Below are 121896 nucleotides of genomic sequence, written 5' to 3'. Positions count from 1 at the left end.
GTGTGTGTGTGTGTGTGTGTGTGTGTGTGTGTGTGTGTGTGTGAGAGAGTGTGTGAAGGTGTCTGTGTGTGTACTTGTATTTTCTCCCATCCCCTTTCCCAGGAGTTTGTCTATAGGGCTAAACACCCATCATGTAAATCAGTGAGCTATTAGGAGCTGGCTCCTCTTCCTCTGCTTTCTTATGAAGATTAATAAAAACCAAGCCAATGATAAAGGAGAGTGGAGAGGAAATAAGATGAACTCTGTGAATAAAAAAGCACGGCTGTATAGAGCCTCTGCAGTTATCGTGTGTGTGTGTGTGTGTGTTTTTTTCACATAATTTGCATGCCTTTCAGCTTGAGTTTATTTTAATTTAGTACAGTAGTCTCATTCATTTTGCTCAGTTTTTAAGGTGACATTCAAGTTGTGTAAATCACATCACACGTGCACTCTGCACACATTCCTATAGTACATGCATAAATCTTCATGATTATTTGGGTGTTTCTTTATATCAAACGTAATTTGTGAAACCATTAAATTGCAATTCCACGTTACGGGTTCCTGCACATATTGCCTCCAGAGAATGAGGTTCACTTATTGGTGATTTTAACTCATAATTGAGGTTATGTTTATTGCAAATATACAGTATCTTGTACGTAGCTATATACTGTATGCTCATTCATGTTCCACACATTAATTGGCCTGAAGCGCCTGGCCTGGTAATGTTGCCTTATCTGTTTGAATGGTGCATAAATCTCTGTTCATATACTCTATTTTGAAGATAGCTTCATTTGTATGTATGAGTTTGGTGGCAGGTGAATGAATGCACATTGCAGCTCAGGCTGCCTTATTGCCGCAATTATCATAAATCAAATTTACATTTGTCATGTAATTTAATACTCATTTTGGAATTGCCTGGTTAATTTCAGCATCCACCGCAAATAAGATTTATTGTCATACAGATTAATAACTGGAACATACACACACACACACACACACACACACACACACACACACACACACACACACACACACATGTACCTCCTACACATGTCTCAAGGGAACTATCATACTACCACGACATTGTGTGAAAATCTGACACTTCAGATAGTGTATTTCACCCCTCAGCGTTCGCAACCCCACACTCTTTTCCTTGTTGTCTCTGTTGTGTGATTACCAGCCAATTAACTGAGAGCTGGTGTTATGACTCAGATATAGATGGTTGGGATGCACTGCAAGAAATCCACCAGACAGATGACACAACAACACATCCAAGCTGGAAATGTTCCCATTTGGTTGTGAAATGTTTCAGACATGTAGAATTATAAAACTCACATTATGTACTGTATGTTCAGCATGGACTTCTTAGTATCTAAATCCTCCTGTGCTTTCACTGATCACCTGAAGTCCAGAATCTTTGAGTTTAACCTACACCTTGAGACAGGATAAAGACAACTCTGTCATAGTAAGACATGAAGCCAAACTCACACCAGAACTGGAGCCAAAAATAAATCTAGTGAGAGCCTGGTGGACAAATCCATGAATAAACGTCATCTTTAAATAACTGCAGCCTTTGTCAAATAAATAAGACAACAAGTTAAAGGAAGACTTTCTTTTCCAGTGTTCACTTTGTTTGACTTATTCTAGGTCTCTAAAGAGCACAGATTGTTTTTTAGGCAGTGTGGCCTGTCAGTGATAGAAAACAAACACTTCTTGTTTGTTTTTGTACAGCAGAGACCGGGGAGAAGAACTTATCGATCACACTGTTATAGCTAAAGTTATTTCTTTAACCAGAACATATATTAATAAAACAATAGCACATGTTACAGCGCATATTTGGATTCTGTCCATAAAAGCGACTGATTTAGAAATGTTTTCCCTCAAACAAATGCAAAAAGTGACAGCAGACAAGCCTCTATTCTTCTTTAATGGTGCTTTTGAGCTTCAGTGTTACTTCATCATCTGTCTTCAATATATTTTTATACAAAAAGTTAAACACACTCATTGGTCTTATGTCAGATGTGATGATTTTGTTTTTAATTGGGTCTAGAATTTAAAGTGCTCATATTATGCTCATTTTCAGGTTCATAAATGTATTTAGAGGTTGTACCAGAATAGGTTTATGTGGTTTAAGTTTCAGAAAACACCATATATTTGTTGTACTGCACATTGCTGCAGCTCCTCGTTTCACCCTGTGTGTTCAGCTCTCTGTTTTAGCTACAAAGTGAGACATCTCACTTCTGTACCATCTTTTTTGGGAGTCGCACATGTGCAGTAAGTACTGCTAGCTTGTCAGTTGCAGAGTAGGGAGTGGGAGGGAGTGCCCATGGATGTATTAAGAGAACGGGAGGGCCATGCTAGCAGCTAGGCGAGCATTATAACCTGTGTTACAAAGTGACGCACGTACGTCATGCACGTTCGTCACGGAAGTAAAGGCTGGACCCTATAGAGCTGTTTGGAGCAGTTTGTGAACAGTATTTTCTCTGGAAGATAGTAAGTCCCTTTGGGGTGGACTTTGGGCTTTTCCACTCCAATAAAGGAAAGGAGACAAGCCAAAAAGCACAATATGAGCACATTAAGGAAACAATTCACTTAATTACTAATGTACGCAAAAAGAGGATTAAATCAGAGGTATGGATAAGAAAGAAATTGTAAAATTATACAGTAAGACAGAGCTAATTTGATTACACACAAAGATATTTAACACAGAAGAGCTGAATCTTAATCCTTAATCTGCCAATGTAAATGTTGACTGTAATGTAGTAGTGGCAGCTGACCATGTGGTCACTTTTTAAACACTTCATAACTCCAAATATTACATATTATTTCCATATGCAGAAGGATTTTAGTATTGGGCTTGGTCAAAAATATGTTTAGAAATAGTTATAGTTATAGGTATTAGTCCAGCAGCCTTGTACTTTAATGAACTCTTTTTTTTTTCAATTATTAAAGCTACATTGTGTAAGAATTTCTCCCATCTAGCAAGGAAATTGTATATGACACCCAACTGTTATATGTTAATATTACTTTCTAGCCCCTCCCATTCTGAGCGCATTTTAACCCCTACGGTGGCCATATTATTCCAAGAAGTACGACTTCATCCATGAGTGTTCCTTCCAGTGTAATAATTAGTTTTATGATATTTTGGTACCATTACATTGCTAACATCAGCTATCAGGTTCCTAAACATATGCAAGCTAATGTTAGTAAAGTATTAGTGCTATCGTTATTCTGTATATTGTACAAGATTAATAGTGTAAGGCAATGTTTCCAGCGTAGGAGAGAAGAAACAGAGGTTTGTGTTTTTAATATATTTTTCTGAGCAGTAATGAAACCAAAATTAGCTCTTAGTATCTCCATCATTTACATGCAGCTGTTCTAGCTGTAGCTAGTCTGTGTTACAACTCCATTACATGAGTTGTCTGCCAGGGAAATGACGACACATATGATTACATTTATGTTACAAGGTAGACAATTCTTTTTCATCACTGACGCAAGGAAAAGTATCCTAGACTTCGTTCTAGCGTTATGGACAACCATGCTATAGTTAGCCAAGCAACTATAAAACTTTGAATTTACACAAATAGGCAGAATTACCTGTCGAGAAGAAAGCAGGAAACTTCGGTGTCCCTTTTTAAAATCCTTGCTCCTTATGTGCTCTTTCCCTCCTGGAAAAGCCACTCCAATATTAACTTTGGTCTTGTTGCTTTGCCTGTCGCATTGTCGTTTTAATTCTCTTTTTAACTTCTTTGGCGACTTTGTTATTTTCTCCCCCTCCCTTGCATTCGTCACGGTGGCACTGAGTTTAAAAGCGCGAAAGGCGGAGGTATGTCCCTCTTTGGCTAATGTATTTCAAAGATGGAGGCACAACATGGCTGCCGTCACTCGAGCGAGTCGCTCCTATGTATTCTGAATGATTCTGAAAGGCAGATTCTACGTGTACGAGAATACTTTGATTAGTTGGTGGAAGTAATTACACATGAATGAGCACATATTTGTTACAGAACAAAGGGTTTTTGCTAAGAATCAACTCAAAAAATGACACAATGGAGCTTTAATCAATTATAGTTTTTTACTTGAAAACACATTTGCAGAATAGAAAACTGACTGATAAAATAGCTGACACCATGAGACTTTAGTAGCAATAACCCAGGGCGTGTTGAGATGGTAGTATCTGTAATTGATTGAAAACAACTGTATTGTTTTCTTCATTTGTGGATTTGTTTTAACTTTTGGTTTGCTTGTACATCCATCAGTAAACTTGGGTATCTGCTTGCTACCTGTCTCTCTATCTACTCTATTTTTGTGTTTCTCAGAACAATGGATTCAACACAGATGTTGTCTGAATGAGTTAATTGCATTATGATGCAGCTGCACTTGTAAAGACAGAAATGACCGGATATAATATTTTTATGAGAGGGAGGGGAATGGTGAGAGAAGCTATTCAACCCATTCTAGCATGTTATGTACAGGAATTACAGCATAATAAACACAGATCACTCAAATCAGGCTTATGTGCCATGTTATTGTCCCTTTGAGAGGAAGCAATGTGTGGGAGTGTGTCCATTAATGCACCATGTCAAGGACAGTTAATTAAAGCAGGACATCTTCTAAAAGACAGGAACCCAATGGATGTCCTATCCAGTGTGTGTGTGTGTGTGTGTGTGTGTGTGTGTGTGTGTGTGTGTGTGTGCATGCATGCGTGCGTGCATGCGTGTGCGTGCATGTGTTTGCACACAAGAGAGCATGTCTACATTTATATATCCACTTGAGTGTTTTCTGTGTGTGTGTGTGTGTGTGTGTGTGTGTGTGTGTGTATCTGGATTGAATCAGTGCAGGAGGGGCGTTTGACTTAGAGCAGGAAGATGCATGCTATCAGAATGCTAAGCAGCAGTTAAACACTCTTAATACTGAGAAGGGTGTAGGGCAATACATTAACTTTGACACTGTGTGCTGCTTCCCTGGGGTAAAGCTGCTACTGATCAGCAGGTGCACACACACTTTGGTTGTAAATACTGATGCCCTCACTAGTCGAAAAACAGTTTTTTTTTTCTCCACTTTATCTACCCTAGTCTGCCCAACTGTGGAGGAGGGAGGGGAGAGGGCAGAGGGAAGGGATGTATGTATGAGGGCAAGTGTGGAGAGGTTGGGTATGGTGAACAAAAAGGGCGGGGGGGAGGGTAACAAACAAGTAAAGAAATAGCTGATGCGAGAGGAAACAAGAGGGCAAAGCTAAGAGGAGAGAAGATGAAAAGAAGGGAGTACAGAATCAGTAGATGGAGAGAGGAGGAGGATGAGAGGTTGACTGGTGGATATAAATTAAAAGGTAAAGGAGATGTGAGAGTGTGGGTCAGACAGAAAGGGGAAAAATAATATGTAGATAAACTGCAAGAAAGATAAAGGGAGAGGGGAATAGATGGTAAGAGAGGCAGTGGGATGAATAGACAACAGAGTATATGAATAGAAGAGTTAAGATGATGAAGAGAGATGTTTCATGTCCACCCGAAGTTCATTAGCAAGCAGCCTGACACACACTCAGGCCTAATATTATCTACATAAGCTAATGACTTCCACACCCATCTGCACATCTGCACACTTTTGTGGTATTTTTTCCTGATTTTTATTTTTATTTCGGTCTCCACTCGCCAGGAGACAGTGTTGACCTTCTCATCTAATTTGCAGAAACATTTTCAAACATTGTTACACAGCCAAATTAACCTCAATAGTTGTAGAATATTGAAAATATAAAAGATTCAAAGTTAGAAAAACTCAGCAGTTAGATAGCCTGGAAGCTAGGGTTTGATGTTGATGGTTATCCTTAGATTAGCGAAACATCTAATGTATCTAATGAAACATGAATTCTGTCAACTCTCCGAATGTAAGGGTAAGGTGTAGCGTGCAAGTACAGAAACTCAAGTATCCATATTCTTTGCACAATCTCGCCCCACACACATAAGTAGCCGGCACTCAAACTTCCAGCAGTAAAGGTCCCGTGCCATCTATAGGTAGTTCAGAATAGAGAATGTGGCATAAATATTCATATATTATTACTATTCTGGTACCATAGCTAGCTACTGCACAGTTCTCCTTAAGGCCACAGTGAGCTCTTCAAAGCAAATGGATTTCTGAGTACTTTAACATATATTATAAAGCCCTGCATTTTAAAAAGCCTGTTATGTGTGTGTGTGTGTGTGTGTGTGCGTGCACGCGTGTGCGTGCGCATGCATCCTCTGCGTAGTCCACATTGTCTTTTCTGAATGCTAAAACCCCTTTGACTAAACCACTTCAGTGTGGAAATCTATAGAATAGCGCATTTGAAATTGGAGAAATGCTCCACCAAATACACACACACACACACACACACACACACACACACACACACACACACACACACACACACACACTTAAACAGCTCCAGGCTGGTGGCTTACCGCCTTTCATTTGCTATAGGCTCTCCCTGCACACCTGCTCACTCGTGTGTTGGCTCAGAACATGGTGTGACAGTTTGGCCCTGTGGTCACATCCCCATAGCTGATATCCCCTAATAATCTCCCTCCTCTTTCCATTCACCCGTTAACTGGAAGCAAGTGTGTGTCATCAAAGTATTATAGGGTGCGTGCATGTGTAGAGAGAGAGATAAGAAGAGAAAGCATGTTGTGTGACGGAACATAAAACAAATCACAAATACGCAGTATTCACAGATTTTAGCCGGGATTAAAATTTTTGATGTGAATAAATATTGAAGCCCTCCATTTGCCTGCAGCGAATATCTATTCCAACCTCTCCTCACCTCCTGTTCAAGGTTTTTTAAATTCTGGACAAGCTCTCAGATATCTCTTTAAATATATCTCTCTCACTTTCTTTCTTATCTCCTTCCTTCTGTGGCCTTGTGCCCTTACACCCCTCTGTGTCCTCTTTCTTTCCCCCATATCCTGTCTATCATTGCTGCCTTTCTCTGCCTAAGTAATCTACCTCTTATACTGTCTCTCACTTTTTCTTTCTCATCTTCCTACCATCATTCCTTTCAATCTACTCTCTGGCTGCTGCTTGTTTCATTCCCTCTGTTCCTATCAGTCCGCAACCCCCCCCCCCTCCTCTTCTTCTTTCCCCCTGTCCATGTATCTGTAGCTCCCCCCCCCCTTTCTCTCCATCACTCCCTCTCTCGCTGTCTGTTCTTCCATGAAATTAAAGCGCTCTAAGCTGCTGTTTAATCACAGCCTGTTTGGGAAAGTGCTGCGATGACAGAAACTGTCCATCCCAAGTGCTGTGTCTCTGTGTGCATGTATGTACTGTGTGTGTGTGTGTGTGTGTGTGTGTGTGTGTGTGTGTGTGTGTGTGTGTGTGTGTGTGTGTGTGTGTGTGTGTGCGTGTGTTTTGCACACGTGGTGAAAGATGTGTTTAGATGGCCAGTAATCCATAGATAATCAGTATCAGCAGGTGGTGTGGCCTGATACAGTGATGATTAACTAAAAATCTGGATTGTTTAATGTTGGGGGCTGGATAAATGAACACAGATCAACACAGCTAATTAAATACCATTTGCCACCACAAAACAGTAGTTAATGCCTCAGTGTTTGACGTGGCAGAGGTAGGAAAGGGAAGGCTTGATTATGGCCTGTGAGCTGGTGAAAGAGATGACTTTACTGGCTGTTATGGATTATTTATCTACATGTTTCACTAATGAAACTGATTTTGTTGGTCCTTAAAGAAATAGTTAAGAATAGACATTTTGAGAAATACATCACACTTTCTTGCAGAAAGTTAGATGATACCACTCTCATGTTTGTGTGTTTAGTATGGAGCCGGAGCCAGGAGGTGATTAGCTTAGCATAAAACGAGTTTGCAGTTTTACCGGAAGTTACGTGCTGCAAGTATTTCTTGGCAAATGACAGATAAACTACGGTTTGTCAATAATTATTTACACCATGTATCTCCTCTTTACACCACAAATTGATGTTTTCATAATTATGTTTGTATTCGAATTAAACAAATAAGATACAAAGTGGTAGTGAACTTTAGAGGCACTGGTAGGTGGACTTTTGAACTTTGGACATAACCAGGTTAGCTAATTTCCACCTGCTTCCATTATTGTATGCTAAGCTAAACTAAGATAAGCTAGGCTATTTAATCGCCATGATAGTGGTCTGCTCCTCTAACTCTTGGTAAGCGAGCAAGTACAGTAAGTGTTGCCTTTTCTAAAATGTTGAACTGTTTCTTCAACATAGTTCAGACAAATTTGACTGAGGTAAAAGTCTAAATTTATGCTAATGCTAACCTAGTGCTCTTTTAAAATGGATGGCGTTGTGGTTAGTTATGGTGCTTGGAACAGGTTTGAGTTGTAAGCTATGTGCTTGGTACAGGTGAGGGTAATGCTATTGTTTTTTGTGCGTATACACAATCTGAATATTTCTCTGTCTATAGTAGCCTACTGTAGTATATTTACAAGATCCCCTATTTAAAAAACCCTCACAAATTCCAGCTCTTATCAGAGTTACAAAACAAAACACAGGAGTGAACAGTGCAAACTGCTTTATCCACACAAAACACAAACTGACAGGTACAAACAGTCACATCAGATACAATTAAACAAACACAGGTGTTTGTACAAAGCGCTCATAGTCTCACACAGAAGTTGCACACCAGTGTGTACACACACACACACACACACACACACACACACACACACACACACACACACACACACACACACACACACACACACACACACACACACAGTCATTGAGGCATAGACCTAGACACCAAAGAAGAAACAAACATGATTGATTTTAACACGTTTTCTTTAATGCTCACCACACTGCTGCACTTCAGGTTTGTAAGTTATGAATGTGTTTGTGACAAACAAGTGGGAAACAAATGACATGTCATTTGTGATATATTGTGCAGATCACATCCTCAGAAGTATATGAGCACTTCTTCAGCACGGTGACCACCCGACTACAGCGCTCATCACTGTAGTGCAATCAATCCAGGACATGTTCCACATATAAGCTCTAGATGGCAGTAGAGGTGCAGCTCACTGACAGACTACTGTGACTGTGTGTGCGTGCGCTTATGTGCAGGTGTGTGCGTGTACCTGCAAAAAAAATCTGTTTGTGTTTGTGTGAGCGAGAAAAAGAGAGGGTGGGCAAGAGAGATCAAGCAGAAGAAAAAATTCCAGCAGTGAAAGGTATTGGAGTTTTATTTTACCTGTGCTCCCACACACATTGTTTTACAGACATTGGAGGGAAAATTGTCTATTCTAAATCTTGTTTGTGTCACCATTTGTCTTTATAATCCATGGCAGAATAGGCTGATGTGATCAAACAGTATCAGCTTGTTCCCTGGTTATTAAACGTCATGTCTGACCCAGATTCCTACGCAGCAGTTACTGTCACACTCAATACCTTTCCTAGAGTTGGATGTAATAGAATGTGGTTAAAAAAAAAAAAAATGACATAATTTTATTTGGACCTTTAACGAGACAAGTCAGTGCTCCTGTGGAACCTTCCACCCAAGCCAAAATTAGCAATTCATTATCGTCCAATGGAGGATTGTGATTTACTGTAACCTCCAAAACTCTACATTCATTTTCTACACACCTTCCTTGCCTGTTTTCCAGTCATTACCTGTCTTTCTTTCTTTCTCCCTTTAATTTCACCATCTTCCGGTCCGTCTGTCTTTTATTTAGTAGCTGATCAACAGGGTTTGCCTTCAACCAGTCTTAAGCCCCACTAACTGTCAGATGCTCATCTGAGCTTTGACTGATTTGCGTGATCTCAATGTATGTAGTTTGTCTGTGTGCAGTTATGTGTGTGAGTATCTGAGGCTGTGCCACCAAGCCATCAGCCACATGATGAAGAGCCACTCACGCGCGTTCCCTGGTGCCCCCCCCCCCCCCACCCTCTTCCTCCCTCCCTTCTTCCCTCCCATACTCAACCTCTCAATTTCTCACTTGGCCTTTTTTCGCCAGCCCTCTGGCCTCTCTCCCCTCCACCAGAGCTCTCATTATCTCTCTTTTTCAGTGACATCCAGTGACTGGCTGGCCATCAGTTCCTGACACCTCGATGTTCTCATCTCTCCGTCGCTCTTTTTATTTTCTTTCACTCATACTGCAACTGTCTTTATCGCTTACTCCCTCTCACTCCACTTTTGTTCTTCCTCTCTAATTTCCTATCTACCTCTCAATCCATACAGTCACCTCCTAACTGTGTGTTGGTCAGGCTCTCTGTCAAATACTTTTTTTCTCTGCTGCTGTCTTCATAGACAGTGGATTGTCTTGTGTTTTATTCCTTTCTCTGTCACTCATATATCCAGTGATAGCACTGAAACTCATTCTCTGCTCTCGCCTCTCTACCCTCTCTCATCATATAGCTCACATCTTTTTAGACTGGTATGTCCACTGAGTACCTCTTTTCACAGTCTTGGCCTGATAGAGATTTTTCACTGAGAAGAACCTCAGCAGTAATTCTTCAATGCTGTGAGCACCACAAATAAAATGCTAGGTACCTCCATAGGCCACTTTTACAGCAGACATTTTTACTTGTCATAGCAGAAAAAGCACCGGTGGAAGTTACTGTTAATTATGGCTCTGTACCATTTAAATATCGCAGTAAGCAAGCAAGTAAATGGAATTCAGCCATAATTAATGTAATTAATTATACCTGTTCTTTTCCTACTGTGACATGTCCAAATGTCTGCTGTGAAAAATATCCAATTGTACTGGGGTGGAGGCAGAAATCTCGACGGATTATTTTTCTTACATTTGAATACAATTGCTTTATTAGGAATGTATTATGGCTTAAAGAGATGTTTGTTGAGATGTGTGTTACTGTTGTTTGCTATAGTCTTGTAGGACATTACTTTAAGCCATTCGGGTTATCACTTTCTCACCCCTGCTCAGCTTCATCAGGTAGGTATCACATTGAAACATGTACAGTATCCACTTTTTTTAAATTCTTTACATTACACATTCAAATACACAACTTCTCTCTTTTTCAGATATCACAGATTTCTAAAGGCTGTGCTGCATGGCGCTATGGCTGTTCTGAGATTTCTTAGTCTTGGCGGCTTATGAAGTAGCTGGCCATTTAGTTGCCAGATTGTTACTATTATTTGTTTTTCAGCTTACTGCATCAAATTCTGCAAGTCTTTCTTCCTCGTATACATTTTCTTCTCGTTGTTTTGGTTGGTGTAATTATTTGACTTGCTAGCATCACTGATTCCTCACGCTGCCTCACTTCACTTAGTTGAGTTGACTTCAAGTACAGTACTACATCACACATTCCTTTTGATTCAGAGCACTTCAGTTTGATTTTGTACGATAAATTCAGGTCAGGATCCAATTAGTATTAGGCTAAATTATTTCCCTACCGTTAATTTTCAATAAGTGGCAGCACATGGTTACACACTGGTAAATGTTGTTACCTGACAGTCAAAGCAAGAAGCTCCTGGATCATGGGCCAGCTGTTTATCTTTGAATGTTTTCCCTGTATTTCTGTTGCTTGCTCTTGTTTCCCCCCAAAGACATGCAGGTCAGGTGAACTAGAAGATTGAAATTGTAGCGTAAATGTGTTTGCCTAGTCTTAAGGCTTTCCTGCCATTTGTCCGTGCAGGGATAGTCTCCATCCCCCTGTGACTCTGAGTAAGAACAAGTAGGTGGATGAATGTGTTAAATCTCCCAACCACCTTTTTCAAGGTTATTTAACAATTTCTCTATTATTTCGTCAATATACTCCCAGGATTATCTACAACCCCCCTGTGCAGGAGTCACAAAAATGCTGTTGATTCTGGCTGGCTGACGACTTTCTCTCTCCTTCCTTTCTCTCTGTTCTTGTTGCTGGCACTCTGTCATTGTTAAAATGTTTCCAACCACTGCCAAACAGTCAATATATATCCAGCATGAGGCCGCAGAGGAAGGTTTAACCCAGCAGATGACATTCAGTACAGCATCATAATGATTGCCTCCTAATGAATTAAATAGCCCTGACATTTCACAGCACACCGCTTGTCCTTTTTCTGTAACTGCTCTGCTGTTGTACTCCTCTTTTAATGCCTTCTGTTACTCTCTTGTTCTTGATCTTTCACTTGCATTGCTTTTCCATGTGCCTTCTGGCCTCTTGCTATATGCCCCCTTCCCAACCTCTCCCCCCCACCCCCTCATTTCTATATCCCCCGCTCCCTCACTCCTTCTCTCTCTGCTCATCGGTATTCTACTGCAGGCCCAGCTGTCTATGCGGGCAGAGCTAAGAGAGAGAGAGAGAGGGAGCGAGAGTCACTGTTTAGCAGCAGAGACAGAATCCAGCTGGAGGGTCAGGACCCTAAATGACCATCCACACTCACACACACACAGGCACGCTCACTAAGTCATACACTCACACTTCCCTGATGGCAGGGGCAATAGGTCATACACCAACAATGTAGGAAGAGAGAGAGCAAGAGACAGACAAAAGGAGAGGAAGAGAGAGAGAGAGAAAGCAGGATTTAGGAATGAGGTGGAGGTTTGTTCTTGCTTGTTTAGTCATAATTGTCCTGTGGTTTGGTAGGGAGGCATTGAAAGACATTGAAAAAAGTAAGGGCCATTGTCTGCTGTAGAGGACTGCTTTTGCATATACCGTCAGGAAGTTTCTTTTGTCCTAGAATACAGATGAGGGCTGGATGGATGACTGACTGGCTGCACTGTTATGGGAAAGAGAGATAGACTCATGCATGCACAAACAGAGCCTCTGGGTCTGTTTGAGTTTTCGCTGTAGGCACATCGGCGTGTATGCAAGAACATCACACAAATATAATAGCCTAATAAATAATTGGAATTATTAGAGAAGAATAATTTTCCACTATAAAAAATATAAATTATAAATTATTTCCAAAAGATAATGCTACTTCGCTAGATGCGGTTTGCAAAGGTGTCTAGGTGAAATTATGTTGTTGGTATAGGCCTTTCTATTGATTTAAACGAGTTCCCCTATATGTATGGCATTTTGACTGTTGAAGAATCGAGATTCCTCTGCATTTGTGTATTTGACAGTTTACGTTTATATAATAAACTGATACATGGTGGCCCAGCTTTATTCCTGTAGAAAAACAAACATAGCGGCAAGCACTCTTGTGGCACACAGCCTACACATTGTATCCTTCACTCTTATTCTAACACGTCGACTATGGGGCAAATGGGGATTTATTTTGCTTCTGATCTCTAATGCTTGTCATCATGAAAGTCTGTTGGAAAAACCAGGGTTCAAAGCTCTAATCAGAGCTATAATATTTATCTTGATGCTGTCAGGATTTTAATTAGAAGGAATTCCCGCTGCCCATGATTACTGAGGCAATAGGGGTATTGATGTCTTTGAATCCGAGGTTTATTCCCATAACAAACAAAGGCATACTAAACTGATTATTTAAAAAGTTGAAGATGCATCAACAAATTCAGGCAGAGAAAAGTTCACAACATCTAACAAAAAGTAAACCCATACAAACCCAACCAGCTGCTGGGCTATCGCGAGAAAGGCGTTGGTTGCCATAGTAACGATAGCCCAACACAAACACACTGTGATCACAGAGACTGGAACATGCATGGCATACAATCGTGAATTGTTGTTTTGTTAGTTGTTGTAGTTTTAATTCCATGACTATAAAGTGAATAGAAAAGTGAAAAGATTGTGCTATCATACGCTGGTAAACCAAGAAGAGTCACGGAAAGCGTAAGGTAAGTTTAGCTATAGCTAGTATTCTCAGCAGTGTGTCAAGTTAACGTCCTTACCGACACAATCCCCAGTTAGCTTCACGTGTAACGTTAACGTTACGCTAGCTACTTGCTTTCAATTAAATTCTTGTGACCTTTCTAACGTTATATCGTTGCTTAAACATTTGAGGTGAGTCACCACCATTAACTAGCTTCAGTCAAGTGCATATTTACACTGACTCCTCCCTGTTAATAAAACGTCGTTTGCATCGTTAGTTTTGGCTAACGTTAAGCTAGCTCTAACTTTATACCGTATACCGTAAAAACACCCTTTCTAAAAAAGGTCTTTAGCTGTCATGCGAGCTGCGTTCATTAAGGTTATGATTTCAGCTCTATAGCAACAGTCTGGTGGGCAAAGGTTTCATATAGGGTACTAGCAGGTGAAATGTCAAATGTCTTTGTTAAGAGGTAAACCAACTTGAGCAAAACTTACAGTAGCTATTCACCTCCACCTAATTTCACTTTGCAATCAGCTCAGTTGCTTGCAGGTGTGGCTGCCTTTCTATTACTGTATAGCTAACAATATATTATCTGCCTTACTGGCTAATTTCCTTAATTGGCTTTTACTGCCTAACAGAGTTGCCAACCATTTGTCAAGCATATAAGTCTGCCAGATACAATTTTAAACACACAAGATTGCTTGTTTTAACTGCCTCTTATACATTTGAGCAAATCTGTGCCTGCTATTTTGTTCATTTCATTGCAGCAGTATTCATTTATGGCAGTGTGTGATTTAGCCTGGGCCCAGCGTGATAGCCAGTTTTATGCCATTACTGTTGGTTTTTATTGCAGAAGAGACTCTTTGTAAAAAGCACAGTGGAAGACGCACGAGGAATACCTGAGATCTCAGAAAGAAGAGACATGAATTTAAATGACTTTGTGGTGCTTCCTAACAACAAGGCCAAATCCGTCAAGCTCAATGCCAGGTAAGATGAGATAAGATCAATGATATGCATTTGGTAGAAGCCCATTAGGGTTACATGGCTGCTATACTATTTCCATCTTTTTCCATTAAAATTCTGCCCACAGAATTGCTATTTCACAAAATGCCGTTTCAGGCAAGATAAACCTTGTGACCTGGATTCTGATAGTTTTCAGTGCAGTGTATTTGTTTTCTTCATAATGCCCAATGCAAAATGAGTCCAATCTCCTACAGAGTTTCTCATTTGCCAACAAGTAATTGCCTGAATTGATGTCTGGCTTGGTGGTACCCTGATCCAGTGACTAATTGATTAAAGTGTTGATCAGTCATGGCAACAGGGATCTGCTAGTGCAGTAGATAAATTCAACATATTGATGAAAGTCCAATCTGACGGAGTAGGTCATTTGTATGATTCATTGTTGATTGCACATATGTGAGTGTGTGTGTGTGTGTGTGTGTGTGTGTGTGTGTGTGTGTGTGTGTGTGTGTGTGTGTCGCCATAGGAACCTGCAAGAACTGCACATGGAGACGGTGACTCTGGCCCAGGAGAGCAAAGAGATGGAGGACAAACTGCAAGAGCTGAAAGAGAGCATGAGTAAAGAGAAGGAGGAAAGAGGGTGAGTATCAGTGTTATAGTTAGTGCACTAGAAAAATGGGGAGAAAGAGGAGGTCGAGGTGACGAGGAGGAGAGATGGGCAGACTGAAGTGGTAACGTGAGAATTGAAGTAAAACAGTAGAACACAGAAGAAGGAGATAATGTGTCCGTGAGAGAGGAAGAGAGGATAGTGAATAAGTATGTGCAAGATGGGCTGCAGCAGCGGTTACAGAAAACACAAAAGGGAGGGATTCATATTCCTGAATCAAGTTTCAACTTACTGCACAGATCATTTTACTGCCAATGTTGTCTGCGCTCCATTCCGTGAAAGTTATTAGTTTGTTACTGTTCCACACGTGTGGGATTTGATGTTGTAAACCCCTACAGCAACAGGGTAACACGTCTGTCTGACTTTCCAACACTTTAACCCAGAGCAAGATATCTCAACAACTACATGCCTGATTCCCATCAAATTGAGTACTGGAATATATACAATATTTCATTTGGCATGTGCTGATACTAGAATTGGACAATTATCTTGGTCACAGTGGGATCTAACTAAAATTCCTCACATAGCATTGACACATTTGTTTCACTTAAAGTAGCTATTTGTAACTTTCAGTTTGTGTTACTTCTAGCTGCCGCTTTGGACAAAAGTGCTACTGCTTTTACCACACCTGCTGTCATAAAGATCTTTACGGTGCTGTATTGCCCACTGTATTACTGAGTTAGCGTTACCGGGAGGTCATATAGTTGCGATGAATGTTTTGCTCAGACAGAAAATCATTAATTTACAATAAGAGAATACGTTACAGATGCATCGTTGCATTTCAGGTGTTGCATACGGTAACTTAGCCTGCTTTGGATGTATCGTGAGCTAAACCGGTTATCCCTGTCACTGTGTCATGAGCCAAAACATTAAGAGATTGTTGTAGCAACCAACGTAATAATAACTTTGATTTATATAGAGCATTTCATGAAACCCAAGGACGCTTCACACATGTACAGGGGGACAAAAGAAAAGAAAATAGTAGGACAACACAAACACGGACTAAAAGGAATAAAACGTCCGTGCTAAATGGAAGGGGGCCGTAATTTAATGTCGGCTGCTGAAGTACAACCACATCGCGCAATCTAGTTATTTTATGAATGAAATAGACATATTAAATACCTGAGGGAAAAATTATTTACAATCCCGTTATTGTCTATTGTGTTGAAAGCCCGACCGAGTGTGACTCAGATTTTGCCCGTCATCTGTCACTTTCCCCTTTTAGCTTTTAGTTGTTCTTTGTTTAATTTCCTTCTTTTTTCCTGTGATGGTGCCGCCCCAGTATCAGCCATAACTACAACAGATAACTTCTAAGATAAAATTAAAATACAATTAGGCCTATATAAAGACATCTCCTCCATCTTTTACCTGCATACTCACTAACACAGACTTTTCCTTTGTTACGCCGAAATCTGCGACCTGTCCGAATGTGTTAGTGTAGCGCCGTCTACCTGCCGTAAATCATTTTGTGACTTTGTGGTAAATATTGGACCCGGACAGAGGCATTAATTAAAACAATATAAAAGAAGCGTTCTTTATACTGTTAGTCTCATTTGCTGTAACAGGTCATTTATGAACATCAGATGAAAAGTTACACAGTTTCAGAAACATAAAAAAGTTACATTTGGTCACTTTAAATTCTGTTTAAAAAAGATGTATTTAAAACAGCCAATGGTGGTTATGACAGAGATGTGTAACTATGTGAAATATGTTCAATTGATTCTAATGCTTTTCTGTTAACAGTTTCTTTTTTCAAAACTAAAAGATTTATTGTTTTATTTCTTTCTTTGCCATCACAATACTGATTTCTCCATTGTTAGCCAAGACAAAATAAGGAAGAAAATGGCAGGCCTAACCACGTGAACCTGACTGAAGTTGAGTTGTAACCACATGTAACAGCCACACACAAAAGCAAAAAAATAGCTATTTAATTTTGGCTGTACTAATAGTCGATACAAGCAAGAGGGGCTGAAGGGTGAACAGAGCGATTTGGGAGATAAGAGGCTTAACGTATAAATGCTGAAAAACATCAAGTCTAGACTGTCAAACACAGGGAACAGAGCAGGTGACTAATGGAGAGACAGGAGTCAGTGAGGGAGGTAGAAGGTGGGAAGAAGACTGCAACAGCTGTTTAAGCTCAAGCAACAAACAAAGTATAGAGAGACACTGAGCAATAGAGATAGATGGAGGAGGGGACTAAATGAGTGAGAGAGGGAGGTCAATGACTTCTCTACCTATAAAGGTCAAGAGAAGGTTGCCATGGAATGAAAAAAGGAGCAGTCAGAGAATTGAAAAAGCCACTAATAAGAAGTAGGCTCACATAGTGGACTATTCTAAAGGTCAGTGCTGAAACTTGGTCACCTTGTATGCAACTTCACTCATATTCTGCCTTCACTGGAACAGTGAAATGATGCAGTAAAATACGTAGGGGAGCTAAGCTTTGAATTAAAGCTAATAAAGTATTGCCCCAAATATCCATTTTTGTTGTTGTTTCTCTTTCCTTATTTTCCCCAAATTATCAAAACAGATTTTACTTGTCTGCTTGACATGTTTTTGTTTGGCCCCTGTAATTGCCACTGTATTTTAAATAAGGCTTTAATTTGTTTAATTAACTGTTGCAACTCTTTATGATAATTGCAGGGAATTTACAGGCTCATAGGCGCAGTGTTGCCCAGCAAATGCTTTTTTTTCTTTAAATATATAAGATAATTTAATTTTGAGTGGCTAAGGCAATGAAAAAGGTGAGAATTACAGTGATCACATTAAGTGACAAAGGTGAGAAGTCATTTTCAGTGTCTTTGAAAGTTCTAGTTCAGCAGAGTGTGCTGTTCCAGAGGCTTTTAAAAATCACACTTTATCAAAACAGATTACAACAGCTTTGAGCCTGGCTCAAAATACAAAAAGATACTTGGATAATCCTAAATCTCCACAAGTCAGCTCTGGTCATTTGGACTGTGTTAGACTAGATGTGGACTTTGAATTGGAACAGTATGCATAAAAGTGGCCTTTTGTATTGTTTTTCTCCCAAATCAATCCATCCATTCATCTCTCATATGATAATGTATGACTTTTGTGTTCCATAGATAACAGAGACCTTGTCCATATTCACACGTCAAGGCTATACAGTGTGATCGTGTTTTCTTTGAGGTAGTTGTATTTTCCTCATGCAAAGGCCAGGCCTGCATGTAATGAAATTGAGTCACTATGCAAACTGATCATAAGCAATCGAAACAGACTTTTCTACAGTCTCAACTATTTCTGAGTTATTGTCAAATGACAAATCATAGGTGTCATCATGACAAAAGAAATTATGATTTGTCTGTTTTTTTGTCGTGATGATTAACAGTGGGCAGAATACAACAGTGGGCATGTTTTTACTTATACACACTGTCTATAAAGTGGTTGTATCTATATCTCAGTCAGTATATTAGCTGTCATAGGGCTATATCTACTGTAACTGATTCATACGCATCAATTGTGAATGAATTATATAGGAAGGCTGTCACACTGAGAGATGGCATCATCAGATTTTGGTTAGGATTGGATATAAGGGTTTATGGCATGCTTACATTTAATGGGACAGCATACACACAGTGAACAGGCACATGCGCACAGTGACACACATACATACATGTGTGTGTCTGTGTATAAGGCTATTAAAATGCATCCACATCTTCAAATTACTTTTAAATGGATTGGAGAGCTCCCTCACACAAAATAGTTTTTTTTTCTCTCTCCACATTACATTACAGACTATGTACCTGGCCTATTACTATGACTATTATCTAACAAATTCAGATTGAGGGGCATCCCAGCCTGTGTGAGCAAGAAATTAATTTGCTGAATGCAAACAAACACTGGTTATTAATGGTGATTGTTTTATTCTCCATTCCCAGTTGACCTCATTTCATCTCATTTCATTAATAACTCATAGATGTGTTATCCAATGTGAAGATATGGAGAACAGCGTAATAGGGGTGTATAACACAATATATGAGCACATAACTCAGGGACAGCTTTAAGGAGAAGCAGAATATGTATATTACACACAGACTCTTTTAAACAGTAAAGAGAAGAGGGTGAGTATAACAGAAAAAGGTTACACACACACATACACATACACACACACACACACACACATACACACACACACACACATGCTTGCACACAAAGACATTTACAGGCAGCACTGCTAATTACAATATCAGTGATTTAGAGCTGAGGAATGATGAGTTTCCACATGATCTATTTCTATTGGTTTAAATTCATACATCATCACAAACAAGGAAATTAATATTGTGGATTATAATTGTAGGTTCATGTTTATTGTTTTAAGGAGATGAGTTGTGTGTGTGTGTGTGTGTGTGTGTGTGTGTGTGTGTGTGTGTGTGTGTGTGTGTGTGTGTGTGTGTGTGTGTGTGTCCTGGTCTCCTTGTATATGAGTACTGCTCTGTTTCTTAGTGGTGCCTTGCTCTAATTAAGAAGCCATATATCAGTATGGGGAGAGGGCCGTCTTGTCCAGGCTGCACAAACGATAAGCACATAAACACAGTGTTTCCTGTCCCACTGAAGTACTGCAACATTTAACGCTCCACCAGCCCCAAGATACGACAAGGTTTGTGCGTGGCTGCCGGTGTGTATTTTTGATACCAGTCCTCCGTAAATACTGGCACTTGCTTTTGTGTGTGTTTGTGTGTTTGAACACTTTGCATGTTAAAGAGAGTACTACATTTTTTTTTTGTGTTCCTTAATCAGTAAAGACACATTCAACTCCGGCACTCTGCAGGAATCCTGCTTAAGCTTTAGGTCTTTGAAATATTACTAGCTTGGGAAATATTTTACATTTGTGTGTGAGCCAGCTTGAGGTAGAAAGATATAGCAAGAGGTTGTGTATGTGTATAGGAGAAAGACTCAGCTGGCTTAACTACAATGTGTCAATAGATGAAATAGTGTACTCAGGATATGATGCGGCTGAGAGGTAACTGGTGACTGACAAAAGTAAAAACATCATATTCATAATAATAATGTTTTTCAAATTTTTACTTTCCTGTTGATAATAGAAAATTATTTAACCATTGTTGATTAATAATGATTTGCTGATGTGCAATGGTGTCTCTAATCAGTCTTGACTGTGCAGAGCTGTTGTCAAGGCGAGCATTTCTAGCGCTACTGCTGGGAGCAGATGAAAAGAGGAAGCAGAGACTAAAGTTCTGTCCCATTTCTCCCCCCTTAAAACTTCACTTCCACAAGTCCTTTGTGTCAGTTGAGATGGGTCAGAAGATCAGTTGTGCTACCTTTTATATTTAACTATACTGCCTTTTAAGTTTAACATACGGCCATGGTTTTGTCACGTTTTCCTAACCCAGTTTGTGTTATATATTTGCTGTCTGTTGGTCGACATGATAATACAGTCCGCACAGTGCGCAGAACAGGATGGACGGTAGACGAAAAGTTTGTAGTAGATGTGATGAAGCTGAAAACACATCAACTGGGATTGAAGAGGAGCAGTCATGGAGTTAATTACATTATCAGGTACTAAAATAAAACAGATACACACGTTCCGTCAGGCTTTCACAATTGAACTTCACATTAATGCAGCTGCAATTCCCTCCTCCCTTTTATCTGAAGGCTGTGTGTAGTGATGTAACAGTCTCACAGAAGTAAAAGCCAGCTGAACAGTTTGAATCAATTAATCTGTACACCTCTAATGAAGAAGTTGAAACAGTTTCTCATCAGTACTTCTCTGATTGACATGGGAGAAAGCCGGTAAGGTGGAGGTGTTCGGCAGTTAATCATGTGTTTTGATGTATGATGTGAAGCTTACCTGAATTTTCTCTAAGCTTCCTCATTTCCTTGTCTTTTCCTCTCAGAACATGCGAGTGTATCTTTGACAAGCCTTTACTGTAGTTCTTCAAGCTGGGATTTATGCTCCGGCTGTTCAGTGTGTCGTGTGTCTGTGTTACGCACTCAGTTTTTATTTCTCTGCTTGTTTCTTAGATCGCAGAGCTGCCGGACCAGATGAATTGTTCGTCTTTGTTTTAGAGTCGGCTACACGCACGCACGCACGCACGCACGCACACATACAGAGGTTTGTGGCACTATCTTTGTGGGGACCCGTCATTTGCCATAATGCATTCCCTTACCCTAACCTTAACCATCACAACTAAATGCCTAACCTTAACCCTTACCCTCACCCTAACCATAACCTAATCATATCCTTAATCCTACAACCAAGTCTTAACCCTCAAACAACCCTTTTAACTTGTGGGGTCCAGCATTTTGGCCCCACAAAGCTGTCGGGACCCCACAAGTATACTGGACTCCTGGTTTTTGGATCCCACGAATATAGTTAAACAAGCCCACACACGCGCACACACACACACACACACACACACACACACACACACACACACACACACACACACACACACACACACCCAAAGAATTGGCGAACAAATTCAGTTTGCTGAGAGGAGGTGCGGTATAATCAGTTTGTGAAGAGTACACAGGCGATAATAAAGCCCGACCGGCGGCTTGGGGCAAACGCAGTAGATCATTCACTGTTTTGGCCTACCCGAATCACAGATTTAATAAAGCTTTGTCTTTAGGCCAACAAGCTTACAGACACTTGCTCTTTCCCTATCATTAAGTGATGAGATTCCCTTTTTTACTGCCTGACCCGCTGTCTCTTTGCAGTGCTTTTCTTTCTATTTGCTCTTTTGTGAGCCTTGTTTTTTCCATTTCTTTTTTTGGTCCGTATGTGTAGTCGTCTAATTGGTTTCGTTTGGCTCGTCCTAGCACCTGTTTTCGTCTGTATGTGTGCGTACATACATGTGTGTCGACCCTGGGACCATGCTGTACTAAATTGTGTTAAGATAAGATTAGTGTGATTCTACGTGTGAATCTTTCTTGTCTTTGGCAAGTTTCTCTCCTGTTTTGACCCTCTCTGTTTTTGCCCTGTCCTCTGGTCTAACACTGGGAGGGGGGGAATTGAGAGAAAACTTGATTACTTTGGCTAATTACACTTCATAGTGTGTGCGCTTTTTGTGTGCGTGTACACGCACACACGCACACACGCACACACGCTGATGTTGTCTGTTCTCTCTTTGGGTGGGATGCATCAGTTAAAGGCAATAGTCGTGTGTTAGACATGAGTGTGTCAAGGTACGACAGGTGGTGTTTGCCTTGGGTTAACATTGAATTGGTGGCCGTTTCTTCTCCTGTCATTGCAATATAATTGTTTATCATTTAGAAATATGAGTTTGCTCTAAGCTAATGTGAAACTGTGGCATTTGGTGTCGCGTTTGATGTTTGTTCCCGTTATGCAAGTTGTGACTCAGAGGTTGTCGTCTGCTATCCATCTACTATACAGTGGAAGGTGCACAGCAATGGAAGTGTGTGCGTGTGTATATTTATGTGTTTGTAAGACAGAGAATAATTTACTGTGTGAATGTGTCAGTATCTGTATGTTTCTAAAAACAACTTTAAGCCATTAGTATGGGTGTTTACTCGTATTTGTGTGGGTGTAATTGAGTGTGTGTCTGTGTGGATTAGATAATGAGATCTTTGCTAATGCAAAATCCACAGAGATACACAAACAGACACACACTTATATCTCTAGGTTGCCTGTCCTGAGGGAACACCCTGTCATTCTGCACCAACAGGGGTGTGCCTCAACTGTCTCCCCTAGCGACAGTCCAGTTGCCAAGGTGATGTCGCTAGGGTGATTACCTGACGCCCACCCTCAGTGTCATCACAGCGACGGCATCAGGGGTGTTGGCAACTCTTGCCAACACACACACACACACACACACACACACACACACACACACACACACAGAGTCTGACTTCCTGTGCCTTGACAGGCTGCCAACTCAATCCAAAATAAACTTCTTTCAAAGACAGCCAGACATCACAATAGCATAAATAGCATAAATAATTCAACAACATGAGCATGAATAACTCATGTCTAAATGAGGATCCCTCTCCATTTCTTCACTTTCTGCAACTGACAGGGGCGTCCTGCTTGAGTATGTGTGTGTATGTGCATGCATGCATGTGCACATTTGCATTCATGTTCCTGTATTTGCATTTGCATCTATGCCTGTGTGTGTTCATGTTTGAGTAATTTCTGTAACCTTTTCTGTTTTTATGTGTGAGGTTCAATCTACCTCTATTGTCTGCAACAAGATGGAAAACATCCTTTTAGTCTTAGACTTAATCACGCAATGTGAACATGTAGGCCCATATGACATTGTATACTGTATGTGCATAATTTATATTGGCAAAGCCAAATTCTTAGGTGTATATAAAGGTGTGTGGCAAAGTGTTTATCCTTGCTGTTCTAATTCCTCTTAACAACAGGACAATGTTGTGATCAATTATACACTCTTTTCTGTTTAATAGAACAAAGTGATTTTCTAAATTTATTTATTTTTCACATATTTTAGTCTGAGGGATTTAGGATTTAGTTACATTATACTGTTACACCTTTTTCATGCTGATATTATATTCTTTTTCTTGACATTAGTGCCTTCTCCTCCACTTAAAGTCTGACACTCTTAATAAAATACTTCAGTCTGCTTGGGTACTTCAATGGATTAAAATGCATTAATCCTGAGTTTTGCTACATCTATCCTGCTTTACTTTCACCCTATTGAAATACAGGAATGGCAAGGTGTTTGCATTCCAGTTTTATTCTAAAATCTTACAAGTCTAATACAGGCTTAGAATGATTTTTCTCTGTACAGTTAGAGTGGTAAAGAATCAATCTCCATTCACTAAGCTTTATTCAAATACTGTATGGTACATGAGCAGTTATACCAAAGCCCTCAAATATAATGAGAATTTGTCAGACAAAAATGATGTGTGTTTTAATGTGTGTGTCTGTGCCTGTGTTGCATTTTGTTGTTAATGAAGGATCGTTATGTTTTCAGCTCCCATACCCAGATCTTGTAATGTAGAATCAATATCAGAGTGACTGTTACATTTTATGGATATGGAATGTATGTCTTCATGACAAAAGAGGCATAAACAAATGAAATCAAGGACAGAAACAGGTGTTATCTCTGTTTCTGAAATGTGAAAGCTATTGATACTGGTAGAAATTGGTAGATATGTGTGTCAAAGGGATTGAGGGGATTCTTGTTGGTTTTCAATTGCCAAAGAAAAAACTTTCTCTTTCCCTTTGTCCTTCTGTCTGTTTAGGCATTCTGGAGGGTTTAGATGGAAGTCTGGACAATGTGGTTCTTTAAACAGCAATGCTCTCACAAACGGCACCAAGAACAACAAGGAGAACTTACTCCAAAAGGTACAAGGGAAATCTAGCTAGACATCTGGGGATGTGTGTATGATGTGGTAATTTGGTTGAAACCGGTGCATTCATGTAAGATGATTATAATATTTAGTAAGTTCACTGACATTTGTTCACATGCTAATTACTACTGAAAAAATAACATGCATCACTTGTTCTCAAGCCTGATTCCTTAAACTTTGAGATGCTTTTTCTTGTTGGTTATGACCTTGAGGGTTACCTGTCATAGATGTCTCCTAATTCGTTCATTCATTCCTTTGGATGATCCATGTGCCTGCATCCATTTAAAAATACCAAAAGTGTATGACCACTCCTTTAGTACACTGTGCATAGCAGACTTGGGATTGCACTTTGCACCTTGGTTTGAGAAGGGTGTGTCCTACTGTATATCTCAGAGGAGAAAGCATGTTGCCTTGGGGTTAACACTAGAAAGTAACTCATGTTCTAAAGTTTACACTGCATGAGACTAAAAAAGAACAAGCATGATTGAATTGAAGAATGGATTAACTTGTTTTATATTCAAAAACTATTATTTATTTGTTGCAAATGCAATGATACAAAAGTACAAATGGTATAGGATGGCCACAGAGTAGTTCACATACATACATACAAACATACTTACACCTATATAAACAGAGAGCTCACACAAACTGTTACCCCTGATGTGATACTCCCTGTCTCCTCAACAGCTGTCAGCAGGCAAGGTTAAAATCCGAGTGCTGAAGGATGAACCACTGACAGGTGAGTAGTCAACAGCCACAACCTTGGCTTCAGCTGTGGGTTACCCAGGTAGACTATACACGGTTGTGTTCTCAAAAAACGTGGGTCCTTTGATACACTACACTGTACTGAAATTCTTTCTACTTTTCACATGGATGTTAGCATTCAAGAGCAGCTACAGAGCAGCACCCTGGGAACTGGTAGAGGTTCAGTGTCTTGCTCACAGTTACTTCAGTAAGGTGGATACTTGGCATTACAGGGGCCGGACTGTGGAGTTCTCTTGTTAAAGATTGATCTCTGTAACCAGTAGCCTACCTTGGCAGAATTATTAATGTGTGAGACATGCCTGAGGCACAAAATTGCTCCTTGAATCAGAATGTTGAAAAATTTGCTGATACGTGTTAAATGTATACAGCAACAGTAAATGCAACTTTATAAGGAACAGTTTTGGAGTATACAGTCAGTTGTAATTGTAATGCTGTGGGTGATATCCTTTGCATTTTGTTGTTATTTACTATATGCTGCATTTCACAGCAGTGGCTGAAGATAAGCATGTTGATTTCTAATGTTTTTTGTACCAAAACTACAAGCACTTCTAATTCTTGTGGTATTTTGCTGTATGTACTGTACTGTATTTTTGACACACACACTTTATTGTTGGACTAGGCAGAAATTAATTTACATAGATATCATTTAAACAGATATTTTTGGTGATTTTAAACGAGCTCTGTGTCATGGCAGTGTGAGTAGTGTGTTTAGATGAACGGTGTTTGTCTTCCCTCCGTGGCACCAGTATCCTAGCATAGCGGAAGTCTGCCGAAATCCGCTGGATGATGCCATCTCTGCAGACCGTCTGCTGCTCCGCTCTGCGGGGAGCTCCGTCTAAACACACTGCCCACACTGCCTTGACACAGAGCTGGTTTAAAATCGGCAAAATATCACTTTAAATTTCAATAATATTAAATGATATCCCCTTTCCAAGTGTTAACAACAGTATACTTACTGCTCTGTTTAGCCCCACCTCAGCCACCGCCTCCATCTCCACTCGATACCATCAGTCTCAGCACCACAAGAAAAAACAGGCTGAGGGGAACATACTGTGGACAATGTGAAGTCAAGACTGCAGGACTAGTAAGCACACAAATGAACAGCCATAGACTTACACAGAAGACACTATATGGCTGAAATGTTTGTAACTCCTGTGTTTGGCATTTAAAGAATTTTCTCTCTGGATATAAAGCTCAATAACACTCATCAAACATTAACCTGGCAAGCTTTTTAACTGACAAAAAAGACAAACACCACTTCTCTGGAGGCATGCTTTTTTAGGTTAATTTGTAAATTGATATCTTACACTGATTGATACACACACACGTTTACACATGCATAAAAATACCAGGGGCCAGATGTATAAATGATACGTATGCACAAAGAAAATTCATATGCCATTTCGCACACATAAAGTGGTATTTATAAAAGAAGAATGTGTGGTGGGAATGTTGTGTAACCTTATAGGAAAACATAGTTTGTGTAGCTTGTTTGCCAATTTCACTGGTGGAGCAGGCACAACTATCGATATGCAAATGGTGTTTAAGAGCGTTTCTACATCCATTTTGGATAACTGTGTGTGTGGAAATAAGGCTTGTGCACATGTGCCAAGTTCCACAATGTTTGAGATTTATAAAACAGCTTCACAAGGCTTTATACATCTGATGAGAAGAATGAGTGAATCTACACAGTTTTATGCATCCACCCCAAGGAGTCAAATACCTTGACCTTCACTCAGCTAAAACTTTCTCCCTCTCTCTTTTTCTCACTCTCTCACTCTCTTTCTCCTGCATCAGCTCTTATCTACCTCTGTTATCCAGATTCCTGCTATCTCCCATCCTGCTTCCCTCTTTCTCTTTGCATCACATGTTTACCCTTTCTTTCTCACACTTTAACACATTTTCTCCTCTCTCCTCCTACCTTTTCCCTCTGCCATATCCCTGCCTGTTTCTTTCTTGCTCTATCAACTCCCTCCATCATGTTTTTCTGTCTTTTTCTGTTCTCCATTTCTCTTTCTTTCTCGCTGTGCCCCTGCTGTCCTATCTGTTGGTCTTTCTGTGTGTTTGTGTTTGCACTAATAACAGTTTAGCTGGATCCATTCATCGATACTCTAGACTTCTGAGGGCACTGTTGTTTATTCTTTCTCGCTACTCTTCTCCACTCTTGCTCAGGAGGAGGGACTGTGGCCTGCAACTGTATGTGTGAACAAGAGGGAGAGAGGGAGAAATGAAAAGCCACACTGTATGTGTGTTGGTGTATGCATGTGTATGTATAATGGACTGTGGCAAACTGAGCTGAATAATACATGCTTGATGACCAGTCACTCCCACATCTCCGCCTTCTAGATCTTCTGCGGCTTGTGTAATTCGGCTCCTATGTCTGACCGCGAAGCCAGCAAAGTTTAGTATTGAACAACTGATGCTTCTGAGAGACAGTGAGAGAGAGAACAAGAGCGATGAGGGAGGGACAGAGATTGATAGAGGGAATAAAAGAGAGGGAGGAGTTGAACTGATTGAACTGACAGCCACCATTTTTCTGCCATTTTTGTTGTGGAATAAGTTATTTTAAGGGCACCAAACACATTGCGTTAAAATGTAATGCGGTAATTTGCCTGATAGTGCATTTGATGATGATGGCGCTGAATTGTCCTATGAAGGGTCCAATGCCCTCAATGCCCCATAGTGATGGGCTTAATGGCAATACTTATGGTAGTCTGGGCAAGCACATAGGCTAAACACACACAATTCACACACACACACACACACACACACACACACACACACACACACACACACACACACACACACACACACACACACACACACACACACACACACACACACACACACACACACACACACACATTTTGGATAGCCCTTGGGCCCTATAATGATGGCAATAATGGAAAGCGTTATGACTCTGTCCCTGCCATTTTGTCTGGAATTGCACTTAAGCACACAAATGCGCACACACACACACCCAGAAACACACAAGCATATACACGTCTGGGCTTATTTTAAACTACAGTATGACTCACATATACTGGCACTTTACCAAAATCGCACATGCACACACAAACACACTGCATGCCTAGCCTTGTGCTGTATTCCAGAGTCACCCAGGCAAAAAAGGACCTCATTTCCTTCTGTGTAGCACAGGAGAGCGCAGTGATATGCCGCTTGCAGCCTGATAGGGATGCCTAGTCCCTGGGGAGTGGCTGTAATTTATCCTCAGGCCTGAGAGGGAAAATGAGGCCCGGTTTTATGGGGCCATTAAAGGGCAATGTCGCAGCTGTAGGCTTGCATGTGAACGCACACTCACACAGACTCACACACATGTGCACGCGTGCGCACACACGCACGCACGCACGCAAACACGATTTGTGTGAGAAAAAAGTAAAGGGTGAAAAAGCATAAACACAATGCATGAATGCATAATTAATACATAATAAAGAACTAAAAGGGGGAGAAGATGAGATAAAAGAGTTGAAAAAGAAAGAAGCACGATTAATTGGTGAATCTGCTATTAGAAATTTGCACTGTAAGACCTCACAATTCACAATGAATTTGCATGGTGAATTGTTTTGTTTATTGTATTGCCTTGTTTCGCTCAATTATCTATTACAATAAGCATTGATTAAACAGGTGAAGAAGTACCAAGAAAGGGACTAAGAAGGAAGGTTCTAAGGCATAAGATCCAAAAAGAAATCACACTGTAGAATTTTGTAATTTTGTTCCTTTAGAGAGCGTACTATACTTTCTGAATTTGACATGGTATTGATGCTGAAACTGTGGGCCATAACGAAGATAAACCTGCACGTTAAATGAAGGGAACCAAACAAATGATGGCTGTTTCTTTACTGTTTGTTGTTTATGAATTTTAAGAAGCCTTGGTCTTTTTCTTCCTCTCACTCCCCCCTCATTCACTGTCTCCTCCTGGCCTCGCCTGTGTGCTCCGTCCACCCGGTCTATGCCTATCTACCCAACCTGCTGATGCAAGGACTTTTCCCCACTAATAAGACCGGATTCTCACAGATAGAAATGATAATGACCTCCCTTAAGATGCATTCACTCACACACACGCACGCACGCAGACACTCACTGCACACACACACACACACACACACACACACACACACACACACCTTGCAGCATCCTGCCAGAGAATCCATTTCAATATTCATCCCTCCTGTCAAAGTTTGGCAAGGTTGAGGTTAGAGGAAAGGGAAAGATATCTAACTGTAGGTTTAAATCTTTAAAATCTCTAAAGTATTACTGAATCTTCTGCTTGTCGATGCGGGTTGTTACACAAATGTGCACATACTGTCCATGCACTTACCTGATCGTTCGTTTTTAATATTCTGCTTGTCTAAGACACACAAACATACAAACACACAACTCTTCACATCCGTCTCTCTCACATGTTTCCGCATGCATGCACGCACGCACGCACGCACAAACACACATACACACACACACACACACACAGACACACTTTCACACACGCTGACATTACTGTGTTTCTCTGTATTGTAGATGTGTGCTGAATGCACGGAGGACTACTGCATTGGCTGCTTTACCAAATTCCACCAGAAGGGAGCACTGAAGCTCCATAGAATGATCCCCATTCAGGTGAGCATGGTCCCACACGCATCAAGTCTATCTGCCTCGTCATTCAATACCCAATTTCAATATCTAAGGAGTAATTCTCATTCAGTGAGACAATTAGCATGCAGAATATTTCTACCTAGATATAATAATGTTGGTGATTGGCTGTTCAGACGTTTACACGTTGTAAAGACACACAGGAAACATCTATGTTACGCGCACGTAGTAGAAGCTAAAAAATAAAATAAAAGGATTTGTGTTGTAACGTGTAATGTTGTAATTTCTTTTTGTTTTGTAAAATTGGTATCGAAGTCACGGTAATATTGGTATTGAAAAATGTTGAACAATACCCAGCCCTATGTCCAAGCTTTTAGTCACTCAGTGATTGGTGGTAGCTTACTCAGTTTCAAACACATACACATGCATACTCTTATTCAATCACACATGTCACATGCATGTGTGTATTTTGGCAGGACATAAAGACTGAGAATTATACTCATGCAGCTGACGCAGGCATCTCTCTCTCTGCTAATCCTGTTTCATTTGCCTTGGAAAGAATGAGGGAGGAAGAAACACCGAATGAGAGTCAGAAAGAAAGAAAATAATATTCATTTCAGCAGTACGCTGTCTTGGGGTTTCACACACACACACACACACACACATGCACGCATGCACGCATGCACACACACACACACACACACACACACACACACACACACACACACACACACACATAAACCTGCTTCAATTAATGTTTGTAAAGCATTCTTGGTATTTGATTTATCTCAACCGGTGTAGCAGAGTACCAGATGGTTGTGTTGTGTTGCATCAAAATTCGGATGTCAGATGATTTTTAGTCATACAATAATTTAATCTCCCTGATCACATGGAAAGCACAAAGCCTGCCCCGAATCACTTGCATGCTATCCCCTTGCCTCCCTTTAAAAGGCAAGTTAAAGGTGCTCGTTCAACTGCTGAACAGCATTCTGGAGCTGGTACAGTATACATATACAGTATAGTAGGGGTTGCCCAATTTAGATGGGGTTGATGCTAACATGTGTCAATCTGGTGAATTGAAACCTAAATTATCTGACGAAGAGACAATCTTTTTGTGCACAATTGAGAGTTGATATGATGAATGTGTGATGTTGCACTATATATCCAGTCTGAGGTCTGTAATAAATAATTCAAATTAAATTATTCCAAACACTCAGATGGGTTTGTATCCACAACATCAGATAACATAATGTTGGCCCACTTTATCTAGCAGTTGTGGAAGAAGTATTCAGATACTTTAATTAAAAATACTGCACTGAAAAAATATTAAAAGTATTTAAGAATCATCAGGAAAATGTACTTAAAATTAAAAGTACTCAGTGCAGAAAAATCCTCCATCCCATTTTAGAAACTGGAAACGATCAAAATAGTTCTGTCAACTAAGTGTTAAATTGTCTAATAATTTCAGCTGGACTTGTTTATACTGTTGGGTAGTTTAATTTATAATGAAACATTGTATTTTATAAACTACATGTGTTTTGTGTGCAAAAATCTTAAGTAAGTATTAACTAAAGCTGTCAGATTAATGTAGTGGAGTAAAAAGTAGAAGATTTCTCTCTGAAATGTAGCAGAGTTGAAGTAGAAAGTGGCATGAAAAGAAAAGACTCAAGTAAAGTACAAGTAGCTCAAATTTGTACTAAAGTACAGTACTTGAGTAAATAGTACTTAGTTACATTCCACCACTGGTATCTAGGAACTGTAGGCCGACCAAATAATGCTTCTTACAATAAATGTGTGCTGCTGCTACCTACTGTATGGACCTCAGCTAGTGGTCAAATGTGTGGGTATGATTGTTGGATTGCATGTTTTGGAAAGGTACAAATAATTGTCGGATTTTAGCCCCTTCCAATTATGCCACCAGGAAAGCGGTTTTAGATGTGTTAGATGATCTGACAAGCTCTTAGTTTGAAGCATACCCAGGCCTTAAGTTTTCATCAATGTGCACCTATAAGCACAGTTGGCTGGTGACCAAAAAGACAGAGAGAAACAGGGCAAGACAGATAGCTTTAGCAGTTGCACTGTTTGAAACCTCTTGCAATGCAAAGATTTGCCATCAGAGTGTCTTAAGATGAGGAAAGAAATGTACCCAGGCTTTAGGGATTGTTTGCAGATTTGATTCTTAAAGATTTCATGGCCATGGGCAAGTTCCCTCCCACAAGATACTGAATTAGCTAATTCAACACATGGATAGAGTGTCACCGAATGAACTATACTTTGCTTTTATCACTGATGAGATCAGATATATTTTAGACCAAGAACAAGTCTCTTTATTTGCCAGATTGGCCGTGTACAGATTAATCTATCCATAATGGCATTATTAATGTGTGCAACTGTTTTAGAACAGATGCAGAATCCCTCATAGGCGTAAACAAAGAGCTCCCGACCAGAAGACGACAAACATTTGATTGTGCTTCTGTCCTGCAGGGGAAAATGTCTGGTGTAAATTGATCTTATGCTGCAAGAGGCCTCCTTTAAATGTGGCATATTTAGTGCATATTTGTTAGACATGTATCATACCCACATGGGTAAAACTACCAAGATAACCACAAAGGTCCCTGGGCCGAGGGGGCTCATAAGACTCATTTTCATTTTCTAGGATTAAAGTGATTCTAAAACTCCACTGCTCAATAGGTTGCTTGTGTCCTGCAGAACTGGGCTAGATCTAGGCATAAAACGTAATCTCCATGAAGGTGCTACAGGGCCAGCAATAACATACCGTATATCATATAATGAGAAAAAGGATACTGTAGCTTCCTAGCCTAGCCTGAATTTTGTCTTTCTCAAGCCCTTGGTGTCTCAGTTCCTCCCCATCTCCAAGACCTGTTTGTTTGTGTGTTTTTGTTGGACATAATCAAGGACAGGATAACAGTCTGCAGACAGGTTAACCTCAGCCGCCCTACTGGCCCGTGGTGATTAATGGAACAGAATAATGAATTCAGCCTGTGGAATAGAGAAAATCAATTAGCACTCATGAAGTGTGCTTCCCATTTTCTCTTGTCCATAAGTACAGTATGGAGATATCTGATCACATTCTGTGTGAATGAATGTTTTAAAAAAAAAAATAGTAAAGGAGGCTTGGTGTAGGTGTGATGCATTATTGGATAGAGTTCTCAATAGATCCATATTACTTTGTGGTTAAAATTGGATGTAGTGTAAAGGCAATATACATATAAAGTGTGGTACCAGCTTGGTTATGTGCCATTCATTACCAGTGTATTTCTGCACAGGCTCTTTGTGGTGCCATTTACATAAAATAAAGGTGCATACATTAACTCTATAAAATTGAGTTCATCATTGTGACTTTCAAGGTTATGCTAGTGATGTAGGTATTAGCATTTAAAATGATTAGGTTGTACCCACTAAATGGGGTTCATGGCAGCTATCTATAGTGGCCTTATCTCATTGCCTTTATGTCGTTACTGTAAATGAAGTAGAACTTGCTTGGTAATATACTTAATTTTATGAACATTTGTGGTAAAGTTGTGACTGAGTCATCTCTTTTGTCTACTGTTTGACAATTCTGACACTTTGTTGTTGTTGTTGTTGTTGTTGTTGTTGATCACAGTTTTAGGCAGTGGGGACAATAGCAACCGTGCTGATGAAGAGGCTACCGCCTCATTCCTGTTGCTTTATTCTTCTCACACAAAATGCACAGCTTTGATTAATAACTGACTAATTTCATTTCTATGCAGTATTATCTATTGCTTTTATGCAATGTATGCAAATTATTGTTTTTTTTCTCCTGCTATTTTATTTTGTGTATTTTAATTTTAAAAAATATATGTAAGTATGGGTCAGTTGCTTCCATTTTTCTCAGTAACAACAATGTTGATCTAATCTCATATACTATGGCCTTCTTTTACAGAAAGACTTACAGACCCATGTGAGCACTCAAGATGTGGTCAGCTGCTTCCAGAAACAGATTAACCCTAGCTCCTATCTCAGTACCTTTATTAATCCTAATCCTAATCCCAGTCCCAATTCTAATGCAATTACCGGTACTAGAAGAGGAGATCAGAGCCCAGAAAAAGGAACAGAGGCTGTGGCAAAACCTATGCAATTGCACCCTTATTCCAGCCAGGTAGGTGGTAATCTATACTGTTACATATGTAGTCATATACACCACTACATATGCTGTACATATATGTGATCAAGGGCTGAGTGTAGGATACAAAATACAGTTGTTTAGAAATACATTGACTCACTTAGGCATACAGTACTAACAGAACATACATACACAATATACAAGCACAACCACATCCAAATACTCCTCCTAACACCACATTACACAACACTGTAGGGACCACTATGTCAACCCATTCACTGATTTTGCTCCCCTGCAACTGAACATGAAAAGGTGCATTGTGTTCAGTTTTTGGTGACAAAGGATGAAAGAGAAAGAAAATGTTGAAATAACATGTTAATAATGATGAGTCATTACTGTTACTAAAAGATGTGGCAGTGGGAGTTGCATTAACACTGCTATCTGGGTGTGTGGCCTTTCTTGTGCTTCTTACTGTTGTTAGCATATGACAACACAAGAAAGGTACACACAAGTCAAGAATATGGATATGCAATTATTTTTTTTTATTTTTTTACAACAAACAAGAACTTTATTTTAGGGAACAGTGCAGAATCTTTAATTACAAATGTTACTGTTTAGCCGTATCTTGCCATTACAAGTTTCAACTTTGTCCACACTTCTTTAAAAACATAAAAAAAAAGACATTCCATAAAAAATTTGCTTTTACCAACAGTTGGTTTGATTTTTTTTTTCAAATGGTTATTGACTCGTGAATAAAACTTCTTTCTATTTAGAGTTTACTTGCTGTGACAAATCAGCAGAAACATGTCAAACAAGCCTTTGCACCGTGTGAGTTTTACCTCTGCACCCTGTGTGTCAATTGAAAAGCCTTCAAACAGACCCTAATTGACACTGTATCCACAGGCTTTATCTACAGGCAGGCTTCTGAACTGCATGTACCTTTGGACTAAAACATGCTCCCCAACAGTCTAGGTCTTGCAAAAACAGTTAGATTGACATTTCAGACTCTTTACACCACAGAGCTTATTTGACCTTATTCACACAGCAGTCATTTCAAACAGTTGGGATCAGAAGTTACTTTGAAGATCAGTATACTACAGTATATATATCAAACTGGTGTTCAATTGATACAGTATATTCAGACTTTAGATCAAGGGGGTAAGCCAGCCTCCGCAAAACGTACCTACTATGGAGCCGTTTTGATGCTAATAAGCCATCACCCGCCGTTAGCATTCCATTGACTGCCATTCATTTTGGCGTCACTTTGACAGCGAATAACTTTACATCTGAAGCGTTTAAAGACTTTATTTGTCCATTATTTATTTCTAAAGAAATATGACAATGTATAAAATGCTCCATTACCTTGTATCTCACGTTATGGCCCCGTAGCAGACGTTTTTATAAAAATAGGCTAACGATTGTGTCATAACCACGCAACTTTCTGTTGCACTGTAGATAAATTACCGTATTGTCAGGAGAAGCAATAATTAGCCTGTGCCCATGTTATCTCCTTACATATACCTACGCTCTCCCTCTCTGCAAGATTGGGAACGATTGAGATTTCTCTTGGCACAGCTACCAGAAGACTTACAACTTTCAGACAGGTTGCTCACGTCACATCTACGTCGTCAAGCTCAGTTGGAAGCTGCGCAGTAACACTCAGCGCTCACCGGAAAAGTGCTTCTAATAGACTTCACTGCTCTCCGTTGCAAGTCTACGGAGACGCTTTGTTCATTTATTTTACTGTCTATGCTTTAGATAGAGCCAAGACCTAAAACGTCACCAACATCAGAAGAAACTACAACAACTGTGGAAGTTAATATGTTTAAATACTGTCAATTATCTTAAACGGGCTGTATATGTAAAAATATGAACCCACTGCACAGTATACCGCTCAAGATTCTTGAGATCTTTATATACAGTATATATATATATACAAAGGGGTGTACATTGCACCCAATTTTCCTATGACCTATCTCCTATTTGAAAATTCTAAGACTACTTCTAATCTTTTATATAGAGGAGTCTAACTTAATTTTGATTTTCATGAGCTTGAGATGAGAACATGCTAACTACTGCCGAGTGCTAACTGATTATATACTTGTTCTGTGTGACACTTGTTACACGTATGTAATGTGCTAAATGTTTCAAAAATGTTTTACTACTAATATTACTCTGAAAATGAATATACATCATTAGGAACCACAAGGCTTTGAGCTCAGTCACCATTTGACATGTTTTCTGGAGTATGTGAGTAGAAACTGCGTTGAGAATATTTCAATTTTTGTTTAGTCCAAGCAAGCTACTTTTTAAAAGGTCTAATATGAAGATAGATATGTAAAGAGATACAATTTCCCCATCACTTTTTAACAGTGTTTCAACAAAGGTGTAGCCAAGGTCACAGCCAAGCTTGCTTGTGTGCAAAATGTAAAGGCATGTTTTTCCTTGCCCTTCCCTGGAGAGTCAGCAGACAATAGTGTGCCTGCAGCATTCAAAATCTCATTTACTGTCCCTTCTGTCATGTTGCACTTATCAACAAATTAATATTAACATTCCAAAGGGAAAGTACAGTACAAATAAGTAGTTTTTCTGTTAGTATATCAGAAAACAAGATGTGTGTGATTTATGGTAGCACTAACCTTTAGTAATGATATACATATACATTAGGGAAGCTAACCATATTTTGGCCATCCATTACTAACTAAAACCAAGAGATATTCTTTTTGTTGCAGGTGTTGGCTGTAGACCACAGAGACGAGGAAAAGGTGGAAATGATTGAAGAGGGTCAGGATGAGAGGCGATTTCCCACCTCTCTTCTTAGAGGAGAGTACAATGAGGAGGAGTCTGCGAGATCTTTCCAGGAAGCTCTGAAACAGTGGAGAGGAAAGAAGAGAGATGAAGCAGGAGAACCCAGGAGTGAGGATGCAATGTGGACACCCATCCGACCAGGTGATTCATACACAAGGTTGCAGGCTAACAGACATACACATACACACAGGATAAGGTTGGGTGTGGGATCGGGCTTATGGTGCAACCAGGTAACAAATAACAGGATGACCTGTTGGTTAGAAAGAATATCATGAACCTGTGCAATTTAGTGTAATGCATTACAAGTAAGAACAAATCATTTGCATGTTAACTGTATAATGTTGAATTGGAGTATCCTATCCTTTTCTCCCCTCTTGTCAGTCTCTCACCAGGGGGTTGGGTGATAACTCTGTGTTGTGTTGTCACTGTGAATGAACACTTTCACATTACCCATTGTCATTTGATTAATTATGTAGTAGCATACAAATATTGATTAGTGGAACTTTAAGTAAAAGTAGCAAAACTTTCCTTGATTAAAGCCAAAGCTCTGCTTTCCATTTTTTTTTGTAAGTAGTGGAGTATATATAATATATAATAGTATCCTATTTAATTTGTTTTCCTCTGTTTTACATGTAAAAGCTAATTCTACAAAGCACCTATAACTATCAGATGAATATATGAGTAAGAATTAAACTACAGTGTCTCCCTTACAAATTGCAACAGTTAAAGGAATGTTGGTATTTTTTAACCTGGACACTTGCATTTTTACTGGGTGTCCATTGACGGATTGCTAATGCCCCAAAGGGTTGCATCACAGCCCGGTTCACAGCTGCTGGTTACAGCATTCTCGCTTAATACTGGACCAAAAAGATTTTTCTTCACATTAGTCACCTACACACAAATGGATGGGAATATTGTGTCCAGGTTGCAAAATACTGGAAAGGTGGAGTCTGCAATTTTGTCAAATGCAGCAAATATTTACTCACAATCCGCTAGGGGCCCGTTATTTGTGTGCATATGTGTGTAATCTAGTGTTCATGCACAGCCCTGGCTCTTTAAATGAGAAACCAACTAAGTGGCTCAGACCGAACCACACAACACTATTCCGTTCGTGGTCTTACGTTCAAATATCAAAATCTTTCTCCAGAATCACAGACTTCACCTTTAAGTGCAGGTACGTCAAAATTGTATGTATATATACAGTAATACTTGAGGAAATGTTTTTTAATATATTCTTTCTACTTTTGCTCGCTAAATGCTTCTCTTCTTAGCTCTTCCTCTCTCCCGCTCTCCTCCTTCCATTCCATTTTCACCTACTCCTCAGCTTTCCTGCTCCCCCTCTCCCTGTTTGTGCTCTGATCTGTTAAGGCCTTATAGAAAGTGCTTACTACTGCAGTAGGAGGGTAATCCATGGCTGTAGCATATTGAGATAATTTGAGGAGTGTTCAGGGTGGCCCTACTCCACACCACAGCACTAATCGCCTCAGTTGTGTGTATGCGTATATGTGTACAAGCTCCACTGCGTCAGGCAATTTTCATGCCTTTTCACATATACTGGGTTTCTAAATGTGCGCATGTGCTACAGTGTTTCTGTGTCTAGGTTTATGTGGGTGTGTATTAAAAGTGCTATTATTCCAGGTTCTGTGTGTATGTGTCTAGGTGTTTGTGTGTTTTAGTGTTTTATTAGGCCTCCTATTTTCTTTGCTTTACTGCTTGGACAGACTCTGCTCCTCTCTGCTTTCACTCTGCTCTGCAAATTGCTACTAGCCCCTCCAGCCCTAATTATTTCTGTCAGGCCAATGGCACCCAGGCCCAATTTAAAGCCGCCACTGTGGACTGCCAGAGTGTCTGGAGTACAATCATAACATTTCTCTTTCTTACCTCTATCTTCCCTTTCTCTCATGCGCTTACTATGTTTCTTTTGTATTGTGTACATCTTTTTCTTATTCCCAGGGGGCTCTCTCCTGTCTGTTTGTGTTTTGACACTCTTGGCACAGTGACAAGGTGTTTTCTCACTTCATGAAGGGAGTGTTTTGAGAAAGGTGTTGAGAAGCTGGCGTATGATGTTTTTCTGTTCTCTTTTCTACCTTTGTCTGACTCCCTGTTTCCTTTTGGCTGTGTTTTCCTCCTCCTCTCTCTCTTACCTTAACTTTATTTTTGTGTGATCACCCCTTACCCCACTTTTCTCCAGTATCAGTGTCAGCTATGGCGACCCAGGCTGACCTCACTCCAGACAGAGGAGATGAAGGACGAGGAAGAGAAGGGGGAGAAGGGAGGGTACCTGTCAGGGTGGAGTTCACAGAAAACAGCCTTACCTACATGGATAGATTGCTTCTCAAGAAGCACCGCAGGTACACAGAAAGACAGACAACAATTTGAATGCACTACATATTCTAAAGCAGAGGCTTCTGTCATGGGGTTTAGGCAATGTGCTCCATGCGAAGCTGTGCTCTACATACTTTACGCATGTACTTAATACTACATACCATTATTACTTAGTATGCAGAATACTCAGTATGCACTGACAGCTTGTCTAAAAGTGTCTAAATTGGATCCATTCAGGCAGTGTCTACTGATGAATAAATAACAAAATAAATAGATATTTTTAGGAAAACTCAAAACTCGAAAGTTAGTTGTGCTAGTGGGCTTTCTTTCAACTTCAAGCAATATAATAAACAACTCCTCAGTGCCTCTCTGCTGTTCCATTACCTTGATTTCTTCATGTTCCCTTCCTAGTGCCAACTGATGTTTCTAAGCCCTTGCAATTGCTTCTTCAAAAAATTGGATGATTTCCAAGTATTCTAGTATGGACTACTTTTTCTTAGAGGGCTTATATGTTATAAACTTACTGTATCTATGATTAGTCAGGTTAAAGTTCATTGAGTACTATAGAGAATGGCTGAGTGATGTGTATATAATGCAGGATTTTACTAAAAACAATGTATAGACTAATACAAAAGTTATTCCTCTCAATCATCACTTATGACCTGCTAGAAGTGTGTGGTCTCTGTATCTGCGGAGACCCTGCTTATATTTTATCTTTTCTTTTTCTTTTGCAGCGTGCAGGTGTCACGCCCTTCTAGCTCGCTCGACCAACGCTGCACGCTCTCTCTCTCCCCCTCTCTCTTTCTCTCTCTCCCCCTCTCTCTTTCTCTCTCTCTCTCTCTCACCATCATGTCTACATGTGCCCATGAACATTAGACCATTGCAGTACACATGCACACACACAGTTTACACAACAAGCTCTACTTCTCACATCACGCACACCTTCTTTTTGTTGCCATTTCCATTACTGAGGACACAAATACATCCACATGTGCCCACACAGTTTTCACATCACACACACCTCTCTTGCCACCACACATGCCTCTCCTGCATCTCCTGCCTCTCTGTAATCAGCCTACATAAGCCACCAGTGTAATAGGAGTTTCTCAGCACTTATTGTGCAGTAGACTGCCTGAGGGCCTGGCTTCAGCAGGTCCCATCATTACAGCCCTTTATTTAAGCGGCTCCTTTTGGGCTGAGTAGCCCACTGGAGAGCAGGCCAGAGGAGAGGAGAGCAGACTGTAGTTTTAGGCCTGCTGACTGCTTGAGCTGGAATGTTTTAAGTCCCCAGCTTTAGCAGCCTTTAACTCTGGAATAAACTAGAGAGACAATCTAGAGTGCAATAAGCCTGCAGTGGTGATGGTGGCAGAGCTTAATGGAGAGACAGAAAGACTAGCTGGCTGGCAGAAAGAAAGAGTGGGAGGATGAATTTTAACAAGTCTCTAAAATAATGGGAAAGAGAGTGAAAGGAGGAGGGAGCGTGGGGGAGGAAGGAGTTTAAAAGAATTTGCTAAAAGTGCTCAGCTATATTAGAGGCATAAATTCTATCACCTTGTTAGATTTGTGGGTGGCGTGCAAGTTACAGAAAGCAAGCTTGTAACCAGGGGGGCATCAATCTGATTTCCTGAGCTGGCTGGGCAGTGTTGGTGGGCTAAGTGAATGCTAGCCCTTCCATCAACTGTCAGCAACAAAGTATCTGTGATCAAGGCACTGAACCCTGGAATAAAAGTCTGAACAGGCATATAACTGAGATCTGAACTGGCCTAGAGCTACGTCTGTAAGACCTTACCTGACTGCATCCTACGTGTAATACCAAATTTGCAACTTAAATCTGGTCCAATGTGATTTTTGTTATTTTTTTATCCAAGGAAAAAGACATGTGGTTACTTGTGATTGCTTTAAAGTAAAGGTCATCTACAAGGCTTTCTCAAAGTAAAAAATAACTTACATGGGAGTCACACTGTTACACAACAAGACATAGTAACCTGCCTGCCCATAACACAAGCCATAGAGCCATTATTGGCTTATTCACACAACTCCAGTGGGCTGATGATATTGTTCCAAGTCTGTGTATGAAAGGAATAAGGGCAGAGCCATTAGGTTATTAGCTTGAAAAGAACTCTCGTTGTTATGCTTGAGCATACACAGTAGATTTCAGAATGTCACGATACAACTCTATCAACAAAAATGTCAAAACGTCTATTGTTTTCTTTACATTGTTTCTCCACCGAGATCTTTTATTTTTATTTATATTTGACTATAAACTGTTAATTGTGTTTTATAGTAAAAGACTGGTCTGAAGCACCTAATTTGACCTGTGCCATACAGTTACTTTACTTAGAGCTAAAGTTTTACCTTCAAGTACAGAAATGGAAGCTTAGCTAGTTAGAGTAATGGATGAAATATCACCAAAGATGTTGAGGCTTCCATAAAGCACTTTTGGTACAAATGTCAAATTTGATTGAGCTAAGCCACTGTCCACAAAGTAAATATAGCACTAATAATGGTCCTATTGAAGGGCTCATTGCTGTCAAAATCCCTCTTGCTTTAACTTTGCTTTATTGTGGAGAAGAGATCTTTAAAAAATGCTTAAACCAAAATGAAGTATTGTTTCTGATGAAGTATCATAAATATAATTGACAAGCTGAGAGAGCAGGTCTTATACATCACTCAGCGTTGCCTCCCATTCACTCAGTTGCATGCAAATTGCATTCAATTGCATTGCAGTTATACTGTATCTCATTTGCTCATTTTTTAGAGAGACTTATTAATAATTTGCCGCTGTATTAATTACTGTAGGGAAGCACTTCTCTTACAGGGTGCAGGCTAATTTGGTAGGGATTCAAAATACTTCTCAAGAACACTTCACCAGTGTTGTTTTTTTGCCTTTGTGGATTTGTAAACCAGGTTCAATTGGTTGAAGATCTCTTTATCAAACATGTATCTCCAAAGGGAGGTAAAAAATGCAAGACCCCAAAAAAGCAATATGCTTCTTTTTCCTGGGCTCTGGCAAAAGCCTAAGGGCCCTATCTTGCACTCTCAGCCTTTGTACACCGATGCATGTATGATTCCTATTTTGCACCCGACGCACAACGGACTTTTCCCTCCACAGACGTACGTCGGTAAATTAGGGATTGTATTTGCGCTCCCGGGGGCGGTTCAGCGAAATTAGGAGGTGTGTTCAGGCGCAAACGTTCCCTGGTGCTATTTTGCAGTTTCAGAAAACAATTCCACCACTGACCAGGAAAAACCTGGTCTAAAGTCAGTAGCGCGTTATTCAGATGCTATTTTAGGGCCGCATGCTTGGCCATAATGTAGCGTGCGCACAACGCGCATACGCTTTGCTTCTCTCATCTACATGGACGTTGCAATTCCCATTTTTGCAAACCATACATAATTACAAAAAAAAATATGACTGAAAATGCGCTTCAGGTGTTTGGATAGGTCAGGAGGCACTTTACAGTACAGTCCTCAAAAAGTCTCAGCATTCTTAGTGGCTTGTTGTGTTTTACACAACATTTCCATAAATCATGGATGTGTTGATGACATAAATGAGGAAATATTAGAGGACTTAAGGAGACGTGATGTTGAACTATGGCGGGATTGGACACTTGAGGGTCCGGGAGTGGCAATGCGCGATGTGCTCCTGGTGGAGCGGGTGGACGGAGATGGAGTGGGGGGAGGAGGAAGGGGCACAACAGGAGCAGGTGGTGCGTTTGGAGGCCCAAGCTCCATGGATGCAGCAATCCTCTCCAGACTTGAGGAGATGCGCCCGAGAGGCCGCAGCAACATCGCCACCCGGTCAAGACGGGCATTTATTACTTTACTGCATCCCGGACAACTCCCGCTGGCGTGCGCCAGGCAAATCCACTGTCATAATAGCAATCCGCCATGGAACAAGCGCGCCTGCTCTTAAAGGGAATGTGAGATGATGCTCTGATTGGTTATTTTCACGTTACGCCCAAACCACACCTAGCTACTTCATACCAACCCATTTTAGATTTGCATTGGAGCGCAAGAGTCATTTATGACATATAAACATCTTTTTGTATTCTATTTTACCTGGAAACGCTTCCAACACGCTTGCGTGTTGCGTGAAAAATAGGCGTTGGTCCTATTTCTAGCATGCACGCGTTTTCGTGCGTGTTATGCAGGCAGTGTGCAAGCTCTAACCTGTTAACATGGGAGCCGAAATAAAAAAAAGGACACGCCACGCAGCTGACATGCTCACGCCACACAGCCAGTGTGTGGCCGGCCTAAGGCTAGTGAGGCTACTGCATGTAGCAAGTACTGTAAGTAAAACAAATAGTGATAGTCAGAAAAAGGGATGTGAGGTACAGGATTAAACAAGAGCCTCTGAATACATTAAAAAGACAGAGAAAAACATAAAGGGAGCCAACGTGAAGGACTGTTTGGGTGGGGCTACAGCTGAATGATTTGACAAGAGAACAAAACTAAAAAGCATCCATGCAAACATCAATACATCCACCTATCCATTCAGCCATCCAGGTTTCAGGATAAGAGAGTTAAAGAAAGAGAGCATGGGACTGAAAAGAGGAAAATAAGACAATTGTTACTCAATCAATATTATTGTTTTGTTTGGGGTCAGGCCTAGAGTGTATGGTTTATGTTTTATTCCATATTCATGTATATTTATCATTTTATGTTTCCAGAACACCAATCGAAACCTATCGTCCATCGTTGGCCTTCGGTACGGATTTAAAATCACTACCTAACACAAACACTGGGGAGAAGACTGCAAGCAGCCTAACAGGTAAAACATGTGTGAGACATACACACACACACACACACACACACACACACACACACACACACACACACACACACACACACACACACACACTGTTAGCCATTCGCACCTTTTGACGTGTTGTGTGCTCTTGCTGTACATGCCTCCTTTCTGATATACATACCGGAACAGGCTCTTAGTCCAAAGAAGCCGCTACGGACAAAGTAGTTTGACAGATGACTTGCACACACACACACACACACACACACACACACACACACACACACACATCAGACACACATATACAAACACACAATAGCAAAAGTAAAAAATCTCTCCTTCTCAGCGGGTCAGACGTATCAGTGCCTGCCCATCCATCCGAGGCGGTCTGACGGGTAATCACTGGCTGTGATTGTGTGGGCAGAGGGCCGATAGAGGTGGCTCATGCCTGACAGGTTGCACTCTGCCTGGGTAAGGAATGGGGCATGGAGAGGGGTTGGGGGTTGGCCTGTAGTCTGAAGCTCAGGGCCTGGAGCTCATCAGTCAGGGGAGTGTCCTGGCTGTCTGGCCCCCAGCCGAGGCTGTCAGGAGACGGGTAGACCACGGTTATCTCTCCCCTTCCAAACCTCTGGACCCTGGGGCTGTCAACTGCCTCTCATCACATCAATCAACATTCACTCCAATCCCGACCTTGTCAGGATCTGCAAGTCCTTGCTTGCCCCTTTTCTCATAGCTGTCTATCTCAAATAGTTGTTTTTTTTCAAAGTCTTTGAGGTCAAAATGGTTCCCTGTGCTCCCCATAGAAATGTTTAATATTTGACAAGGAAACCACCCAAATTTGACACAGTAAGGTGCATAGTTTTGACTAATATTATTTAGTAACTGGAGTGTTCTTAAAGGACTAGGGTACATATTATGAGTTAACTATATCTCTTGCAGCTCTAAACTGTGTCTGGTCTAATGAATCAGTGATGCCTTAACAACAGTCTAAAAAGTAACTATACAGTTTGAAACTGCTCCTGTCTCCTAACTATTACAACTTTTACAGATAGACAGCTTTGTACTTTTCTCACTTCTTTCTCTCACTTTCCCAGCATATTTAATAATGCCTGCCATTCAACCATGGGTTGCACTTTTATAAATCCCATTCAAAACATACTAATCACTCTCTTGCTTCCTGAATTCTGGTTGATTCTTTAAATAAGCTTTAAGCTACCAGTGTGACAAAGGACTTGATTACACAACATTTACTTGTTTTTCACAAGACACAGACATGAAATTCAAGAATAACCTCTAGATAAATAGTAAGAAAGCTATTAGCGACCAGAATGTTTCCGTCAGATCTTGGACTTTATGAGGCTGAAGGCTTTAAGTTCAGTCGGAGACATTAACTTCAGAGGATTAGACCATTTGTTGCAAGTGGTTACATAGTTTTATTTTGGGAAAAATGCTCTTTTGGAGGAGCTCCCCAAAGGAGGAGTTCTTAACCTTTTCAATTGCATGACCCAGTATTCTTAGTTGCAAAATTCTCATTAACCCAACGTTCACCCAGACCTTTGACAATTTGTTTCGTGAATCTGAGTATGGTACACTTTTGTCATACTTTTTCAAGGGCATGAAGGGTTGTATCAAAATATATATCAAACAAATATAAGTATACCAGGAATCTTCCTACGCCACACTTCCTAACATAAAGACAAACAGGCAGATGTGCACTTATCTTAGGCAACTTCTTGTTCCATCGCATCTCTGTGGCTTTCTCAAACTATTCGTAGTTAAAGTGGTTATTTTACTCAAGCTCTTAAATAGACTGATCCTTGTCTACTAAAACCACAGTTATTCACATCATGAATTTAATTTCTCTGCTCACAGTTTAATAATTGACATTCCATTGTTTCAGTGATATGCAGATGTGAGGAAGACAGCGATGTCTTTGGGAAATATAGAGCTGTTTAGCAGCTGATAAACTATTCCTTCCACCTGCTTCAAACTTTGCCAACGTATGCCAATTACAACAGGTTGCCGAGTTTCTCCTCCTCTCCTGTCTCTGAATATGAAAGGGTGGGCTATGAGTGTGCCCATGAATAATAAAAGCTGTTTTCCGGCATCATGTGGGGAGCTCTCTCTTGTTTTAAATTCTCATTTTCCTGAGCTGTCAGACCCATGTGGTGATGTGATAGAAGGATTGTTAGTATGAGAGAGAGAGGGAGGTGGCACAGACAGGTAACTTGCAGTACGACAGAAAGACACAGACTGAACAATTTACAGCTCAAGGCAAAGAAAATGAGATTTCAACATACATTGTGTTATTTTTATTGTCACAACAAATTAACTATAAATTGTGAAGTATAGTAAATAATATTTTAAGTGTTGAATATGTGTTATGTGCCTAACATATGTATCACTTCTTAAATTACCATGTGAGTTGAACTTATCTGTAGATAATCATGTAGGCATACAAGTGCTGTAGATTACCACATGTCTGCTGTAGGGCTTGACATTAACTTTTTGAGGCACAAGTACATTTACGTTTCACTTGTCCATGCATAAAAGTCACTTGTCCGGGTAAAGATTCATCATTTTATAAAAAAAATTGTGTTTTGCTAATGCAGAATTTGAACAAACCATTGAAAGCATCCAAACACTATCAACATTAATACAATTCTGTTGAAACAGTAGAAACAAACGTGCCCCAACAATAGATTTCCCCTTCACCAAGAAAAAAGGATCTCCAGACTCCATAATACAAAGTAATATGTTGCACGCCGGTGTGCAGAAGTTAATATATTGAGATTCTAATTCAATATTTTAAAGTTTGTCATTACTTTCAGATTCCTAGTCAATATTCTAAGTTACTTAGTCAATATATTGAGATACTAAGTCGATACTTTGAGATATTGAGTCAATATATTGAGATTGTAAGTCAATATTTTAAATGTTCTTATTGGTTTGAGATTCTTTGTCAATATTCTGAGTTACTAAGTCAATATATTGAGATACTAAGTCAATATTTTGAGTTAAATCAAAATAGTGAGATATTAAGTCAATATATTGAGATACTAAGTCAATATTTTGAGATAAGTCAATATATTTAGATACTAAGTCAATATTTTGAGATAAATCAATATATTGAGATACTGAACAATATAGTGAGATATTAAGTCAATATTGAGATACTAAGTCAATATTTTGAGATAAATTAATATATTGAGATACTAAGCCAATATATTGAGATAAATCAATATATTGAGATACTGAACAATATAGTGAGATATTAAGTCAATATTGAGATACTAAGTCAATATTTTGAGATAAATTAATATATTGAGATACTAAGCCAATATATTGAGATTCTAAGTCAATATTTGACATTTTCTCATTACTTTGAGATTCTTAGTTTATATTCTGAGATACTAAATCATTATTTTGACCAGAGGTAGTGGTGACTTGAACTTCTACTATATCTAAAATAATTTTGTAGACATAACAATGGAATTTGCCACTAAATGTTGGTGTTAACTTTTTTTATACAATTTCACAAATTTCTACCCGGCAGAGGCTGATTTACCGAAAGGATCCTTTTAGAAAGGTGTAGCTACTTTACAGTTGATTATTACCTGATATTTAATCTGCATATTTTATTTATTATTTTTGTTCAAAAAGGAGCAAAAAAAAACGACATTATAGAACGGCTTGTTTATTGCTAAGGAAAAATCAAATGATTTATTAAAAATGTAACAACAATAACTTATAAAAAATAACTTATTTCACCAGTAAGTTCCTGTTAAACGACAAAAACAACCACTGGATAGGAAAAAGGGTATTTTACAACAACTTTGAATGCAGCACGACGCTGGTGGGGCGAATTTCAAGTGAACGCAACATCTGTGTTTTTCCGACAACAGCAGCGGCACACTGTCATATGTTCCTCTTCAGTGAAATACAGACACACTTTTACACAATTTAGCTTTCAGCATTTTAACTGTTTACTCCAGCTGCTAGCTAACGATAGGCTAACGTTACTTGCTGTTGAGTGTAGTGTTAACTAGCGTAACATGCAGCGATGTTTAGGTTGCCTCTACCGTCCGTTTTCGGAGCATCCGAGAGAAGCGCAGGCATTTCAGTGGCACCGCGTTGCAATTCGGTCCGGTAGACAACGGTCGTTAAGGCACCGGTGCCGTATTAGCACCGGGTCTCTCCTTTTCTGTCAACGATGTTACGAGGAGGTAACGTTAAGGCGGAGTTAGTTAGCAAGCTAACGTTAGCTAACTAACACCGGCAGGTTCACCGTGCTTTCATGCTGCATTGCTTACAGAGAACGAGCTGAACAGCGGGCTGGGTCTAACGTTAGCGGTCCGCTGACCGGGATTGCGGGGAAAGAAATTATTGTTTCAAATCGGTAACATAGACGTAATGAGTGGCACATGACGTGAACTAAAATGGCATTTTAGTTTGTTTGAGTTTTAACTTGTCCAGTGGGACAAGTACATTTCTCTTCCACTTGCCCTACAAAAAATCCACTTGTCCCGGACAAGCGGACAAGCCTTAATGTCGAGCCCTGTGCTGTCTTTTGTGCAGCGGAGTTTTGTCATCAGAAGAGAAACCACTGTTTATCCCCTCCTGTGTCAGCAGCACCTTTCAACTGAAACAAGATAATAAATGAATACAGACCCAATTGTGTAGCTCTCTATGACCCCTACCTCTGATTCCCAGAGGAAGAGGGTGGAAGACAAGAAAATGTCCATATTGGTATCAAGGGTCCGGCATGTCCACTGGCATTTTGAGTTTGTATGTTACAATTTCTTTACTTGGTTTATGTCATTGTAATCCATCACATTAACCAGCTCTAATTGCCTGGCCATTTTTTTTATTAAAAGTGACAGTGAAGTGTCTCTCTGACAGTTGAGGTGATTTAAACCTGAAGCATGGAGGTGGATGTGTGAGTGAAGAATTGACAAAAAATGTTTTAAAAAAAACTTTGATGAAAGTATAATTCAACTCAAATCGTGTTATGAATATTTGTTATTGTGAATATTTTTATATGTTATTAACTGATCTGTGATAAAAACAAGTTTAAATTGATTCTCTTGTTTAGCTTTTAGCTGTCCATCTGTTGTCATTCAAGTTTGCACTGAGTCACCTTCATTGCTGCCAAAGCATAGCAAAGCTTGATAGATAAGTTGGCTGGATGCCGAAAGTTGAGTGTTGACCTGAGGGGCAAACAGAAAGCTGTAAGGATTGTAGATTTGAGCTGTGAGTGATACATTGGCCAGTATGCATGTTTAATTACAGTATAAATTCTACTGTCATTGCAACCGTTGAATGATTTCTTGAATCAATGATCATTTTAGCATGAAAGAGAAAATGAATCAATAGTTTCTGTGGCTATGTATTCTTAAAATAGCTAAAAAAAGCAGCCCTAACCTTACGTCATCCCTAACGTTGCAACTCCCTCTTGCCCTGTCTTGATTTTGTGTGTGTGTGTCTGTGTGTGTGTGTGTGTGTGTGTGTGTGTGTGTGTGTGTTTATAGCTCAGGAGGAGGATTTTCGTCGCTACTGTGCGTCATTGTTTGCTGTCCCTGTCAGCAGGGGCAGGACTGAGCCTCAGATTACTTCACCTGAACCGTGCCTCGTCATAGAAGTCCTGGATGAGGTGAGAATGACTGAAGCTTTTCATTTTAGCAAACGTGTTTTACCTACATGAACACACACTGAACACAGTGGATCTAAACAGGGCAAATGTGGGAGTAGACACAAACCTGCACACAAAGCTCACAGACGACCTCCATATTCTTTCTTTCCATTTCTCTCTTTGTCTGATTCACTTCTGTGACAACGCTGTTGTCTTTTGTTTTCTACAGAGAGACAAAGATGGGATTTTTGTTGCTGAACAGAGGACAGACAACAACAGAAAGTGAGCCAAAGTTTAAAAAAAAAAATTTCTACTGTGACCTCACAGGTGCCTAGCATATTCACACTGACCTGTGTGAAAAATCTTAACTGGCTACGTCTGTCTAATACATAGACTGTAGGAGAGAACAAGGCTTTTCATCTACAGACAAGGGAATTGGTAAACAATCATATGAACAGTGGGTGTCCACTTGATTAAATTAGCTTTTTTATTCCTTTTGAGACAAAATAAAAAAAGAGAATTATCATCACATCCAGTCACCTCTTAATATATGATATGATACATATGGGCATGGACATCCTGACACAATAGAAAGAGCAGTGTTGTGGAGGTTGGTGTCAATAGTCAAAGATTGGGGCGTAAACATCTCAACATTACTAGCATGCATTACAATTCTGTCAGTGTTTAATAAGGAATTTTCTTATTAAAGAAAATCTGTTAATTCTTTCAAAAGGTTGCTAGTATTTTCAAGTAGAACAATGTCGAGTGCCAGGAAAAACTCATGTGTAGCCATAAGGAGGTGTATATGGACTCTCTCTCACACAAAGCCTTTTGATTTCCCACACAGGGTTCCCTCTGTTCAGCAGGTCCTCAGTAAGCTAACACTTGTGCCCCAAGTGGGATTAATCAGCAGTGGGGCCTCAAGAGTCAGCTACTCTTCTCAGCTCAGTTCAGCACAACCATCCAGGCAGTCTCGAGCACCAGCACAACCTAAAGCAGCTCAAAAGCTCCATCTATCTGAGCCTCAGACTTCACAAGCAGAACACTCTATGAAATGTGAGCTTTGTGTTTTGTTTTTTTATGAGGATGAGTAAAAGGAAAAAGGCTTTGTTTTTTTTTGTTTTTTACAGAAAGCAGATTCAATGTTAGATATTATTATAGAAGTAAAAAATGTTTGGTTGAAAATTTCAGAGCAAAATACAGAACTTCAGATAACTGTGGCTGTATAACGTGTCCAGTTTTCAGTAAGTAAGGCTGTATCATATGAAATAAGCTCCAAGAACCAGTGGTGGTTTGTGATGACACCAGTTTTGTCATGTCAGGTGTTAGAACATTGTTGTCTTTTACACATGCAGGTCAGTTGAAAAAAGGTGATTTGATCATGTCTATTAAATATTGGCCACCATGAAAAATATAATGACATAATTGGATGTTAGTGGTAAATCAGTATTGAGCAGCACAGCCCTTAGTCAAGGACAAACTTAAAGGAGAATTCCGGTCGATTTCAACACGTAGCTCTGTTGTTTGTAAATCTGGAGTGCTGTCAGTAGCGAGAAAAACGAAAACAATTGTTGCTGCCTACACCGTGTTATCCTCCTGCTAGCGTTAGCACCCAGGAAACTGAAACAGGGCAAATTTTAAATGTGCTTTTAAGCCTTTTAAGATGTTCGAAATGTCATTAAAAGTGCCTACCCATGTGAAGTGATTCCTTCCAAGTGAACACAGTGAATCTGACTACAATAGATGTGAAAGAAATGCATGAAAGTTGTGCTAATTCATACCTCTGTTTTGCGAAAGCAACTAATATCCTTGTTGTTGTTTGTCTTATCTTTTGCACAGCATCGTCCTCTAAAAGTAAGCCATCTGCATGCACCATTGCTGAGATTTCAAGGACTTCACAAACATCAATCAAGACACCAACCTCAATGTTACAAAAGCCCAAATGCCCTTCCAATGTCCATAAATCAAAACCTGACAGAGGATCATTAAAACTTTTGTCCTCCCCCTCCCTAGTACATTCCCAAACTGAGATCCCTGTCCCGTATCCACCTGATGTTTCTCATTTGGCTAGTACCAGACCTCCAATTCCAGAAGAGCATTTCTCTCCTTCTCCATCCATATCCTTCTCCCTTAGGTCTACGTTCACAGTCTCACCATCAAGCTCCACTGAGTCAACCTTATTGCCCAGTGTTTACCAATCAACCTCATTACAAAAAGGCTCAGACTCATCTCCATTACCAGAACAACCCCAATCTCCCCAGTTATTCCCAGAACCAATCTCATCACTGAAGCCTTCCCAATTGCCCCCAAGCAATCTGGAGTCCCCAAGGCAATCCAAACATTCCTGCTGTGACACAGAGTCTCTCCTATCAGAGAAGCATCTCCAGCTGCCTTTGTCACCTGTATCTTCCAGTCCAAACCCACCACCAAAACCATTGGAACCAAGTCCACCTGTAAAAATCTTATCTAGTTTATCTCTATTTAACAAGTCCCCTCCAGATGCATATTTTAGTTGTGGGTCAACTCCAAAAACAGAGGATTCTTCCATTTGTATGGCCTCTACCCCCATCTCTGGCGAACATGAATCAACTCAGGATATGCAGTGTATCTCATCACTTCCATCACATTTCTTAGATGTCATCAAGTATCCCCCTTTAGCTTTGAAAATGGAAGAGAACGAAGAGCTATCCACGGGTAAGTGAATAATAATAAAGACCTCTCTTTGTATATTTGTGTGTGCATTTATAGTGTTGAGATGGTGACAAGAGCACAAATTAGACACAATTTCAACTTTTTTTATCATGAAATGGTTGCTAATGGTTAATAAGTTTACAAATGATAGGAGATGGGCTAGATGTAAACTATTTTACTATGTATCAAAAATTCAGAGAATTTCTTGAAAGCATTATGTAAAGGCAAGGCGACTGTTGAGCTGATTATTTGGGCGTGACGACTGATAGGACCAAATTATACCGGTCTGTTCCAGTCTGGGTCATCTGGTGTTGACAGTCGGCAGATAAAATCATATAGTGTGTGATATGTAAAGATTCTAATCTTGAGTCTTCAGTCACTGCAAGTAGTTCTTAAAAAGATATTTTAAAACATGTTTGATGTTTGCGACTGACATCTGCGGCGGTATTTTGCTCAAGGGAGAAATAATACCAGTCTGCGCCTCTCCATCCAGGATCTCACCCAACTGCTGCACCTTTGTCATTCCTTTTGGCCTTTACAGCACAAATTGCACTGCATATAAACAGTGCAAGCTGCTGGAAGCCGTCTATGTTTGTTTTGGTACAAGAACACGCTGCATTTGGTGTTCTCACACATTCGCGGGGTCGTCTACCGCCAGAACTCCAGTCATAGTTACTGACCAATCATTCCCAAGCTTAACCTGTCTTACATGCAGTCTGGTTTTTGTTCTTGTTATGGTTGTTTCACCATACTTAAGCTTCTTAACTGTTTGATGCACCACTACTTTGTCATACTGTAGTAATGTGATTTGGGCTTCAGCGTCTGTACTTGGACTTTGGGTACAGACAAAGCTCCTCACTATTTCCATGAATAACAACACATAAAATCAGAATTCAGTCCTCATACATTCATGTCAATGCCAGTGACACAGTTCCTTGCTCAGTTGGTCACTTGGTTGGTTCCTAATTCCTCATTATTCCAAAAACATTTGCCAATTTACACTTAATAATATTACTAATTAACAGCTCCAACTAAGATCATGTAATTGGGAAAGAACATCTCTACCTCTAATCTCATGGCATAGATCTTAAAGAAGTGGGGTTTTTGGATAATTTCACCTTCTACTCTATGAGTCATAGTGAATATGAAAAACTCTAGCAACTTGTTGTATTATCGAGAACAACTTTGTTGTCAAGGCCTCCTTTTTGGCTGGACTTGATCACTGAAAGTCTTAGAAAAACAAAAACTAGATGTAATGCTTAAATTAAGTTCTTGATCAACCTGCTGAAGGCCACAACTACTTCCAAAGGCAGACAAGCAGCATGATAATAGACTCAAATGTTTTGGATTTCACAATTCAATTGCTCCTCTTTAGTGCTAGAAATGCTGCTAGAATTCTGACCTTCGCCAGTTAAAAAAATGATTAAAACAGTTTTAAGCCGGTAAATGCTGTACTGTGGCTAAATCCTGCAGCTATACCTTGCAACTAAAGGCAAATGTGCTATATACCCATCCACCTAAACGTACTTACTTTCCACTGCACCACTACTATTTGTAGTATGCCTCCATCATGCAGTCTATTTGTAGTTGTATCTCATACATTGATTTGATACATTTTGCATTTTAAGGCAGTATTATTAGATTTCCAGAGACCAAACAATCATTTATGGGGAACAAGATTTGGGTTACAAAAGAAAGAAAGAAACATTCCTAGTTATGGGTGGAGAAGCACAGGTCTTTGCAGTAAAGTGATTCCTGAATCCTGATAGAACACTTTGTCATGCTACATTTTGCCTGAACACAGTTCTCAATTGGCAGGCAGTTTATATGAGTGAAATGCTTGTGGATCTCAACAATAATGGCTTCCTTTTATAACACTGAGCTATCAAAGACAATTTAGATCCAACCATAAAAAGTGTTCTTTAGGTTTTAAGTACCTGACATGATGCTACAGCAGACATGGAGGTAATTGCACTCTAAAGAATGGCCCTGAATTCCCCTTAGCATACAGCACACACATTAGGATTCAGTGATCCAGATACACACTTATTTCTCTTACTGTACATGCAGGTGTACACACACACTCAGACACACACACACACACACACACACACACACACACACACACACACACATTCACTCTAGAATACTAGATACATATGTAAAGGAAATGGGTTTGAAGTGTTTTTTACTGAATTGCTGAAGTACGCTGTATGAGTGTCTGTGTGCACATTCCAAAGTGATGCATGGGTATGGTTTGCTGAGGGCAATTTTCTTTTTCCAAAAAACATCTGGGAATATTTTTTATATGTCTCTTTAGAATAAAAAAGTGTGCTAAAATCTGGCCTTTAAATAGATAACCTTTTGCTTCTTTCTTCTCAGTCACACTTCACACTTCAGCTCTGTGTTTTCCTTCTTCCTTTGCATCCTTCTAACCCTTCACTTCCTACAGCTGGGACTGAAAGCCTGCTTTATCATCTTAGAGCTTGATGCACATGTTGCGATGTCAGGGACATTTTTCATTGGATTTTAGAGAGTTGCTCCTTGCTTCAGTGATTCAAAGCTTAATACATTAAGGACAGTCAATGTGTTGATACCATTTACCTTGAAAGTCACGTTGTTTTTATGGATATAATGCTTTTTCTTTTTAGATTATATATGTTGAAAAAAAATCTTAAAAAATATGTTTCTGTTTTTTTTTTTTTATGAAGACAGTAGTGATGAAATGTCCAGTGATAGCCTGGGTCTGGCTCCACATGAGGAAGACTCTTCAGATGAAGAAGCACAGATGCACGGATGTTTTACGGGAGGGAGATCCAGAGAAGAGGAGCAAGGGAATCCTGCCATATCTCATACAGAAGATCCCTTTGTTCCTGCAGATGCAGACAGAGAAAAGGATTTGCAGACTGATGAGCAAGAACAGCTGTCAGAACCATCCATGGTAACATGTTTCCATATTCCCACATGCTTTTTGCTTCTTGGAGGAAGAACCTTGGGCTAGAGAGCTGTAATAGCACTGTTTTCTGGGGAGCACAAAGCATATTATTATTTCACATGGCTCAAATGTTTATAACAATCACCCGTCAATACAAAAGAGATTTCACTTTATACCAGTGATACTAACATAAGCCTACCCTACATTTAATCCATTATTTAGTCCATTTGCAGCCATTGCCTACCACTTTCAAAAGAAGATGCCAAAAGAAAATAGCAGTTAGGTAAAATATTAGAAAGCATGAAATCATTGTTCCACTTGTTCAAAGTGTCCAGGAATATGGTGACAGTACTCAACACTTTTGATAAGATTCAATTCAATTCAATTTAATTTAAAGTGTCAAATCATAACAGAAGTTATCTCAGGACACTTTTACAGATAGAGTAGGTCTAGACCCAACAATTCCCCCCAAGATCATGCATTTGGTGCGACAGTGGCGAGGAAAAACTTCCTTTTAACAGGCAGAAACCTCGGGCAGACAGCTCTCAACCTCGAGCGGTTCGGGGAGAGGGAGAGAGAGAGAAAGAAAGAGATACAGAAATATGACTCATAATAATTATATCATTAGACATCACACTCACAGCCACCCTTGTTTTTAATGCAGAGGTCACTAATACAACAAATTTTATAGGCACACACAATTTGTGACTGCATAAAAATGGAATGCCTTGTATAATTAAATGAGGGCGGAAGAAAAGTCACTGATTTGATAACTTTTTTTATGGATATGACATTCGATTGCTAACAAATGAATGAAATAATGACCAAATAGGCCGTAATTGTTATGTGCCAATATGTTAAAGTTTGTCTTTTAAGCTGGGTAATAAAATTAATGAATGTGCCAGCTTTAGAAGTTTTAGAGAACCACATCATTACATTAGACATAATCGCTCCATAGAATTAGGAGACTAAGCGACATACAGTTAGAGTTTCTTATTGTAGCTGACCTGATCTATTAGATAACATTAGAATCACACTAATTACTTTACATTATTCATCTATAGCTCAGAGACACCCAAGGCAGGGGTGTTAAAGGTGCACATCATTGAGGGAAGAAAAGAGAAACAGAGTGGATTAAAAAGACACTGCTTGAATGGTCCCAAATGACCTTACAGCCATTAAATGCTTTGAATCCGTTATACTGTGACAGGGGAATGAAAGAAAATAAGGTGGGGGGCTAGTGCTTTATTAAAAAGCTGGAGAAAAATGAGGTTCATGATTGTGAAGATAGTGGTAATCTGTGGCCTCTGGACCTGAATCAAACTGTCCTAAAAATGATTAGATAGTAATTTTTTTTCAGCTCTCTCTCTTCTCTCTTTGGACCCGAGCTCTCCTCTCTTGTCCTCCATGTAATTCTTATACTTCCTCTCCCTCTCTTTCTTTTGTTCCATTGCTTCTTTTCTATCTATTCACTTACTCATTTTCTTCTTCCATTTCTCCTTCTTGTTTTGCCTTTACGCTATAGTTCAGGCAGTCAACTGCTACATCCTTTTTTGTTATGATGAGACATTGGTCTGCACAAACACAACTCCAATTTGTCCTGCTACACAGTCCCATTGTATTAGGTCTCTTGCCATTTCATTGTTATGCCTCTCTTTTTTCATTTGTCCTGTCTTCACCTTGTCATTCTCCATCCTTGCTGCTTCCTTTTTCTTAGCAACACTATTCCTACAAGCCTTGCTTCCTATTTTTTCCAGGCCCATCTGCACTGTCTTGCAATGCTATGGCTAGCATGCTAATGCATCACATCTAATCTTAACTAAACAGAGCTTCCACATTTTACCCCCGTCTCACAGGAGGACACTTGCGCAGGAAGAACAGCTAACCCACCACGCCGTTGTGAGATGCTCTCACCAGCTCCAGGGGTTAATTAAAAATCAATTCATCAAGTGGAAACAAAGGAAACAGGAGGAGAGGGGAATAATCTCCAGTGAAAGACACCAGCTTATTAATATGCATTCACACAGTAGAAAATGGAGAAAAAAACACAAATTTTAACACACTTACCTGTCTTAATAAAAGTTAAATTGATATTGAATTTCAGTTTGTCCTTTGAACTGATTGTGTTAGAAACTCAAGACAAAACTAATAATACCTTATTCCCCTGTACTCTCTTCACTCTATTCCTATGTCCCCCACTATACCCCTCCTTCCTGTCCCCTCCTCAACTCCCTCCATAATCTATTTCTTTGTGTCATCTCTCTATTTCATCCTCACATCATCCATCTTTCTGCCTCACTCCTTCCACACATTTCCCTTTATACTACTTACCCCCTCCTTCCCTCCCTCCCTCCCTCCCTCCCTCCTTCTTTCCTTCCTCCTTCCTTCCATCCCTCCTTCTCCTGCATTTTTCCATCTGTTTCCATATCCCCCTAGGTGATGCACGACCAGAGTTCTGGGTCTAGATCAGAGCAGTTTTGTGATCTGGATGGATTCCCGCCTCTGGGTTTGGACATTAATTCTGGTCACTCCGAAACACCAAAGCACACACACTGTGACCCGCTGCACACCTGCCAAACTTCACTGCAGGATTCAGACCCGACAGGTCGGTTAAAGAAGGGAAGTCTTCTTAGGTGTACGCACGTGTGCATGAATTTTCATGCTCCTATTGTATTGAGATTTTGTTCTTTAAACTGTTAAACATGTTTTCCTGTGAACTACATCAGAAATTGCCATTGCTGTTTTTTTTCTCGCTTCAAGAGATTAGATTGTGAAGATTACCTCTGTGTCCAACTTTTGCCCGGAGATACTTTCCAATTTGCAAGCGTTATTCATATCACAAAGGCCTCATAATAGGATTTAGAACAAATATGTAAAAACGTAGAGCTTACAAGAGAAATGAAAATGAGTTTTAAACCCAGAGGAGCGCTGGCTGCTTGGTGGAAAACGAGAGATGGGGGACAACACCGATAATTTACTACTGGTGGGTCCAATGGGAGCTTTCCTGAGATGCCTTTTTTATTTTGTGTGTGCATGTGTGTATGTCCTTGCCTGCACTTGTGTCTAAGCCTGTGTGCTTAGTGCTTCCGTTTTCTTAAACTGTAGGTGAACACAGTTTACCCGAAACTTGTGAAAGTCCACATTTCATCACAAACACATACTTGCAGACAAACACAGCCTTTTCTTCTTGTTTCTTTTTACTAGCTGAAAAGCGTAGATAGTAATGCCTGTGTCCTGCACATGGCACTCAAAGTTTACTTTGACTTTAACTTTGAGAGGAATTGTTAAAGGAACACGCCGACTTATTGGGAATTAAGCTTATTCACCGTAACCCCCAGAGTTAGACAAGTCGATACATACCCTTCTCATCTCCGTGCGTGCTGTAAGGCTGTCTGACGGCTCCAGCGGCATCAGGCCAGCACAGAACATGCAGGTGAATGGTTCCAGCAATCCTACTGCTCCGAATAAGTGACAAAATAACGCCAACATGTTCCTATTTACATGTTGTGATTTATAGAGTGTCAGCATGTACAAAAAACAACTTAACATGAGACACAGCCGTCTTCTAACTGTAAACAAACCGGGAACTATATTCTCAGGCGGAAGAATATAGTACTTGGGCGGAGTGATATGCTCGCAGCAAGCCTGTCTGAGAATATAGTTCCCGGTTTGTTTACTGTTAGAAGATGGCTGTGTCATGTTACGTTGTTTTGTGTACACGCTGTGACTCTACAAATCACAACATGTAAATAGGAACATGTTGGTGTTATTTTGTCACTTTTGTCACAATTGGGAGCAGTAGGTTTACTGGAACCAGTCACCTGCAGGATCTGTGCTAGGCTAAGCTAATGCTGGAGCCGTCAGGCAGCGTTACAGCACGCACGGAGATGAGAACGGTATGTATCGACTTGTCTTACTCTGGGGGTTACAGTGAATAAGCTAAATTCCCAATAAGTCGGCGTGTTCCTTTAAAAGGCGTATGTCTTTATTATAAACACTTCTGAAAACACATTGTCAAATCAGTCTTTAGTGCTAGAAAATGCTTGTATTCCATTATTACCTATCACTAGGCTTTGTCTGCAAGATAATTGTTCCATGGCATAGATTTTTTTTCCTCCTCCTCATTTCTTTTCTTCTCAAGTTTCACCTTGAACTACACCAGAAAAATCCTGCTATAACAAGAGGTTTTTATAATTTTTTTATTCTGACATTAACTGTCTGCTGGACCATGCTGTCACCATCGAGGCAAGTATCCCCGAGGTATATGAAAGATTTCCAATTTGTAAACACAGCATGGGTGTTGAAAATGATTATAACACTAATAATTTGTAAACTGGCCATGTCTATCAGGTGCTCAGACTGTCCAACAAGGCTGATGGAAGTCTAGTATTATCCTCCAAATTGCATTAGAGTTCAAATAATAATATTTGGATCGAATCAGATGCTATAATTTATCGTGGTGCTCATTACACCTTGTACTCTGGTCCAAGGCTGTTGAATTACGCATATTTCAAACAGACGTTGCTGTTTTGATCCAGCAAGCAATTGTAATTCATACTTCACTTGCTTAAGTAAATCGTTACAGCACAAAATAATCCCATCAACCTTTTCCTTCATCAAGTCTTGAAGCCCAGCTTTTCACTGTTTCATTCTCAAGCCTGCGTTAAACGAATGAGGTTGACAGTAGGAGACTCCCACAAGGGCAGCACTACCGTCCTCGCACCACGCAGCCAGCCACTCGTCAAACCTTGCACTGTCTCTGCCACCATCGTTAAAGCTCCAAAGTTAATGAGAGAGAAAGGTTAGAGAGGAGGAATATCACCTTGTGAACACTCCACACTCATTTATGTCCCTCCATCTGTCTCCTCTATTTTACTCTTCTTTTTTTCCCAGGCAGGGCTGAGATCCAACAGGTTTTATATGTCTCCTGCTTTACCTTTCCACCTCTCTATCCTTTCTGCTCTTACTCCCTTTCACTCGGTCAGTCAGAAAATTAGGTTGTTAGTGTGCAGTTTCTGTCTCGTGTGCATCCAAAGAGAGAGAGACAGGTGTATGGATAGACAGGCAGGACAATGAACAAACGTCCATAGAGGGAGACAGAGAAGAGATACATGCAGGTGTATTGAGAAACTAGCAGTAAGAGCAAATAAACAGGTAGACAGACAAGCAGAAATCAAAGTCCAGCAGACAAATGGATGGAGAAACGGGCAGACTGACTGAATTCTAGCAGTGTCTTTCTATGCATTTCTGAGTCATTTTTATATTTCAACCTTCTCCGTTTTCTTTTTGTGAGTTTAGAAGCTGGCTGTCTTACTCAGACAGACTAGTTATAGTCTACTAGATTTAGACTAGTAAATAGATTTTTCATCCAGTCATCCAGTCAATACTTTTAATTGATTGGCTAACCACTGCAGAGAAAGAAGAAAACACAGTAATTGCATTACAGCTGCCATGAATGGCTGAACAGGCTTGTTAAGCAATATTGGTTCGGTACAGATGCTGCTGCTGAATAGAGTGGATTATTGTATCAAATGTAATTTACTAAATTCGCTTGAATTCATTTATATATTTATTATTAGGGCTAATAGATTATTTGTAAATTGGGAACCTCCTCATAACCATGGCTTCTTTTTTATTGCTCTCACTGTATTTTGAAAGGCTATGTTTTGATTTTCCAGAAGCTTCTGTGTATTTGAAGACTTTTTCCACTCCTAGTTTACATACTAGTAATTTGCCCTATTTTGACTTTTTAAATTGATAAACAACCATGGAAAGGAATAACTGTATTCTGTAGTTCACACAGCTGCTTTATAGTCTGTGTATCATTGCGCTGTCAGCCAACAAAAAGTTATTCCATGAAATGGATCTATACAAAATCACACACTGTTGGGAGTTAGATAGCAAATCAAATGCATTGCTATTTCCATTTGCTAGCCATACGGCCTACTGATAGCAGTGTGGCGTCGCATGATCTGTGTCCTCTGAATTTATTTATCTTGTATCCAGATATAGCACATGTTTTCAGAGCATGTTAAGGGCAATACAAGAATGTGGTAGTGGATAGAGTGATGGAATGCTTTTAAAACAGGGTCAGCAGAGACTTTCATGGGATGTAAAAACAATACTCTGCAAATATTGACATTCGTCTGTATACAATATTTCCTTTAAATAAATGTAATGTTTCGACAGTAGGCATTATTTACAGGTATGTTCTTTTTAAGGGTCAGAGGGTTATAGGACATGCAGCACCCTTACTACCGACACTGAGGAACACCTCGTTTTTAGAGTCATGGACAACCACCTAAAGCTAACTGGAAGTCAATTTCACTCAACCAGACCCTCCAAGAGAGGAGAAATATCAGCAAATAAACTAGGAACATCTGTTAAGTGTATTTGTGTGTGTGTTTGCATGCACACTTGTGTGCTTTTTGTCTGTGTGAACGCTATCAAACTCGCCGAGCTCCACTTCTTCAGAACTCCTTGTCGTACAATCAATACGCCTCATTTCTGCATATAGCCTCACTTTCTTGGCGTTGAGTATGCAGGTTTTTTTAAAGAGATTATACTGTATCACTCTCAAACACAGGCACACGCGTCATATACGCACCTACTTTAAAGACACACACATGGAGGATTGGGAGTCGGTCCAGGAATGTGTCCTCTCATCACTTCCCTCGCTCAGATCTCATAAACACTGCAGTAATCCGTTTATGCCGATACAACACACTCACAAACACACAAACATAGACACCAGAGAGACAAGACGACGATCTGTTTTACTGTGGGCAGCTGTGGCTCAGGTGGTAGAGAGGTTGTCTACCAATCAGGAGGTCACTGGTTTGATCCCTGGCCCCACAGTCCTGTGTTGGGCAAGACAACTGGACCCCCAACTACCCTCATCGGTGTTAGAATGTGCATGAATGGTTATGCGATGAGCCTCGGCCACTGAATGTGTCTGTGAATGGTGCTTGTACTATGTAGTGTGAGTAGTCGTTAAGACTAGAAAAGAGCTATATGAATACAGTCCATTTACATTTACTCAGTGATAGTCCAGTACCTCCCACTGCTCATCTGTTCCTAGAATTTCCTTCCTCTTTCCCTCCTCACTCATTGTTTATATCAACCATTTGCTGTCATGCTGTCTTTAGTTTTTTTTTTTTTCATGAATCTTACTAATTCCATTTCATTCTTCATTCAACTTTTACACATTCATGGGATTTTTTAAATAATTTTTGTGTTTTACTCCTCTCCTCTCCTCTCCTCTACTCTATTCATTAGTGATTTTACACCCAAAGCAAATAGTTGAAAGCACTGAGACCCACATTGTACTCACTTGACTTAAGGTGTAGTTAAGTTGAATACTTTGAAAGGAGGTCCACACTTGTAAAACCTCTCAAGAGCCAAAAACCTTTTTTCAACATATTTGATTACAGCATCAGAAGGACTCTTGGGTGCTCAACATGTTTTCAATATTTTTAATTCCACAGAGGAACCTTAGCACAGACGTTTCGGCAAGTTGCCTCACTCAGTGTGCCTCATTGTGCTGTCTTGTCACTGTGTGCCACTCCAGTGTGCTGTCTGACAGCGCACTGAAGAAGGCCTCTCGCTGAAACATCTGTGCTTTGGCTCCCATGTGCCATTAACGAATGTCTCGAAATAGCTTTGTGTTCCTGAGCATCTTTGTAAGTAGGGAACTCTTTTTCATGTTCACAGCATTTTGCATTTTATCATTTAGATTTTTTTTCAGGGTTCATTTTAGCTGTTTGTGTGTTGCATAGACCCCAGTTATACTTATTATAATTTGTCCAGTGAAAAAGTTACTGAATGCTATATATATATATACAAGAAAGATTGAAATTTGACCTTCCTAAGGAACTTTAGAAGGAGGTAATTTTGAGAGATCAGATTTTAATCTCACTCTCATTTACCCTGAATGCATTTTAAATCAGGCACAGAGCTTTATCAGTAACCAAGATTTAGATCTATGTCCCATCTGCTTTGAAATTGAAGTAAATTGAGTCTACGGGTGTGTGCATGTGTGAGTGCACATGTGTTAGCAGCACTGTACTGAATGCATCATTCCTCCCATGCTGCTTAGTTTGACAGTGCAGGTGGTTGTAAAGCACTAAGTAGAAGTTCTTTGCCAGTTGAAAGACAGAGCCAGGCACTGAGGGAGGGTGGGAGGGAGGGGTAAGGAGACAATGGAAGATTGAAAGAATGAAAGACTTAACACTGGAGCTGAAACTGGTTAGACAGCACGCAGCATGAGAAATCAGTGTGCCGCACACACACAAACACACACGCACATACACGGCCACACCATCATAGCTTCTCAATGGGAGCCTCGATGTAATTTACAGTGAGCAGGTGGGGATGGATGTTCAATCTGATTCAATTTGATGGGGCTCACAGTGGAGTGGGATGAGACACCACTCATTCGACTGACTGTTGTGATAGTTTCTTTGTCTCTCACTTTCCCTGAATCCCAAGCTGCATACCCCTCCCTTCTTCCTCTACATCTCCTCTTATCGCTTTCACTGTCTGTAGCTGTTTTTGTATGTAACCCTGTCCGTATATCCATCGTTCCATCCATTCATCCATCCTTCTGTGCATTGTTACCTTTGTCCTTTCTTTTTTATTCAGGGTCAGGGTCTAGCCTGTCTGGCAAGTCCACGCCAACTGTGTCTCACCGTCCAAAGACAAACCCAAGCCCTCTCTCTTCACCTATCTCTCCCCCCCTCTCTCATTTCCCCTCTCCTCCCCTCTCCGCCTGCCTGTCCCGTGCCTCTGGCTCAGAATTTGGTCCAGAGTTTCGTCCCTTTTCCCGGGCAGCCCGGGAGATCATGGAGATTTGTAGTGTGGACCAGACCGGCTGTGAGGACCCTGACCTGGACACTGACACGACTGCACACGCACTCCACGGTCTGGAGCAGGAATTAAGACTAATGGCCAACGGTACGTACACACACATTAAGTACATTCATAAGTCATGTATGCAAACACACCATCAGGTTATGGCTACCTATGATAAACATACAGTATTACTATGATGATGATGATAATAACATAATAAAAAAAGATACTGATGTTAATCACAATAATGTTTGTTGAATGACGAGTTATAATGGTGATGATGGTTATAAATTAAGACCATATGCACTTACCTTCCTTAATATCTACCTCAGAAACAGGGAAGCAGGCTTCAGTATTTGGTACAGGAAACAGTGGAAGTCAAGATCAGCATGGAAATCATCGTTTCACACAGTGGGTAACATGCACACGCAATCTAAACCCACTCCCACGTAATAATTGTTATTATTGCTCAAGGCACACACAATGTACATAATCTCATCCTCATGGGTAAACTCAAGTCCATGGGCTCTATTTTTGTGTTGTCGAAGTGCAGGGTATGCAGTGTCGCACCAGCAAATTAGTATTTTCCTGGAATCCCAACTTTTGTAGTGGTATTCCCAGAAACAAAAGAGTGTTATCTTTAAAATCTCTTAAAATTATTTGTGGATCATTACCAGGGTTATGTTTATGTAGCAATATGAAGATTAAGCAACTATTTAATTCCCAAATTGTAAAACAGTTAAATCTAACTAAATTAGGGCAGTGCCGCTGGGTTCACAAAAATAGAGAGAATGTGTTATTGTTACAGAACCTGAGAAAGTCCATATATCGAGTTCCAGAACTTAAAAGTACCAGCTGCATCTTAGGCAGGTTTCCATTCCATTTTGAAAGGCAAATGTGCCTTTTTTTCTCTGTGATAATCTGGATGTAGCCTCATGACTTCCTGTTTTCCTACTCTTGTCTGTGTCTTTTCACCATGATCATCATGTAATCTATTGCTTTCTCTCCCCCTACACTTCCCTACACTCCTTCGCCATTCCAATGGTCACGATGGGGGGTAATCTCTCTTTTTTTGTGCTCCGTCAATTCCTCTCCCGGTCGGATATGTGGAGTGTGCAATGGATCGTTAGCCAGCAGAACGACTTTAGCGTTGACAGCGTGTTGGGTATTGGGCCTTAATGTGCTGCTTAATGTGTGTGTGTGTGTGTGTGTGTGTGTGTGTGTGTGTGTGTGTGTGTGTGTGTGTGTGTGTGTGTGTGTGTGTGTGTGTGTGTGCATGCGTGTGTGTGTGAGTGAGTGAGACAGAGAGAGAGAGAGAGAGAGTGTCAATGTATTTTTCTTGTATCTCCAAAACTGAGTGTGTGGGTGTGTGTGTGTCTGTGCATTGTTAATGTTTTGTGTTTGTGTGTATGTGTTTGTGTAGTGGGCATAATCTGCGCTAGAGGCCTTGTGCTGAGTAGAGCACTGTGAATATCACATTGAGACGTGTAATAACCGGATTAACACATACTACACAGAGGGCTCCCAAAACAGCTCCTTACATCCTATAAACACACACGCACGCATGCATGCATGCACACACACACACACACACACACACACACACACACTGATGCACACACTTACGCACACATATACACAGATGAATTTAAAGGTGCTGTAGGTAGGATTGTGAAGATCAAGGACTGACAACTTCTCAGTCCCTCCCCCCTTTCAGCTAATGCCCAAAACGGTCTCCTAAGCCCCTCCCCCCACAAGGGAGAATGAATGTGTGTGCATGAGCAATGATTGACACGCAGTTAGACACCCCTCCCTGGCCCCGATTGGTGCATCTGAACAGGGAGCTTAGGATTTTTGCAAATCGTACTACTGGCTGTAGGTGGTGCCAGAGGAGACAGATTTTTTTTGTATTACCTGCTTCATGTAGTTCTACTCGAACATAGGGGCAGTTTCAGCAAATATGACAGAAAGTTAGTTTTATAAGTCTTACCTACTGCACCTTTTAATCAGACTAGTTTGGCATAGCTGTACAGGTATCTTTTTTTGTTTTTGTTCCAGCTTCATCCTCGTCATTTTTTCCTCCCATCATGCAGGGTTTGGTCATTGGGACAATGTTCAGTTCATAACATATTCAAAGCAAAGGGATTTTGAGATAACAGTAACTTGCCATGCATTGAATTGTATCACAACTTTAACATTATTTGCAATTATCATTGAAATAGGGAAATACCCATTTTATATCTTTGAAATGGATCCAGTCTTCTGTGCCAAATGTTTGGTAAAACCAAAACCAAAAGTCTAAGTTGTATGTACTGTACATTTAGTCCTTTTCACTTTTTCTTTCTAATGCAGTTTGCAGTTTACAATTTTACAGTACAATAACAAAAAGGTCTACCTCACAAACTTTAGCTTTAATTTACTAATTTACTTCTAATATACTAATATATAGTTTACTGTACCATCCCGACCCTTTGGAATTGAATCCTCCTCTCAGCCACCAGGTACTCCCAGATGTTGAGTGGTGGCTGCAGTTGCATCGAAGAGGAGATTCCTAATAATAATGCATGATAATGGAGTTCTACTGTAGAGTGGTCTGCTGCCCACCATCATATAGAATAACAGTGTTATCAGGAAAACTTGAGTTAGTTGATAATTTATTCTTGTATAAAACCTATAAAATATACATTTATTTTTGTAACTCTTCCAGTAATAGGACACTCTAAAGTACACCCACTCAACATACAAGTCAATGCCGTGCTACAGTATAATATCAAGTGCAATATGCGTGCATCCATTAATGTGTTGCGTCTGCTATGACCCAACCAATATTTACCTCATATCCAGAAAACTATTCATCTTCCATCTCTGACTCGGCTGCTTCCAGCTGTCTGGCGGTGCTGTAGTGTCGCCTCAGTTTATTGGCTGTCTTTGATCTAACCTTCAGTCACCTTGCACAGCAGTATCACATTAATTCTTGGAAAGTGGATGTATTCTGAATTTTCTCATGTACAGGTTATACAGTAGAGTATCTATGGTAATCTAACAAAAAAGAAACTTAGAATATCTAAGATTGATTATACTTAGCTGAGAGACTCAATGTATATTTACACTTTAATCTGTGTTTGCTTCCTTAGTAGTGTAATATCCTGAATGTATTTTTATGCATGTATATATTGACATTTAGCATTGCACCCAGACCTCGACTGAACTTATTTTAAATACATTTAAAATATGAAAAAAATGCACACAGTACACTTTCTGTAAAATAGGAATGTCATCTACTGTTATCTTGTTAGTGGATACACTCAGGACTAGCAAGGAAACACAGGGCAAAATTTGCAGCATGCAAGTACAAAAGTGGCATGTGTTGGATTTTTTTATGGTACAAACAGTGAGTGGGAATGTTTACTTTTTGCAAGTAAATCTTAAAAGGCACAAGTTAGGTGTGGGCTTAATCAAAGATTCAGCTGTCAACTAGCTCAGATAATATATAAATATATATATATATCTAATACCAATAAATACCAAAACTTTTAACAAAGCAACATTTTAAGTCTTGAGAAAACACCTTGAACATCTGTCTTGAACACTCATTGAATGAATGAGTTGTCATAAATCGGAGGAAAATAATTTGATGCTTGATGACATCAAAAGATAGACAAAAGCAAAGGTTTTGTAATCAAACCCAGGTAGCATCTGTTGGAGGATCACTGCAGGTGGGCGTTGTGTACTGTATCACATTGATAAGCCTGCAGTCTTTGTAGAATCCAAAGTTAATTTGCATCTTGTCGTAGATGCAAATTAGGAGAGGCAGCTCCTAAATGTCTCAATAAAAAAGTATAGATGCTCCATTGGTGCAGTTAATTTTACCTCCTGAATGTGAGTGTTTTAAAATGGTCAGTGCCCTCTAAGTTACAACATACTTCCTTCTTCCTGTTCTTTAGAGGCCAAGCCATTTCACACAAAAATCTAAAGTATCAAACAACTTGGATTTGTGGATGAATTAAATTATAGATTCAGTATGCTGTCAAACCACAACCCTGGTGATGACGAATGCAGACAACACACAAACTGCACTTTTAGCGGGTGTACCCGTCTGAATACATCACTTATGTTTCCGGAGCAAAGTCTGTGATGTCTGCATCTGACACTAGTGACAAAAGTACAGAGTACATCTGTCCTTTAATCATAGAGAGGTATTCGAGTGCTGTGCATGTAGGATGTTCTGCCTTTGATTGGTGGATTTTGGTCTTGCAGGGGCAGAGCCAGCGAGGAACAAAAGGATGAGGAGGAAGCGGCTGCACAGAGAGACCGGCAGAGTGTCCTCTCTCTACCCTGAGATAGTCTCACACATGCACATCAACACACGCACACCTGCTTGTTAAATAAGGAAAAGGCTTGCACATAGAGATACAAGTGACTAAAGTGAGCAAAAACACACAATGGATTACAATGGATGTTATTTAAATTGTGTTGACGTGGTGTAAAGGCTGGTGCAGATGCCCCGAATGTTAAATCTGCCGGGAACTCTCTGCAAATAGATGAAAAGAAAAATGTAATGCTTTAAAAATAAATATTGCTGGATATCTACTAAATGCGGTTTTAATTTGAGTTATGATATGTCTCTTTTTTGTATGTGTCCATGTTTTCTGTACACAATGTATATGTTACGTTTAATTCTCAGCAGGAATCTGCTTGGATCCCTTTGATTGTGTGTCACTGTGTGTGTGTGTGTGTGTGTGTGTGTGTGTGTGTGTGTGTTTTAAGTGACAGATGTTGAGGGACAGTTTGCTGCTGTGCCAATTTTTCCAACAGGGATTGAACGCACTACATTTTTATCTTTTGTCATCAGTTTGTTTCTAAATAAGGTTAGGGTGGCACTGGATCAGGTCAGACTGTCTTCACACACACACACACACTCACAAATACACACACACACTAAAGACGCTGCTGCAGGTGATAAATTATGTTTGTAAAGAAGGGAATGAGGAGCTGTGCCAATGGCTGCTGTTGCCATCTGTCTGTATGTGTGTGCAGGAGTTGGGGAAGATAAACACCAGGCACTGGAACTGGTTTGTCATGCTGTGGTTAATGTGTACATGTTGGTGTGTGGTGTGAATGTTTGTGTATTTTTTAGGGGGGGGGTTTTATGCCTTTGCGCAAGCGACAGCAGTGGCCAGAGGCATTATGTTTTCGAGTTATCCGTCCATCCCTTTCTTGTGAACGTAATATCTCAGAAATGCCTGGAGGAAATTTCTTCATATTTGGCACAAATGTCCACTTGGACTCTATGATGAAGTGATTCAATTTGGTGGTCAAAGGTCAGGGTTACTGTGACCTCACCAGACACATTTTGTATAGAAGTCTATGGGAAAATTACCATAGTTCTCACTTGATTTATTACCTCCTGCTGATAACTTATTATGAGGAACAACGCCCAAGCTTTGATCTTGTCCTTCATCATTCTTTCTGCAATGATCTGCCAATCTGCATAGCTTGTTGTAGAGAGGGGGAGAAAAAATAATCCAAGATGACTTTGATTTTGTCCCTCATGCTCCTCTCCGTCACTGCCTCCTCCAGCTCCAACCTGATCACCTAGCTGGCCTTCTTAACAGCTTGTTTAGACCGCTGACCTCAAAGCCTTGATGCCACCACCCCAGCACACCGCAAAAGTGAGAGCGTGCAGATCTTATAATTTGTGAGCGGGAAAAAAACCCCATAAAAGCAGTTATAATTATTGACTTAAGTATGTGCTGAAAAAATATACAAGAAAAAATGTGAAAAAAAACATTGTACAGGTGTGCAACTGTCATTGCATGAATTCACACACTTATTTGCTAATTTTGTCCATGACTTCACATTTTTTTATAAGGGTGTGAGAATATGTTTTGCATTATATGTACTGCAGCAGCTGTAGCAAAATATGTGAGCATATGACTTTTTTAATTTGTGATCTGAGCATAGGACTTGTGCACCTGCATTAGGAATTTCAAAAGGAGTAACTTTTGTGTTGTGTTTGTGGGAGAGAAACACATTCTGCAACTCCTAAAGCATTTTTCTCTTCAAAGATACTAATATACGTATACAACTAAACATTCCACTGTCACATGTACTCAGTTGTTTTGCTCCAATCTTTATTTCTAGCTGACGTGCATGTGAGAACCAAACAAGGGCAAACAGGTAGACAAGGGAGAAACTAACCTCTTCATTACACAACCAAACACAGAAACACAGAGGTAGGATGGACGTCAAAGGTGCCACCTTTGTGATTGAATTTAAGATTAACGGGTCATTTGTGCACTGCACGTGGTTACGTGTGTGAATATGAGTGTGAGTGCGAGTGCACGAGGCCCTGCTCTTTACCTCAGTCACTGTGGAGAAATATAAGGGTATTTTATTTGTCCCAACGTTAATCGCTAGAAGCGGACAGCAAAAGCCCTGTAATCCAACAGCAATCACCACAAGACTGATTGATAGCACCGAGACAGAGAGAGAAAGGTCGAGAGACCAAGAGGTAGACTAGGAGAGAGAGAGGGGAAAAGGTAGATCTTTGTTATTGTGTCCTTCACTGAGTTTATCACTTACTGTTTAGGAGAGGAAAATAACAGAGACATAAATCTGATGGATATCGAACCGCTAGGCTGGGTTTAAACAACTCTGAGATCTGCGCTCTCTCTCCGTCTCATTGTTTCTCCCTCACATTCACACACACACACACACACGCACACACGCATACATACATACACACACACATACATACATACGTACATACAAACAAACAAACAGGTAGAGAGATTGGAAAAAGAAGGCTGACCTTTATTAGATTTGGAGTTGTCTATGTTGTTGATGCTGTCAGAAAGACAGTGGAACTGGAGGAGTTGACATTTAACTGCACTATATTAACTGACCCTTCTCAGGAACTGGAGTTCAGACTAGATGGTTTGCGAAATAAAAGCAGACAGAAAGAAAATATGCTGTGTAATGAAACTGACTTTTTTTTTGCTCAGGATGAATTTAGTAAACTTTTTCTTACAGTGAATACTGATAGATAACCATGACACAGTGGACATTGGTGGTTAATGTAATTGAAGAATGCGGTTTCTTTTTCCCCCTATCTGTCCAAGACTCACTGTGATTTTTACCATATTATTTATTTTGTTTTTTGTGGGTTTTGGCATTTTCTTTGACAGCAAGTTGCAGGGTGGAAACATTTTGTTCTGCCTCCGGCTGCATGTCCACTTGTTTTCAGATGAAAATCCATTCATGTTTCCTCACCCAGAATGCCCTGAAAGGACTCTCTTGTTCACAGAGTATCACAAGTCACCTACAGTGAGCTGCTAGGGACAGCAGCTGCATTCATGTGCAACAATTTGAGTCCACAAATAAACTGTGAAATTGGTAAAATGGGAGAAAAGGCAGCCCTAAAGTAGAACAGGGTTGTTTTCCCTACTCCCCACTTCTTAGCTTTTTTTTATGAACTCTCAAGGGAATCCTCTGTTAATATTTTATTGCACACACTTGTAGTCTTCTCTCTTTTATGTGTATTCTGTAGTAACCCCATCATCAAAAATATGTTTATTTAATACTAAATGCTTTTGTCAAATACGTTTTGGAGGAAACATGTTTGCAGTCCAGTTAAATTCTTGTGCTGAGTTTCTGGTGGTCGGGGTGAATCGTGGGCACAAAGGGCAGGACTTCGACAGGTCGCGTCCTGCATCACACATGTGGTTTAGGCTACTCAATTTATTTGATTAAAGTATGGGAAAGATGGTGGTTTTGGTTGAATATTGAAAAATGGTCTGTCTCAAGCTTTAAGTCCGTTTTATTTAACCAAGACCACAATCTTCCATACATTTAACCAAGTGCTTTGATTTCCCTAAACATAACCATAAAACGATAATCATGCTTTAGTTGCCATGAAAGACTATTGAATACAATGTATGTAACATTTCCTTATAATGTTGTTAAAAAAAAAGGTATTCTAGGCAGCATTATATTTATAATTTATAACAGATTTTCTGTTGCAAATTAGTAATGCACAAACCTAATCTTTAGGGGACAGACTTGTAGGTTTGGCTGGCAAAATGTAATATATATAATATAATATAATATAACATTTTTGATAAATACACAGTATAATGTGACAGTTGCATGTGCTTTTAGACAGTTTTATAGTCCAACTAAAATAATATTTTGTCACCCCTCTTTGCAGGCAAAAACAATGCCAACATGTTTTGTTTTTTTATGAAATATATTGTTAAAAGTTTTATTGTTTAAAAAGGAAAAAAGCATTTGAATGGAATATCAGAAATGCTCCTATTCCTCTGAGCCGGATGGAGAGGAGCTGATTGAGGGCAGGTGGCCTGGCTGCGCTCTGGAAGCCGAACTAGAGACCAACAAACTTAGACTGGAACTATTTGTCACGGGTAGACAGCAGAGGAAGAGGAGCACCACACCAGCATGTAATTGGACCCAATGTGGCATTTTCAGGTAAGCTTGGATGCTGTTTAATGTGCTGCGGCTGAGCAGCTAATTAGCTATAGCTTGCAAACTTAACGTTAGCAGTGCACTTCTTTCCCGGTGAATGTTTGTTTGGTGTGGCGTGTTCGAAAAACTAAGATGAAGCTATTCCTTTTTATAGATAGGAGTGGGTTGTTGTTCGAAGTCTGTGGCTCTTTGGTGTAGCCGAGGCTCCGTGCGACCGTGTGCTCTGCCTGTGACAGAAAACTGGCTTTAGGGGGGTGTTCTCATGAAACTGCCTTTTGATTTTTGTCTCACAGGGAAACCGATATATGCGATTTATATGTTGCAGCCATAGACCGTACAGCCTGTGGTCGCAGCAGACAAAAAGAGCAAAAAATAGTGAAAACGTGAACCAAAATGCTAGATATATTCTATTCTCCAACTCTTATGTCTGTGTATGTCCATGTATCGGTGCAAGACAAGATTACCCTTGACCCTGGCGCACACACACACACACACACACACACACACACCATATGAGCGAAGCTTACACCTATTACCATCGATCTTTTTTACATTTTACCAGTAAGCCTCTTCGAGCGTGCCATCTACACACCGTGCTATGAATGACTGGCTTCTTTCCTTCTGTAGTTGTCAGGTTGGAGGCATATTTTCCGTGAATGTGCCATCTAATCATGTCCCATGTTGTCTATTGGAGCCCTGCTGCCTCATTACAGCAGAAGGAGAATACGTGTTGTCTGTCATCTGTGAAACATAAAAAGCCTGGTAGCTAGTTAGTTTGTGCGGTCTGCCGTATGTGTCTAGTCTACCCTATTATATTCCCAGGCTCTGAATAGATGTACCACAGGTTTGAGATGACTATGGCAAATAGTGAAGATAATAATGGATGTCTTGTTTGTGCACGTACGTACTGTATTAAACACCACCCATATGCTCCTAAAAATGCACCGAAAGGCATAACTTCAGTGATCTCGCATAAATAGAAATTGCCAGCTCTCTTAAAGTTTTATTACACTAGAACCCACAGGATTCCATATTTCTCTTACTTTATCAACACAAATACCTGTTTCGTGGACATACAGTATTATTATGTCTCCCCGGCCTTGTCCCTGCGGCGTCCTCACATGTTGCAGCCTTCACAGCTTTAACTTAGTTGTGGCTCGATATTACTTTCGAGGTTATAGCCCCGTCTGTGCTGAAATGACCCCTATGCGCTGGAGATGGAAGTACAGTATGCCCTGGACAGAAGGTTCAGGCTGGGGAAAGTTATAATGGAGGGGAGGAGAGAGTGAGATGAAGTGAGAAAATACAAAGAACCCAGAGGTCGAGGATGGAAATTAAAGAAAGGTGAACGGAGGACATGAAAGAAATGGTGTGGCAATTGGAGGGAGAACGCCTAGTTTGATAAGGAAATATATTTTACACTCTCCATCCCCCCCCCCATCCCTTCCTTTACAGGTCTATATTTCCCTCCCTCCCTCGTGTCTCTTTTCTCCACCTCGCTCTCTTTTCTTCTTACACTTACTCCACCCTTACTCCTTCAAACATTTCTTTCTAACTCCACCCCTTTAGTGCTCCCCCCTTTCTCCTTCACAGCCTTCTTCATCTTCCCCTCCTCTCCAGCGTGCCCTTCCCAGTTTCATCTCCCCTTTCCCTCTAAAATTTCTCCTTTCCTTATGTCTTCCTCCACTGCTGTACTTTCATCGTTCCGCCTCGCCATGCCTTTTTCTTTTTTTAACCCTTCCATTTGTCCCCTCTCCCTCCTGTTGGTGGCAGGTCCTGGTGCCCTGACTGAACCACCGGGACCTGCTGACAAATCGATACATCACTGTAATTGATTCTGTCGGGGCTCAAAATACTTAATGAGGGCCCTCCCCTCGTCTCTTTATTCTCCTCTTCTCCCTCCGTTTTTGCACGTGGGCTGCGGCACAGTCCAGTTTAACAGATAATGGAGCGGAGGCATCCATGTGCAGCGAAGTGCTGCCAGTGGTGAGAGAGCGGTAAGGGTTCTACAGGGTGAGGCAGGTGAGGGGGTCTGGGGGAGGAAGGCAAGTTTAGGGTGTTAAGGGTTAATCGGAGCAGTTCCCAAGGTGATGGATCGGTTCAGCTGGTGTGTGTGTGTGTGTGTGTGTGTGTGTGTGTGTGTGTGTGTGTGTGTGTGTGTGTGTGTGTGTGTGTGTGTGTGTGTGTGTGTGTGTGTGTGTGTGTGTGTGTGTGTGTGTGTGTGTGTGTGTGTGTGTGTGTGTGTGTGTGTGTGTGTGTGTGTGTGTGCTCACAGCTTCTCTTTGATGACATGTATTTGGTAACTTGTTGGCTGCAGTTTCATCAATTGCAGTCCATTCAATGTTTGACCCACTCCTGTAGTGGATTACCAGATGCGCACACACAGATGGCAGGAAAAACATTAAGCAAGAGTAAACCATAAAAGAGAGGAGACAGCAGAATAAAAAAAGAAAAGGGGAATATGAGCCGAAATTAGAAAGAAGTAGAGGCAGCCGAGATTTCTGTTATTCAGCTGAGAGCGCAGGAGGCCAGAGTGCGGAGGAGAGAAGAGGGAGAGATAGAGGGTGATACAGTGTGTTTTTTTTCGCGTGTGTACGTAGCGAGGGTGGGGAATCTTATGGACAGTGAATCATTAATATCAGCAGCCTGTAAGACACTAATGAATAACACGGGAATATATCAGCTCATGGTTTGCTCCTCTCCCTCTCTCTCCCTGCTCTAGATTCATTTCTTCCTGCTTTAATGAGAAACACCTGTTAGAGATCCTCGTTAGGCATCCCTTGTTAAGGTCCCATTAGAGGTGTGTGTGTGTGTGTGTGTCCGTGTGTCTGTGTGTCCGTGTGTCCTATCTTTGGTTCAATTATAGAAATATGCACTTCTGAGGATGGCAATTTTCAGTATACAGAAGGTGATGTTTTTGTTTGTAAGATTGTTAGTAGTTGTCAGGAGTTCAAAAATGATGTGGATGGAAAAAGAGAAAATAATTTTTCAATACTGAAGAAGCATGGGTATACTGCATACAAATTATTTCACAATGCAGTAAATATTTATGTGCATACTATGTTTATTTACATATGATTAATTCCCATTTGTATTGTGTATGTGGGTAATTTTTCACCCCCAAACCTTTTAATGATTACAGCTGCAATTACTTGCTGTTTTTCAGCAAACTTGCTGGTCCTGTTATTTTAAAATGGTAGAAACTGTTTCCGCCGGAGGAGCTCCTTGTCCCTCTTTTCTTTTCTTTTTTTTGGCAGCTCATTTTGAAACTTCCTTTTTGTGTAAAATGGAGTAATCAAAAATGTTTTTGCTATGGCCTGTTTGGATATTCTCTTATAGTGTTTATAAGAGAGTGTGTTTTTTGGCCTATATTTCTTTACATTTTGGCACCATTAAAAGTATGCTAAATTAGCCCATCAGTAGTTCCTGTACCCATGGATAGACAACTATCACTGGCTTACTTTAAACTGAAGAGTTGAGTTTACTTGGGAAGGTGGTGGGGGGTGTCAATGCACAATGTCAATGTACAGTAAACCTGTCATTCCCCAACTCCCCCTGTACTATTTATCCCATCCGAATGTGGGCTTTATTCACATGTTTTGTCCTCTTAGCTGGTTAGCCAACTTTATCCAGCGGTAATCCAGCTTTCAGGAATCGCCTGGTTTAGTTCAGAGTCGGAGGGCGTGTTAGAGCTTAGATCGGGCCCAAAAAATCAAGCCCTACCCGAGCCCGTGCACGTTGTGTCTGAGCCCGGCTCGGCCCGACACCACATTAACTGTAATTATGAGCCCGAGCCCGATTTTAAACCCAACACTTTTTTAATACATGGTCAACTACAATTCAGAGTTATTTGAACTACAGAAATCTGTTTAGAATTATTTCAATTAATAATGCAACAAGGACGAAGCATGTAGCCTAAACTGCGCTGTTTGTTTATTCAGCGGGCTTGGGCAGAGAATCTAAACTCTAGGGTGTGTGAACCCTGCAGCTTCACTGTGAGGATGGAGCATTTGTAGTGCTGTGTGTGGTCACTGAGGCTAGCTGGTGATGGTCAACAAATACTCCAACATGTTGGCTGGCTGCTTGTTAAACCATAAGGTCTTGTGCCCGACACTGTGTATATGCATAAGAGTGTATTTCATTATGTGTGAGATAGAAACGTGTTGGAGTGATTGCTATACTGAGAATAATGTTCCATCTAGGGTTCACTGGGGATTAACTTCCTCATGATGATGATGATGATGATGATGATGAATGTTGGTCTTTATAACACATTAACAAATGCAGCCGCATAACCCCAAACTGCATTCACTTCTCTTTTTTCACGTCTTCCATTAGACAAAGCCACTTTCCATTTCTCTGATTTCCAGCCCTTTTTCAGTTCATTATTTGACTTACATTATTATGGTCCTGCTCATGGTTTCTTTCTCTTTGTCACTCTAACACTTGGCCTTTTACTCTCATTATCCATCTCGTGTTCGTGGCCTCTTTAAATATTGCTCCCTTTCCATCATTTCATCGTCAATGTTTCTCTCACATTGCTCTTTGTCTTTCCTGACTGTTGCTCTCACTTTTTGACTTTGCACACACACACACACACACACACACACACACACACACACACACACACACACACACACGTACACACACCCACACCTAGTCTGCCTCTTAAAATTCTGCGTGTATGAGACTGCCAATGAGGTGATTAATGGCTTGTTTGTTTGTCTGTGTGACTATACCCATAGCCCTCATCCTAATTAAAGATATTTCTGCTGATTTGGCTGGGCTCCACCCGTGTAGTGCAGTTTATAAAGCTGATTCTTACAATACAGTTGCTGCTGAGGGCTGTTAAGACTAGGCTGTACAGTAGTTTGATGAATGTCTCTAAACTTACGTTTTGATTGCAATGGGTTGATTATTTTTGTGAAGTGTAGACACCCCAAGAGTATTAACAAAGGTCCCTCTTTGTGTGTGTGTGAATGTGAGTGTGTGAATGTGAGTGTGAATGTGAATGCAAGTGTTTGCTAATTCATATGAGCGTTTGTTGTCCTAATTATCTTTCCCAGAGATGCTTAGACTTCTTTATTTATTTTTGTATAGCCTAGTTAGATAATCATTTTCTCTTCTACTTTGGGCGTTAAGATCACAGCTCAACCTCTGTAATTATTACAAATGACTAGAGGTCACCAGGTAATACTTATCCAGTGTGAATAGACATTCACCCTTGAAAAATATATATAAATTATTGATTTAGTAAAACCGTAACAACCAAGCTCGTTATTTTTTCTGAGCTGCAAACTTGAGGTAAGAAAATGTGTTGGTTAAGGTGGTAGGGTTGGGGCCAGATGGCAACACTAAATATTACATTTAAATAATTATATATATATATATATATATATATATATATATATATATATATATATATATATATATATATATATATATATATATAATAAATAACCAGCTTTTAACAGTTGCAATGTGCAATTTTAAGCTCAGTAAACTATTTTAAAAAACATGTGCTATAACAGTGTTAACTCGCATTGCTCCCATTATCCTCAGTGACACGCTCTCTTCCACTTCGCCTGAAACTCTCCAAAACAAACAGCTCTGAGATAACCGAGCTCAGCCCTTAGCTTCACTCACTCAAAGCAGATAGAAAAAAAAACAGTGAAATAAAAACAAGACACATAATTTCAATGTGTGTAGTGTTTAACTACGCTAACTAAATGTGTGTTGTGAACCGCATGTAGTGATTAAAAAAAAATTAAAAAACAGACAACAGCTGTGTCTCAAAGACCGGGCAACAGCCGGGACATTGAGAATCCACGTGCGAGAGGTGATGGATAGTTCCAGTCACTTCGTCATGTATTCACTTCGCTGAAACAAGAGAAGAAAGCCTCGCTGATGTGAAGAACAGGACAGAGATACATATATAAATGCTCTCTGTCTGCCATATGCCAACGCTCCGGTAAGTCCACTCACCCGGTCTCTGCCCGGGCATGCCCCAGCTACCCGCACATTTGTTGACAAACAACCACGCACGCGGTGGTGAAATGGCGATTTTTTTTTCCCTTTTTAAATGTGAATAAACGACTAAATAAACGAATACATCCACCGCCAGCAAATGCTCTTTCCATTATGATTGGTGGTATCTTGACAACTAACTATTACCTTGTTTCCTACAGACTGTGTTGATGCGACTTGTACATTACAGGCACTCAAACAGGACAGAGTAACATGGCGGATGTTTGTTTATTTTAGTTTTTTTGATGTCTTAGTTAAGGCGGCAGGTACGTGTTGTTAAGGCGGCCGCCTTAACTGCAAAGTGCTGCGGGAAACTGTGTGTGTGTGTGTGTGTCTATCTCTCTCTCTCATGTTTTTGTATGGCATCAGAGTTGCCAGGCCCTCTTACAATGCTAACATACGACACAAAAACATTTATATCTCTAAGTAATTTACATTTTCCAATTTGCTTACCTTCAATTATTTCTTAGACTGTGGGAAGAAATCCGCAAAAAACTAATGTAAAACATGCAAACTGCACACAGAAAACACAGAACACAGAAAACCCCCCCATGCCAACAACTTCAAAACACAACAGTGAGAATGCACCTAAAGGCAGTAGTAATGCAGCTGCGTGTTAAACAGAGCACTGTGTTTCTGGCTCCCTGAACTCTACTTAAACATAAAAAGACTTTTTGTGTTTCACTCTGTGTGCGAAAAGTGTGTATACAAGCCACTGTGTGGAATACACTGTGTGTGTCTGCCAGAGTGTATACAACTGTGTTTGGTACAGCACTGTATTAAGGCTAAACACACTTAAGGCTAAGCAATCAACGAGTAAAGTTTCCTTGCCGCTGTCATTAAAGCTCCACATAAAAGCTTAAGCTGCTTTTATCCTTCTAAGGAATAAAGGGGGGGATGTCAGCACATAATTAAATTAGATGAAAGGAGGGGAATTAGAGGTTTCCTCCTCTTTAAACACAAACGACTTAATCAGAACCTTGGGCTAAATGAGAGGCAGACGGCAACATCATCATGGGGAGGATAAACATCCCCCTCCTTGCCTCCAGCCTTTTTGCTGTCTCACTTTTCTTCATGTCTTTATTATCTTCCTAACCTGCTGTATATCTCTTGCTGTATGTCTGTCCAGCCTCTCTGGATCGCACTCTAGTTTACCCCTTTGTCTACCCCCCATCCATATGTTTGTACAACCTGTGAACATTATCTTTTGTAACTCAAAGTTAGCATTCTGCTTTCCACCATGTTTTTTCCATCTCCCAATTGTCCTACTCCCACGCCTCACTCCAAACCACTTCCCCTTTACCTAGCTTCCCCCGTTTTGAAAGAAAGAAGAAAAAACAAAGGTCAAGACCTTGAATGCACCACCCGCGTCACATACAGAGTTTCAAGTGTTAGAAGCTGTATGTGTGCCCTCAGAGAATGGCAGTTTATTTTTTTTATATGATAAACACTTATTTGATGGAGGGCATGATGCAGGGGACAGCATCAGAGGAATCCTAAAAGCTTCTGAGATCTTGTTGTTAGATTGAGCTCTACCTTTAATGTCGGGGAAGGGTTCGTTCTGAAATGAGATCCAACACTGCATCAAACTGACACTAGATGCTAATGAGGTTATTAGTTATCAGAAGAAGGTCATACATATTTTAGGATGTGACTGTAAATAATGAGCATTTCACAGACCGTGGAATAAGGTTTTAATTCGTTAAGTTTAATTCAATTTAGTGTGTGTGTGTGTGTGTGTGTGTGTGTGTGTGTGTGTGTGTGTGTGTGTGTGTGTGTGTAAATCTCTAAAGTGTACACAAATTAAAGGAATAATTTTATGTTTTGGGATATATGCTTATTTAATGTGATCAGAATATTGATAGTGTTCTCATGTCTGTATAGTAAATACTAACTCCAGTTAAGTTAGCTTGGCATACAGACTGGAAATGGCTATCCTGGCTCTGTCTTAAAGTGCTCATATTATGGTCATTTTCAGGTTCATAATTGTGTGTGTATATGTGTGTGTGTGTGTGTATGTGTGTAGATATATATATATATATATATATATATATATATATATATATATATATATATATAAAAAATGTGTGTGTGTGTATATATGTATATACATACATACATACAGGCCAAAAGTTTGGACACACCTTCTCATTCAATGCATTTTCTTTATTTTCATGACTATTTACATTGTAGATTCTCACTGAAGGCATCAAAACTATGAATGAACACATACGGAGTTATGTACCTAACAAAAAAGTGTGAAATAACTGAAAACATGTCTTATATTTTAGATTCCTCAAAGTAGCCACCCTTTGCTCTGATTACTGCTTTGCACACTCTTGGCATTCTCTTGATGAGCTTCAAGAGGTAGTCACCTGAAATGGTTTTCCTACAGTCTTGAAGGAGTTCCCAGAGATGCTTAGCACTTGTTGGCTCTTTTGCCTTCACTCTGCGGTCCAGCTCACCCCAAACCATCTCGCTTGGGTTCAGGTCCAGTGACTGTGGAGGCCAGGTCATCTGGCTCAGCACTTCATCACTCTCTTTCTTGGTTAAATAGCCCTTACACAGCCTGGAGGTGTGTTTGGGGTCATTGTCCTGTTGAAAAATAAATGATGGTCCAACTAAACGCAAACCGGATGGGATGGCATGTTGCTGCAGGATGCTGTGGTAGCCATGCTGGTTCAGTATGCCTTCAATTTTGAATAAATCCCCAACAGTGTCACCAGAAAAGCCCCCCCACACCATCACTACTCCTCCTCTATGCTTCACGGTGGGAACCAGGCATGTAGAATCCATCCGTTCACCTTTTCTGCGTCGCACGAAGACACGGCCGTTGGAACCAAAGATCTCAAATTTGGACTCCTCAGACCAAAGCACAGATTTCCACTGGTCTAATGTTCATTCCTTGTGTTTCTTGGCCCAAACAAATCTCTTCTGCTTGTTTCCTCTCCTTAGCAGTGGTTTCTTAGCAGCTACTTGACCATGAAGGCCTGATTCGTGCAGTCTCCTCTTAACAGTTGTTCTAGAGATGTGTCTGCTGCTAGAACTCTGTGTGGCATTCATCTGGTCTCTAATCTGAGCTGCTGTTAACTTGCGATTTCTGAGGCTGGTGACTCGGATTAATTTATCCTCAGCAGCAGAGGTGACTCTTGGTCTTCCTTTCCTGGGGCGGTCCTCATGTGAGCTAGTTTCGTTGTAGCGCTTGATGGTTTTTGCGACTGCACTTGGTGATACATTCATTTGTTAAAGTAATGATGGCCACTCGTTTCTCTTTACTTAGCTGATTGGTTCTTGTCATAATATGAATTCTAACCGTTGTCCAATAGGGCTGTCGGCTGTGTATCAACCTGACTTCTGCACAACACAACTGATGGTCCCAACCCCATTAATAAGGGAAGAAATTCCACTAATTAACCCTGACATGGCACACCTGTGAAGTGAAAACAATTTCAGGTGACTACCTCATGAAGCTCATTGAGAGAACACCAAGGGTTTGCAGAGTTATCAAAAAAAGCAAAGGGTGGCTACTTTGAGGAATCTAAAATATAAGACATATTTTCAGTTATTTCACACTTTTTTGTCAAGTACATAATTCCATATGTGTTCATTCATAGTTTTGATGCCTTCAGTGAGAATCTACAATGTGTGTGTGTGTGTGTGTGTGTCTCTCTCTCTCTCTCTCTCTCTCTCTCTCTCTCTCTCTCTCTCTCTCTTTCTCTTTCTTCCTCGTCATCCAGGGGTCACAAGTGACATTGTTGGTATACATACTCGAACGGCGCATGCGCAAAGGGAATATTCAGTGCTTTAAACACCGCCTCTGGCAGTCATTCGGGATTCATAGAACTGCAGTTACATTCGTAACTTTCATTTTACTTTTCCTTTTTTTTATCCTAAGCTAACAGGATGCAGTCTTACTTCAATTTGTTTGACTGTTTGGAAATTGGAAATGATAGAAGTATTTTTTCTATATTTGCCTACATATTTGTTTGATTTGATTTTGCTGACCCCCATTAACCAATTATAACCGTTAACTGAGCAGTAAGTAGGCAACTGAGTCCCAGTTCACCCTTCTGGGAGACTCGGGCTGCGTTTCATTGGTTTTTCAACATGCCCTCCTTCACTTCCCCTCAGCCCTTGGTATGACGTAATAGCATACGTCGCATGGAGGCACAATACAAGTTAGTAATGTGAATGTAAATAAAACAAAAAGCTGTGACTACTATCACATTACTTTTGTCATCTCAAGAAAAAAAAAGTAAACAAGTGTATCACAAAAGCCCTGGCACATTTAAGTACTCAACTTGTAACCTCATCCCTCAAATGTTTTAGAGGTAGAAATCTAAGTAAAAAGTGCAAAATGTAAACATTGTAATTGTAAACCAGTCACTATGCAACATCTTTTAGCTAGTATCATTTGTTATGTTACCCATTATAGGTTTTTGGCCAGAAAGACTAGTCTGTCCACAGCGTCTGGCTTCAAAGCTGCCCCGTGGCATGACACAATATTGCCACTAGTGCTAAAAACACGCTCTGAGGGTGAGCTGGTGGCATGAATACACAGGTACCGCTTTGCCAGGAGGCTCACTCTGGGGTATGTTGTTGAGTGGATGTTCCACCATGCCAGGGGTTTGGTCTCGCTGTCTGCATGAGGAGCTAGCAGGTAATTTTTCAGTTCAGTCTCAATAGCCTGCTGGTCTGTAAGACCAGAAGTAGCAAGAGAGTAGGACTTCTTGAAAAAGCTGCCCAGTGTCTTCTTCTGCATTTTGGCTGGTGTAGCTGCTGCAGCATCTCCTCTGCCTCCCCCCGGTACAGTAGATCTGAATGTGAGAGTAGCTTGCAATGTGCTCTGACATTCATCCAGCATCTGAGCCACAGCTCTGGATTTCGCAGCCTCAACCTTGTCGTCTTTGATGTATCGGGTCTTGAACCGAGAATCAACTAGGGATGCCATGTTCAGGAGGTCATCAGTGGCAGCATCATCATCATATTTCTCATTCAGATAGCTGATGATGGTAGCTTTGATGGTCTTGGTGAGCTCTGAGTCATCAGCTTCTGGCTTTAGGACCTCCTCATTAAAGAGCTGCAGCACAGGTTTCAGGTAAGACACACTCACATATGCTTCACCAGAAAGGGCATCAGTGAAGTCAGCAAGTGGGTTTAGAGCCTTGTGGAAAGACTCCAGGACATCAATGTTCTGCCATGAGGGAACCAAGTGCCTTTTTTTTATTTTTATCAGCTAATAAAACTTTTGCAATGGCCTTCTCCTGCTCCAGCACTCGTGCCATCATTGCATGGCGGGAACCCCACTTGGTGGGTGATTCTGTGATCAACTTGTGCTTGGGTAGTTTGAGCTCCTCTTGAGCTGCTGCTAGTTGTCTTTTCTTTTTCCATGAGAAAGAAAAAGCACTGACCACTTTTTTGCACACACCCATGGCTCTCTCACACTTCCGACAAAAACGGAATAGGCACATGCTGTAGAACTTGTACTTGTAACTAGGCAAAGAGGATAATACAAATTAGTTTAAATTAGCTTTTGTGATAATACAATATTATTGTTATGACTGTTATTATAGTTAATTATTATCATTATTATATTTCCTCTGCCGAAGGGATGTGTTCATTAACTTACCAATGGCTGGATGCAGCCGGTGACCAAAACGCAGCAGGCGATTCCAATCTTTAAGTGAAACAGCCTTGACAATGTTTGCCCCGTTGTCTGTGGTGATGCACACCTGTTGGTCTTCACTAAGGCACCAAGTTGCGAGTGCATCCTCCAGTCCCTGGCTGATTATTTCAGCAGTATGGTCTTCTGGAAAATATGCCGTCTGCAAGCATCTGCTTTGAAGAGTCCACTCCTCGTCTATGTAATGAACTGTGAGGCTCATATATGGCTCAGATGTACGGCTGGACCATAGGTCGGTGGTTGATGCAAAGTATCTCACATCCCTTAGCTGAATTTCCAGCTTTACGCGGCACTCTTCGTAAAGATGAGGCAGTGCCATTTAGGAAAAGTATGTTCTACCTGGGAGTTCATACCTCGAGTCCAGCACTTTAATCAATTTCCTGAATCCGCCTTTCACCACTGTGCTCAGGGGCATCATGTCGCGATAAAGTAAATAACTGCGATGGTTACATCCTTGCTACTTTTTGATCGCTTTTCATATGGGGCAATGGTCACAAAAGACGACACTGTTGTTTTTCAGCCCCGCTAATGCTGCTAACAGCATGAGAACCACTAGGACTTTGGACAAAACTTGTGGGCGGACTAACGTTAACATGGGCCCGCATTTTCAGTTCGGTGTGGTCACTGGGATGGTACCTTTTTCAAGTGATGGAAAAGATTTGTTGTGTTTCCCGTCTTGGTCAACACAGACCAACGGCATATTTTGCAGACCGTGTTAATCTGCGTTTCGTCACTTTTGAGATCTCCAAACCACTTCTATATCTGTGTGTGTGTGTGTGTGTGTGTGTGTGTTGGGTGTGGGGGTGTGTGTGGGTGTCTCAGTGTTAAAGCCAGTTTCCTACCAACTTCACTACAGACCTGGGGGAAGCCATGAGACTGCTAATTAGCAGCACAGACGGAAGCAGCCCCAGCAACCAATCAAATCTGCTTTTGAAATCGGTTCCCCATGGAAACGGGGCGACTGAGTAACCAAGGCAATGAGATATGTCATCTATTTAGGGGGTCCAGCATTACTGTAATTTCTTTCAAAAAATATATATATATAATCCACTCACTATTCTTTTGACAGTTCTTGGCTGTTCTTGTCCCTGCAGTAGTCTCATTAGCCCATTTAGTGTTTTTCAAAGGAGAAATGTTGAGGAGGGAGCTCAGAGAGAGACAGGGGTCATTCAGAGTGCATTTGTACTGTAGACAAATTGTTTTTCTCCACAGATGTTTTGAGTCACCCAGCATAGATGGCAGCAGACAAATCCATGCCATGCTGTGTATATTTGCACTTATGCACTTTACTGTAGGTGCCTACAATACCCATGATACCCTGTATATGCCTGTTAGGATTCTTGATTTATATTTACAGATTACAGCAGAGACCTAGTGGTACATTGAATGAGTGGTCCTTTGTGTTTGTGGTAATACACACCTGTTAGCAGGTGTGTGCGCATTTGCATTAATGTGAGGAGTCAGGGAATAGATCATTTTTGAAGACAGGATTGGTGGAACATCTTCAATTGGCTCTTTATTTATTATTCATCTGCTCATCCATCTATCCTCCACCACATTATAAAGGTCAAACTCTCCTCATATGTACTGTACGCACACACACACACAGTTAGATTATTTTTTGGCCATTTTTAGGCCTTTATTTGACAGGACAGCTGAAAACATGAAAGGGGAGAGAGAGAGGGGGGAATGACATGCAGCAAAGGGCTGGAGTCTAACCCGGGCCCGCTGTGTCGAGGACTAAACCTCTATATATGGGCGCCCGCTCTACCAACTGAGCTATCTGGGCGCTCCGCTTTTTCAGTTTTTTACATCAGCTAACTCAGTGAGACACAGAGATGTCATGTTATTTGCTATCTCTTCATAGGTCATTTTGAGAATTACACTTCACTTTCTTGCCAATAGTTAGATGAGAGACTTGGTACCACTCATGTCTTAACAGTAACCGCACAGATTAAACAAAGAAGAAGAAAACTTGTTAATTTGACAGCTTTAAGTCCACTTTAGACCAAAGATTCGCAACGAGACGAGTTGAAACTTGCAACTACTTGCAGCGCGTTGGTCTGCAGCGTTCTAAAACCTGCCAGTTCACACCAATGTGACGAGACGGTGGATCATCTCCACAGCAACGACTCTTTGTACTTCCGTCCTAGTTCCAGGCTTTTTGTAGCTAAAATGCATATATCATTTGTTGAGTCTAAATATGAATGTGGATAACGTTAGTGATAGTGAGAAGCTTGCTTATTTCTCTGATTCACGGCTTTGTCCTAGGCGCTGCCTCTCTTCAGTCACTCTCTAACTCAATCAACGTACGTGCTTGCGGGCGCTCGTTGAGCCTCCGTTAACAGTTTGTAACAGAAATAAAATGGATTATGGATAATTTCATTGTAGCTGACTTTACAAGATAACTTCGCTATTGGCTGTTGAAACAGGTGACTAAAACCAGCCTCTGGAGACTCGACCAGCTGAGTCGCAGCCACACCATCAGCTGATTTGAGTCAAGCTGAGACAGGGTGATTCAGACTAGTGTGCGGATTGACCTGCAACCGACAGAGCAGTAACCGAACCCGGCCCGAGCCCGACAGGCATTAAGATATTTATTTCCAAGCCCGACCCGAGCCTGACAGTTCAAATCAAATTTTTTTTCTCATACTAATGACACATGTACGTTTGTTTGTGTGGAAAGCACACTTTTATTAAGCAACTGTAGGAAGGCATTCGGACATTTTCAACAGATGAGCGCATCAGCGCACACAGGGCAACAAGCGCACGTTAACACAGGCACGCACAAGAAGCCCAATCATAATAAGCTGTTTTAAATTTAAAATGTTCAATGCCTTATCGCGCTGATTTGACTGAGCCTGACCCGAACCTGAACATCAGGTCGGGTACCGTTGGCCTCGGGTTGTATCCATCCTCTAATTCAGACCGCTGCGACATTCTTAAATCGTTTCGTCACGAATATTTGGTCTGATCCTGGCATTAGAGGTTCTGGATAGAGCCAGGCTTGCAGTTTCCCCCTGCTTCTTTAGAAGTCTTTTGTGCTAAGCTAATCAGCTCCCAGCTCAAGATCCATAGGTGACGCACTGATGCAAGAGTGATATTTGTCATGTCCGTCATGGTTGTAATCTGTGAAATAGAAATTTTAAAGGATTCCTCCACAAATTACCTATTTCACCAAACACATAGGTCATCTGTCAACATTTGTCCCTTGGGTCGTGTTCCTTCCCTTTCCTTCAAGCAAAAAAAAAAAAATAAATAAAAAGCAAATTCATGAGGCTCATCCACCCACTTAGCATGGAGACCCATCTGGAGAAAGAGCAAACTCAAAATGCAAACGATAATGAGATGGATGACATGCATGGCAGCATGTGATAAGGAACATTTATTCTTTGAACAGGCTTAAACCAGATTTCTTGGGGAAACTAGTATATTACACTATTTTTCAATCACGTGAAGAAACACATACTTTTTATCTGGTGTGAGTGCACTGCATTAATCATAGACATGCAGGGTAAAAAAAGTCACTTGGTAATACTAGTCATGTGTGAGTTCCCCACTGTCCCACTCCCCACTGAAGTAGAGTTGCATTGAAAGACACAGTAAGTAGTAGTATGTTTGTCACAAACACACTTGTATAACTTTGGCCCTGACAGTTTCTAGAGTTTGGCCGATTTCCGGTTTCACCGGTCCAGTCCGGTGTAAGAGGCTAAAACGGTTTGATTTTATGCTTACCAGTTGAACCGACATTTGTCACTATGTCACCTTCTGGCAAATTAAAAAGTAGCTGACATTAGCAACCTGTGCAACGTGACTAATATGATGTTTGTATATAAACGAACTAACGGAGTCGGTAGTGTCTGACGGCAATTTACTGCATGAGCGGTGCTGTGAAGGAGTTAACATTTCAGTATAGCGGTGGGAGTGTGGGTGAGAGAGCGAACGGCGCCCACTGTTGCTTAACATTACTAGAAAGTTCATGTGTTTTTTGAGTGACAAGATGATAAATGGCAGTTAGTCTTATAGAAAACTTAAACTGAACCACCTAGATGGAAACATTTCGGATTTCAAGCTGGCAAAAGAAGTGAGTTGAAAAAGACAAGACACAGTGTAAACGCCTAACCAAAGAGTTATTATAACCAAAGATACTAAACCGTCTCTGTTATGAGTTGCTGGTCTTGAGCTGGTAAACAGAAGAGAACCAAAGAGACTATATCGTATTAAGTTGCTGTGAATTCACCACGTCTAAGCAGAATAATAAACTGCAGAGGATCACTGATGCTACCGCCAAACACCGATGAGTCATCTACATGCATGTAGAAACAAAAATGGCTCCGATGTAACGTTTGTAAACTACTTTTGCCGTGTTGCTGTAGCTTCGCTTGCTACATTTATTTAGGGGCTAACATTCAGTGTATAGCGTCATTTAATGTGGAGTCATTGATAGCTTAATACGTTAATACATAATATGTAGAGATGCACCGATTACAACTTTCTAGGCCGATTCTGATTTTCTTTGAGTTAGGCCAGTCGATAACGATTTTAGCCGATTCCGATTTCATTTTTTCCAACCACTTTACAGCACACACAAATATTTCTTTATTTATAGTACAGTGTACCGAAGAGGAGCGCTCACTCTGCAGCTACTTCTGAGGACTGAAATGTCCCCAGACGTAAACTGCACACTGACAAAAAACAAATACTACTGCTCGACTAGTGGAATCTCAGGCAACTGAGGGGTACACTCAAGTAAAGCATAAACATGGCGCAGGTGTTCTGTACAACAGAATTACCGTCACTTTATGCATCCGTCATATTTAGTGTAACCTGATCATCATCCACATCGATATCACATGCTGCTTACTGGAAGATGTGTGCTGTAACATCGGCCACAATCCACATTCTGAACAAATGTCAACCTGGCGCATTGAAAATATTGTCCTCTTGATTAATCCTGAGCTTCATCATCATTATACTGAGCTTGGTTTTGGGGTGAGAGGGGAGACATTGCCCTAACAATGGCGGTGATAATCTTTACACACTATTGGTGGTTTATGTGCTCATCTTTATCTCTTCCTCTGGCATCTCTCTTAACACTGTTTAAATAGGCAGCTGTTCAGTTTTGCTAAGGTTCTGCACACAATTTAGGGATTTCAAATAAAATGCAACATATGTTACATTTTACGAGGCTACATGTAGGTGAACTGTAAAAGGCAAGGGTGTAACCAGTAACTTGGCATAATTACGCATTCATGTCATATGGGATGGATGGCAGAGATAGGAATGATGACTCCCACTCCAACAATCATCGGACAACCGTTGTAATATTGCAGTGTTGGTATTGTTGTTTCATATAGTTTGGAGGGTGTGGCGATTGAGGGCTGTTTTTGCTGATTGGAGAAACTGTTGACCAATAAGAGCTTGGTATGCAGGATTAAAGTTATTTATTTATATATATATATACACACACACACACACACACACACTCACACACTAGCAGTTTCAATTGGAAGTGGCAGTCTGCCATTCCCCTGCTGGATTCACACCCTGAGGAATTGACAGAAAAAAATCCCAAATTATGATTTGGCTGTTGACCTAAAATGTATTTTAACTAGTAATTACGGAAACTAATAATTGCAGTTATTCCTATAGTACATGTACATGGCATAATGTTGACTGAGTTTGTTAAATAGTTATTAGTAGTAATATTGTTGTTTACAGTATTTTTATGAGTTGCTGTTGTACTAGGAGAGAGAGAGAGAGAGAGAGAGAGAGAGAGAGAGAGAGAGAGAGAGAGAGAGAGAGAGAGAGAGAGAGAGAGAGAGAGAGAGAGAGAGAGAGAGAGAGAGAGAGAGAGAGAGAGAGAGAGAGAGAGAGAGAGAGAGAGAGAGAATAATTTCTGTCAGATTTGTCCTTCCTGAACGCTCCGTTCTGGAGAATACTTTCTGTCATTATTTGGGAAAAATGCCTCCGTCTCCCTCCTCCCAAACCCTTTTTCCCCCGAGTACAACCTATTAAATTGAATAATTATTAAACTTGTATTCTTGTATTTGTATATTTTTCTTTTTTAGCCTGTTTTATTTTCATCATGACTGTTTTATTGCTCTTTAATGTTTTATGTAACCAGATAATGGTTTGGAAGACACACACGCACACATGCATACACACACAGTCCAACTAATGAAGGCACTTTAAATTGCCTTGTTGCTGAAAGGTGCTGTAGAAATAAAGTTACTTTGCCTTCAAACCTCAGCCTGTCAGTCAGTCCCCACGGCACCGAAACCACCGCTGTGCCTGCTTTTCTCACAGGAAGTGTAACGTCAACAGCACCGGGACTGCTTTGTAAAGAGATTAAATAAAGCGAGCTTGTTTTTTTTACCTCCGTGCCCACCTTTTCGGCAGCTGCAATGTGGATCAAACATGCAATGCCATTAATATCATATCACAGTGAAAGGTGTCTGTGTGAAGTTTTTGAAAACTGTAACCACACTTGAAACCACTTAATCGGCATCGCCGTGACTGTGTGTTGGACCTCTGCTCTCTGTCAACATGCAGAGAGGACAGATAAGCTTGCGCTTATGTGCTCTCAGGTACCGAAATTTGGTACCGTTTGATTTTACGTGAACCAATACTCTGTAGTACCGACGTAATTCGGTCGGTACCAGTAAAACCCTAAATGTAACTATTTTAGAATCATTGATCTTTAGTTGGTTATTGCTCAGCTGTGCCTCCTGGTCAACTGATGTTGACTTCCAAACCAAACCTATTGGCAAAACACAAGGTTTGTAGCCACAGAGGAATGTGTCATTAAAAGACAAGCCAGACCCACATCAAGATGTTGGGTCTGGGAACTCACCATTGGCAGGGCTCAATCCGAGGGGCGGGATAAACGGTTGTCTTTCCAATTCCCTCTCCACGCAATAGGATAGTGCTACAACCAGGCAGAGCAACGAAGAAGGTCCCATGCATTTTCCTAGTTCCTAGTTGATAGATTAAACTTTAGCCGTATCCGGTCGGCAAAACTCCGAACACATCTTTCTTTTTTAAGAATGACTTAGAAGAAAAGCTTAACTCCAAGTCTTCCAGAGTCGCAGCCAAAGCTGATTCGAAAGACCGCTTTTCGGCAGCTCAGCCATCTTCTTTGTTTTCAAGTAGCAGGGAATTCACGCGCAACCGTCGCAACTTTGCCGTTATGTTAAGCCCGCCCACCGACTCTATACACGATTTGATTGGCCCGGCTAGAGTTTGGCTTTTCCAGCTCGCAAGCCAACAGAGAGTTGCTAGACGACCCTGGCTGCAAATTACATTCGTTTAGATGTGCCAAATTGTAATTATGCAAGTGATTATTGGTGGGACTGTTGGCAGCGGTCACTTGTTGCCATAGCAACTCCACACATCCTGGGCTATAGCCCTCTAAAGCCAGAGAAATTAAACACAATCTGTTTTTTGTCTGATTAATGCTTTGTTTTTTATTGACGGGAATAAATGTTCCATTTTCAATTTTTTTTTTTTCATTTAAGCAAAAAATACAATGTTTTATGATAAGGCATGGTTTACTTCGTAGGCTGTGAAGCTGCGTATCTGGGTCACATAACTGTGATATATAACAAAAGATGTATCCTAAACTTTAATTTGTTTGAAAAAGTAATACATAAAAAATGTATTATTTCACTAAAAGAGACAATTATATTGTTAATCACAATTATTGACAATTAATGGTCCAGCAAAATTGGGAATTGTTACAGGCCTAGTTGTGGGTCGGTTGATAGTGGATGATGGATGTATCATTTATGCCTCCACAATCGGCACTTAATTTTCTCTTTACTTAACAGGATTGAACTATCAATCCTCTTGTTCTGCCTGGTGTGGTTTGGAGGGAAAAGAGTCACAGGCCTGAAGGGCTGAGTTACATCACCTTGGAAAGGGGAGTGGTTTTAGTCATGATTGACAGTTCATGAGATGATGCAGGTGAGGTAGAGACTTGCTATTAACAGTTTGTTGTAATTATGACTTACAAACTCAATCACCTTATATTCTTTGAAGAGATCGCGGTGCCTGTCTTTCAAGTGCTTCGCCAAATTCTAGGTGTTTCCTCCACTTGTTTGAAATGAACGATGGCTTCAGAGCATCATATCTATGTCCGTTGTCATCCGCCTCGAATGCAAAGTATTTACATATTTGACTCTTACCAACTTTCTTCTCATCTTCTCTAGTTTTTTCTGTGTGCTTTTAGGCTTGTAGACTTTACCAAAACACTTAGGCTCGTATGTTGCCCCCATCGGTTCTGGAAGAATTGCAACCTTGGTACCTTCGTTACCAACGGTACCTACGCTACTGCAGAGAAACGAGTACCGTCACCTTTTAAGAATGTTGGTACCGACTTGGTACCGAAGTAACAGTTCTCGTGACATCCTTTATTGGAACAAATATCTGTCTTTGGTGAACCTTTGCCCAAATTATATTGTCAGTTGTGTGTTGTAGCCAATGTAGGGACCTGAGTCATCTGTCCAACTCAAGACCTCTGCACTCAAAGTAGGCAATTAACATGCTGTAAGTGAATGTGTGTGTGTGTGTGTGTGTGTGTGTGTGTGTGTGTGTGTGTGTGTGTGTGTGTGTGTGTGTGTGTGTGTGTGTGTGTGTGTGTGTGTGTGTGTGTGTGTGTGTGTGTGTGTGTGTGATGAATATTTGATGTTGAGAGTCTCACTACATGCTCCTCACTCAGATCATGATATCATGTTGGGACCAGAGATAATTTCTGCATAATACATGAGGTCACTCGCTCATCTAATCAAACTACCACTGATCAAACCCTTGTCCTCGCTTTTTTCCCTTTGGCCTCTATATTTCCCTTCTTCTCACTGTGCCATACACTGGGGCCATCTAACTATTAATCTGTGTGTGTGTCTGTGTGTCTTTCAATCGATCGCGCACGTGCAAAAAAGTCAAACACAGCACGCTGTTGCGAAGCTCTACACAGCGGGGGCGGGGAGTTGCTACATCCCTAGACGGCTCATTGATTGCGGTTCACTGGCTCTACCAACAGAGAGCCTACAAGGCTCTGTACAGCAGTGGGTGCGGGTTTAAAAAAAGCGACTAGCGTCTTTCTGAAGAGGAGAGTATTGGACTGTATTGTCCGTCGAGCGTGAGGTCTTTCTGTCTCGCAGCCGTCACAGTCAGTTGAGTTAGTGACGTCAGTGTGTATGTGGTCGAGCAAGGAGAGCGAGCGGTGCCGTAGTGAGAGTAGCTTACATGCAAGTGTGGCTGTGAGGAAAGCGAGAGGAAAAAGAGATCGCAAATACATGCCCATATAAAGCATCACTACCAGGTTCTTATCATTTGAAAAAAATCAAAGATGTAATTCATTAACTTTTCTTAGAAGATATATTGTCATACATGTATCATATCATTTTATTGGAAAGATAGTATCCTGGATATCTCATCAATAAGAATTTCATGGACGGTACTGTAGCTAGTTTTTTTTAACCAGCATCAAGTAGTCAAGATTGGAATGAATCTGAGCTCTTTGAGCTTGATCATTGACTTTGTTCAATGGGCACCGCTGCATTTTTCTTAATGAAAAAACAATCAATAGTTCATTCTGAATTACCAGTATGTTTTAAGGTTGTAATGTCGCTCGAGGAGTAGTAGAAGGCTGACACACATGCCGGTGAAATAAATTAGGGATTGACCGATACTGGTTTTTCATGCCCGATAACGATTATTAGTAGTTAATGAAACCGATAACAGATATTTGGAACCGATATGTATTTACAGTGAAGAGGAAAATCTTTAAGTAAAAATTAAGATTTTGGAATTTTTACAAATTCCAACACAAAACTTTGTTTAAATGCTTTAATCAATGATTTAATAAATTAGAAACTTTCAATATAATACACAGTAAAAGATAGTCAGTCAGATAGTGTTGTGGGCGGGACATTAAGTCAGACTCAGTGGTGAGTGAAACCGGAGCAAAGGGACAGACACGGAGCTGTAGCGGAGCCAAAGTAGCGCACTTTTTAATGAATTAACTTAATTTATCAGGCAAATCAAAGATAATCTGATATCAAATACAGATAATCTGCAAACTGCCAAAAAACAGCCCGATAATCGGTCCATCCGTAAAATAAATAAAATAACGACACACACACACACACACACACACACACACACACACACACACACACACACACACACACACACACACACACACACACACACACACACACACAGCGACAGACCTGCTAAATGTCAGGTGCACTGGTGAAAATGTTTAGCGGCAATAATATAATAAATATATAAAAAGAATAATTATCAAGTTGATTTCCCCATCTTCTGATAATCTAACATAGTAATGTCAATCCAAATTATAGCAGCCTGCATAAAGCACTTCATTAACAAGGGGTAAACCTGTTGACTATGACTTGCATTATTATTGGGGTTCTCTGAAAACCTCTTAATTCTTAACTTCAGCAATTTAAATGTTTTTTTAAATTAAAATGTATGTCATCCTTTGTGTGTTTTAAACAACTTTGGTGACCCTGGGCTTGTGAAACACTTTGAAAGTGAGCTGTATCATTTGAAAACATTTATGAATGTCAGTAGGACCTTTTTTCCCCTCAAAGATTGTTTTTGTAGATGAAAGAAGCACACATCAGTCATGTTGTGAGTTCAAGTCCAGTTTATGCCTGCTTTTTACCTTCCATTCATCATACCGTTCTTAACTTTGAACTGCAAAAAAAAAGAAGCTACAAATTGCATGGAGCCAGGTTGAGCCAAGACGCCTAAATGCAAAAAAGAAAGAAACTGGGAATAGCAATTATGTGTGTGTTTGTATGCGTATATGTGTGTGGGATGCAGACTGATTCACAGACCCCCGACAGTGAGGCGGAGAGGAGTTTCCGAAGTCATCCTCCCTCCCTTCTCTCCACATTTCGCTCTCAACAACACCCAGGAATCAAGCTGTGCAACAGTGTGAGAAGGAGCGAGAGAAAAAGAGTGAGGGAGAGAAAGAGAGCATCAAACACTCTGTAATAACTGGCCCTAATTAAGACCAGAGGGAATAGGGGAGTTATTAGCTGTCATAAGCAAGTTTATCAGACCCAGAGCGAGCAGGTGTGTGTGTGTGTGTGTGTGTGTGTGTGTGTGTGTGTGTGTGTTGCTGAGTTTATGCATCCTTATGTGGGTGCATGTGCGAGAGAGAGAGATAGAAAAGAAATACTCATAACTGTGTTCAACCTTGTGTGTGAGTGTGTCTGTGTGTGTGCGTTCATGCATGCAAGCTGTAATAGTTGAGCAGAGGTATTCCCTACAAACAGCCCAACCGTTAATATATGTGTGCATCTCATCTCATGCAACTCATTATCAATCCCCATTTTACACACACACACACACACACACACACACACACACACACACACACACACACACACACACACACACACACACACACACACAGAGCCATCAATCAGCAAACAAATTATAAGTGTTTAATGCATTCTGAGACACGTTAGTTAATTTCCATAGAGGGAAAGCTTTTCCACTTTGGTGACTCATTGCTGCATTTTTATTTTTGACTGTTTGTCTTCTCTGTATTGTCGGGGTCCACATGTGGATGAGGGCACATACAGCACACATAGACACAAGATGGTAACAAAGTACTCTACTTAAGTACAATTTTTAGGCACTTGTACTGTAGTTGAGTGACTGCTTTTTTTTCTACTCCACTACGTTTATCCAACAGCATTACAGCAAAATGCTACTTTTGATACTTTTAAGGACATTTTGCTGATGATAGATGCTTCTTTACTTTTACTTAAACCTGCAATAATTGATTTTATAGTCACTTTAGGAAAACAAAACCGTGTTTCCCACAGATTAGGAAGCAACTTGTGGCGGTGGGTGGGTGTTGCCCCGTGTCACGGGGGGGGGGGAGAGAGAGAGAGAGAGAGAGAGAGAGAGACACGCACGCAGTTGGATGCTGTCCTCATCTCCTACTTCACTGCCTAATGAATCGGTCTTTCTCTCCCGTCTTTCACTGGTTGAAGCCTGAAAATACTGTAAAACAAATAACATAACTAATTCCACTGGTGGGACTGTTCAGCTCTGTTTCAGACTGATCCCTCCGGTTCAGGCTGGTCCTCATCTAGATTGAAGCAGCAAGCATTCAGTGTAAGAGTAAAAAATGACATAACATTATTTATAATACGTTTATTTGATTCACAGCTGCTACATATAGTGTTTTGACCTCAACAACCCAACTGCATTTTACCACAAACTTGCGACTAGTTGACTTTCTAAAGGAGGCACAATCGCTTGTTTGCTAAAAGTCGGGTCGGTGATTATGAATGTGTGATTGTGTAAAGGTGTTCACGAGATAGATACCAACCTTTCGTGAACTTGTGAATTTTGCCAGCCGTCTTCTCTCCTTGATGGAGACGTACGCTGTGTGCATGGTGGGCTCAATGGTGTTTTAAGCCTCCAACATTGTCTTACAGGCAGGTTACCCTCACTTAAAACCTTAAACCTGGCTTAAACATAGGAAAAAGGGAAAGGAAATGCAGAAGAACGTTTTTAAATAGCGTTTAAAAAATGAATAACTAAGCGCAATGTGCGGTGGCCAGTGTTGATAGTGAGGCGCACCGCCACACAATAGCCTATGTGTGGGAAACACTGCAAAACAAACACATTAACATATTCCCAACGTAACATGTTAGCCAGCACTAGCTTACTTACGATTTCAGCATTCGCTGAGTAACATTAGTATTCCTTTGGCATCATGTTTCTGTCCACCTGATGAATCCAAGTCCAATATTCATACATCTGTATGCTGTTTTGTGCAGGGCAGGTAGTGTACAGTAGGTTTAACAGAGCTTTTTTCACTGAATAGAGCTACCTGCTTTTGCTCAAAATCTGGTGGAGTTTATATACATCAGGGTTGCAATTTTAGACACATTTAGTCAGTGTAAAGTGTAAGAGAGATATTGAGCAGAAAGAATTTTCATAACCATGCTTTAGTGAGCAAGACTGAGCAGTACGACATAATCTACACTTTCTCAACAAATCGGCACCTATCATTTCACTTTTACTACATTGGCATTGGAAGTGGGTTTTGTGACTGTAACTGAATTTATCTCTGCAGAGGGCACATGCTTTGTTTCCCTGATACCTAGCTCCTTCTTCACAGCCTGTTCCATACAATTAAACTTGAAAACACAATTTAGCTCTGAGAGCACTCTGGTGTTTAAGTTAAAATACTGTACAGCATGCTTTTCCACTGCTGTTGAAATCGTGAAACTGCCATTAAAGTCCCAGTGGAAAAAAGACCTATTGAAGTTTACCGGCCACCAAATAAACTCCAGTAATTGGGAGGTCAGGAGTCATGTCTGCACCATCTGTCAGATGAGTTCACACAGACTGATCTCAATAAGTGCCGTGTGTATAACACAATTCGTTTGCCATTTTGGTGTGTTATCAAGACGCATAATCGCTTTTTAGTGTGTTTATCAACGCTGTTTGGCCTCCATTGACATACATTACCTTGCGATTGCATGTCTATTTACAGAAAAGAACTTCTGTTAGTTTGTTTTCCAGCGAAATATTTTTTTTAATAGTTTTTCAACGGGAAGCATGTTTCGTGAACACAGCACAGCACAATCTCACGATTGTCAATGAGAGCGACTACGGTAGCAAGTAGTATGAAAGCCCGAAAATCCGCATATGGAGGCTGGTTGGGGTGGTGGATGGGTCAAACAACACAGGACTTTCACCCAGGAGACCGGGGATCGTGTCCCGTGTGTTTCCTAAACCCAACCGTCGCTTTCTTCTTTTCCTAAACCCAACCGTGCCATTGTTGTCCCGTTATTGTTTTCCTAAACTCAACCGTCCCGTTCTTCTTTTTGATACAAACTACCTGACACACACACACACACACACACACACACACACACACACACACACACACACTATTCATTTTCCTCTCATTGGAGCCACTTTTCATGTATTGCTTTTCTCACAGGGGGTTTGAACAAGCTCGCTAAGGCAGCACAATTATGCAGATATTTGTCTATGGTGATAAATGTCTTTCTATTTTTTTTACATCACACCTTAATCTACTCTCTTCCTTTAACCTACCACCATGAACTCATACAGTATATGTTGTGTATTTTCCTGTTTAATTCAGTTAATAATGTATTTTTTTATCCTCATTCATTTCCCCACCTCTCTCTTGGCCTAAATTAACATCTTTCTGTCTTTGCTCTCTATCTCTCTGCTTCTCTCTTCTCTCTTGACCATGCATTCTATTACAATGCAGCCTCCATTGATTTGCTCTCTGGCTGAAGTGCTATTGATTACAATACATGCTTCAGTGCTACTGAGCTCAGGCACTACCGCTTGGCTAAGATCGTACATATAAACACACGCACAGGAGCACACACACCGATCTCTCAAACAGCTCTCCTCCTTTTCTCTATTTCATGTCCACTACAAAACATTTGGCAATGTACTAGATGCCTTCTTTATCTTGTTATCTCCATTGACACTACATCTCGGTATTAATCAGCATATTGATTAGTTCTGCACTACCAAATACGTAGAATGTCTTTTGTGTGCAATTCCTTAACCATTGTTTTGAAACTTATTGTTGTGAGCTGGATGGACTTGACATCGAGAGAAAATGGCAACTCTTACAGAGTTTTTACCTGAAAGAAAGGCCTCGGAATAAATCTTTTAAGATGTGTAACCACATGTGAAGTTGTGTGTGTCTGTCTGTTTAGAAGAGAGGAAATATGTTTAGAGCCTATCATCCAGCAGGCCATGAATTTATGTATTTATACTAACATGCTGAGTGCAATTGCTTTATAATGTGAGGAAGTGATCGAGAGATGACTGGGCATGATAAGGCAGGAAACGTCCGAGCCTTGGTGTCGTTGGAAGTGATGTATTCACATGCTATGAAGCAGGAGAGGGGAATTTGCTGATGTGGAAAACTGCTGACAGGCTCACTGCCACATGGACAAATCCATGCATCTGTACTTAGAAGTGCTTTTCAAGAACCTTCTCTCTCTCACACCCTCTCCATTCCAGTTGTTTTCACCTGGGTTTTTATTTGTTAGATTTACCTTTTTATTATAAAAAAAAGAACCTGTTCCACTGGTTTGTAGACAGTCATGAGACAAGAGCAGATCTACAAATACTGTACATCTTTTGAATAAACTGTGAGACCTTATTGCCAAATAAGTGACCTTTATTTTCCCTTTCCAATAGATTATAATCGAAATGAAAGTGTGAACAAAATGGAGCTATTGTGACTGACTTAATAAACTTCGTATTGTTTTCACCTTGGGAGTCTGTGTATGTGTCATCATGGCAAGATGTAGTCCTGGAGACACCTACTGTAGCGGGAACTACCTTGGAAGTGGATTTGAGTTCTTTGCCATAGGGCTGCTCGATTATGGAAAAAGTCATCACAAATATTTTGGTCAATATTGAAATCACGATCAACACAATTACTCAATGACTTTTGGAAAGATGTAGCATTTATTGAACTTAATAAACAAACAGTGAAAACACCTTGAGCTGTGAAATTTCCCTTAATACTTTTCCCGTTTTTAAATTTTTTTTTAAAAAGACTTGCAAAACGTAATGTGCAAAATAATTATTTTTGTTATGGGCCGAAATGGCAATCAAAATTTAGTCACAGTGATATCATTGCAACCTTGCAAGATGCAGTCCCAAAATTTTACAGGTGTGTAGTTGAGATCAAAATGAAGGCAGAGTTAGATGATTGCCAACAAAAGGATATCTATCAAGTATAATAATGTGCTGGGCAGTGAGACAGTGGACTGATCAGTAAAATTAGATAAGTGGGCAGGCAGGAAGGGCAGTCTCTATCTCCACACTTGGCTCTGATTTGTATATCTCAGAATTGCTGCATTGAAGATGTGAGCAATAGGTGCAGCTGTCAGATATGCAGAGAGCAGAAAGGATGCATTGTAACAGTGGATTTTTAACATGCGTATAACATGAGACGTATGTAAAGTATCTAAACAGTGCAGAGGTTGGAGCAAAGTGTATCACCGTTAACAAGTGCTTTATTATTTAGACCTGAGAATTGGCTGAAAATTGTTGAAACTAGGGCTGTGAGTATTAACGCGTTAATCGCGATGCAATTAAGGTCAGAGCATAACGCGTACATTTTTTTTTTTATCGCATGCCATCATTTATTAATTTATTCATTTCTTTTATGCTTTTTTTTCATGCTGAATGACTTATTTCCAAGAGACGTACGAGCACATCTCTGGTAAACGCAAGAATTAAAGTTGTACTTTTGCATGACTCTTTGCTGATCCGTGGATTAAATCAACTAATCGATTAGTCGATACAATTGAATGAGTGTTAGTTGACTGAATGAATTTCTTCAATGGAGCACAGCCCTACTTCCTCGTAACACATCCTGCTGCTGCAGGAATTGCAACGCTCATTCTGGTGCCACTTATATGCCTGCGCTTCTCTCTGATGCTCTGAAACAGACGTTACAGGCAACAGAAACATCGCTGCACGTGACGCTAGTCAACACTACACTTGACAGCAGCTAATGTTAGCCTACCGTTAGCTAGCAGCTGGATTAAACACGGTTACAATGCTGACAGCTAAGGCTAAACGGTGTAAAGTTTGTCTGTATTTCACTGTAGAGGATTCCGACAACGGGATGTAACAATCTGCAGACGGTGCGTTCAATGAAACTGGTAACCTACAGTCTCGTGGTGCATTCAAAGTTATTGTTAAATGCCCTTTTCCCATCTGGTGGTTGTTTTTGTCGTTCAACAGCTATTTACTAGTGAAATAAGTTATTGTTATGGTTATTACATTATTATTAAATCATTTAATTTTGACCATGTGGCCTTAGCAACAAACAAGCTGTTCTTTAATATCGCCAACTGTTGATCAGTACCCTTCTTAATACCGTTTTAAATGTACCGCTTTAGCACCGGTATCCAAACCAAACAATATCCAACCATAATATTGACTCTAGATTCAAATTTTAAAGAATTTTAATCATGTGATAAAACGTGTGATTAATCACGATTAACTATAGAAATTCAGTGATTAATCGCGATTAAAAAAATTAATTGTTTGAAAGCCCTAGTTGAAACCTACATGTAGAGATTAAGTGACTATACTGTATATGTAGGGCACAGGAAATGGTGTTGGATATTAGAAATGATTTGCGAGGCGAGTCAGTATTGAATGAAAGCATAAAACCCCAAAACAAAATGTGGCTACCTAAAAAGGTAGCCACATTTTGTTTTGGGGTTTTGGGGTGGAAAGCTTAAAAAAGCTTTCCACCAAAGCTGGGTCATTGCAGGTAGATCATAGAGGATATGGTTCAATTTAAATGCTTATTTGTGCTGGTAAAACTGGATGATGTTACACAGAGAGACAAATTATAAATATGTGCAAGGCAGATAAACAAAATCAACCTTAAATAAAGTGGGAGAAAAAAGCAATCCCATAAAATCAAGATGACACCCACAGACTCGACTGAATTGGATTACAGAAATTAAAAATACAGACAGGTCACTCACTACAATGGCTGCCACTAGCCGTCTCTCTCAAATCTGATTGTGCCGTTTCACTGCTTTCATTTGTGCCAATTTTGATTACGTTTAGGCTTTTTATTTTTTTTGCTTAAGTTTGGGCAAAAAACATTTGTGCCTTTTTTCAAGTTAAATTATGGTGCCCACCAAAGCAGCACAACCCAACACTGCCTCCAGCAACATTCATACATACACACACACACTTATCGCAGGGCAATCAATAGCAGTGGTGATGGATGCTGCATGCTGATGTACCCGCTGCCCTCTGACCTGTAATTGAATGTGCAAGGTTCAGACAATTTATCATGATAGGGCCATTCGCTCCACAGGTCATCGGCTGCTAAATGGTTGATAAGCCTGCACACTCTGCGTCTGCTGCTCATACGTCTGCTGTCAAAGCAATGGGCTTTGCTGACTGATTTCCACAGAGTGTGAGCAAGCAAGAGTTTGTGCAGGAGATCTCGCGCCTGAAAGTCTGTGTATGAGCGTACGCGTGTGGAGTAGAGTGTGTATGAGTGAGAGAATAAGTGTAGAGAGTCCTCAAATCGATTCCTAATGCCTTTCCGCATCGGCCATTTCTCATCAGAGAAGACTCTGATGGTTCTTAAAACAAACGAGTTGGAATATCGCATCAGCGCCACTATCAGCATGGTCCATGAACCATTCAATGGCCTCTAAGTTTTAACACCCAACATAATCCTAGGCATTTAACTCTGTTAAGACATATGCCCTGCCTGGCTCAACAACTGTTTTCAACTTCAGTTTTGTTGTGTGTTTGTTCAAAATGATTTTGTATGGAATACTATGAAGATGATACTTAAACATCCTCTGAAAACTTCACAGAAACCTGTACAATAAATGTATTCATAGTGGGATACAATTCCTAAGCAGAAAACACAGCGGAATGGAAATCATTAAAGTCTAATTTCATGTTTACGGTCAGATTTCCTGCTTTGGTTGAAGAATCTCATTCAGAAAGCTCACAAAGCTGCAATAACTTTGGTAATTGGTAATGAGTCCCCGTATTAAAAGCATTTCCAAGTTATCATTTCAAAATCACTCAGCAAGCATATCGGATAATTCAAACAGTAGGTGCAATGAAAACAGGTAAATTGAAAAGGAAATTAGAAACCACGAAAATAAATGTGTTCACAAACTGAGGTTTTCTTACATTTGCATCAGCAGTTCAATGCTTTTCATTATTGGAGTCAGCTTTATTTTCAGTGTTTTCCTCTGAGGCATACAACATTGCTCAGCTAATAGCCACACATTCATAGTAATGTGGCACAATAGTGATTAGGTACAGAGTCAATTTCTTTTCATTAACTGTTGGTTGATAATTTTCACTTGTCATTTGACAAGTATGGGAACAACGGGTTCTTTATTTTTAGCCACGGTAGCATGTCAGCTGTACAGTCCACCACTTGGGTCCAGATGGAAATATCTCATTGATTAGATAGATCGCCACGTCATTTTGTGCAGACATCCATGGTTCCCAGACAATGTATCTTACTAACTTTGGTGATCATCTGGCTTTTCAGTTTCATCATCAGATCAAACTGTGTTCATTACTTTGTTTTACAGTATGTATGAACAAATACCTGCAAAACTAATGACATTCTCATTAGCCTCCTCTGTACTTTGTGTCTTGTGCTAATTAGCAAATGTTAGCATGCTAAAATGCTAAACTAAGATGGTGAACATAGTAAACATTATACCTGCTAAACATCAGCATGTTTGCAATGGCATTGTGAGCATCAAAACATCAACAAGTAAGCTTGAATTGTGAGCGTTTTAAACATGCTAATGTTAGCATGTCGTTCAAAGCAGAGAGCCATGCTTCACCATCACTTTGTCTTAGTCAGCCAAGAGTGTCATTATCGTTTAAGTAAATCACTCCTGTGGTTTCTGGCCTTTCCTCTCTTGGTTAGGCATTCTAATTGATGTAAGTTCATAAACTGAAATGTGTCCTCAGACATTAAGAAATAGTATTACTTAATATATAACTATCAATCAGACGTTCTCTTTTGACTTTGTAATATAGCAAGCTCCAGTATAAAGATATGTCTTATGTATAGAGGAGCAATAAAAGCTATTAATGATCTTCCAGTCTCAGTATGAGACCCAATTTTGAAATTTGCATCTAAGGCTGACTCCCAGATATAGTCATGTCCCTTCAGTCACATTGATTGCCTGTTTTAACTTGTCTGCAAGGCTGACTGGCTTGGTTTTGTGGATAATCTGATTGGTTCCATTGTGCCAGAAAAGATCAATTAATCACAGAAAACTGATAGTACGGTTAATGTTTTAAAGTGGTAGCCTTTACAGAAAAGCTGCAATAGCCGTCTTTTCGGTAATGCTATATAGAGGAATTGCAGTTGGCATAATGTAATACAAACACTGAAAAGACATTGGTAGATTTTTATACCTTCCGGCACATTCAAAGAGAATTTTTACAAAAAGGTTTCTGATTTAGATTGGACTTGATGTCCTTGGCAAAAGAACAAACTTGAAGTAGATTATTCTGGAATAACATTAAATATCAGTCATAGCTGGGTTTCAATGAGGCTATGCGTCCTTGATTTTATATTTACAGGGGAACCAGCCAATAGCGTGGAAGATCATATTAATCATGTCATAGTCTCCCCTCCGTGTGTGTTTGTTTGTGTATGGGTTAGTCTAAATGTTGTTCTGCCCTGGGTAGTGGCCTTTACTATGTTGTTATTTTATCCACTCTCTACACACACACATATATATATATATATATATATATATATATATATATATATATATATATATATATATATATATATATATATATACACACACACACACACACACACACACACACACACACACACACACACACGCGCAGGATTTAGCAGGACATTTGGAGGAGAGTAAACAGAATATTTCATCAGCTGTGTAAGCTGGCAATATTTGGGCCTGCGGTAACAGCATTACAGTCTATTTGTTTGAGGTAGTAAGTCTGTGGGTGTATGTGTTCATCAGCAGTGCCAGAGCCTGTGGTGGTGTCGGAGGCAAGCTCACCTGAGTTGGTTTGTTTGGAATAATAAGTCTTCATGCAACATCTCAGATGCTGAAAAATACACAGTGGATGCAAGAAAAATAGCCACGTAGGAACATCTGCTCTCCATGAAGTAGTAGGTTTGAATTGTTATGGACCACGCTTACTAAATCAAGTGAAAAGTCTCAAGCCCAGTCAATTTTATTATCCTTTTGCACACAGCGATAGCCGTGGACAGAGGCATTATGTTTTCAATATCAGCCTGATATTAGCCTGACCCGACAGATATAATGTGTGAAATAATGAAAATGGACATTGGGCTCAACAATTTATCCTTTTATCCTGTGTATCATAGTGGATGACAACCGATGCTGCATCTGGGGTGCTTCACTCCGACAAAAAGACAAAAGAATGCTCAACTGTGAACATGGCGGTGACACTATATGAAACTATAAAACGGAGGAAAGGTCATTGTCGTTTTGTTTTTCTTTTTTTAGGCTTTTGCCAACATTGTTTGTTTACATTGTTGTTCATGGAAATTGGTCCCAAGCACCTCCTTCCCAGTGACCTCTGGTGCATCGGGAAAGACTGCAAGCTCTATAGCCCCTTTCACACAGGAATACCGCAATAGCGCGGCAATGAAGGTCTGCCGTTATGCCGGCTTTGTTTATGCAGACAGAAATGAGCAAATGTGCCATAATACCCCCCAGTGTGTGACTTCACATAGCATGCCAGCATTCCAAATGCAAAAGAACAAGTACCAAAGATATGCGACGAGACAAAACCGTTTTAGGACGTCGCAGGGAAAGGTTACAGCGGTGTGAACTGCCCGTCTCGGCGCGTCTCAAGCCATTTGATGGCGTCACCTGCGACTCGGCTGGTCACCAGAGGTGGGTTTTAGAACGTAAGGGAAGTCACCTGTTTCAACAGCCAATAGCGCAGTCTGCTTGTAAAGTCAGCTACAAACTATAGAAATAAAATTACCCAAAATCCATTTATTTCTATGTTACAAACTGTCAACTGGTCGAAATGACAGAGTTTTAGACCGAGTCTCAACGAGCGCCCGCAAGCACGGTAATGTGGTCGAGCGAGCTAGAGAGTGACTCTAAATGGAGTGCCTAGAACAAAGCCGTGAATCACATGAATAAACGTTTTTTTTGCCGATTTATCTCGGCACTTTCCTAAAGCCAAGTTATGTGTACGCATTTTTGAGCTAAACGCGTGTATGTTGGGTTTAGGAAAATAAGAACCGGTTGGGTTTAGGAAAAGAACAAACGTGGAAAGGAAACTTCACACGCGGGACACAAAGGAAATGTCACACGCAGGACATGATCCCTGCTCTCCTGGGTGAAAGTCCTGTGTTTTACCCATCCTCCACCCCGACCAACCTCCCTACGCAGATTTTCGCCCTTTCATACTACATTGCTGTTTACTAAGTATTTCTTACTAAGTATTTCTTATCAGATTAGTCAATTAATCGATGGAATAATCTGTAGAATACTCGATTACTAAAATAATCGATAGCTGCAGCCCTAGAAAGTATGTTGTGTGTGTCATTGGGCATTTTTAAGTGGGTATAGGGAAATCCTGGAGCTTTCTTAGTGGGTATACTGCGTATACCTGCGTATCACGTAGACTACACCACTGGCTGTGTGTGTGCGCGGCACACATGTATATTTATTTTGTTAAGGAGGTTTAAGAACTGTGTGCTACACAAAACGTGTAGTCGGTTAAATTTTTTTGGCCCCAAAAGATATTACGCCCTTCAGCACAAAACCCTGCAGGGACCAATGTGTAAATTGTTGTCTCTTGGCCAAGTCATGGCAAGAATGTAAGACTATCATTTTGCATTATCTAACACAGTGATCACTAGGGATGTAACAATGCATCGTGAATCGGTTAAAAATCAATGTAATTGTGTAAAGATTACAACCGGTTGAGATAAAAAAATTAATCGTGATGCAACATCCCACGGCGTGACGCTAGCTAACATTACACAGCAGGTAACGTTAGCCTACCACTAGCTAGTAATGTTAGCTGGCTTAAACACGGTTAAAATGCTGACAGCTAAATGGTGTAAAATGTGACTGTAGTTCACTGGAAAGGATTCCAACAGCTAGATGTACAGCAGTCTGCAGCTAAAGAAAGATTAGACTAGCTGCACTTCGAGACAGTTTGGGTCCGGCTCCGTAAGCTTGTGTTGCGGTCAAAGTTGTTGTAAAATACACTTATGCCATCTAGTGTTTCTTCTTTTTGAGAAGAATTTCCCTATTTTACTGCTGTATCTATCTAAATACAGCGTACTGGCTTCTAGTGTGTGTAAAACTATCCACACCGTTGATCAACCACACAGACCCGATCTGACCCACAAACTGCCAACTAATAGTAGGCATCATAGTAGCACAATTGTCTGTAGAGAGGACAAAGATGGCCGTGGTGCTGCAGCGCCTATGCGTGTGTTTGAGAGAAGGAGAGAGCGAGTGGAAGAGAAGCAGGACTATGGCACGTATGTTTCTGTTATATCTGAACTTATTATTGTCACCTACCTAATAGGTGGTGTTGTATGTAGACATCCCATTAAAAATGGACAGTTGGAAAGTTGATACGTTTTGAATAACAACTCTCCTGGAAAGCATTTCCTTTGTATTCATCCTTTGACTTCATCAACTTCTCGGCTGTCCCTTCCCTCACCCTTATGTTACACCTCACACCCTCATTCCTTTTCGTAAATAGGTCCCCTGACACTTTTCTCACTGTTCAGGTGTGTGTGTGTGTGTGTGTGTGTGTGTGTGTGTGTGTGTGTGTGTGTGTGTGTGTGTGTGTGTGTGTGTGTGTGTGTGTGTGTGTGTGTGTGTGTGTGTGTGTGTGTGACGTTGATGAGGAACACATACTCCCATACTGCATTTATCATATCAAAGGTATGTGTCCCTGCTGAGTTGTGTGTGTGTGGGGGGGGTGGGTGTTTTTTGGTTTTTTTAGCATGGTTATGTGTATTGCACAGTAATTTGTCCTGTGTGAGTGTGTGCAGGTATGTGTGTCTGTCTTATGGGCATGTGTTTGAGACACAGGCAGTAAGAGACGGCAAAGAGAAAGTTGAAGGACAGTCCACGTTCTTGAAAAAAAATACCCCTGTATCATACCCTGAGGCGTCGCACCCGTGGGGGATGTGTGTGTGTTTTAACACCCACACTTTTCCCGGTGAGAGGGTTCAACACCCACACTTTTTCTGCAGTTTTTCCGCAGTTTTGCACAAACGCCGAGAAGGGTCCAACTGCAGCTTGCAGCAGTCGCTCACGCCACGCCCCCTGCTCATGCCACGCCCGCTCACGCCACGCCCCCGCTGGCACGCAACTTCCGACTTTCATGGTTAGTTTACAAGACGCAGTTTGACCATGGATGTATTAAAGCCCATGTTGCAGGTTAACCACCACTGTTGATTCATAGGTACATATAGCACTCAATATATGTATATCATTGTTAAAAATGTCTCCAAATAGTGTTAAAGGTAAACTTAGAGGTACTGGTAAACTTAGAAAATACAAAGCATCATGCTAGCTATATGCTAGCTATGGGCTAACTTGCCAGTCCCACCTGTGAAACCCCCCGACAGTTGTAAACATATGATTAGATATCTCACGTTTTGATGGTAGCCTACTAGCTCCAGTAACAACATATTTGCCTAGTATTTATTTATTACTTGGACGGGGATGTTGTTCAGCTTTTCACAAGTTTAGACAGCTAGCTAATGCTACGCCGACGTTTCGCTAACGTTAGCGTAAGAGCGTTAGCCTAGACGGCTAGCTAGGTAAATATTACGACTGCCTTCGGAGTTTCCTATATCTGCGTCCACGTTGTCAACATAAGACCTGTGGCGTTAGTGCTCCTTTTGAACCATAATGTTATTGAATGAAACGTTAAACTTTGCTCCTACGAGATGGGTGAGTTTTTGTTAGTTACACACAAAGGTAACTGGCTATAGTTAGCCTGTACGTATGTTAGCGGACATTAGCTAATGTTGCATAGCCAGCCAGCAGCTTCGGCAGTAGTTTTGGCGAGCTAACAACGACAGCAAACACATCCATGTGTCTCCATTTCAAACATCACTGCAGATTGACTGCTTTTAGCAGCAGAGGTTGATTGTGGGCGACATACTGTTGTGGTTAGCTTGCCGAAACTACTGCCGATTGCCAAAGTTGCTGGCTGGCTACGCAACGTTAATCCCGCTAGCATACGTACAGGCTAACTATAGCCAATTAGTTTTGTGTGTAATGTTACAAAAACACCTATTTCATAGGAGCAAAGCTTAATATTTCATTCAATAAAAGTATGATACAAAAGGAGCACTAACGCCACATGTCTTATGTTGACAACGTGGACGCAGCTCCGAAGGCAGTTGTAATACCGGTATTTAACTAACGCTGCTGCACTAACGTTAGCAAACTTCGGCGTAGCGTTAGCTAACTAGCTAAACTTGTGAAAAGCCAACAGCATCCCCGTCCAAGCTGTGTTTCACTTTCCCTCCAATATTATTATACACATAACAAAGACACATTGACTGGGTCGAGACCAAAAGCCATATTTTTCCAGAACAGTGGCAGAAACCGTGACCGGGACAGTGAAAATATTCACTAACGTTAAACATTGTGTTTTCGTTGTTCCTGATCGTTTACATGCTTAGCTAAATAAACGATAGATGTATTTAGCTAGACAACCAAGGAGATTTAATCATTATGTTGTGCTACTAGCTAGCGCTAGCAGTTAGCCTGCAGTTTCGGGAACAGAGCTCATTCGTGGCTTTATCTCTCATCCACGTTACATACAAGCTTTACAGCATACAGCTGTAAGGGGCTTTTATTTTGAAGGCAAAGAAAATAAGGGGGCTTTTATTTTGAAGGGAAATAAAACAAGGGGCCTGGCGTGAGCGGAGGGCGCAGCGTGGCGTGAGCAAAGTGAACGGAGGGCGTGGCGTGAGCAGGGGGCGTGGCGTGAGCGACTGCTGCAAGCTGCAGTTGGACCCTATTGCAAACGCTTCGCGTTGAACTGCCGCCGTAGCTACGTCGTAGGCTGTGTGTAGCTATAGCAACGCTCTGTTTTTCATGGCAACGGTGTGTACTTCGCAGCGGTCTTAATCATCCCGCTGCTCCGCGATCGCTGTCTGCACCCTGTCATCTCATATACCCAATGCATATACCGTTGGAAAGCTCTCTCCTCTACAATGCTGTCTGATCCAAATATGGCAATTTCCTTTTCATTAGCAACCACTCGTGAAAATAAAAGGGGGATTTGATTCTAAAAGCGCAATCTCATTGGCTAATGCCAATTTCTGACAACGTGATTCGCTTAGAATGGTCACGTGACGTGCTCTGACATTTCTGCGGTAGTTCAGAATGTCAAAAGAAGTGCGTCGAAAATGGTCGAAAATCACCTCAGAGAAGACAAAAACAGTTATTAGTAAGAAGACACAGGGGATTACACACTGAGACAGCAGATGATGAAATGCCTTCACATAGTACGTTGATGTGTCAACTGTCGTTCAGAAAACAGGAGTTTTCAGACGGCGGAGGTAATCAGACTCTCTCTCTCTCTTTCTCTCTCTCTCTCAGCAGTTTACAGAAATTCATAGCCTACAATACATGTCATATATTAAATATGTAGGTGTCACATATATACTATTCTAATATAATTACTATACAATACTAAACAAATCTGTAATTTTGGGATCCTAAGTGGTTGTGAGTCCCTCAGGCTGTGGCAGGCAGATCCATGTTTAGCTGTCAGTAGAGCTGCTGTCCCCTCTCCTAGGAGAACTACCAGCTTCTCTTCTGGTGTTAATTTTGGGAAGTTTTATTTTTTGGGCTATTTTTCCAAGGTGTAAATCTCTTAGTGAAGATAGTTTTTCCCAGTGGTGGAGGAAGTGCATTTCTGTCTGACCCAGTTGGTGGTCACTGAGCCTGTATTTAGTATGGATGGTAACTGCACCTTTTTAACTTCACTAGCAACGTTAAATGAAAGCTAATATGTACGAGTAGTTTCCCATGTAAGAAGTATAACGTTCTGTAACATTAGCTACATTATAGCATTCATAATAAACTGATCATAATATAATTACGTATGTGGTAATTTGCATAAATAGCACAACAGATCTAAACATTGGGTATAGCCAGGTGAAAATATCTTGTTGACATATAACAGTAAAAGACTTAATGTAAAGGTCTGAATGGAACCCATTTAGGCTACCCATGAGCATTAATACATAGAGGCAGGAAGAAGTGCTTTAAACCAGTATTGATTATTGAGTGTATTAAACCAGTATTATTATTGCAGAGATGGGGTTTGGGGCTGAGTCAGTGGGACTGTTTCTGGGGGATGAGTCTGAGGGAAGAACAAGGGTAAGGAGAATGCAGAAGACAAAAGGTAGGTAAAATAAAAAAGTGATCCCCCAGAAACAGTCCCACGGACCCAGCCCCAAACCCCATCTCTGCAATAATAGGCTAATTAATAAAAGCAATTCTTCCTGCCTCTATGTATTAATGCTCATGGGTAGCCTATGGGTTCCTTTAAATGGGAAGCTTTTTGTATCTTGTATGTTATACATTTTGTACCCCTCTGGCATTGTATCCATCATTTTTATTGTTAATAAACAAATCACATCCATCCCCCTCACTTTTGAAAAGCTTGCTACGGCACTGATCATACCCAAAAGGTTCAAGAAGTACTTTTCATTTTCCAGGATGTCACATGTAGCTTCATCCCCAGCCTGAGGGGGGCAGTGTCACCCCAACAATCCTGATGACACCTGAAGATTATAGAAAATAGTTAAATTAGATAGTACAAAAATACAACACTTAGAAGTGTCTTTATTTTCCTGTTGAAGTTTCAGGGCAGAAAGCAGTAAGCTGGTTTGAGCAGCTCAGTGGATAAACTCCTCTTTTCTCCCACCACTTGTAAAATCCTATACAATTTGTTTGTTCATTTTCCAAATGATGTTTTCTGCCGAATGCACTCTTTCAAGCACTTGCTGTTGATCCTCTCTCTCTTGTCTTACATTCAAAATGTTTACTATGAGAACTTGTTACACGTTAGGCCGTGCCTTTTGAGTTTAAGTTTTTGAGTTTTTTGTGGCATATACGCTCCTCTCTAGTGCTTTTCAGTGTGCAGACATGGCTCTCTCCAGGGTTAACTTAACTGTATTTTATTTATATGCTTGCATATCAGCCTTATATTTTTATCTTTCAACCATATGTTACAATTGAACACAGGGTACAGGCAAGTAACCTATCTTGCCTTACATCCCTGAGGTAAGGACAAAAGGCAAACCGCTAAAACCAGCAAAAAATCTTTGGATGTACTTAAAAGAAAAAAAAAGTGTCCAAGGTCAGCCATAGACCGAGTCGCTTCACTTCATCTAGATGGAGCCTTAAAGGATAATTCAGGACAATTTTTATGTTAATCTTGAGCGGCTAAGGGAACTACCACACAAATCGACACTGCCAAGCCTCCCACTCACCAACACCAGATCGATCACGCACAAAATGGTTGAGCTACAAATGCACACGGAACTGCTGGTGATATTTCAATCTGGTCTCACAGAATTCCATGAAATGAACACGGCCCCTTAACTCAAAATCTGTGGAAGTTTCACGGATTCGCCGAAAAATCCGTGACGGGCCCACGGATCCGATGCCTATGTAAGTCAATTACAGGCATCATCCGTGGTCTACGCACAGATTCCCTGATCACAGCACGTTTCTTTCTCTACAGAGAAGCTTTATACAGCTTTGCTATTATTGGTATTTTTAGCCCAATAACAGCTGTTTTAATCAACATTTATTCACCAGATCTTATCATGGTTAAATTGTATTTCTTTTAATGTTATTATTTCGGTCTATTTCGGGCAGGGAGACTGGATTGCTTTGTTGTTTATTGATATTTTTTAAACTACGCTACATTTAGCAACATATATTTAGAAATTATCATAGTATGCATTTCTTTATTTTAATAATATTATTTTGGTCTTATTACCGGTGAAATATTACAATATGCTGTAAGACAGAACACGATCCGAGCTGGGCGCGTGCAAAGCCGATTTCCCACAATGCAATGCGGGCATTCATTTCAGAGAATCAGACAGCAATCAGCGGATCTTTAACGCCAGTATCGCTTCAATGTACATATATATAATCAGTGGTTTTGTCACCAGCAACAACACGTTGCTCTGTTTTGTTCTAGAAAGTTCTACACAGTAATAACGTTTAAAACAATCAGCTGAAGACTCGGGAAGTGACGTAGTAATTACCGCACGGCTTCTGTGAAAGCTTGCTGAAGGTTGTAGCCTACGTGAGAATTTGTACAATAAATATACCAATAATGAAAAAATAGTTTTATGCTTATGTGTTTTATGCTTATTTTCCATGCATCATTGTTTTATGCTTATTTGCCATGCATTATTTAAAAATGCAATTTTCTAATTTTGTGGTTGATGAATGTTAATAGCAAAGACTAAAGGGGAAAAAACATGAGCATATGTATGTGTGGGACTTAGCTAGATTTAACATCACACTGTATTATAAGTTGTTTTAAATAAATGACTTTTTTTTTTTTTTAGTAAACAATTTTATTAGCACCATTTATCATTCAGACATACAGAACATATTCCACAATATGAACCTGGTAATATTGGATGGTGCACAGAACAGAGAAACAAGTGTGAGCAAATAACTGACTTTTTTTTTTTCAATTTATGGTAGGCCTAACATATTAATTATTATATTCAGAAGATGATCCTATCAATCACTGTGGTTCCAGCTCGTAGCCATATAGCCTTCAAAATTAAGAAGGGAATAGTTTTAGGAAGCATTTCATAAAATTAAAAGGCTAAGCAGATTGTTGCCGAGGTTTTTGTTCACAGAGATGTATATAACTTTGTTTGGGCATGTGTACATATACAACATGTGTTTTGGTATTTTTTTTCACAAACTGAGGAGTTTGTTGTGACATGGGTCAGAGGGTATCAGAGATCATAAATGATGAACCAATCAATCGACTCTGCTCCTTATAGGCACCTTGGTGTTCATATGGACAACACCTGGCTGGAAAGCCCGTGTTCAAAGTGTGTGTTATCATTTAGAGCAGACACGGTGAATCAGAGGGTTTATGTTATACAATATGAAAACATCTCATTTAAAGTTTGGTTGTTTGGTGACTCTCATGAAGGTTGTGTAGAGGAATAGAAACCAGTCTCTCCAGGCAAGCACAGAGAATATGGTCTGATCTTTATTCTCCATGCCAAGTAGCTCTTATCCTCTGCTGGCACCCCACTGTAAACTAAATATTTCTAAACTATAGGCCTAATTTGGACCTTCCTCATTTAAAACTTTAAATAATGTTGCTTAAGGCTGGTTGTGGAATAGCTTCATGATATAATGCATATAGGGTTGTGTGTAGGTCTTTTCACTGTTTGTGAAAGATGAACAATAGGTTGTGGCTGATGATGTGCTTCAGTCTGGCTGCATATCACTTTGTTAATGTTTTTTTATTGTAAGTATATGTCAGCTGTATGATAAAACAATATGTTGAGTGTTATGTATGAAGCATTTGAACTCTAGGCAGATATCCCTCTGGGGACAATAAAGTATCTCCTGCAAAGTGGTCTCCATGATATGTAAAAATTAAAACGTCGTAGGACTATAGCAAAGACATCATTGGAAAGGTCTCAACCTGGAGAGTAACGTGTCAGTCTGAAGAATATACATCACTCCTGCTTTGAAATATTGACCTCTGTACCTTGAACCCAGTCCATGTTTGAAGGCTTGTCATTTAGCAACAGTAGGTGCTACACACATAAGACCAGCTGTTATAGAAAGCCCTGGACCTCAGCTGTCATGTAGAGATGGTCTCCAAAGTTTACCCACTGTAAGCACTGTCAAATCTATTTTCACCTATTCACCGATTTAGATTTTTAAAATCTGATGACACCAGTGTGTTCCCCATCCCAAAAAACCCCAGGGTATATCCACAATTCTACACCGCCAACTTATAATTATGAGAAATATACCAATATATTTAAAAACTACAGCTCCCACTATAGATGGGCCCCAGAACCTGTTACAAAGCTTGAGCACTTGTAGTTCTTCCGGGGTGGTTGGGGGGACTTGTTCGGCTCCTGTGTCTCTGCTGTCGGCCGTGAATGGGCTTAATTCCATTTCAGATTGATGCTGCCCGCCGGCCGGCCGGCCGAGCACACAATACATGAGACAAATACATGAAACTGTATTTTATTATTATTGTTAGCTTTATTGTTTACATCCTCAAATACAACGTTAGACAAAAACATCAATATTACGAATGTTATGTATTTTTTATCTTATCTGCCGAGTGGCACGTACCACGTCACTTCCGGAGTATTCCGGAGATGTTTTTTAAACGTTATTACGGTGCATAACTTAGTGGAACAAAGCTGAGCAACGTGTTGTTGCTTGTGACAAAACCACTGCAATCCAGCTTCCCTGGCCGAAATAGACTGAAATAATAACATTAAAAGAAATACAATTAAACCATGATAAGATCTGGTGAATAAATGTTGATTAAAACAGCGGTTATTGGGCTAAAAATATCAATAATAGCAAAGCTGTATACAGCTTCTCTGTAGAGAAAGAAATGTGCTGTGATCAGGGAATCAGTGCGTAGACCCACGGATGTCATTGACTTACATAGGCATCGGATCCGTGGGCCCGTCACGGAATTTTCGGCGAATCCGTGAAACTGCCACAGATTTTGAGTTAAGGGGCCGTGTTCATTTCATGGAATTCTGTGAGACCAGGTTGGATATTTTGGCTGAACACCCTTATCACGGACGGCAGCTAGCAGCTAGCAGCTAACAGGGCGAGCTAGCTACCAGCAGTATTGAGACAGGGTAGGTGAATTAAAACAATGTCTGAGTTAAAAATGCATCTTGTTGTCACGTAAGGGCCCTGTTCATGTTGCAGAGACATTTTAATTGCATTTTGTGTCTGTTAAGAGGCACAAAGGCACTCTATAACCTGCCCCGACAACTGCTGTTTTAGCTCAGTGGAAGCTTATACACGTAGCTGCAGCTACTCCGTGTTGCCTGCACGGATTCGGGTTGGGTTTTTTTCAATTGAAACTACACACATATTTATAGTGATCAAGTTTAATGTAACAATTGGCTGGAATTCTCCTTTAAGAGGCCACTCCTGGCTGGTCTTTGCTCTTGCTGTGCTCTTAACCTGTGACAGCACTCCTGAAGAGTTGGGAGTATGGCCTGAGGATGTAAATCAATGCATCAACTCTGCAGAGTGGATCTGTTGGGTGATCATGAGAACAACAGTGGGTGTCCTGCCTTGAGGCAAACAGACCCACTTCCACTTTTTCCAGTCCAGATTTGACTCACTCTGACTGGATCCTTCATGTCTGCTGTCAGCCTCCCTCTGGACGTGATGTCAAACCCCTGTGTTTTGTAGCTTCAGAATTTCCATCTTGTTCTTTTACAATTTCGTTCTTCCTGGCTCAACACTATATTTCTGAAGCTCTCAACAGTGGCATGGGTCAAAATGTGCTCCTTTTAAGAAGCCACTGTTGATGTCAGGGTATCCCATAAGACAAGCTATACAGTAGGTTCAGCAGCAGAGCACTTTAGTTGCTTACTGTAAAACCTCCAGGAAGTTCTGCCTCACCAACAAAGACAGGATAGAAGACGCAGAGGAAGCTAACCAAGATAAATAAATTACAAAACCTCATGTTTCTGCCCAGCAGCATTCTTCCTCCTCCGTCTCCTCCTCCTCATCATCAGAGGAAGTAAGAAGCAGTAGACCTTGAATGTTGGCAGCCGCAATGATCAAGCCGTTGCGAGACAGTCCAACAGTCTCAAGTTAAAGCTCTCACAGTTTTCTGTTGTGTATCTTTGCTGAGGAAAAGTGTATGAAATGTAGGATTAGCACAGCCCATGCAGGACCCGTTCCCATAGAGATAAATGGGCTCATCCTGATTGACCTGACTATGTAAATGCAAATGTCATTGTTTGGAAGTTCAAAGTTGAGTGCTTAACAGCTCCGCTAGAGAGCAAAGTATGTGTAAGTAAAACATAAATTATCTCTTGGGGACATGAGGCTTTCACTGACCAGAAAAACAAACAAAGAAGAAGAGGAAGAAATTACTTCATAGTATATTGATGTTCCCCCATATTATCCTTAATGCCCCATGGGGTAGAACCGTTGTGGTTGCTCAATTGCTCTTTTAAATCCCCTTGATTACTGTCTGCATTTCAAATGCTGCTCTACAAAGTACACTACTTCTGCAAGCCCTAAAACCTAAGGGTTAGAACTATTGCACACTAACTCAGGATTATAGGCTTGTATTTCCCATGTTTTCCTTGTTATTGGTCTTCAGTAAATGGCTCCATTTACAATGTATGAGAGCTCTCTAACTGTACGGTGCAAGTGGAAATATCTCTATGCATGGTGATGCATTGGGCAGTATGTTGAATTATTGATCGGTTCCCATGGAGGATGATGATGATGATGATGATGATGATGATGATGATGAGATGAGACTTTGTAGTGTGCTGGGTTAGCTCTGGGGCAGGCGCTTTGATTAAGAAGAGTACCCCTCTTCTCCTGCTGAGAGAGGGAGAGGGAGAGATCGGCATAGGCAAAATCGAATACATTTATCAGTGGACAACAATTCCGAAACATTTAGACCAAAAGAGGGAGAAAAAGAGATGTTGGGGATTCAAATGTGAAAAAGGCTGTTAAAAGAATAAAGATGAGGGGAAGAAAGGAGAAATGTGAAGCATACAAATGGGAAAACCCCACTGTCAAGACAGTGAACGTTTTACAGTCTATTGGAAACTACTCTGGGCGTTCAGCCCAGTACTGCCTGGGCTGACTATAAGAACGTTGAGTCAATTTCTTTTAGCAAGTAACCTCACAGAGTTGATGTAGCACCACCACTGTCGAATGCATTTCAATTTTCATATCATGCCTTCTCTATCTGCTGTGCAAAAAGAGAACCTTTAAACACTTTATCTGCTCTCAGAAATCCCAACATAAAATATTCTGGTACCAATGCATTGAGTAGCTGTGTCTCTGTGCGTTGGTATGTTCATTTCAAGCTCAAGCTCTACAAGAAAAACCCAAAGAACATTTTATGAGGAGAAGTAAAGCCATTATAAATACAGTGCTTCCCCATGCGTTCTGTTTTAATACACAGGGTTCATTGGCTCGATTTCAGCAAAATTACAAACGAGTTAAAAATAACCTCCGCAATAAATGTGATGAAATCTCCGGATTGTTTTCAGTTGTATTAAACTCTGAATGATTTATTGTTTAATTTGTTGTATCTCTTTTGACCTTTTTAATGTAAATGCTTCCCATCTTTCCCGTTCTGGTTTATTTCTTTCTTTCTTCCCTCTCGCCCTCCCTTTTTCTCTGCTGCTTTACACCCTCTCTCTCTGTTTCACCTGTCTCATTCTCTCTGCTTCACACTCTCTTTTACCTCAAATTGTTTAAATGACACTGGGGGTTTCTGTCTATATTAGAGCCAGTCAATAGAGAGAGTGTGCCCTAAGGCAAGAAAAGCTGGTACCGTGCTAATCTAATATCTTAGCACTGATTATAAAGAGCAAGTAAATGTGTGAGTCCGTATCTGCGTTCATGTCCATGTACTGTATGCGCAAGTGTGTAAAGAAACTGGATGAAAGTGCTGCTGCGGGGTGCAAGCTTAGTGGGGGTGACCAACCAATTTTTTGCAATTTTTAAGACCAGAGGATTTAGCTTCAACCTGGCAACGTGTTGCACAAACTGGAAAAAGGCTGAAGCATGATGATTGTACAGTATTGTTAATAAGAAGAATAAGAGAAGGTGGACTTCAATAATGCAATTACATGCTAATCCACATGCAGCAGACAGTTTAATAAGCAGTGAGTCCATAAGGAGAAAACTGGGTTACACATTACTTGAAGTTTTCTACATAAGCGTGACATGACACTGTCATGAACGTGTCATAAAACATTATTAACAAGTCATATACTTTTATGACATAACGCTTTTTTATTAAGTGTCATTCGGTTTTGTGATGACAAGTTATGTTTAGGGTTAGGGTTCATGTGTCATGACTGATACTGATACACTCTCATGTAGAAAACTTAAAGTGTTACCGAAAACTGTTATGCTGGAGGTGCACCAGTCACAAATGTGAACATACGTCACCCCAAATATGGTTCAAATGGATCCCTCCTTTTAAAAGGACACTTAAGATTAAGCATTAAAAGTCAGTAAAATCTTGGCCTATGCTGCATTGATTTTGACAGTTTTATAATCTGTCTCTCTTTGTGGAAGTGCTAAACTAAATCGCTGGAGTACCCCTTCAGTTGTTACAACCTGGCTCAAAGTATTTAAAGAAGGACATCACACCTAAATAAAGTGTTTTAATTAAACTAGTGCCGTCAGTTAAACGTGTTAACGGCGTTAACGCAAACCCATTTTAATGGCGTCAATTTTTTTATCGCAGGATTAATGTTCTTTTTGGCCTAGCAAACTTTGTAGTTTTTTTCACATGCTGTTGCAGCAACTAGTAACGTTAGAAAAACTACAACACCACACCGGATCTGGCTAGATCGGAAACAAAACAGGCACGCCGCACACACTTGTTTGGGCTTACAGGCCGGCCAAAGAGTAGCAGGCTAACGTTACGTTTTGAGTGGATGGCGAGCGCGAGACGCCGAAATGGATGCCAATAAGATTCTGAATGGTAAGTTTACTTTTCAAAAGTTGCCAAATGGTTCCATTGACAAGACCAAAGTGATCTGTGTGTTTTGTCATTGTGAACTGAGCTATCATCGCAGCACGTCCAGTCTGAAATACCACTTGATGGCCAAGCACACAGTTGATGCTAATTTTCCGCCCCTTCATCAAAGCCAGGCGACAAAAGCACAAAGCAAGCCGATCCACTTTTCCATGTTGATAAGAGCATTAAAGTATGAAAAAAAAATAATGGGACAAAAAGAAATCAATGGACATTTAGAATAGATAAAAATGTGCGATTAATTACGAGTTAACTGACATTAATGCGATTAATCACGATTAAATACTTTAATCGTTTGACAGCACTCAATTAAACATACAAATATAACAGAACAAATGACGTGTGACTGTAACAAATATTTATCATCAGTGCCTGTGTGACTGTAATGAAGTGTGTGATTGTTGTAAAACAAAAGAACAATAAAGAGCAAACAATGTTGGCTATAGGAAGGACGTGAGATGATCGTGCAGGTATTGTCTTGAGCCCATCCTGCTCAGGTGCACATCACTAACAAGCTCTCCGCTCCATCCTCTCATTCTTGGAAGGAGCAACCAATAAAAAACCCCCAAAAAAACAAGAACCTATGCAGCCAACCTGGGGCCAGCACGTCTTTTTGAAGACATTGATATCTATGCAAAGTGCAAATACATGTTTATAATCTTAAACTAAATCGATCTTCAGCTGTCCCTTCAAGCTATTTGTCTTATTCTCACCCTCGGTCACTTCTGTCGTTTTCTCTGTCCTCTCCTATTTCTGTAAAACTTGAAATATTGCCATATAGATGTGTCTTAATTAGATTGCAACCATGCAAACAAAAGCATGAACACTCGCACCCTAACATATCTCCTTAATGTGACAGGTGTGTGTGTGTGTGTGTGTGTGTGTGTGTGTGTGTGTGTGTGTGTGTGTGTGTGTGTGTGCGTGTGCGTGCCTGTGCCTTGAATGATGAACGTTCGCTTACATAGGCGTTTGATTAACTGCCACTGAGGTCAGATTGTAGTGGTCAGCCAAAAGGCAAACACACACATAGATGAGAGAGATCTCATTTTTCTTTTCTGCATGACTTCCCTTATTTAGCTATACCATATGTGTGGGCAGGAAGTACAACCATGACCATTGCATTAGTCATAGATCACACACTCTTTGCATTAAAGAGCAAACTTTGCCTCTGAAAAATGACTGGGCTTGTTCACCAGTTTTGCCATTACTCTCTACTACAAAATTCAATATTTATTATGTATTTTTATTTTCAGTATTATGTGAAAACATCTAACCTGTGGAAACCAGCTATAGACCAATAATAATAATGGATTTAATACGGGATAATAATATTAGTTTTCCTGTTGTTTAGATGCTCCAGACCAATTAGTTTTTACCTGCAAACATTTTTTGAATAAAAAAAGACTTGGAATCCCAGGTTGTACCTAACTTATTCATATACTAATCTGTCTCTGCATGCGTGTCAGGCTTTGCCTCTCAGTACACAATTGGGAAGACAAAAGCAGCAAGACTGGAAACCACCTTATTGTAAAGCCAAGGCAGACAGAGAGAAAAAGAGAGCCAGAACCATGACATGATATATCTCATATCTCTATGCACTTATCTCTCCACTCAGTCCATTTCATTATTTCTTTCAACACTCCTCTCTCTTACTTCTGCCCCCTACCTGCATAATAAGAATAAGTGTTCCCCTTTACCCCCCTCCCCTCCCCCCCCCATATACAGGCAGGACAGTAAATTATAGTATTTCACATCTGAGTAATCCTCAATGATTCATCATCATCCGTCTTATTAAGCTGATAGAACATGAATTCACATTATAAATGAATCACAAAAATGACTGGAATCAAATTGAAAAAGGTTCAGGCAATTTACTTTTCTTACTGCTGATATTAAGAATGTTGGTTTAAAAAATGGTATTGTTTCATTCGGCTGGTTTTTGAATGGCAGCGCCTGTTGCTCTGCAACAAGTTAAAGGATGCCAGGTTTACGATGTGGTCGTTTAACAACACGGCACACTTCACCACGTGTTTGCAAGACAGTATATGGAGACGTGTATGAGATACTAATATAATACACATGGAATAAATGGACATACATTAACAATGTATTTGTATAATCAGACAATAAAGAAACACTTACACCCCACCTGTATTTAGTAATGTAACTCATTCATTTTCAAAACAA

The 121896-nt window shown here is 40.4% G+C and overlaps 1 protein-coding gene across 5 annotated transcripts; it reads left to right on the top strand.

The window, feature by feature from the left end:
- Positions 1-13518: 13518 nt before the first annotated feature.
- Positions 13519-68657, top strand: zbbx (zinc finger, B-box domain containing). Of its 5 annotated transcripts, none has more exons than XM_028574312.1 (22): positions 13519-13681; positions 14513-14643; positions 15143-15256; positions 24491-24593; positions 25286-25337; positions 26332-26447; positions 29900-29995; positions 33894-34109; positions 36806-37022; positions 38029-38055; positions 39073-39232; positions 43880-43980; positions 49488-49609; positions 49818-49870; positions 50436-50644; positions 51428-52282; positions 54991-55220; positions 57071-57139; positions 57651-57819; positions 63858-64169; positions 64400-64478; positions 68325-68657. In XM_028574312.1, the coding sequence occupies exons 2-22, from the start codon at positions 14579-14581 to the stop codon at positions 68404-68406; spliced, it is 3447 nt and encodes a 1148-aa protein (XP_028430113.1). In that variant the 5' UTR covers positions 13519-13681; positions 14513-14578; the 3' UTR covers positions 68407-68657. The 5 variants fall into 5 exon arrangements, with proteins under 5 accessions (XP_028430113.1, XP_028430116.1, XP_028430111.1 ...); XM_028574315.1 differs by having other exon boundaries at positions 14510-14643; positions 64011-64169; XM_028574310.1 differs by having other exon boundaries at positions 14510-14643.
- Positions 68658-121896: the final 53239 nt, after the last annotated feature.

The sequence above is a fragment of the Perca flavescens genome, chromosome 3, assembly GCF_004354835.1.
Source record: "Perca flavescens isolate YP-PL-M2 chromosome 3, PFLA_1.0, whole genome shotgun sequence".
In the NCBI taxonomy this organism is placed as follows: domain Eukaryota; kingdom Metazoa; phylum Chordata; class Actinopteri; order Perciformes; family Percidae; genus Perca; species Perca flavescens.
This window is presented reverse-complemented; position numbering and strand designations above follow the sequence as displayed.

Bases quoted from the DNA above. Each gene is read 5' to 3' on its own strand.
- zbbx (XM_028574312.1), top strand. From the start codon at position 14,579: ATGAATTTAAATGACTTTGTGGTGCTTCCTAACAACAAGGCCAAATCC. The intron at 26,448-29,899 runs GTAAGCACACAA...TCTGTATTGTAG, and splicing joins AAGTCAAGACTGCAGGACTA to ATGTGTGCTGAATGCACGGA. The intron at 38,056-39,072 runs GTACGTCAAAAT...ACTTTTCTCCAG, and splicing joins GACTTCACCTTTAAGTGCAG to TATCAGTGTCAGCTATGGCG.